General features: G+C 44.1%; 3 protein-coding genes and 1 pseudogene across 3 annotated transcripts; 2 read left to right on the top strand and 2 right to left on the bottom strand.

The window, feature by feature from the left end:
* Nucleotides 1-1,464: 1,464 nt before the first annotated feature.
* On the top strand, nucleotides 1,465-30,336 carry LOC134359249 (C-type lectin Cal-like). The gene is made up of 5 exons (XM_063072212.1): nucleotides 1,465-1,497; nucleotides 26,197-26,251; nucleotides 27,872-28,017; nucleotides 29,324-29,464; nucleotides 30,214-30,336. The coding sequence occupies exons 1-5, from the start codon at nucleotides 1,465-1,467 to the stop codon at nucleotides 30,334-30,336; spliced, it is 498 nt and encodes a 165-aa protein (XP_062928282.1).
* Nucleotides 30,337-44,492: 14,156 nt separating this feature from the next.
* LOC134359250 (echinoidin-like) lies at nucleotides 44,493-98,305 on the bottom strand. Its single transcript, XM_063072213.1, has 7 exons — nucleotides 98,234-98,305; nucleotides 63,909-64,057; nucleotides 56,928-56,998; nucleotides 53,670-53,824; nucleotides 50,852-50,992; nucleotides 48,477-48,588; nucleotides 44,493-44,527 (listed from the first exon to the last, which is right to left on the bottom strand). The coding sequence occupies exons 2-7, from the start codon at nucleotides 63,989-63,991 to the stop codon at nucleotides 44,493-44,495; spliced, it is 597 nt and encodes a 198-aa protein (XP_062928283.1). The 5' UTR covers nucleotides 63,992-64,057; nucleotides 98,234-98,305.
* On the top strand, nucleotides 77,137-81,469 carry LOC134359228 (zinc finger protein 227-like). The gene is made up of 2 exons (XM_063072185.1): nucleotides 77,137-77,174; nucleotides 79,034-81,469. The coding sequence occupies exon 2, from the start codon at nucleotides 79,416-79,418 to the stop codon at nucleotides 80,685-80,687; it is 1,272 nt and encodes a 423-aa protein (XP_062928255.1). The 5' UTR covers nucleotides 77,137-77,174; nucleotides 79,034-79,415; the 3' UTR covers nucleotides 80,688-81,469.
* On the bottom strand, nucleotides 96,605-97,923 carry LOC134359251 (modulator of apoptosis 1-like; annotated as a pseudogene).
* Nucleotides 98,306-144,179: the final 45,874 nt, after the last annotated feature.

The following is a 144,179-nucleotide window of genomic DNA, read 5'->3' on the forward strand; positions in this document are numbered from 1 at the left end:
CGACCTGGTTCAGTGTCTCTCACTCCGCACTTGGGCCATATCCGAACCTGGTAACACGTGGACTGTCACATCGGGGCCGGAAAGCCTCACAGAAACTGGTTGCACTAGAGTTTTTGAGACACAGCATAAGAAAAGATGTGCGTGATTGGACTGCAGCCTGTGTGGAATGCCAGCAGGCAAAAATTAGCTTCCATGTTCAGACACCATTGGCACCTTTTAAATGCCCTGAGTGCCGGTTTGACCATGTCAGTGTGGATCTTGTTGGTCCTCTTCCCCAAAACTTGCAGAAAATACAACAAAGTAAGTCATATCTAAAGAGCACGTTGGGTAGACAAAAATAAATGCACTGCCCAGGGAAGAGAAAAAGCTAAATGTCAAGTTGCAGTTTCAAAAAGATCATTAATCTACATGCTGTTGATGAAAAATCAGATAACAATGAAAGTGATACTGGACTGTGAAGCTTTGAAATTTATAGTGTTAAAATTATTAATAGACAAGCAATATGGTTTACTCCGGAAGTGAATGGTGAAGTAATTAAAATGGAATTAGACACTAGCTCAGCTGTTTCAATCATTCCACAGAAGTAGTTTGAACAGCATTTTAAAGATACCAACTGATGCTTTCAGACACCATCTTAGAACCTGTACTGGAGAAAAAGTAACCCCTGTTGGGATGATATCTATAAACTGTACAATACAATGACCAACAAGTCACATTGAGCTTGTCTGTGGTAAAAACAGGAGGACCAGCATTATGGGATGTGGTTGCCTGAGACAACTATAACTTGATTGGAGATCAATTGACTATTTGCACGTCACACTCTCTGCACTGAAGCCAACTGCAAGAAGGGTAGTACATGATGCCACAACTTTCTCATTGCTGAACACCACGAACCACTGCCCAATAGAGGACAAACGGGTGTTGGTGCCATCCTCTGTGCTTCTGGTTGAAAAGTATACTGGATCAAGGAAGGACCGTGCTGCTCAGTGCAAGCATTAAAATGATGAAAGCAGTGGTCTGACTACAACAGTTTTTGTAGGCAACATATCTGACAAAGCCTCAGGTATGTTAATCAGGCAGTTACTTGTGAAGTGTTGCTTGGTTTTAACCTGGAAGAGAGTTCAAGGAGCTTCAGGAAAGTTGCAAGCATTTGTTTTTGTAAGTTTAAAGAACCAGAATCTACTCTGCTTGCATTAAGGTTATTACATGAACTTCAAGGGGAGACAAAAAGCTGCTTGTAAAAATAGATGAAAAGACTAAACACCAATTGGATGAATGGAAGGCCAAAAAGAAAGGAGACACAGGGGTACAAAAACAGGGTTCATCAGATGATGTGGACGTGGAAGCCAAAAGGAGAGATCAAATTGTAAAGTTAGCAATAGAAGGATTAATAAGAGAATACTCCAGTGAACCAAATGAACCTTCCCAAGAACAAGCTGACATACTAGAAGAAGGAGAGTAAAGATGGAGAGAAAGAATGTGAATGAGAAAGAGAAGGTATGTGAGAATTAAAATGGAAGGAATTGAAGTAGATCCAGAGAGAGAAAAGGAGAAGAAAGTTGTACAGAGCTCTCAGAACCACTTCTTGCACTCTCAGAAACAACTCATGAAACCACCATGGAGGAGGCTCCAGAAATTGATATTGTTCTTACAGTCACAGGTTGCGACCTGCCAAGAAGAGTGATTGCCCCCCCCCTCCAACTTTTTAGGAAAGATGTTATTCCACAGTGTCCCCCACAGTTTTTGCATCTTTAAGTCTGAATAGGACAATTTAAAATTTACTATGCAGTGGATGTCTGTATCTAATGGTTGTGTTATGCAATATACTGTGTATAATATATAATAGAGTATACTGTGTATAAGAGTTGAGTTGTAGCCTATTGAGTTGGAGTTTATAACTGGAAGGAGGAGTGTGTATTTGATATTTCAATAATGTTTAGTAATCTTGTACATATATTGGTTGATTAAGCTTTCATCTTCATTTAAATAATTTAGTATGTTTATATATATATATATATATATATATATATATAAAAAATACATTAATTCCATACATCATCACGCTACCACTTGATACAGTTGTGCCTAGCTTAAAGTAAACTCAAGCTACCCCTGTATTTTTGGACTGCTGTGAGTAGGTAACAGTTATGTTCATGTTTCATGAGTGGTTATGAGTTCCGTACTCCAGTTAAGTGAATTTTAAGCCAAAGGGGAGAGGTACAGTTTATTGAGTTGTGCTAGTTTATCAGCAGTTAACCAGCAGGGGGTGTCTAGGTGAGGAATATAACTCAGACCAGTACAGCTGCTCAGCATAATGCCAGATTAAAATAATTGTTTCCATCAATTCATATCGCTCCATTCCCTATTTATTCATTTTCCTCAAATAATTTTCTCCACCTTGTTGACTGTCCTAATTTAACCCATGTTCTTCCATGTGTGATTAAATCCTGCCCCCAGAATCCTCTCCAATAGCACTCAAGTTCCCATAAGGATCCCACCAGACCTTGGTGATTGATACACTTTAATGATCTCCAAGAGATTCAAAGTTCAAAGTAAAAACTATTATCAGAATATGTCACAACATGTCACCACATACAACCCCAAGATTCTTTCTCCTGCAGGCAGACTCAGCAAATCTATAGAATAGTAACTGTAAACAGGATCAATGAAAGAGCAAGCGCATTGAAGACACCAAACTGCACAAATGCTAATGTAAATAAACAGCAATAAATAAACGAGAGCATGAAATAACAAGATAAAGAGTCCTTAAAGTGAGATTATTGGATGTGGGAGCATCTCAATTGATGAGTGCAGTTATCCTCTCTTCCTCAAGAGGCTGATGGTTGAGGGGTAGTAACTGTTGTTGAATAAGTCCTGAGGCACTTGTACATTCTATCTGATGACAACAGCAAGAAAAGAGTATGACCTGGCTGATGAGGATCTTTGATATTGGATTCACCTTTGTCTTGATCTTAAAATGTCCCAAAATATCAGAACACCCCACACCGATCTCTCTAATCCCTGTCCTACTCCTCAGACAAAACGGATGAAAAGTACTCGTTTAGTACTTTGCCACTATCCCATGACTCCAAACATAAAATTCCTGCATGGTCCTACTCTCGCCATCATCATTCCCTTGTTTTTGATCCCAGTAAAACAAGAGGGCTTCGCTCACAGGGCTGTCTGCAGTTCCAGACAAGACAGGTTAACTGAGAGACAGAGAGAAATAACAACGGAGAGACGAGAGTGGGCGAGAACAAGACAGAGAGGGAAAGACAGGGAAATAAGCATCAAGGGATGAAGGAATAGTGAAAAGAGAAGGAGACAGATTGATACTTGAAGAGAATAAAAAAGGAGTAAAGAGTGCATTATGCTGAGGCCTGCACTTCACTGTGTTCATTTACTTTTTGTTGTGGTGCTCCCTTACCATCAGGTAACCAGCAAGGGGAGCCAAGTCAACCTAAGGTTGAACGCAAAATTTCTGCATCAGCAGATTTCCTGATATAAGGGTGAACAGCATCTTCCTCTTCCTCCTGATCAGTTTTATTAAAGGGACCATTACTGAGTGAAAAAGAACAGACAAATTAAAGAGAAAGAGGGGAGGTGGTAAGGTAGAGACTCACGGGATGGAGAAAAGCAGAACCACAGACAATAGCCATTGCTTTAGCTCCACCAACAGATTTCAAGGTAAATGTGCAAGTAGTGTGATTGAGCAGCAGCTGGGACTCACTGACAGCAAAGTGAAGACAGAGGTGGGTTTGAAAACTGCTCTGCTGTCTTCACAGGAAGAGAAAGATTAGATTAGATTAGATTATGAGTCCCCTTATATTGTCATTTAGTAATGCATGCATTAAGAAATCATTACAATGTTTTTCCAGAATGATATCACAAAAACACATGACAAACCGACTTAAAAGCTAACAAAAACCACATAATTATAACATATAGTTACAACAGTGCAAAGCAATACCGTAATTTGATAAGAACGGACCATGGTACAATAAAAGTCTCAAAGTCTCTCGAAAGTCCCATCATCTCACGCAGACGGTAAACCTCCAGTGCCGCCAACTTGCCGATGCAGCATCCCGGAAGCATCCAACCACAGTCCGACTTCGAGTCTGTCCGAAAACCCCGAGCTTCCGACCACCTCTTCGACACCGAGCACCGATCACCATCTCTGCCGAGCGCTTCGACCCCAGCCCTGGCAATATGCAATAGTCAAAGCCGAGGATTTGGGGCCTTCCCCTCCGGAGATTCTCGATCGCACAGTAGCAGCGACAGCGAAGCAGGCATTTCAGAAGTTTCTCCAGGTGTTCCTCTGCACTTCTCACGGCTGTCTCCATCAAATCAGGATTGTGCACGGCATCCTACTTGACAAATACGATATTCATTCGGAATGGCCATGTGCGCTGCGTCACGCCGCCATCTTCTCCTCCCTCCCTTTTCATTTGAAATGGCATTCAAAAAGAACAGGCATTCTCTGTAGCTTGGGGAGTCGAACAAGGCAAGTGAATTCCTGGAGTCTGACTTGGTGAGGAGATGTTTCGTTCCTGAGGTGGAGACAGTGCTGGAAGTGCCGACACTGAATGCTGTAGTGAGGAAATGAAGGAGCATAACTTTACTCAGAGAACGAGGCTCCAAAGCAGATCGTACACTCATTATCGTAGTCGCTCTGCGGAAAATGAAAGGTTAGTTGCTTGCTGAGGTTGCACAGAGGTTAAAGGAGTATGTGAACACATGGACATCAGAAGTTTCACCCATGGAACCAGAAAGTGGGAGAATAGTGAATGCAGACAAAATTATCAAAGTTCTGCAACTGTGGAGAGTCATAGTTGGGAAACTTACAACCAGCTGAAAGAATCTGAAATCACAGCAGCTGCTGTAATACAGGATCCCCCTGGCTCTGGACTGAATTGTCACCATTGTTTTTGGTGTTCTGGTTTCTGTTGTTTGACTTGAACACATAACTTCATGTCTCAGAGACGAGCATGGAGATCTGCAAAGAAGGTTGTCACAAATTACAGGAGGATCCTGATTAGCTCAGGAATTGGGACAACCATCATCAAATGGCTTTCAATTCATCTCAGTGCAAAGTGTTGTACTGTGGATTCTGGTTAATTGGTTCACATCGGGACCAGATATTTTGGCTCAATTAAGCAGCTGCCCAATTAACCAAAGTTTCATGGAAGTCATTAAAAATATATAAAAATGAAAAAAAAGTAACAAATGACATTGGCAGTGGCAAGAATTGAACATCAATTTGCCACTCATCGACACAACCTCTCCTTGTAACTCAATCCCCCACTTCAGACAACATCCTGGTAAATCTTTTATACACTCATTTTAGTTTAATAACATCTTTCCTATAACAAGGTTGCCAAAACTGAACACAGTACAGCCTCACCAATCTCTTATACAGTACAACTGCAACATAAATTCCCAACTCCTGTACTCATTGCCCTGACTGATGAAAACCAACACGCCAAATGCCTTCTTTCCCACCCAATCTTCCTGTGAAGCTGTTTTCAGCAAACCATGCATTTGCATTCCTTGGTGTCCCTATACTGTAACACTCCACAGTGACCTAACATTCACTGTAAAAGTCCTACCTTTGTTTGATCTCCCAAAATGCAATATCTCACATTTATTTGGACTGAAAGCCATTGGCCAGTTCACAGCCCACATACCTCACTGATCAAGATCTTCATGTAATTTTTCATAACTTTCTACCACACTACCTACTTTGGTATCATACAAAAACTTCCTAACCACCTTCCTTGTACATTCACATCCAAATTGCTTAGATAGATTACAAACTATTTGATCCCAGCACCAACCCCGACCCCCTCCCCCATGACACGCCAGTAGACACTGGCTTCTGGACTATGAAATAAGACTCAACAATCACACTCTACATCGAAGCCAATTATGAATCCAATCCACCATCGCCCCAATCCCACGCTAGTTAATTATCCTGATCAGTCTGCCATAAAGGACCATGTCAAAGGCCTTGTGAAAGTCCATATAAACATCATCTACTACTTTACCTTCATCTACCCTCTTGTTTATCTCCTCAAAGAACTCCACAAATTTGTCAAGTATGACTTCTCAGGTGTATTTAGTTTGAAAGTTGAGATTTTGAGATAGATTGATTGATATACATTCCGTGGCCACTTTATTAGGTGCCTGTTTAAAGTGTCCGCTAAGTGTATGCTTGTGGTCTTCTGCTGCTGTAGCCCATCCACTTCAAGGTTCAATACAGGTTAAGTCAGGTGATGGGGAGTACCCCGGTGGCTGTGCCCCTTAACAACAGGTACTCCTGTTTGAGTACTGTTGGGGGGGACAGCTTACCCGGGGGAAGCGACAGTGGCCGTGCCTCCGGCACAGAGTCCGGCCCTGTAGCTCAGAAGGGTAGGGCAAGGAAGAGGAGGGCAGTTGTGATAGGGGACTCGATAGTAAGGGGTTCAGATAGGCGATTCTGTGGACGCAGTCCAGAGACCCGGATGGTAGTTTGCCTCCCTGGTGCCAGGGTCCGGGATATTTCTGATCGTGTCCAGGATATCCTGAAGTGGGAGGGTAAGGAGCCAGAGGTCGTGGTACATATAGGTACCAATGACATAGGTAGGAAAAGGGATGAGGTCCTGAAAGGAGAATATAGGGAGCTAGGAAGGGAGTTGAGAAAAAGGACCGCAAAGGTAGTAATCTCGGGATTACTGCCTGTGCCACGCGACAGTGAGAGTAGGAATGCGATGAGGTGGAGGATAAATGCGTGGCTGAGGGATTGGAGCAGGAGGCAGGGATTCAAGTTTTTGGATCATTGGGACCTCTTTTGGCGCAGGCGTGACCTGTACAAAAAGGACGGGTTACACCTGAATCCTAGGGGGACCAATATCCTGGCAGGGAGATTAGCGGGGGTTACTGAGGTGACTTTAAACTAGAATGGTTGTGGGGTGGGAATCAAATTAAAGAGGCTAGGCGTGAGGAGGTTAGTTCACAACAGGGGGATGGGAACCAGTGCAGAGAGACAGAGGGGTGTAAAGTGAGGGTAGAAGCAAAAAGTACAAAGGAGAAAAGTAAAAGTGGCAGGCCGACAAATCCAGGGCAAGCATTAAAAAGGGCCACTTTTCAGCATAATTGTATAAGGGCTAAGAGAGTTGTAAAAGAGCGCCTGAAGGCTTTATGTGTCAATGCAAGGAGCATTCGTAATAAGGTGGATGAATTGAAAGTGCAGATTGTTATTAATGATTATGATATAGTTGGGATCACAGAGACATGGCTCCAGGCTGACCAGGGATGGGAGCTCAACGTTCAGGGATATTCAATATTCAGGAGGGATAGACATGAAGGAAGGGGAGGTGGGGAGGTGGGGTGGCGTTGCTGGTTAAAGAAGAGATTAACGCAATAGAAAGGAAGGACATAAACCGGGAAGATGTGGAATCGATATGGGTAGAGCTGCGTAACACTAAGGGGCAGAAGACACTGGTGGGAGTTGTGTACAGGCCACCTAACAGTAGTAGTGAGGTTGGAGATGGTATTAAACAGGAAATTAGAAATGTGTGCAATAAAGGAACAGCAGTTATAATGGGGGACTTCAATCTACATGTAGACTGGGTGAACCAAATTGGTAAAGGTGCTGAGGAAGAGGATTTCTTGGAATGTATGCGGAATGGTTTTTTGAACCAACATGTCGAGGAACCAACTAGAGAGCAGGCTATTCTGGACTGGGTTTTGAGCAATGAGGAAGGGTTAATTAGCAATCTTGTCGTGAGAGGCCCCTTGGGTAAGAGTGACCATAATATGGTGGAATTCTTCATTAAGATGGAGAGTGACATAGTTAATTCAGAAACAAAGGTTCTGAACTTAAAGAAGGGTAACTTTGAAGGTATGAGACGTGAATTAGCTAAGATAGACTGGTAAATGACACTTAAAGGATTGGCGGTGGATATGCAATGGCAAGCATTTAAAGGTTGCATGGATGAACTACAACAATTGTTCATTCCAGTTTGGCAAAAGAATAAATCAAGGAAGGTAGTGCACCCGTGGCTGACAAGAGAATTTAGGGATAGTATCAATTCCAAAGAAGAAGCATACAAATTAGCCAGAGAAAGTGGCTCACCTGAGGACTGGGAGAAATTCAGAGTTCAGCAGAGGAGGACAAAGGGCTTAGTTAGGAAGGGGGAAAAAAGATTGAGAGAAAACTGGCAAGGAACATAAAAACGGACTGTAAAAGCTTTTATAGATATGTAAAAAGGAAAAGACTGGTAAAGACAAATGTAGGTCCCCTGCAGACAGAAACAGGTGAATTGATTATGGGGAGCAAGGACATGGCAGACCAATTGAATAATTACTTTGGTTCTGTCTTCACTAAGGAGGACATAAATAATCTTCCAGAAATAGTAAGGGACAGAGGGTCCAGTGAGATGGAGGAACTGAGTGAAATACATGTTAGTAGGGAAGTGGTGTTAGGTAAATTGAAGGGATTGAAGGCAGATAAATCCCCAGGGCCAGATGGTCTGCATCCTAGAGTGCTTAAGGAAGTAGCCCAAGAAATAGTGGATGCATTAGTGATAATTTTTCAAAACTCGTTAGATTCTGGACTAGTTCCTGAGGATTGGAGGGTGGCTAATGTAACCCCACTTTTTAAAAAAGGAGGGAGAGAGAAACCGGGGAATTATAGACCGGTTAGCCTAACGTCGGTGGTGGGGAAACTGCTGGAGTCAGTTATCAAAGATGTGATAACAGCACATTTGGAAAGCGGTGAAATGATCAGACAAAGTCAGCATGGATTTGTGAAAGGAAAATCATGTCTGACGAATCTCATAGAATTTTTTGAGGATTTAACTAGTAGAGTGGATAGGGGAGAACCAGTGGATGTGGTATATTTGGATTTTCAAAAGGCTTTTGACAAGGTCCCACACAGGAGATTAGTGTGCAAACTTAAAGCACACGGTATTGGGGGTAAGGTATTGGTGTGGGTGGAGAACTGGTTAGCAGACAGGAAGCAAAGAGTGGGAATAAACGGGACCTTTTCAGAATGGCAGGCGGTGACTAGTGGGGTACCGCAAGGCTCAGTGCTGGGACCCCAGTTGTTTACAATATATATTAATGACTTGGATGAGGGAATTAAATGCAGCATCTCCAAGTTTGCGGATGACACGAAGCTGGGTGGCAGTGTTAGCAGTGAGGAGGATGCTAAGAGGATGCAGGGTGACTTGGATAGGTTGGGTGAGTGGGCAAATTCATGGCAGATGCAATTTAATGTGGATAAATGTGAAGTTATCCACTTTGGTGGCAAAAATAGGAAAACAGATTATTATCTGAATGGTGGCCGATTAGGAAAAGGGGAGGTGCAACGAGACCTGGGTGTCATTATACACCAGTCATTGAAAGTGGGCATGCAGGTACAGCAGGCGGTGAAAAAGGCGAATGGTATGCTGGCATTTATAGCGAGAGGATTCGAGTACAGGAGCAGGGAGGTACTACTGCAGTTGTACAAGGCCTTGGTGAGACCACACCTGGAATATTGTGTGCAGTTTTGGTCCCCTAATCTGAGGAAAGATATCTTTGCCATAGAGGGAGTACAAAGAAGGTTCACCAGATTGATTCCTGGGATGGCAGGACTTTCATATGAAGAAAGACTGGATGAACTGGGCTTGTACTCGTTGGAATTTAGAAGATTGAGGGGGGATCTGATTGAAACGTATAAAATCCTAAAGGAATTGGACAGGCTAGATGCAGGAAGATTGTTCCCGATGTTGGGGAAGTCCAGAACGAGGGGCCACAGTTTGAGGATAGAGGGGAAGCCTTTTAGGACCAAGATTAGGAAAAACTTCTTCACACAGAGAGTGGTGAATCTGTGGAATTCTCTGCCACAGGAAACAGTTGAGGCCAGTTCATTGGCTATATTTAAGAGGGAGTTAGATATGGCCCTTGTGGCTACGGGGGTCAGGGGTATGGAGGGAAGGCTGGGGCGGGGTTCTGAGTTGGATGATCAGCCATGATCATAATAAATGGCAGTGCAGGCTCGAAGGGCCGAATGGCCTACTCCTGCACCTATTTTCTATGTTTAATACATTGTGCATTCAGAAATGCTCTTCTGCACACCACTGTTGTAACACATGGTTATTTGAGCTACTGTCCCTTTCCTGTCAGCTTGAACCAGTCTGGCCATTCTCCTCTGACCTTTCCCATTAACAAGGTATGTATGCTCACAGAACTGCAGCTCACAGGATTTTTTTTCTGTTTGTTTTTTGCACCATTCTCTGTAAACACTAGAGATTGTTGTGTGTGTAAATCCCAGGAGATCAACAATTTCTGACCAAACCATCCTGTCTGGTGCCAACAATCATTCCACAGTCAGTCACTTACAACACATTTCTGCCCCATTTTAATATTCAGTCTTAACAACAACTGAACCTCTTGACCATGCCTGCAGGCTTTCATTCCTTAAGTTGCTGCCAAATAATTGGCTGATTTTATATATACAGATAAACTCAGTGGCTACTTTATTGGATACACATTTACACCTGTATCTCAGCTAGTTAATGAATGAGAGAGACAGAGATCAAGGAGGAGGGAAGGTTTCAAGATATGGTTATTGGGGGTGGTGGAAGCACTCACAGGAGGAAAAGCTGCAATCAGCAGGGCACAGTTGGAGGAAAAGAGACTTGTACCAAGGTCACTCAAAGAGTGAGACTTTGAGGTTTTGAGGAACAGACGTTGACTGTCATTTTTGCAATATTTTGTTTCCTTGTACTGGGCAAAACATGTCTAATAATTTTTAGAATTGTACCTACAGTGATGGTCACAGACAATCTCCTGAACTAGCATTTATTGAAAATGAATTGGTAAATGCCACACTTGGAGTGTGTCATAAGAAATGGGAGATTGTGCTGTTTGATGGGAGAAATAGCAAAACTGAAGATTTTACACGGTGAGGAAGCAGTAAATGATGGTGTGTGGACGAGTCTTGGTGTGCTGGTTCTCTTGATGCCTAAACTTAATCTGCAGGTAGAATGAGAAATTATGAAGTTATAAAGCATGGAAGTCACGCTGATATTCTAGTGTTACATAGAGAACTCCTTGGGAACTCAACCGTTGTTTTGGTCTTTGAATCTAAGAGAGGAAATACTTATTTTGTTGGCAGTGCAGCATAGATTCCCAGGTGCTAGGGTCCACAATGTTTCTGAACACGTCCACAATATCTTCAAAAGAGATGGTGAGCAGCCAGAAGTCATGGTACATATTGGTACCTAAGAAAAAGGGAGGAGGACCTGCAAACAGAATACAGGAAGTGAGGAAGGGAGTTGAGAAGAAGGACCTTAAGGGTAGTAATCTCGGGATTTATGCCTGTATCACATGACAGTGACGATAGGAATAGAATGAAGTGGTAGATAAATGTGTGACTGAAGAATTGGTGCAGGTGGCAGGGATTCAGATTTCTGGGTCATTGAGACTTCTTCTGGGGCAGGTGGGACCTGTACGAAAAGTACAGGTTGCACTTGAATGAAAGGGGGACCAATATCCTTGTGGGCAGGTTTGCTAGAGCTGTTGGGAGTAATTTAAACTAATATGGCACGGGGATGGGAACCAGTATGATAGAGCTGAGGATGGGCCAGCAGGTTTATAAGTAGATTCATTCCGAGATGCAACACTGAGCGTCATAGGAAGTCATTCCTGCCTGTGGCCATCAAACTTTACAACTCCTCCCTTGGAGGGTCAGACACCCTGAGCCAATAGGCTGGTCCTGGACTTATTTCCTGGCATAATTTACATATTACTATTTAATTATTTATGGTTTTATTACTATTTGATTATTTATGCTGCAACTGTAACGAAAACCAATATCCCTCGGGATCAATAAAGTATGACCATGACTATGACTATGACTATGATGTAATATGTTCAAAGATTCAAAGGTACAGTTAATATCAGAGAAATGCATACAATATACATCCTGAAATTCTTTTTCTTTGCAAACATCCACGAAAACAGAGGAGTGTCCCAAAGAATAAATGACAGTTAAATGTTAGAACCCCAAAGCCCCCACCAGCTCCCCCCTCCCGCGCAGAAGCAGCAGAAAAGCAACGATAGGCTGGATGACTCCAGGATTCAACGACTCTATTCAATGTGATTTTGCTGGATGGACGACTTTATTTTCTGAAGAGTTGTGAACTGAACATTGTGGAGTCACCAGGGAAAGTCCACACTTCCAGCCTTCTGATGGACAGAAGACCACTGGTGAAGCAGCAGATGATGGTTGTATGTGTGACACCGACCTAAGGAACTCCTGCAGTGATGGCTTGGGCTGGGACTTTGAGACTTTGTGGGGGAATGAATTCAACCATTGAAGCATTCTCTCCTTGATGAAGCCTCTCTCAGAATCATCAGGTCCCCTTGATGCTGCACTCTGTCAAATGCTGTGTCACCGTATGACACAGTTTCTCACCGTATGAAATATTCTATTTTGCTGATTGTCCCAGCAAACAGCACAACCTCCCATATTCCACAGTATGGCTCCAGATGTACCATTTTTCTCTCTCTATCTGACTGTCTCTGTCTCTGTGTTTATGTCTCTCCCTCTCTCTCTCTCTCTCTCTCTCTCTCTCTCTCTCTCTCTCTCTCTCTCTCTCTCTCTCTCTCTCTCTCTCTCTCTCTCTCTCTCTCTCTCTTTCTCTCTCTCTCTCTCTGTCTCCTGATCTCTTTCACACGATAGACTGAGCAACTCCTCGACTGGGACCCTCCAACACCCCCTTTCTGGTGTTTTCAAGCATCAGCCTCTCCATGACTTTTTGGTCTATTTTACCCATCCCACTCAGCCCTCTCTGCCTCCTGGAACCTTCTGCCTTGCGAGGGTTCACCCTCTTTAAAGACAGCCTAACATCAGCCTTTGAGACAGAGATCACAGGGTCATCAGGTGCAGCAGGGATCTTCACAGCTGTAGTTGTGTTCTTCCTTTCAAAGTGGGCATAGAAGGTGTTGAGTTCATCTGGTAGTGAAGCATCGCTGCCATTCATGCTATTGGGTTTCGTTTTGTAGGAAGTAATGTCTTTCAGACCCTTCTAGAGTTGCTGTGCATCCAATGTTGCCTCCAACCTCATTTGAAATTGTCTCTTCCCCCTTGAAGTGGCCCTCCACAAATCATACCTGGTTTTCTGGTACAGGCCTGGGTTGCCGGACTTGTATGCCACGGATCTGGCCTTCAGCAGATGATGTACCTCCTGGTTCATCCATGGCTTTTGGTTTGGGAATGTACAATAAGTCTTTGAGAGCACACACTCATCCACAAGGGTTTTAATGAAGCTGGTAACAACTGCAGCATAGTCATCCAGGTTCAAAGATGAATCCCTGAATACAGTCCAGTCCACTGATTCAAAGCAGTTCTGTAGGTGCTCCTGTGCTTCCCTTGTCCATACCTTCTTGATCCTCACTACTGGTACTGCAGTCTTCAGTCTCTGCCTATACTCAAGGAGTAAAATTTCAGCTAGGTGATCAGACTTCCCGAAGTGAGGGCGTGGAATAGCGCGGTAGGCATTCTTGACGGTAATGTAGCAATGGTCCAGTGCGTTCTTTCCTCTGGTATTGCAAGTGATCTGTTGATGGTAGTTGCTTAGTGATTTTTTCAGACTGGCCTGGTTAAGATCTCCCAAAACAATGGTGACGGCGTTAGGGTGCGCTGTTTCGTGCATGTTGATCCCATTACTCAGATCATCTAAAGCCTGCTTGACATTGGCCTGAGGGGAACACAGACAGAATATGAGGTATTGCTCCTCCAACCCAAGATCAGACTTGCTTTTGTTCTCCAAAGTCCTTACAGTAACAGGCAACATGTAATTTGACATCATAATTGCTTGTTCCAAATAAGTTTCTGCATCTGGAGAACCAAGATGTCAGGATCTCTTCATACATCTCTTCACACACTGCGTCATCAAGTTTGTGGATGACAGCACAGTGTCTGGCCTTATTGACAACGATGATGAGTTGGAGTACGGAAAGTAAGTGGAGCGACTGGTGAACTAGTGTGAGAATAACAACCTAAGTTTGAATGTAGGAAAGACCAAGGAAATGATTGTGGGCTTCAGATGGTGCAGATGAGCCATAGCTGTCTGCATATACATGTCACGTCCGTAGAGAGAACTAAGTGCACCAAGTTCCTGAGAGTTCACATCTCGGATGACCTCACCTGGTCCCTCAGAATCTCCTCCATGAATAAGAAGACGCTTCCTGAGGAGATTGAGGCGTGAGGATCCCTCTCTCCCCAACTTAACTGAATTTTATAAAGCACTATTGAGAGAGTCCTGACATGCTCCATCTTCATCTGGTATGGGAGGAGCAGAAAATCAAACTGGAAGCCCCTACAAAGGACTGTGAGAATGGCTGACAGAATCATAGGGCTCTCCCTACCATCCATCGGGGACATTTACCAGGTGTGCTGCATAAGCAGGGCCCTTAGTATTAGTAATGATCCCACCCATCCATCCAGCACCCTCTTTGACTTTCTACCATCTGATGCATAAGGACAAGAATGTTCAGGATTGGAAATAGCTTCTTCCCTCAGGCCATTAGACTTCTGAAAATCCCTGCTGCATCGCATTCGAAGTGTCAGCGGATAAATTGTACTGCACCCTACAATATTTAATTTATGCACTTTACTCTGTTCATCTATGTGTAATTTGTTTGTAGATTTAGTTCTTATTTTTCTAAATTATTGTGTGTGATATGTATCTTATATGTACTACCGTGCTTTACACCCTGGTCCAGAGAAAAATTTCGTTTCATGGCATACATGTGTATAGTAAAATGACAATAGATTAGACTTGACTTGATTAACACTTACTGATCTCTCAACATGTAAAGCATTCCATTTTTCTATTTCTCTTGTCAAAGCGTACAACCTCCCACTTCCCCTCAGTATGCTTCGAACTACACAGACTTGGTGTTTGAAATAACGGGTGATTTATTTAAAAGTGGCGCACACCAGTCAAAGCTGATCTATCTGAGCATGAACTTGGAACAGCTTTGCGTGCTCAGTTGATGAGTTTACCTGTAAAACTAGATTTTGATAACAAAATGGTAGATCCAGGAAGACAATTAAGTAACAGTCCAGGTCTTGATTACAGAATAAAATGATAATTCACAAGTCTAACAGTAAATTCAATTTGTTATTGCAACAACGGGTACACATAGATGCTGACTGACCTGCTGAGTTCCTTCAGCATTTTCTGTTTATTCACCTGGATTTCCACCATCTGCGGATCTCTTGTATTTGTGTTTATAATTACTGAATTTCCGGAAACCTGGATGTTGTCTATTTCTGGACTTCATCTGTGCTTCCCTGTTACCACATTAGCACAATCCACGTCTGTATTTATTAATTAGTAGTAGTCATTATTCTTTCCTCTGCCACAGTTCCTTCTCTAGGTCTTGGCTAAGAATGACCAGTTGGGCATTCAGGATTAGATCCTTTACACTCCCCTTGTTTACCCTACGACATAACCATAAGACCATGAGACATAGAAGCAGAATTAGGCCATCAAGCCTATCAAGGCTCCTCTGCCATTCCATCATGGCTGATCCCAGATCCCATTCCACCCCATACACCTGCCTTGTCACCATATCTTTTGATACCCTGACTGATCAGGAAATGATCAACTTCCACCACGAATATACTCATGGACTTGGCCTCCACCGCAGACTGTGGCAGCACATTTCACAGATTTACTACTCTCTGGCTAAAACTTCCCCCTTACTTCTAAAGGTTACCCTCAATTTTGAGTCTGTGTCCTCACATCTGATGTTTGAAACTTTGCCTCATCTAGATAATAGTCTGCACTGTTGCTCCTTTTACCAAAATGCATGACCATACATTTCCCAACACTGTGTTCCTTCAGCCATATTTGTGTCCATTCTTCCAACTTGTCTAAGTCCTGCTGTAATCATATTGCTTCTTCAGCGATACCTACCCCTCCATCTGTCTTCGCATTATTCGCAAACTGCCGCAAAGCTGTCAATTAAATTAACTGAATCAGTGACACACAATGTGAAAAGCAGCAGTCCCGATACTGATCCCTGAGGAAAACCGCTAGTCACTAGAAGTCAACCAGATAAGGCTCCTTTTGTTCCCACTTGCTGCTTCCTCCTTGTCAGCCATTTTTCTATCCGTGCCAATATCTTTCCTGTAATGCCATAGGATCTTATTGTGTTAAGCAGCCTCATGTGTTGCACCTTATCAAATGCCTTCTGAAAATCCAAGTATATGATATCAACTGCCTCACCTTTGTCCACACTGCTTGTTACTTCCTGGAAGAACTCTAACAGATTTGTCAGGCCAGATTTTCCATTATGGAAATCATATTGACTTTGACTTATTTTATCATTAGTCTCCAAGTACCCCCAAATCTCATCCTTAATAATAGACTCCAACACTTTCCCAACCACTGAGGTTAGTTTAACTGGCCTATAATTTCCTTTCTTTTGCCTTTCTCCCTTCTTAAAGAGTGGAGTAACATTTGCAATCTTCCAGTCCTCCAGGACCATGCCAGAATCAAGTGATTCTTGAATGTTCATGAGCAATGCATTCATTTTCTCTTCAGCAACCTCTCTCAGGACTCTGGGATGTAGTCCATATGGCCCAGGTGACTTGTGACTTATCCAGTTTAAGACCTTTAAGTTTGCCTAGAACTTTTTCCTTTGTAATGGCAATGGCACTCACTTCTGCTCCCTAACACTCACAGACCTCGAGAACACCACTATTGTCTTCCACAGTGGAGACAGATGCAAAGTACCTATTTCCTTGTCCCCCATTCCTACCTCACCAGCATCATTTTCCAGTGGTCCAATATCAACTCTCACCTCCCTTATACATTTTATATAACTGAAAAAACTTTTGGTGCCTGCTTTATATTATTGGTTAGTCTGCCTTCATATTTCATCTTTTCCCTTCTTACAGCTTTTTAGTTGCCACTTGTTGGATTTTAAAATCTTCCCAATCATCCAACTTTCCACTCACTTTTACTACTGTAACGCTCAGTTATATTGGCTCGTATATGTCTAGGGGAAATCCCACCCAGCACCTGCCTCAACGCTTCCCACGGAGTCAGTTGCCACCCGAATCGATCCCAAACATCGATCATCAGCCAGCACACCCAGTACATTTTACCAAGTACACTTTATAGATATTACTAATTCTATGACATTAATATAAATTCAATACAGAAAAGGAAGTAATGAAAAAATAAGGCACTAAGACTTATCAAAGTCCAAGTTCTTCGCCCGCAACCGTTAGAGCTCAATCGATTCCAGACAACCACCCGAATCCTGTCGACTCACGTTCGGGACCACCCGGAGTGATCGACCGGAGCCTTTCCGCACGTTTGTCATCCTCCCCGTCTCTCCTCCGACTCCCCATCCCCCCACCACCCTCCCCGTCTCTCCTCTGTCCTCCCCGTCTCTCCACCGACTCCCCGTCTCTCCTCCGACTCCCCGCCAAAACCCCGTCCACAGTCACATGAGACAGCATTATCATCTGAAAAGAAAATGATACATGACCATCCACTGGCTAATAGCACCCTGCTATCTGTATTAACCCAAACAAATGTCTAGCTAGAGACTTTCTCAGCATTTAACATAACAAAGAAGCCATTTTAAATTTAGCATAAAAAAGAAAGACCCCGTACACTACCTTATATGCCCTTTACTTGGTTTTTATGCAGTCCTTCACTTCCTTTGTCAGCCACGGTTGCCCACCCCTGACATTTGAGATCCTCTTCCTCTGCCAGACATATCGATCCTGTGACCTGTGAACTATTCCCAGAAACTTCAGCCATCTCTGCTCTGCATTTGTACCCAATCATTGGCTTGTCCTTCCTTACATTCTTGTTACATCCATCATCTACTTGTAAACCTGCTGGTTCATCCTCAGTTCTATCATACTGATTTCTATCCCCTGCCATATTACTTTAAACCACTCCCAACAGCTCTCGTAAATCTGCCCGCAAGAATATCAGTCCACCTTGGATTCAAGTACAACCCGACCCTTTTGTACAGGCCCCGTCTGTCCTGGAAGATGTCTCAATTATCCAGTAATCTGAATCACTGCCTCCTGCTCCTATTATTCAGCCACACATTTATCTGCCACCTCATTCTATTCCTATCCTCACTGTTGCATGGCACAGGCAGTAATCCCGAGATTACTACTTTTGAGGTCCTGCTTCTCAGCTTCCTTCCTAACTCCCTGTATTCCCTTTTTTTTTCCAGGACATCCTCCCTTTTGCTTCCTGTGCTATTGGAACCAATAAGTACGACGAATTCTGGCTGCTCACCCTCCCTTTTCAGGATATTATGGACGTGTCCAAAAACATCTCAGACCCTGGCACCTAGGAGGCAAGCGACCAACCATGTTTCTTTTCGCGTCCACAGAATCACCTATCTGTCTCCCTGACTCTCGTGTCCCTATTACTGCTGCCATTCTCTTCAGTTCCCTACCCTTCTGAGCCACAGGGCCAGGCTCAGAGCAGAGGCATGGTTGCTGTTGCTTTCCTCAGGTAGTTTGCACCCCTCCCCCCCCCCCATTATGACAATCCTCATAATACAGCATCTTACCTGCAAACTAAAATAATAATGATCATGATAACAATCAGCTGTACAATAATGAGCATTTGAGAGGTGAGTCAAATGCAGGAATGGACGTGTACATTCAAGCCCCAATTCTGAATACTGTTCCAAAAGCCGGGATTCTCAAGAGTAATTTTTGGCACTACTCTCATTGTCCTTTACCCTTTTCAACAGTTGCTCATGACTTCCTTATCCTTCCCAATGCTCTTTTCCCAATCAGCAGTTAAATGTGGAATGGGTGCTAGTTGAGTGGGTGACTGTCATAAACAGTCAGTTGCAGAATCCTTCTATAGCTGGCTGAGGGGATTCTGCCCTATAATCATTAATTCAGTTCCTACATCATATTATTTCAGTTGCTAGTCAGATTGCATTGCAACTGCTTCTTGTAATAAACTCTTGCTGATGTTGCAACACAGGAGGTGTTGTTTGCAAAGTATACAAGAGTAACATTTTGTTTTTAACAGGCAGTATGAACAGGAAACAATTATCATTTGTAGAAAAACCATATTCAGGCAGGATTCTTCCTACAATCTTGTCCAGACAAGCCCAGTGATTTCCCTGTGGTAACACTGCATCAGCTTCTCTCCTCTCTTGGACTCGTATAACTCGATTGCATAGGCATATGGATTGCTTAGAGATATACACGTTCCCTCCGACTACTGACAAAATCCAGGCAGCACTGCATTTTATCATGGCTTTGGGTGTCTTTATTCACTCTATCAATAACCTTTTTATTTGTATCCTAAAATGGCTGCAAGAACTGGAACTCCACTTCTGCCCTTTGGGTCCCTGTTCTGCTAGCTTGTCCCAGATTATCATCATTTTGTTTTAGGGTGTCTCTCTGGCCCTCACTACATTGCCTCTGCACAATGAGTATTAATACAGAATCCCCCTCTCAAGTCTATCCACTCCCCACAGAATGTTCCCCAAGCACCATGCTGCTTTTAGAGTACCACGCGCTATCACATTGCTCATGATTCTGAGGAGGAGAAGATGGCGGCGCGACGCGGCGCGCGCGGCCACTGCAGTGATGATATCTGTTATCTGTCAAGTAGGGTGCCGTGCACAATTCTGATTTGATGGAGGCAGACGTGAGAGCACGGAGGAACATCTGGTGAAACTTCTGAAATGCCTGTTTCGCTGCCACTGCTACTGTGTGATCCGAAATCTCCAGAGGGGAAGGCCCAGAATCCTTGGCTTTGCCTGTTGCTCGGTGGCCGGGGTGGGGTTGAAGCGCTCGGCAGAGATGGTGCTCGGTGCTTGGGCTGGTCAGAGGCTCGAAGTTTTCGGACGGACTCAGAGTCGGACTGTGGTCGGGTGCTTCCAATGGTGCTGCATCGGCAAGTTTGCGGTGCTGGAAGCTTCTACCGGGAGGGAGAGTTTCTTCCTTCTACCGTCTGCATGAGATGTTGGGGCTATCGGGACTTTCAGACATTTTTTTTACCGTGCCCAAGGTTTGCTCTTATCAAACTACAGTATTGCTTTGCAGTATTGTAACTATACATTATAATGAAGTGGTTTTTGTCAGTTTTAGTCTTGGTCTGTCCTGTGCTTCTGTGATATCATACCGGAGGAACATTGTATCATTTTTTAATGCATGCATTTCTAAATGACTATAAACGAGGACTGAGTGTCCTCATAATCTAATCTAATCTAAAACCACATACCATTGATAACTTCACAGCTGGTTGCTATTCTTCATTTCCTCGATTGTGCACTTGCTTGTGATGGAGACAGAGCTCAAAGGGATGATGTTGTAGTTTCCATCAGAACACAGTCAAGATTCCCATAACTAGCGGTCCCCAACCACCGGGCCGCAAAGCATGTGCTGCCGGGCTGCCAGGAAACGATACGATTTGGCAATATGAGACAGCTGCACCTTTCCTCATTCCCTGTCATGCACTGTTGAGTTTGAACGCACGCGAGGTCATTAGCAACGCGTCATCCATGTCAGCACGGGAAGAAGATCAATTCCTGAAGCTTGCAAATGATGGCAGGCTGAAAAGTATGTTTGACATAACACCTCTGTTGGCATTCTGGATCAAAGTCAAGGCTAAATATCCTGAGATAGCCACGAAAGCACTGAAAACGTTGCTTTCATTTCCAACATTTTTCTGTGAAGTGGAGTTTTCTGCAATGAATGCAATGAAAAGTAAATTGCGGAATAGACTGGACACAAGGAACCCCCTTCGAGTATCGCTGTCTCCCATCACCCCTCAATGGGACCGTGTTGTTGCAGGAAAACAAGCCCAGGGCTCCCACTGATTCAGCGATATTGGTGTGTTGCAATGATTTTATATGTTCATATGGGGAAAATATGTGCTGTGTGTTTAATATCCAAACGTTATTTAAAATGTTATGATGCTATTGACTTACTTATATAGCAATATAACAATTACAGCACGGAAACAGGTGATCCCGGCCCTTCTAGTCCGTGCCGAACGCTACTCTCACCTAGTCCCACCGACCTGCACTCAGCCCATAACCGTCCATTCCTTTCCTGTCCATATACCTATCCAATTTTTCTTTAAAGGATAATATCGAACCTGCTTCTGCCACTTCTACGGGAAGTTCGTTCAATACTTACTTCAAGCTCCCCTGTCCTCCGCTGATATTTACTTATCACTATATTCATGCGAGGAAAATATGCACTGTGTGTTTAATATTAAATTCGTTAGATAAACCCTTTTAGAAATGAAATTGAGTGTATTAGCCACTTATCACCTATATTCCGGTCGTGATTAACACCCCACACCACCAAACAGAATCGCCAAAAACGATTTGCAGGGGAAAAAATCGGCAGGTACACGCATGCGCACTGGTGCCTGCGCAAGGCTTCATGGTCATTGTAGTCTTCCCTTGGGTAAACACAACGTATTTGACTGCTACTCTTGTCCGGTGGCAACCCTATCCCGCCCCGCCCCCCCCCCCCCCAGTCAGCAAGAATATTGTCAATATTAAACCAGTCTGCAGTGCAAAAATGGTTGGGGACCCCTACCATAAACAGTCCTGTCCATCTGGGTTATAGTCCTGGTTTTGATTATAAAACTTTAACTATGACCTTTCCTCCTGTTTCTAACAGATTCTCCTTCACTTGGCCACTCTTATAGTCTCTACACTGATGTCCCAGTTTAGATCATGCAGATGAATGGCTAACGCCTGTACAAACTGGATTAATCTGGTATTTACAAGTGCAACTCTCTGGTCCAGTAATCACTTTCTCCAGTCGTTGCATAGCCCATCCTGTCATTCATTAAAAATGAGTGGATCCTGCCCCACGAATAGGGATTACTTGTAGTTTCATCAGCTCTGCTGGTAAGGCCCTGGACCTCCTTTCCCAGTCTCCATTTGGGCCTTCGTTATGCTTCCTTTAGGTGTGATTCATTCTCTCAACCATGTCAGAACAGTGAGGTTGGTTTGGAATGTGAAACTTCTATTTCACCCCCTCACAACATGCAAGCCCTCTTGATCACCTTTCCAGTAAAGTATGTATCTTGATCCAAGTCAAGGCTGGCTGGTACTCCCCACCTGGTCTCAGCCAACATACAGGCTATCATCTCAGCTGATCAATCTCAACACTGGAATGCTTCCATTCCGCTAGGGAAATACTCAGTGATCACTGAAAAATACCATTTACCTCCTATTCCTGTAAAGTCCATCTCAAGTTGCAGCTATTTTAATAGCTTTTCTTGAGTGACACTAAACACATCTTTATACACTGTTGGCAGAATATATTAATATTTCTCCCCATCCCCAGCCACCACTGACAGTGCATCTTTCTGGCTGCATTCTCATCTTATCCCACCCTAGGTGGGCCAAACCATGGTAGGTTTTTAATAATGTATGCCTGATCAACGCTGGGGTTACTAAACTAGTCCCATCTCTTTCCAGTACTAATGGCTCCAGACCAGTCTTTCAATCTCACCCTATCAGCATATTTCCTTTGCAGGGAAATGTGAAGTTGGTTGTTTAATGGGAGAAATAGCTAATCACAAGATTTTACACGGTGAGGAACAAGTAAATGATGGTGTGTGGATGGGTTCTGGCATTCTGGTTCAAATGATGCCGAAATTTAATCCACTGGTAAAATGAGAAATTGTGGAGTCAAGCTCTTGACCCAGTTGGTCAGTTACATCTGGTTTTTGGGGAACAAAAATAAGGAAGTCTCACTGATATTCTGCAGTGTTACACTGAGACCTCATTTGCACTCGGATTTTACCAAACGTAATAAAATGACATCTTAAAAATTTGCAACAACAGCACTTTCCAGCAACAAGGTTGTACAGGAAATTCTAGTTTTATCAACAATATGTTATGTAACACATCTCAGCTGTGACTGAAAAAAACAAAACAATGGACCTGTTCAGTGAAGAATGTACGTTGCACAATAGCAAACTCTGTAAATCTCCTTTTCTCACAATCTGACATCTGTCTCAGTTTTATTGAACTTGTTCAACTACTCTCCAATCAACAAGTCACCAACTTTCCTTTAACCCTTTCCAGATGTTTCTACGCTGAACCATTCAATTTTCAGTTCTGATAAGCTATTGGTAACTTTATTAGGACACCCCTTCCTGATGGGAAAATATATCTCTGTTTTAGTATTTTCTCCTCCCCTGTATGTACATTTGATCATTCACCAACTCTGTTCACCCTCTTTCAGCCCTCCCCATCACCCCCGTGCCTCACTCACTTTCTCTGCCCTCCACCCCACTTTCTCTCCAGTGTGACACATGTTCTGCACAGTTACTGTGCATATATATCTGTACTTTCTCATGTCTCACTCTGCAAATGCTGTGTTAATTACAATATTTTCTGCACTTTAATTTCAGATTTACAACGTCTGTGCAGTTGTCCTTCTCAATAAGGATTAACTTTGTGTTCTTTTGAACAAAATCTCCAGGATATTGCTAACATATTCCTGTTCCCATGATGAATGCATCAGTCTGTATTGCTGATAAACCACTGGTGATGCTCACATGACAAATGCAGGCTAGGTTCCCTCCTCCTTCAAAATCTACATCAAAGTTCAAAGTAAAAAGTTGAAAGCAACATTTACTTTCAGTCACCACATGCAAACCTGAGATTCTTTTTCTGCAGGCATGCTTAGCAAATTTGTAGAACAGCAATTCTAGTCTAATCTTTGGGAACTGTAAACTGTAAACAATTGAGCAAATGCAGGTATAAATAAATAGCAATAGATAATGAGCATGAAATAACAATATAAAAGAGTCCTTAACTGAGTGTAGCTATCACGTTTTGTTCAAGAGCCTGATGGTTGAGGAGTAGTCACTGTTCTTGAACCCGGTTGTGCAAGTCCTGAAGCACCTGTACCTTCTACCTGTTGGTGGCAGCAAGAAAAGAGCAAGGCCTGGCTGGGAGGATCTTTGATGATGGATGCTGCTTTTCTATGGCAACCTTTCATGTAGATGTGCTCAATGGTTTGGGGGGTTTTACCCATCATGTACTGCGCCAAATCCACTACCTTTTGCTGGATTTTCTGCTCAAAGACATTGATGTACCCATACCAGGCTGTAATGCAGCCAGTCAGCACACTTTCCAACACATCTATAGAAGTTTTCTGAGGTTTTTGATGATATGCCGAACCTCTGCAGACTCCTGAGGATGTAGAGGCCCTGTTGTACTTCCTTCACAATTATATGATGAGTCCAGGACGGGTCCTCTGAGGTAGTGACACCCAGGAATTTAAATTTACTGACCCTCTCCACCTCTGATCCTCCAACAATTACTGGCTCATGGACCTCTGGTTTCGCTCTCCTGAAGTTTTTGGTCTTATTGAGTGAGAGGTTGTTATTATTATACTACTCAGCCTAATTTTCAGTCTCCCTCCTGTATGCTGATTCATCAACCCTTTTGATACAGCCCACAACGGTAGTGTTGTCAGCAAATTTGCATATGGTGTGGGAGCTGTACTTAGCCACACAGTCATAGATATAACGCAAGTAGACCAGAGAGCTAAGTAGACGTCCCTGCAATGCTCCTCTATTGATGGAGATTGTGGAGGAGATGTTTTTGCCAATCCAAACTGACCGTGGTCTACAAGTGCGGAAGTCCAGGATCCAATTGCACAAGGACAAATGCCTCCAAATCAGAGCATATTCTTGACCCTTCCTACAAATGAACCCATTTCAAACTTTCCCTTCCTCTTCAATGTATGCAACATGAACTGGCCCAAAATTCAAATTCCCAATGAAGCAGGGCATTTCCAGTCCAGCTTAATAGCAGATAATCCCTCTGATTCATCAGCAAATTGATAGAAGCAGTTGTCCACAGAGCTGTCCAGTGTCATTGCCTTTGCTGTAATGTACATACTCACATTCAGTGTCAGTTTTATGAAGATCACTCAGTTCAACCATATCATACCCTTCGTCCAAACACAGACCAAACAGCTGGACTTCAGAGGTGAGCTCACAGTGACACTCCTTCAAGACAAGGCAGCATTTGATAGTGCAACATCGAGGAGACCTCGTGATTCTGAGACAAAGGTCGTCAAGGAGGTTCAATAGATGGATGAATATTTCACTCAAAGTCAGGTGACTGTGGTCCCAGGACATCTCTGCATGAGTTGCTTAGGCCAATGTCCCAGACACCACTATCATCAGCTAGTTTATCAACAACTTCCAACAGCTCTCTGCCAGGCAACAGGAGCAGTAATTAGAGGGTAGATAATTGAGAAGTGGATCAGAGGTAAGAGGAGGAATGTGTTTTGATCAGGAAGTTGCCGTGATCTGAAATCCACTGATAGCAAGTGATTGGGAAAGAAGAGGAAATCATGGAAAGAAAGATCCACTTGGCCCATCAGTCCCACTCCACTGGAGATCCATGGATTCCTTTCCACAAGATGTTAGTTCTGGGATCTCCATGAACTGTCTCTGGAAAAGTGTCAAGTATCAGATAGTCCACTATCTCCACATCCTTTCCTGCTCCTTCTGAGCAGACTTCATTCCAGCTCCTTATTAGACAGAGACCATGACTCTAAATTGAAGCTGATCCTTACAAATGGATTGCAAACTTTCCAGAGTCGGTGATGGAGAAAGATTTTCCCACGATGGGCAATGGAGGGGAAACTGAACAGATCAAGTATTTGAATGACTGACGTGGTCTGTGTACATAATCTGTAGATTTTGAAATTTAACCTGAAAATTACACCCTAATTGTTCTCGTTGATAATGTTTTTTGAATTCTGATATCATAACAACATTATGGAATCATAAATGCTTTCTGAAGCCTCCATTTCTCAATGTGCAGTTACAGAACAACATTCTACAGTCACACTTGGAGCTCACAAGACATTTCTGTGGTATCCATACATCTTGTTCAACTCTGTCAATCAATGATTGGTTGGCAGATTTTTTATGCAGGTGAGTCCAGCCAGTAGGGTTTGATTTCAATGATTCTTGAAGACGCCCAGATCTTCGAACTACACATATATAGGGATATATCAGGAGTGGAAATATAATCAACACAGACGGTTGGCAGAGAGAGGTGGGAATGGTAGCAGGATATCCCCGCTTTCACTGGGAAAATTGACACTAATGATGAATTATTTTCTTGTGTTTCAAGATCGAGGGAAGAAACATGATGCTGGTGACCACACTGCTTGTCAGTGATGTGGCCGGTAAGGTCCATTGATTCTAGGAGCTTTATAAATATATTGTTGTGAGGAATGAATGCCCAGGCACTGTGTTGGGACTGTGGGATATGGGAATTTGTGGGCATTGGGACTTTTCAGGATGTGGTCGGAATTGTCTCTTGTCCTTTTATATTCATCTCTGAGCTATTGAGATGGAAGATGAGTCAGGGATAGGAAATATAGGGCTGTGACTATATATGAGGAATCCAGGAGATGTGAATAGAAGGTTCTGCAGGCACAGGTCCAATGCTCTGAATATTGTGTACTTGATACCAATGGGGGTGAGGAATAACAAAATATTTTGCCTGTCCCATGTATTTCTCATTAAAATTTTGGTTCCTTGGGTCAGCTTTAATGAAATAAGTTCTATTTGTAAAAGTTGCTCTCAAAATATTCATTTATTCCAATTGGGTATCATTGTAGTTAGCATGACACTGTTATGACTCAGGGCATTAGAGATTGAGTTCAATCATGGTGTCCATTGTCAGGAGTTTGTACATCCTCCCCATGGATTGCGTGGGTTTTCTCTGGATGCTCCAGTTTCCTCCCACAGTCCAAAGATGTACTGGTTAGTAGGTTAATAGGTCATTGTAAGTTGTCCTGTGGCTGGGTTAGGATTAAATTGGGGGTAGTTGGGGGTTGCTAAGCTAAAAGGGCTAATTCTGCTCTGTAACTCCAAATATAATAAATCCTTCCACAAGCAGGCAAAAATGTGGCAGATGGAGAATATCGTCAAAGCCAGTGAGATTATGAACTGCAGTTGGTGAAACAGTTTGAGTGAGCCCCGTATGGAGTGTGTATTTCTGTCTCTGTAATTGAGGAAGTACACACTCACCATGGAGACAGTGTGCCATCGATCCACACTCACAGAGTCAAAGAAAATTTATGGCTGAGAGGGAGACCCCTTGGCTCATTGCGTTGGTGTCGATGGAAAGTCTGCATAACCCATCTCACACCACCGTGTCCATAGCACAGCTGGTCACAGTTTCTCAATAATACATCTCAATGTCGAAGTTCTGTTTAATGTGATGAGGGTTTCTCCCTCTACATCCAATCAGGAAGACAGTTCCCACACCCATCACCTTCTTCATTAAATAAAACTGCAGATATATAAAGTTGTTTCTTGAGTATCTAACAACATTTACTCTTCTATTGAAGCAGCCATGATGTCCTTTCTCAAGCATTTTGTAAAAATCTTATTTTCCTCATATACTGTTCTCTCCTGGCAGATACATTGATTATGGACTCCATAGGGTTAATTGTTCATCAGATACAATTATGTTTTTTAACAAACCATGCTGTCCTTGAATAAACTGCCAAACTCCAAATACCATTTCTTTTCCTCTCTCAGAACCATTTCTGACCATTTCCCCACCACCAACGTCTTACTGTGACCTGTAGCTGCCAGGTTTAGTCCCTGACCCCATTGTAAACAAGAATAAGGGTGCCCCGATAGAAATCCCTCAGCTCTCTGACACCATGCTGTGGGCAAAGACCATTGGACAACTTCTACAGCTCCCTCAAGTTTCTGATATTGTCACTATCTAAGAATGGTGCTTCAATTATTTCACTTGGTTTAACTCTTAATTCCATTTTAAATGAAAGGGAAGAACAGTTCCTTGGAAGTGGAGGAGACTCTGCGGTCTGGAGAAATAACCAGAGGACCTTGTGAGATCGGCTGGTTTGTATATCAGCCTACTAGATCCTGTTACCATTGTTTCACAACCTTGAAAACGTGGAAAGATGCTGAGGTAAGTCCCAGAAAGCAGTGACTGATCTTGGAGATCTGATGACTATTGGTCTATGCTGGTTCATTCCCATGACCTCAGAGCACAGCCTCTGGTTGAATTGTCGGCGATGAGTCCCCGTGTTCCAGGGTGTCTTTCACTGAATCTGTAGGCTCCAGTTTCTATCAGTTGGATCAATGGGTGAGATATTGCAGATTTAGGTCATATCGCATGGAAATGGACACTTCACCCCAACTCATCCACACTGACATTACTGCCCAATCAGCCAGTCCCATCTGCCCACCTTTGACCAACAGCCCTCTAAGCGAAGTACTTATCTAGACGGCTTTAGAATTATGCAAATGTGCCCATCTCAATCCACTATTTCTGGCACTCATTCCAATCCAAGGCACAGCACTCTTTGTATGAATAATTTACCCCTGATATATCCTCTTTACCTCTGTTTCTTCTGATCATAAAATGATCCCCCCCTTGTTTTTAGCACCTCCTCCCTGAGACAAAGACCATATGATTTCACCTTCTCTATGCCTCCATGATCTTACATACCTCTACCAAGTCACCCATCAATCTCCTAAATTTTCAGGGAATAAAGTCCTAGTTTACACAATCTCTCCTTTTAACTCAGACCCTCGAGCCTCGGCACTCTTTTCTGCACTCTTTCTACTTTAATAACTTCTTTCCTATAACAGTGCAACCAAAACTGTACACAACACTTCAAGTGTGTCCTCACCAATTACTTCAACGCAACGTCTCGGTGTCTGGTATGATGAAAGCCAGTGTGCCAATCCCCTGGTTCACCATTCTACCTGGTTGTAATGTTGCTTTCAGCAAAGTATGTACTGTCACTCTGTTCCATAACACTCCAGGACAAAACACTCTCGGTGTAAGTTCTATCCTGGTTTGATCTCCAACAGAGGCAATGCCTGATGTTTATCTGATCTGACAGCCATTTGCAAATACTCAGTCCAGAGATAAAGCTGATCAAGATCCTGTTGTAATTTTTCCAAATCTTCTCCACTGTCTGCAACATCCTCTGTTTTAGTATCACCTGCAAACTAACTAATCATCCCTTGTACGATCACATCAATATCATTCATCTAAAGTAAAAAGCAGCAAAGGGGAAACTCCACATCTCAGAGTTAACACAGAGCTGGTTTTGACACCAAAGAATCTGAAGAATTTGAACTCCATGTCTTATGAACAAAGTTTCAAAATTTCCAAAATCAGGTTGGACAATTTACTGAGGGCCTGTGAGAGGCTGAAAAATGCTGATTCTCATCAACCCATAAATTATATATTTTGTTTAAAGTTTTCTTGCAACAGAGAGAAACATTACGGACACCTGGCTTCTGTGACCTCATATGAACACAACAACATCATTTCAAAGGTGGTGCATAAGGTGAACAAGAACAATCAATATGTTTGGATTGGCCTGAAGGACTCAAGCAAGGTAAATTAGCAATGACATTACATTGCCACCACAGTTAGAATTATACCTGACGTCCTGCAGAGTAACATGACTGCGGCAGTGAAAAGGTTATTTCTGGGTGTATCTCAATGATCCAGAGACACAAGATTGAGTCCCATATCAACAGCCATGGAATTTTGGATCAAAGTAAATAAAATGCAGTAAATCTGGAAGAAAATAGTAACCATCAGTAATGGTGACTTTGAAACCACCAGACTGTTGTAAAAACTCATCCAGTTCACTGTTGTTCTACAGGCTGAGGAATCTGCCATCCTTCCCCAGTCTGGCCTCACTGTGACTCCAGAGATCCATCGATGTGTGACTCTCACCAGCCCTCCGAAATGGTCAGAGGATGATCAGGGAAGGACAATAAATTCTGGTTTGACCAGTGTCACTTAGTCCTTTCTCAATTGTTTCACCATCTTTCTTTGAGAGATCAGAATTTGTGTTTATGTTCAGTGACTATCTCTCCCCTCATTATCCAAGTTGTCATTATTCCTCTTCCCTGACCTTCACTCTCAGATCCAGTTTCTTTACTTCCATGGATTCTCTTACTTCCATGAGTTTCCCCGACCCTGACAGTCCGTCATTTACAATCTCATTCATTGCACCATTTGTTCTGGCTGTTTGCATTCTGGTCTCACTCTGACTCAGGTCCAGCTCCTCTCTACCATTAAGTGACAGATTACTCAGCATTTCTACAGAAATAATCACTGATTTATACCACACAGAATGGGAATTTCAGATGGATTGATCAATCTCCAAGCTGTTACATGAACTGGGATGAGGGAAGACCTGTGCATTATGATCGAAATCGACACTGTGTTTTTGCTAACTATAACAGTAAGTGGTGACACTGTTATATATTTTGCTTTCTTTGATTTTTGACATGGCATTCAACAGGACATTGTCACAATATGCTTGCCTTTACACAGAGGGACTGAACCAACCCCATGAGTCCAGTGCTCGACAGAACTGGACTCATTGCCCAGCAGTTAGAGGAGGATAAATGGGATGTAATGCAGGGGTCGAGAGAACAGACAGTGTATGAGGAGGAATGAAAAACAGAAAATGCTGGTAATCTGAGATGAAACCAGCAATTTAACGAAGCACTCAGCAGGTCAGGCAGCATCTATGGAGAGAGGAACAGAGTTAATATTTCACACTGAAAGCCCTTAGTCAGGATCAGCTGAGTTAACCTTGCAGATGGAGGACCACACAATGATTGTAACATCAGCATTGGTGGAACCCATAGTGTGACACTGCAGTTAAAGAAGTTCATAAAAATGAAGCAAAAATTCTGACTTAATTGAGTATGAAAGCAGAAACATATTGTTTATCTTCTGCATAACTCCATGTGGTACAGTGAACCATCCAGTCCACTGAAGACTTAATAAAACCTGTCACAGAACTTCTGTCTCCAGAGATTCCAGCCTCCGCTCCCTTTGTCTGAGTTCCATGAAACAGTGAGGGTTTGGTTTATCTCTGATGGGAGAGTCATGCTGTCCAGTTCACACAGTGAGATCCAGCCCAGGGAGACCCCAGCCATATGGGTCTGGAACAGTCCAAACCCCCAGTGAATATTGTGAGATGTCAGGTTTCAGCAACACACACTCCGACTGCACATGGTTAACATCAGGAAGTGACTCCCTTCATTTACAAGGCAAACTCATGGATCAAGATAGGGAAAATTCATGGTTCACACACACTGACTCAAAATGATGAAACATACAGACTAAACAGAAAACAGAAAATGTGTGAAACACTCAGCAGATGAGGCAGCATTTGTGGAGAATGAAATAGAGATAATGTTTCCATTAATGACCTTCCTGTTTCTCTCTCCACACCTGCTGCCTGACCAACTGACTTGTCCAGGATTTCCAGCATTTCCTTCAGACCCTGATGGAGGTTATATACAGGACTCCAAACAGTAGCTGTGATGTGGACTACAGATTGCAACAGACAATAAAAATGGCGTATCATAGGGAAAATGTTATGATAGTCATGGGAGATTTTAATATGCAGTTGATTGGGAAAATCAGGTTGCTAATGGATTTCAAGAGAGTGAATTGGTTGAATGCCTTTGAGATGGCTTCTTAAGCAGTTTGTCATTGAGCCTACTAGAGGATCAGCAAAACAGGATTCTGTGTTATGTAATGAACTGGGGGCGATTACGGACCTTAAAGTAAAGAAAACCTTCGGAGGCTGTGATCACAAAATGGTTGTGAAGTAGGTGCAGGATAGACATATTCCAGATTTTTTTTTAAATCTCAAATGGCAAAACAGTATAACCGTAGCTGACAAGGACAGTCAAAGTGAATGTAAAATCAAAAGAGAAGACATATAACAAAACAAAAATTAAAGAGAAGATAGAGGATTAGGAGAGTTTTCAAACTTACAGAGAGCAACTAAAAATTATAGGAGGCAAGACGTGAAACATGAAGGCATGTGAGCAATCAATATCAAAGGGGATAGAAATAGCTTTTTCAAGTCAATAAAAATTAAAAGAGAGTTGGGAGGGAATTTAAGACTTAGAAAATGGGACTGGAGAAATTATAATGCGGGACAAGGAGATGGCAGATGAACTAAATAAGTAATTTGAATCAGTCTTCGCTGTGGAAGACACGAGCAGTGTGCCAAGTGTGAAGGGTCAGAGGGAAGAAAAGTGAGTGCAGTAACTATTACAAGGGAGAAGGTGCTTAAAACGCTGAAAGACCTAAAGATACATAAGACACCCAGGCTAGATGAATAGCACCCTAGTATTCTGAAAGAGATCGTGGTAGAGATTGTTAAGGCATTAGGAATGATTTTTCAAGAATCATTGGACTCTGGCATGATTCCAGAGGACTGGAAAATTGCAAATGTCACTCCACTCTTTAAGAAAGGAGGAAGGTAGCAGAAAGAAAATTATAGACGAGTTAGCTTGACCTTGGTGATGGGAAGATATTGGAGTCAATTGTTAAGGCTGAGGTTATGGAGTACTTGGTGATACGGAAGAAAATAGGACAAAGTCAGTATGGTTCCCCTGAAGGAAATTCTTGCCTGATGAGCCTGGTGGAATTCTTAGAGGAGATTACAAGTAGGAAGTAGGATAGATGAAGGGGATGCAGTGGATGTTGTTTATTTGGACTTTCAGAAGGCATTTGATAAGGTGCCACACATGAGGCAACTTACTAAGTTAAGAGTCTGGAGAATTACAGAAAAGTTACTAGCATGGTTAGAGCATTGGCGGATTGGTAGAAGGCAGCAAGCGGGAATAAAAGAATGCTCCTCCAGTTGGCTGCCAGTGACTAGTGGTGTCTGCAGGGGTCAGTGTTCAGATTGCTTCTTTTTATGCTGTATAACAATGATTTAGATAATGGAATAGATGGCTTTGTTGTCAAGTTTGCAGATGACACAAAGATTAGTGGAGGGGCAGGTAATGCTGAGGAAACAGATAGGATGCAACAGGACGTAGACAAATTAGTTGTATGGGCAAGAAATCGGCAAATGAACCACACTGTTGGAAAATGCATTGTCATGCACTTTGGTGGAAGAATTAAATGTGTAGACTATTTTCTAAACAAGGAGAAAATCCAAAACTCTGAGATGCTAAGCGACTTGTGAGTCCTTTTGCAGATCACCTTAAAGGTTAACTTGCAGGTTGAGTCGGTGGCGAGGAAGGCAAATGCAAAATAAGTATTCATTTCAGGAGGTCTGGAAGTCAAGAGCAGGGATGCGATGCTGAGGTTTTATAAGTGTGATGAGAATACACATAAAATTAAGATGTTTGCTGGCCTGGGTTAGCATCAGTGACATCAGCAAGTGCTCTGCCACCTGCCCTCAGGGGAAGGAGAGATAAGGAACAATGGAGCAGCGTCTGGAGATGTGCAATGATGGGACGGGGGAGAGAGAGCTGTCTGAAGCAGCTCCCCCTTTGAACCCTGAACTGTTTGAAGTGATGGACAGCTGATACCCCAGCAGGGGGATAAAAAGGGACAGGTTCGCTAAGGCAACACACACGACACCCGAGGTAACGAGACCCTGGAAGCGGTGCGCCTCTCACGAGTCGGTGGGAAGTACCGGACAACACACAGGGTGGAAAGGTACAATCAGTGGGAACCCGGTGTGTGTCCGCCCTTGCTTGGGTGCTGGGTTCACTGCAGAGGATCGACCGCATCTGGAGGAGGGGTCACAGTCGGTGACCTCAGGTGACATCACCAAGGACCTGCCCAAAAGCTGCTTGTGAGCCATATCGCCGGTCTGTGAGTGAAGCCGTGTCTGAATGATCAGTCGTTCCCATTCTCTCTCTCTCTCCCCCCACATTGTCCATCGCCATGGCAGCGATTACTGCGAACTGAACTAAATTGGACTGAACTTTTGTGTCACTTTGAAATTTGGTCATTTACCCCTAGACAACGATAGAGTTTGATTGATGCTGTTATCTTAATTCTGTGCACATGTGTGTTTATCATTGCTAAACTGTTGCATTTATTATCCTTTCGATTACTGTGTTGCTTGTTTCTTTAATACAACTTTCTTAGTTCTAGTAATCCAGACTCCAACTGAGTGATCCATTTCTGCTGGTTTGGCAACCCAGTTACGGGGTACGTAACATAAGTGGGGTTCTCGTCCGCGATTTTGAACGCTAAATTTGGGACGGAGTAAATTGATTGGGTTAAAATTCCCGAAAGAAAGAAAAGACAAACAGCAGAAATGGAGGTTGAGGAATTTATAAAGGCGCCGACCTTGGAGGCATTAGAGGATGCCAGGAAATCGAAATTGATAGCTGTGGCCAAACGGTTGAATCTTGCTAAGGTGAAGTCGACAATGAGGAGAGAGGAGATACACAGAGCTATTGTAGAGCACTATGTATCTAAAGGTGTGTTTCCCCAAGGTGAGCTGGGGGTGGTGTCTATTGAAAAACCTGCTGGAGACGCGGTACAGGTACAGCTTGAAAAACTGAGACTCGAGCACGAGTTCTGGGTACGGCAGTTAGAACACGAAGAGAGAGAGACAGTTGGAGAGAGAAGAGAAAGAGAGGGAATGGGAGCGAGAAGAGAGAGGGAAACAGAGGGAAAGGGAATTTGAGCTGGAGAAGTTAAAGATAAGGGCCGAGCAGGGGCTCGTGCCGAACCAAGGTGGAGGGTTCCGGGCGACCCAGGAGGTTAGGCTGGTTCCCCCATTTGACGATACCGACGTGGATCGGTACTTTCTCCACTTCGAAAACGTGGCTATAAGTCAGGAATGGCCGAGGGATAAGTGGGCTGTGTTACTTCAGAGTGTACTGAAAGGGAAAGCCCAAGAAGCTTACTCCGCTTTGTCCGTGGAAGATGCCCAGAGGTATGAGGTGGTGAAAGAGGTCATCCTCAGGATTTATGAGTTGGTCCCGGAGGCATACCGGCAGAGGTTCCGGAATGCGAGGAAGCAGTGGGACCGCACGTATTTGGAGTTTGCCCGTGAGATGCAGACATATTGTGAGCGTTGGTGTGCCTCGAAGTGGGTAGAGGGGGATTATGACAGACTGCTACAACTGATCCTGATTGAGCAGTTTAAAGATTGTGTCCCTGAGGGTATGAGACCCTACCTCGATGAGAAAGAGGCAGCCACGTTAGCCGCAACTGCTAAGATAGCGGATGAGTATGCATTGACGCATAAAATGAAGTTTGCCCCGAGTAAAGGCTACCAGAAGGGTAGTCAGGACGGCGGGGAGAGTCCGCCGGAAAAGTCAGAAAGTAAGCCGGGGACTAGTGAAAAGGATAAGGTAGACCGGGAGCAGTCTGGTAGGAAGTCTCCTGGGGTCGTCTGTTATAATTGTGGGAAAGTCGGACACTTTGCGTCCAGGTGCTTTGCCCCAAAGAAGGAGACGGGAAAAGGAAAAACGGCAATGTTGAATGGCTGTATCGAGCTGTTAAGCGAACTGCTAGGGAAGGACAGGTCTGAAAAAGTCCAGGAAGGGCGTGAGAGGTTTATCTCGGCCGGACTGGTGTCAGTGAAGGAGGGGTTAAAACCAGTTCCAGTGCGGATCTGGAGAGACACGGGAGCGTGTCAGTCACTAATACTGAAGAGTGTATTAGAGTTTAGCTCAGAGACCCAGACTGGGGAGGTAGAGGTCAAAGGTGTTGGGGAAGGGACAGAGTCAGTCCCTTTGCACCAGATACACTTACGGAGCAACCTGGTCTCTGGACTAGTCACGATCGGGGTGAGGTCCGAATTACCGATGAAAGGCGTGGAAGTCTTGCTCGGTAATGACAGCGCCGGAGGAATCGTGTTCCCAGTCGTGAGATTGACAGGTCAGCCTGCCAGCATTGAGGCCCCGCCCATGGACTCACAGGTTCATCACGGGACCGTGATAGTGAATTTAGTTGAAACGTTTCTGCCAACCTTGTATGAGACGGGGTGTAGTGAGACAAGAGGTAGTGAGGGAGCTGGGACGGACGTAGCAGTAGCCAGGAAAGAATTTGTGCAGACGCAGGAGCGAGACGAGGGGCTGATGGTTGTGGCAGAGACAGCTCTCTCTGACACAGCTTTAACAAGGGAACTAGTAGGCTATTGTGTGGAGAAGGAAGTGCTAAGAAAAAAAGGGAAATCAAGTACAGTATCCGCAGATGAGGAGTGGGGGGTGGTGCAAAAGAGTTATGGGGATGAGGTTTTTAACATGGCCCACGAGGTACCCCCCCCCCGGTGGACATTTTGCGGTGCTGGAGGAAACAGTTGGTGGAATCGTGAAAGAGATTTACCGGCTGCCCAGGGGGAAGAATGTTATTGATCATGACCGATGCGAACTGAGACGGTCACCGGCTTTTGATATGCTAACAAACCTAGTCGGTGTTAGCGTGGAAATCAAAGAAGCTAGGGGCCCCCTGATAAGAGGAAAAAACCATTTTGAAAAGATTAGTATGGGATTGATCAGATGGGAGAAGGCTATTGTTTTGGCCAGGTCTACTGATAAGGTCTCTCCCTTAATCCCCGAACAAAGCGAATCTTTAGAAGAAGTAATTAAACGACTCGCATCCGTGTGTTTGATTGTCCCGAGGCGATGCAAAGAACTGGGACGTTGGGTGATGTCTGTTACAGTAGGTGAGCCTAGCAAACAACAAAGCCATATATAATGAGTAATTCAGTGACTAAAGGGCTGATGAACACAGAGGTGTGTATTGGCAATTTAATACGGCTGTCTGAAGCCAGCTTGATAGTGAACCTTGAAAAAAATGAATTCGGCCACACGTGGGTCACTTACCTGGGAATTGTGGTGACACAGGGGCAGCTGGCAGCGATGCAAGCTACAGTGCAGACTATCGCTGACCTCCCAACCCTGACAGACAAGAGGGCCCTCAGAAGGCTTTTGGAGATGGTGGGGTACTGTAGGAAGTTTTGCAATAACTCTGCGGTCAATACCCATCCCCCTCCTACTAAGCCCTTGCGAGAGAAAACTGAGTCGGAATGGGATGACCCTTGTTATTGTGGTCCGAGACAAAACCAAATGAGAGGTTACATTGATCGAAATTCATCAGTGTTTTTGGCCACTATGAAGTTTGCTGAGTTGGAGCCTGGTCTAAGGGATTATTAATAACACATATAAAAGGAACAGAAAATGTGATGACTGTCTGTCAAGGTGTTGACAACTTCAAACTCGCTGTGTTAGCCAAATAGCTGATGAGGATGTATATTTGTGCGTCTATCAAATAATGTATTCATGTTTGTAATTTTTACATCCCGGTAAAAATCCTTAAAGGGGGGAAGTGTGACGAGAATACACATGAAATTAAGATGTTTGCTGGCCTGGGTTAGCATCAGTGACATCAGCAAGTGGTCTGCCACCTGTCCTCAGGGGAAGGAGAGATAAGGAACAATGGAGCAGCGTCTGGAAATGTGTAATGAAGGGACGGGGGAGAGAGAGCTGTCTGGAGCGGCTCCCCCTTTGAACCCTGAACTGTTTGAAGTGATGGACAGCTGATACCCCAGCAGGGGGATAAAAAGGGACAGGTTCGCTAAGGCAACACACACGACACCCGAGGTAACGAGACCCTGGAAGTGGTGCGCCTCTCACGAGTCGGTGGGAAGTATTGGACAACGCACAGGGTGGAAAGGTACAATCAGCGGGAACCCGGTGTGTGTCCGCCCTTGCTTGGGTGCTGGGTTCACTGCAGAGGATCGACCGCATCTGGAGGAGGGGTCACAGTCGGTGACCTCAGGTGACATCACCAAGGACCTGCCCAAAAGCTGCTTGTGAGCCATATCGCCGGTCTGTGAGTGGAAGCCGTGTCTGAATGATCAGTCGTTCCCGTTCTCTCTCTCTCTCCCCCCACATTGTCCATCGCCATGGCAACGATTACTGCGAACTGAACTAAATTGGACTGAACTTTTGTGTCACTTTGAAATTTGGTCATTTACCCCTAGACAACGATAGAGCTTGATTGATGCTGTTATCTTAATTCTGTGCACATGTGTGTTTATCATTGCTGAACTGTTGCATTTATTATCCTTTCGATTACTGTGTTGCTTGTTTCTTTAATACAACTTTCTTAGTTCTAGTAATCCAGACTCCAACTGAGTGATCCATTTCTGCTGGTTTGGCAACCCAGTTACGGGGTACGTAACATAAGGCACCAGTGAGGCCTCACCATGGGTATTATAAACAGCTTTGGGCTCTTTATCAATGAAAAGATGTACTGAAGGTTCAGAGGAGGTTCACAAGGATGATTCCAGGAATGAAGGAGTTATCATCTGAGGAACGTTTGATGGCTCTGGGTCTGTACTCACTGGAATTTAGAAGGATGAGAGGTGATCTCATTGAAGCCTTTCGAATGTTGAAAAGCCTGGACAGAGTAGATGTGGAAAGGATGTTTCCCATAATGGGTGAGTCTAGGATAAGAGGGTACAGCTTCGGGATAGAGGGGTATCTATTCAAACAAAGACGTGGAGAAATATCTTTAGCCAGAGGGCAGTGAATTTATAGAACTTGTTACCACAGGCAGCTGTCATTGGGTGTACTTAATACATTGATTGATATATTCTTGATTGGACATGGCATCAAATGTTACAGGGAGAAGGCCGGGAACTGAGGTTGAGGAGGAAGTAGAAAAAAAGGATCAACCATGATTGAATGGTGGAGCAGACTCGATGGGCCAAATGACTTAATTCTGCTCCTATGTCTTATAGACTTATTTCAAAAATTTACAATATTTTGCTGATCTACAGCTAGGCAAATTTTGGATTCGTTTTCTCTCTTTCTAGATCCCAGTGTGTGGATTGATGTTAATTGCCACGCTCATTCATACTATGTCTGTGCCTACAAATATAACTGAATTTGGAAGACTCCTGATTCATCCACTCATCCTTTCCAGCTGTGGATTCAGTGCCTTGATTTCTCTGTAGCCGCTCTCACTGTCTGTGGTGACTGTACGCATTTAGTTTCTCAGCCAATAATAAAGAGAATTGCATCCTGAGCTGTGTGTTTGTTGCTATGTGAGTCCAGTTTCCAGCAGCCTTCCTGTCCCACTGTTTCTCCCTCCCCACCTTTGTACTCAGGAGAAGGTGGTACAGACTTTGCAAAATTAACTCTTTCTCTTTGGCCACACCTGGTGTGTCAGATCCTGTTCACTGTACATAGAAGGGACACAAAGGCTGTTGAGAGGACACAGAGGGATTTAGTGGGTTGGTTACACATTTTACAACATTGACTGGGCTGGTGAAAGATAAACTGGGCCTGGAAATTCCTTTCACAACTGCAACCATACATTGCCTGTCTGAAAATTGGCTGAACTTGCAAAGAATTTTGGCAGTGCTAATATCATTTGGAGTATTCCACTCCTGACTTTCAATGGGATTTTCCTTTACCCAGTCAATTCATTTCCTGTTTAAATCTCCCCAGATTACATCATCACATTACAGCAGGAAAATCTCATCTGCTGTGAGATGTTCAACTCATTGGCCTGAAGGACAACAGTTTTTCTGTACTGACTGAATCAGCAGCATTTGTTGAAATTGTTCTATTTAATTGGAAAGTTGAACGTTGTCTCCCTCTCTTACGAAGTTGTTAGATTTCTGAATGTTTTTGAAAGGTGATGAGAAAGTTTTAATTGAACCTGAGACAACTACCTACCTGTTGAAAGGTAGTGAGATATTTTAGCAAAAAGAATGCACAGTGCGAAACAGCCGCGTAAAGAAAAACCCCACAGAGCATGTTGTTCAGAAGGGAAAAGACATTCGAGTTAACAAAGTAGGCAGAAAATGGAGAAGTTCATGGTTTCATAAACAGTGTATACTTGGTGACAATAATATCAATAAAAACAAGAAGAAATAGCTGGCTACATTGAAAAGAAGGACACAATTGATTGAACAATGGGAAACTGGATTTTGTATACTGAGCGCATTGAGCAGGATTTTAAAGCAAATGAAAAGGCGAATAAAAAGTGAGCACTAATTTTGCTGAGTACATTAAATTTAAAGGCATACAGTTTGCTTAGAAGTTTCACTGCTCCAACCAAACCAGCAAAATGAGTTTTGGTGATATTTTGAAAGTAATGTAGTAATGTTTAGAACCAAAACTATTGTTGATCAGTTTCATAAACAGAATCAAAGGTCATGGAGTGTATTTCAGTATATGTGGCTGAATTGAAGAGCTTGTCTGAATATTATCAGTTTGGTAATGAGTTTAATGATGCATTGAGAGGATATTTAGTTTATGGGATCTTACAAGATCTATGTCTTAAAATCTTACAATGGCTCTGAACTAAACACAACTTACATTAATGTATCAATGGAAACAATGGACAGAGCCACAAATGAGTTGCAGTCAGGAATGAAAGTGAGCATGAACAAAATTGCAACGTCTAGTCGGGACTTCTCATACATAAGACCATAAGATATTGGAGCAGAATTAGGCCATTTGACCCATCATTTCTGTTCCACCATTCTTCATTTCTGATCCAAAGTTTCCTCTCAGTCCCAATCCTGCCTTCTCCCTGTGTTCCTTCATGTCCTGACCAATCATGAATCCATCAACACAAAATACTCTGCAGATGCTGGGGCTAAGGCAACACTCACAACACGCTGGAGGAATTCAGCAGGATGGGCAGCATCCATGGAACTCTTCGTCGTGACTGATCATTTCCACGGATGCTGCCTGACCTGCTGAGTTCCTCCAGCATGTTGTGAGTGTTGCATGAATCCATCAACCTCTGCCTTAAATACACATAAAGACTTGACCTCCACATTTGCCTGTGGTAATGATATCCACAGATTCACCACTCTCTGGCTAAAGAAATTCCTCCAAATCTCCATTCTAAAGGATGCCCCTCTATTCTGAGGCTGTGTCCTCTTATGTTAAACTCGCCTTCCATAGGAATCATCCTCTCCACATCCACTCTATCTGGGCTTTTCAGTATTCAATAGTTTTCAATAAGGTCACCCCTCATACTTCTGAATTCCGCCAAATACTGGCCCAGAGCCATCAATTTCTTTCATGTGATAAGCCATTCAATCCTGGAATAATCTTCAAGAACCCTCCTTTGAACCTTCTTTAGTTTCAGCACATCCTTTCTAAGATAAAAGGCCCAGACCTGCTGACAATACTCCAAGTGAGGCCTCATTGAATCTTTAAAGTCTCATCCTTACTTTTATTTTCTAGTCCTCTTGAAATGAATGTTAACATTGCATTTGCCTTCCCCGTCAAAGACTCAAACTACAAATTAACCTTTAAAGAACCCTGCACAAGGACTCTCAGGTCTATTTGCTCTCTGCTGGTTAACTCTGGTAAACCAGCACAGGTCAATAACTTGTCAGCCTGCCATGCCTGTGAGGACTAGGAAATGTTCCATCCTTCACATTTTTCATCACTAAGATTCCCATGGCAACAGTTATTTGAATTACATAAGATTATTTTTTTGTCATTTATGCCGAAGGATAAGACTGGTCCTCGAGCTGAGATTCTGAATTGGGGAAAGACCAGTATTGATAGCATAAGAAAGGATCTGGCAAGTGTGGAATGAGACAGGTTGTTTTTTTAGCAAATTGATGTTTGGTAAGTGTGAGGCCTTCAAAAGTGAAACTTTGAGACCAGAGAGTTTATATATTCCAGTTAGAATAAATGGCAGGTCTAACAGGTTTAAGGAAGCTTGGTTGTTGGAGATTTTGAGGCCTTGGTCAATAAAAAAAGGAGGCACATAGAAGGAACAAGGAACAAATGAAGTGTTTGAGAGTTTAAGAAAAGCAAGAGAACAGTTAAGAGAGAAATCAGTAGGGTTAAAAGATGGCATGAGGATGCTTTGGCAGACAAGGTGAAGGAGAATCACAAGGACTTCTACAGGTATACCTAGAACAAAAGGATAGCAAGGGACAGAATTGGTCCTCTTGAATATCAGTGTGGTCATATATGCATAGAGCCAAAAGTGAAGGAGGAGATCTCAAATGAATGCTTTTAACATGTATTTACTTAGGAGAGGGACACCGAGTCTATAGAACTGAGGCAAAACAGCAGTGAGTTATGGACTATATCTGGATTACAGACGAGGAAATATCTGCTGCCTTGAGGCAAATTAAGGTAGATAAATCCCCAGTGCTTGGCAGGACATTCAAATGAAGTTTGTGAGAGGCTAGTCCAGAAATTGCAGGGTCCTGAGCCACCGGTATTGTTCTGTTGGTCAAGAAAGGCTTTGTGGGAGATGTCAGAAAGTAGAGTGGAAATAGATGCTTAGTTTTCTGACTGGAGGCCTGTAACTAGTGGTATGCCACAGGGATTGGAGCTGGGTCCGTTGTTGTTTGTCATCCATATCAATGATCTGGATGATAATGTGGTAAACGGAATTAGCAAATTTGAAGATAACACCAAGATTGTGGGTTTAGTAGACAGCAAGAAACACTATGAAAGCTTGCAGTGTGATCTGAACAAGCTGAAAATATTGCTGGTTCAGATCACATTCAGAGAAGTGTGAGATGTTGCAGTTTGGGTGGACAGACTATAATAGGCCTCAGGGTTAATGCAAGCTGGCGTTTTCCATTGAGGTTGGGTGAGGCTATAACTAGAGGTCATAGGTTAGGGCTGAAAGGTGAGATATTTAAGGAAAAACCTGAGGGGAATCTTGTGCATAGTATGGAACGAGCTGCCAGCAGAATTGGTGGATGCAGGTTTGATTACAACACTTAAGTGACATTTGGATAACGATATTTATGGCAGGCATATGGAGAGCTATGTTCCACGTGTGGGTCAATGGGACTAGGCAGAATAAGGCTTGGAACAGACTAGATAGGCTGAAGGGCCTGTTTCTGTGCTGTAATGCTCTATTGTTTTATGGCTCAGTTGTAGAAATGCATTGAGACACGAATCCTAATTGCTCCCGTTTAGCTGATCTTCTGTCAGCCTACATCAGCCAAACACAAGACCTTTGACAACATTTATTCTTCAAAGCAGTTTAAGAAAATGTAAAGTTTCATAACACCCAGACCACTTCTTCTGTTAATTCTGGTTGGGTGACAGATTCTGCTCAGGAGATGAGGAGAACTGCTCATCCAGTGGTGTTGTGGGGATTTTCGTTAAACCCAACGAGGAATTCAGGTATCTTCAAGGTGTATAAGGCAGGAGTAATCTCAGAGTAATCCTTGCTTTGTTCCTGAACTGGGTTATGATCTATGATTATGAGTTAATTCACCTCAGAGATAAAGAGATGACAGACAGTTCTATACTGTGTGATGGAAAAATGACAGGGCGGGCACCTCCCTCTGTACATTCTGATGTGACGGTGGACATCAGAGAGATACTAAAACTGGTGATTAATTAAAAATGTCTGTGTTCATTATGACAAACAAGCATTCTCCTGGAGATCTTCTTGTTAGCTTCCAAAACTCACAAGGACATCACATACTTGGGTCAGCACAGTAGTGTTCTGATTCGCACAACACTTTACAGTATAGAGAACATGGGTTCAAAACCCGCTGCTTCCTGTAAGGAGTTTGTATGTTTTCCCTGTGACCATGTGGGTTTCTCCTGGGTGCTCTGGTTTCCTCCCACAGTCCAAAGACGGACCGGTTTGTAGGTTAATTTGTCATTGTGAATTGTCCCGTGATTAGGCTAGGGTTAAAATGGGGAATTGCTAGGCAGCATAGCTCGAAGGGCCAGAAGGATCCATTCCACTCTGTATGAGAATGAATAAAAATATAAATAAATATGTATGCACTAAGATCAAAGGTAACAGCAGCATAGGGTTGCCTCTGGCAGCCAGTGATCGGCCATGTGACACACAGCCCGTCATTACCACTACTGGCATTGAGAGCGTCATCTGAGGTATAAGCATTCTACGTACTGTTCCATCTCCAGCTCCATCCTGTCCTGGTGCAATGATAGACTTCACCTTGACCTTCAGCTCTAGGTCTATGGATTATACAGTCTGCTTTGGAAGGTTGCTGCCATTGTTTAAAACTGTTGCATTTGCAAAAATCATTTCTATGGGTGATGCAGTCCCTTACTCCCTTCACAGCTCTAATCTCATTATCAAAGTCGAGAACAGAGTCGAATTCACTATGATTCAGGAGTATAGGCTACACCTTTTGAGTATATGGACTTTCAGAGCTGTGCATGTATTTAGTGGTACTTGAAAAGGATCTTCCCAACCGGGCTCAAGGGAATTCCTTCAACAGTAAAATCTCAGTAATGCACAATCTCCCAGCTGGTAAGTGTGACACTCTGCAGCCATCGAGATCTTCTGCTCTTCAAAAACCTGTTGATGGAACTTTTAAGAGTTTACATTTGTGCTATGCAGTACTGCAACATGCTTTCAATCATAGTATGGATATGCATCTATTTAACCATAAAGGGAGAGGCAACTGGCATATTCGTGCAAGCACATGGGATGTCCCAATGCAATGTCATGTGGAGATAGATTTGTTGCATGGTTTGGAGCTAGTGTGTTATCATGAGAGCCAGTGGAAGTGCCTCTGGCCACCTTAGTCAGGTTTGCTCACCCTTTTCAGGGCCCCATTCTGTCTTTCAACTGTCCCAATGGACTGTGGGTGGTAAGGTCAGGTAATGTGATGCTTACACTGCAAGGCTTTTGTCAAATCCTGCGTAACCTTAACCACAAATTGAGGACCGTTATCACTTGTAAATTTCTCAGGGATCCTAAACCTAGGAATATATTCTCATAATAAAAAAATTAGCAACATTTCTATGAGTTTCAGCTGTTAAGAAAACAATCAGAATTAAATGCATAATTATAACCCATAAATTTGGGTAGCAACGTGAAGTCCATTTGGAGATGCACAAATTACCTCTTGGAGGAGGAGTGCAGCAGTAGCAGATACCAGTGGTGACTTTCAGGATTATGTATCTGGCAAATCATACAGTTATTACAAATTGTCGAGAATCTCTCATTTTTGATTATCATCTGCTATAGACTTACACAGAGTGTATTTTAGTCCATAAATTCTGTTCAGCTTCTGATGATCGCACTGTAATTGCACTAGTTCATCAAAAGAAAGCATTGGCTGCCTAAATCACACTGGGTACCACGTAGATCTGCTGTCACTGCCTAAATAAATAAATAAATAAAGGATGGGGTAAGAAGGGGAGGAGGGGCATAATGGAAGTTATAGAAGTCAATGTTCATGCCATCAGGTTGGAGGCTACCCAGACGGAATATAAGGTGTTGTTCCTCCAACCTGAGTGTGGCTTCATCTTAACTGTAGAGGAGGCCATGGATAGACATATCTAACTTCCGTTAATGCCCCTCCTCCCCTTCTTACCCCATCCCTTATTTATTTATTTGTTTGTTTATTTGTTTATTTATTATTTTTTCCCTTTTTTTCTCTCTCTCTTTTTTCCCTCCCTGTCCCTCTCACGATAACTCCTTGCCTGCTCTCCATCTTCCTCTGATACTCCCCTCCCCTTTTCTTTCTCCCTAGGCCTCCCATCCCATGATCTTCTCCCTTCTCCAGCTTTGTATCCCTTTTGCCAATCAACTTTCCAGCTCTTAGCTCCAGCCCTCCCCCTCCTGTCTTCTCCTATCATTTCGGATCTCCCCCTCCCCCCTCCCACTTTCAAATCTCTTACTATCTCTTTTTTCAGTTAGTCCTGACGAAGGGTCTCGGCCCAAAACATCGACTGTACTTCTTCCTATAGATGCTGCCTGGCCTGCTGCGTTCACCAGCATTGTGTGTGTGTGTGTGTGTGTGTAGCTTGAATTTCCAGCATCTGCAGATTTCCTCGTGTTTGTGTGTCCCCCTCATCATGTGGTTTACTGACTGACTTTAAAGGGCTGAATGTCAGTTCAATAACTAAATAGGAACCACGTGGGTTAGAGGGGTATAATGTTGAGTTATTCCCACCATCTCTCTCACTTTAATTATCATTTCAGTCAATTCCTCAACTCCCAGTGACCCACCATTCCTCATCAGATTGACTGGAGATTTGGACAAGATTGTGTTCTGTCAGATTTTACTGTATCTAGACAAATATCAAAGACCAGGAATTGTTTGAAAAATTGATAAGTAGTTGGTTGAGTTGATTTCTAAACAAACGACAGAGGCTTTCATGCAATTGTGCAAAGGTATTTATGGGACCATTTCATCATCTGCAGCCTAGTCACAGTGTTGTAAAATCTCATTCCCTGCAACTATTGCAGTAAGTTTCCTCTGTGCCCACCTCAGAACCCGTATTTCACTTCCACATGCAGTGATCTGGACCCAACACACCAAGTGCAGACAAAGGGATAGAATTAATTTTGCAAATTCGGTGCCAAATTCTCCTCAGTTCAGCTCTGAGTGCAGAGGTGGGAAGGAAGCAACAGTGGGACAGGAAGGCTGCTGGAAACTGGACTCACACAACAACAAACACACAGCTCAGGATGCAATTCTCTTTATTATTGGCTGAGAAACTAAATGAGTACAGTCACCACAGACAGTGAGAGTGGCTACAAAGAAATCAGGCACTGAATCCACCGATGGAAATGATGAGTGGATGGTTCTGGAGACTTCTAAATTCAGCAAAATTTGTAGGTGCAAACAAAACCAAGTTTCATATCACAGGGCAAATCATTCCACACTGGAGAACCTTGAAGCAGAGAAAAGGAATCCAACATTGACCTGTTAGTCCACAAGCATAATGTTGCAGATGCTGAAAATAATTGGTTGACCAGGCAACGTGTATGAAGAGAGAAATAGGAAGGTCATTACTGGAAACATTATCTCTATTTCTTTCTCCACAGTTATGGCTCACCTGCTGAGTGATTCTAGCGTTCTTCATTTTTCGTTTAATCTAAATATTTCCTCTTTTAGAGTCAGAGTCTGTGAGCCATGAATATTTCCTGACCTTGATCCATCTGTTTGCCTTGTAAATGAAGGGAGTCACTTCCTGTTGTGGTCCATGTGCAATCAGACTGTGTTGCCGAAATGTGACTTTTGCTACGTTAACTGGGGACTTGGACTGTGGCTGAGCTCACCCTGGGCTGGACAACATGCCTGTCCCATTAGAGATCAACTGTGTCCTCACCATTTCATGGACATCCTAATGGGTGCAGAATGTGGAATCTCTGGAATGTAGAAGATGTTTTCAATTTCAATCAGAAAAGTTGTTATTCTTTTATATTATGAGGAGGAAGCCGGAGGCCCATGAACCTGTCCTCATCAGGGGATCAGAGGTGGACAAGGTCAGTAACTTTATATTCCTCGGCATTACCATTTCAAAGAATGAGTCCCATGTCCAGCACTTAAATTCCGTTATAAAGAAGGCATGGCAGCACTTCTACTTTCTTGGAAGTTTATGAGCGTTCGGCATGTCGTCTAAAAATTTTGCAAACTTCTATAGATGCACAATAAGAGAGTATATCAACTGGTTGCATCACAGCCTGGAACTGAAAGACCAATGCCCTTGAACGAAATACACAACAAAAGGTAGTGAATAAGGAGCAGCCCATCAGAGGTGATACTCTGTCCACCACTGAGCACATTTACAGGGATTGCTGTTGCAGGAAAACAGCTTCCATTATTAAGGAGCCCACACCATCCAGGCCATGCTCTCTTCTTCACAAACAGGGGAAAATCTGCAGGTGCCGCAAATCTGAGCAACACACACAATGCTGGAGGAGATCAGCAGGCCAGGCAGCATCGAGGAAAAGTGTACAGTCATGTTCCGGACTGAACCCCTTTGGCAGGGCAGTAAATTCGGGCAGGGTTTCAGCCTGAAACGTCGACTGTACTGTTTTCTTAGATGCTGCCTGGCCTGCTGATTTCCTCCAGCACTTTGTGTGTGTTACTCATACTCTCTCCTTGCTGCTGCCGTCAGAAAGGAGGCCCCACACCATCAGGAACAGTTATTACCCTTCAACCATCAGGCTCCTGAACCAGACTAGATAACTTCATTCACCCCAACAGTGAACTGATACCAAAAGCCATGGAATCACTTTCAAGGACTCTACAACTCATGTTCCAATATTATTTATTACTTATTTACCTACATTATGATTTCCTTCCTTGTTTCTTTTGTAGTTACACAGTTCATTGTCTCTTGCACATTGGTTCTTTGCCCGTCTTTTATGATAGTTTTTTTATTGATTGTATTGTGTTTATTTGTATATACTGTAAATGCCCACAAGCAAATGATATTAAATGTACTTTGAACTTTGTATTTTGAGTTTCTTTATCTGCAATGACACAAACCTGATATTACATCTCTTGTGCATTACTCCATCTACAAGCTCACACACAGTTGAACCTGACGAAGGGTTTCCAATGTGAAATATTACCTCTGTTGCTCTCTCCATAGACGCTGCCTGACCTGCTGAGTGTTGTGAAATTGCTGGTTGTATCTCAGATTTCCAGCATTGTCTTTTTTTTTCATCTTCATACACTGACTGTTCCCCTGTCCCTGCAAAATATCCTATTTATCCTCTTCTAACTGCGGGGCATTGAGCCCAGTTCAGCTGAGCATGGGGTTGTCCATTCCTTCTGTTGTGACAGGCCTCTTCAATACTGTGTCTGAAATGGACTTCATAGAAGATAACACTTATCTCACTGTTACACTTACCTGAAAGATGAATGTGAGCACAGTCTTCATTGCCTTGGTAATCATCAGGCTGAGCTACATCCCATCTTGTATAATTGCAGGCAGTTCCATCAACCCATGTGAAAGTGCCTTCCTGTGGGATATAAATCAGTGATTATTTCTGTGGAACGCTGAGTAACCTGTCACTTAATTGTACTGGGAGGAGCTGGGCCTGGGCGAGATTGAGACCAGAGTACGAGCAGCCAGGTCAAACAGGGCAGTGAATGAGATTTTAAATGACAGACTGTCAGGGTGGGGGAAATCTCATGGAAGTAACAGAATCCTTGGAACAAAAGAAACCGGATCTGAGAGTAAAAGTCAGGGAGAAGGAATAATGACAACTTGGACAATGAGTCATTGAGCACAAATACACAGACTGATCTCATAAACTCTGGAGGGACAAGTGACAGAAGTTAAAAAGACTGCACATGAATGGACTCAGACTACAAAACCAAATGGAAATGGAGGCAGGAAAACTTGTGACTCACTCAGATCCTGTGTACAGTTCTGGTCTCCAATGTATGGATGGGGTATGGAGATACCACTGAAGGTGAGAACGTATTTGCAGGGAAAGTACCAGAATTCATTCATTCATTCATTCATTCATTCATTCTCTCTCCTGCTCCCTCTCTCTCTCTCTCACTACCTGCTCTAACTGTAGAGCTACAGTCGCAATTAACAGTTGGATGGTAAAACCAGATGACTGTGTGTGGAGTGGACGAGAAGCTCACTGGGATCCTCCTTCAGACTCTGAAGATCCAACAGGGTCAACACAGAAATGTTTCCACTTGTGATGCTGGACTATAAATCTCGGAGAGGTACAGATCAATCCAGCAGGCTCCTTGAGAGAAACCTTTTTCTCCAGAGTCTTTCAGATGTGTCTCACTTGGGTCGGTAATCAGTGAGAAAAAGACAGAGATACTCATGATGGAGAAAGGAAAGTCACGCTGATCGTATCAGATGAAGGAGGGTGAGAGGAGGCTCATGCGGAGATAAACAGGGACATAAATATCTGGGAATTTATTTGTGGTGACAATGGTCAGACTAGCATTTATTGTTCTTCCCTGATCATCCTCTGACCGTTTCAGAGGGCAGGGAAGAGTCAACACATTGATGGATCTCTGGAGTCACAGTGAGGCCAGACTGGAGAAGGATGGCAGATTCCTCATCCTGAAGAACAACAGTGAGCTGCATGAGTTTTTACAACAGTCTGGTCATTCCATTATCACCATTTCTGATAGTAATGTTTTACTCCAGATTTATTGCTTTTTATTTACTTGGATCCAAATTTACCAGCTGCTGGGATGGGATTCAAACTTGTGTCCGCAAATCATGAGGATACACACAGTAACTCAACCACTACACTAGCACACCACCGTAACTCTGCATGACTTCAGGTGTAATTCTGTCTGTGAACAATGATATGACTCCGGAGATCCATCAATATGTTAATGTAACCTGCCCTCTGAAATGGTCAGAGGAGATTGGGAAATCATCTTCTGCTCTGACCAGGGTCATGACATCCTGTAGTGCAGCAGTCCCCAACCACCTGGCCGCGGACCGGTATCGGGCCGCAAAGCATGTGTTACCAGGCCGCGAGGAAACGATATGAGTCAGCTGTACCCTTCCTCATTCCCTGTCACGAACTGTTGAACTTGAACATAGGGTTGCCAACTGTCCCGTATTTGCCGGGACAGCCCGTGTATTGGGCTAAATTAGTTTGTCCCATACGGGACCGCCCTTGTCCCGTATATCCCCCACTAAGGTGGAGCGTTCCTATGAAACCGTTCGTGCAGAAATGGCATAAAGCGAAGAAGCAATTACCATTAACATATATGGGGAAAATTTTTGAGCGTCCCCAGACCCAAAAAATATCCTACCAAATCATACCAAATAACACATAAAACCTGAAATAAGTAACACTAACCTATAGTAAAAGCAGGAATGATATGATAAATACACAGCCTATATAAAGTAGAAATAATGTATGTACAGTATAGATGCGAAGATGAAGGCAAAACCAACTTGTGGGGGGAAAATCGGCACATACGCACATGTGCACATGACATGGGCACGCCAGGCATGTGCACACAGGTGCCCGTGCAAGGCTTCATGGTTATGGTAGTTTTTCCGGGAGTAAAGTGTCCCGGGATTTGACTGCTACTTTTGTCCCTTATTTGGGAGTGAGAAAGTTGGCAACCCTAACTGTAAAAGACATGTTGAGGTGAGTTTAACCCTACTTGAACAGCCCCTCCGGTCGGCCAGTCTGCAAGAATATTGTCAATATTAAACCGGTCCGTCGTGCAGAAAAGGTTGGGAACACCTTCTGTAGTGTAACTCACCGTCATTAACTTTACCTGGTAAATGTCATTCAGGCCAATCCAAGCCCATGGCTTTTTTTGGTCCACGATAGAGATCACATTAGAAATGAAGGTGTTGTGTTCGTCTGAGTTCACAGAAGTCAGCTGTCCACAATATGCGTCTTGATTACAAAAATTCTTCAAATGAAAGAAATAATTTATCTGTCAGTGAGAGTCAGTGTCTTTCATCCTGTTATATGCCTCTCTCTCAGTAAATTGCTCAACCTGACAGAACAAGCAAGAGCAGAACTGAGAAACAGGCCCTCAGATCGACAATGTTGTGATGAGTTAATTAAGCCAACGATGCTGAATTAACATAATCCCTTCTGTATGCACCTGATGCATGTCCCTTCATTCTCTGTATATTCATGTGATTATCAAAGAGCTTCATAAACACCTCTATTCTCTCTGCTGCTACCACCACTGCAGAGAGCACATTCCAGGTACCCATCACCTCCTTGTCAAAACTTGCCCCACACAGCTCCTTTGAGCTTACTCCATCTCAACTTAAATATTGTACATGCCCTCTGGTATTAGACACATCAACTATGGGAACACGATTCCAGCTGTCTACTCTGTCTAGGCATCTCATATTTATATAAACCTCCATCAATACTCTCCTTAGTCACCACCACTCCAGAGATAACAACCCTAGTTGTAAAACCTCTCCTTAGAGCACGTGACCACTAATGTAGGGAGCAGCTTCGTAAACCTGTTCTGAATCCTTTCCAAAGCCTCTACATCCTTTCTGTAATGGGCAGACCAGGAATGAATTGAATTCTCCAGACGGGGCCTATCCAGAGTTTAATAACAGTGCAACGTAACTTCCTGACTTTTGAACTCAATGCCTCAACTAATAAGAGCAAGCATGCCATACACCTTCTTTACCTCCCATCAACTTGTGCAACCACTTTCAGGGAGCTACGGACTTGCATCCTAAGAAATATCTGTACTATTACATGCCTCAAGGAGATCTGTGGTTTATTTGTGAGAATCACGTAATGGTCTTTTGGAGGTCACCTGATGTAATTTTCCCACCGATGTGAGGTCACGTGATGACGTGTGCACCATTGGTATATAATGGTAGACCCCAGATGATGCAGTTAGTTTTTTAGCTTGTAGATTTTCAGGTAGAACATGCTGTGTCTCCGTTTCTGTTGCGTGTTTGTTTTTTATGACGCAGTTTCATTTTTAAAATGGTTGTACGTTCTATTGCAAGATACAATACTATTGGACTGGAAATTTTTGGCTAGATGTGTTGATTTACCCTATTCCAGCAGTAGTACAGGAGAGTGAAGACTTTGTCGAAGTATAGGATCGAAGGATTGAGAGGAGTCGGAATCTTCGGCAGTTTAACAAAGGATCGACCTTATTGAGTTTTCATTGAAGGAGTGGCGACCTGCATCGAGATAACTCTTGCCAAAAGAGCAAAGAGTTTATGCAAAGGTTTGCTCTCTCTAGAATTTAAGGTCCGTTGTTTTAAACTGTTTATTTGCTGCATAGTGAGTCCTTTGGACAGAACCAGCAGGAAAGTCGCGTCTATGAAGAAATCCTTCTCCAGAGAAGTCTCTCCCAACTGAACATATAAATCTGCTGGACTTTCAAATTTACCATTTTAAGAACTATATCTGACTTTATCACTTTAAGAACTGTTTTCACATTTAACGCTTTAAGAACCAGTGCCGACTGATGATTTGTTGAATGGCTGCATAACGGTTAACTTCCGATTAAAGTTTTCGTTTGTTTTTTATCGTTCTTCCACGTTTAATAAATGTTTGGTTGCTTTTATATAACCTGTCTCGATTGATATTCATTGCTGCCGGTTACGTAACAGTACATCATCGCTGTCAAGGGCCTCAACACTAACCACGTACTGTTCCTTCACATTTAATCTCCTAAAGTGCAACACCAGCCTGGATTAAACTTCATCTGCCATTTTTTTCACCCATATCTATAATGATCCATATCAATCACACAATCTTCCACACTATCCACAACACCATTAATCTTACTATAGTTGGTGAACTGACAAAACCCACCCACACCCATTTTTATTGATGTCACTTGCAGAACATATATCACAAACTGTAGATATCCCAGGGCGGTTCCCTGTGGAACACCATTAGATTAGATTATATTAGATTCAACTTTATTGTCATTGTGCCGAGTACAGATACAAAGCCAATGAAATGCATTTAGCATCTGACCAGAAATGCAAAGAATAGTGTTATTTACAAAATAACTGCGAATACAGAAAGCGCTACAGCACACAAATATAAAAGTACTAATACAGTACAATACCGATGCAATCAAGGATGCAGTCAAGGACTACCATCCAGAATAAGATACATTGCCAACTACCCTCTGTATTCTACATGCAAGTCAATTCTGAATCCAAGTGGCCAAGTCGCCACGGATCTCACTCACTTTCATCTTCTGGATGAGCATCCCATGCAGGAACTTATCAAATGACTGACTAGGATCCATGTGAAACATTATCCACAGCTCTACCCTCATCAATCAGCTTTGCCCCCTCCACAAAAAGCTCAATCAAATGAGTAAAGAAGTGACCTGAACCTCCCCTGCAAAATCATTCGTGTCCAAACCCAATTCTGGATGTGGAGGTTCCCCTAAAATCCAAATATTTCACCCTTTGATCCAACTGATAGAAAGCAGAGCCCACGGCTGCAGTGAAACACAGGGACCCATCACAGACAATTCAACTAGAGGCTGTGCTGTGAGTTCATGGGAATGAACCAGCAGAGACCAATATTCACCAGGACTCCCACAGAAATCACTTATTCCAGGGACTTACCTCAGCTGCCATCCATGCCTTTTTGTCACTGAAAAACCGGTAACAGGAGTTTAAAAGAGGAAAATGAAACCAGTTTTCCTCACAGGGTCCTCTGAATAGTCTATAGTTTTGAAGGTCCCGCTGAGTCCTCTTCAGAACCAAGGAATTGTTTGTCCCTTTCAGTGAAAGAGAATTAGAATTTAAATCAACTACAATAACCAAAGTACCAATCATAAACAGTCACAGATTTTGCTGTTGCACAACACCAGACCTTGATGGACACACAGAAGGTCAGGGCTTGAGGGGAGGAAGGATCCCTGTAGCTGTATCTGTGGCCTCTCTGATGTTTAATACAGACCTAATGTGATCTCCCCCAGTCCACTTCTTATAAAAGGAGGAAAGGGACAGATGGACGAACCGCAGGCTGATCAGCCTGATATTGGGAATGGACCAGATTTTGGGAAATCATCTGAAGGACGGCACAAATCGGCATTTAGAGCAGTGCTGCTAATCAAGGACAGCTGTATGGAGATTTTAAAGGAAGACTGTACACTTTCTCTTCTTAGAATCTCCATCAGGATCGAGAAGAACATAGAACATAGAACAGTACAGCACAGTACAGGCCCTTTGGCCCACAATGTTGTGCCAGCCCTTTAAACTCTGCCTCCCATATAACCCCCCACCTTAAATTCCTCCATATACCTGTCTAGTAATCTCTTAAATTTCACTAGTGTATCTGCCTCCTCCACTGACTCAGGCAGTGCATTCCACGCACCAACCACTCTCTGAGTAAAAAACCTTCCTCTAATATCCTCTTTGAACTTCCCACCCCTTACCTTAGAGCCATGTCCTCTTGTATTGAGCAGTGGTGCCCTGGGGAAGAGGCGCTGGCTATCCACTCTATCTATTCCTCTTAATACCTTGTATATCTCTATCATGTCTCCTCACATCCTCCTTCTCTCCAGTGAGTAAAGCCCTAGCTCCCTTAATCTCTGATCATAATCCATACTCTCTAAACCAGGCAGCATCCTGGTAAATCTCCTCTGTACCCTTTCCAATGCTTCCACATCCTTCCTACAGTGAGGTGACCAGAACTGAAGACAGTACTCCAAGTGTGGCCTAACCAGAGTTTTATAGAGCTGCATCATTACCCCGCAACTCTTAAGCTCTATCCCTCGACTTATGAAAGCTAACACTCCATAAGCTTTCTTAACTACCCTATCCACCTGTGAGGCAACTTTCAGGGATCTGTGGACAGGTACCCCCAGATCCCTCTGCTCCTCCACACTACCAAGCATCCTGCCATTTACTTTGTACTCTGCCTTGAAGTTTGTCCTTCCAAAGTGTACCACCTCACACTTCTCGGGGTTGAACTCCATCTGCCACTTCTCAGCCCACTTCTGCAACCTATCAATGTCTCTCTGCAATCTTCAACAATCCTCTACACTATCTACAACACCACCAACCTTTGTGTCATCTGCAAACTTGCCAACCCACCCTTCTACCCCCACATCCAGGTTGTTAATAAAAATCATGAAAAGTAGAGGTTCCAGAACTGATCCTTGTAGGACACCACTAGTCACAACCCTCCAATCCGAATGTACTCCCTCCACCATGACCCTCTGTCTTCTGCAAGCAAGCCAATTCTGAATCCACCTGGCCAAACTTCCCTGGATCCCATGCCTTCTCACTTTCTGAATAAGTCTACCATGTGGAACCTTATCAAATGCGTTACTAAAATCCATGTAGATCACATCCACTGCACTACCCTCATCTATATGCCTGGTCATCTCCTCAAAGAACTCTATCAGGCTTGTTAGACTCAATCTGCCCTTCACAAAGCCATATTGACTGTCCTTGATCAGACAATGATTTCCTAAATGCCCATAGATCCTATCTCTAAGAATCTTTTCCAACAGCTTTCTCACCACAGACATAAGGCTCACTGGTCTATAATTACCCACACTATCCCTATTACCTTTTTTGAACAAAGGGACAACATTCGCCTCCCTCCAATCCTCCGGTACCATTGCCGTGGACAACAAGGACATAGAGATCCTAGCCAGAGGCTCAGCAATCTCTTCCCTCGCTTCATGGAGCAGCCTGCGGAATATTCTGTCAGGCCCTGGGGACTTATCCATCCCATCCTAATGTATTTTAACAACTCCAGCAACTCCTCTCCCTTAATATCAACATGCTCCAGAACATCAACCTCACTCATATTGTGCTCACCGTCATCAAGTTTCTTCTCACTGGTGAATACCGAAGAGAAGTATTCATTGAGGATCTTGCTCACTTCCACCGCCTCCAGGCACATCTTCCTACTCTTATCTCTAATTGGTCCTATCTTCACTCCTATCATCCTTTTGTTCTTCACATAATTGAAGAATGCCTTGGGGTTTTCCTTTTCCCTACTCACCTAGTATGCCCCCTCTCATGCCCCCTTCTTGCTCTCCTCAGCCCCTTTTTAAGCTCCTTTCTTGCTACCCTATATTCCTCAATAGACCCATCTGATCCTTGCTTCCTAAACCTCATGCATGCTTTCCAAAGGAGTGGAAGGTGTTGGTGTGGGATTTCTTTCAACATGGCGTGGCCATTGCACAACAGCTACCATTCTGTCAAGACAAAGTATGTGCCTGGTCTGCATTAACATTCAATGACAAAGATCAAAGGAAAAGGGTTTTATCATTGATTAAAGAGCAGCAAGCTGGAGATTTGGAATAACTAAAAATGCTCTTTAACAGCAAAACAAAGAAAACAAATTTCACCAGATAACAACCAAGCTGTTGCTAATGAAAAAGGAAACAGAATTTCAGTGCCATCCTCTGGGAAATGGGATAAGTCTTCCTCCAGAAAAAAAAGAAAAGATGAACAAAAGTTGTTGTGAGTCCCTCACAATCTGCCCGTGCTCCCTCAGGCCATCACCCTCAACCTCACCGGTAACAAATAGACTGCACTTGGTGCATTGGACCCAGTGCCTGCAGAAATTTCTTCTCTGTATCCACTCAGTTCCTCACAGATAGTCCTATACCCCTCTAACTGCAACTTTATTTTCCTAAGAAACATCACTGTGAAGAAATCCCTGTCTCCTGATCTACAGGAGAATTTTTGAAACATCAACAGTTCAGATGTGAGTATCTCAGACAAGAGATAATTGCTACCACAACCCGACCAGTCCAATGTCAGCAAATTCCCATGTCCTATAGTCCCAAAAGAGGCCTGTGCATTCATTCCTCACAGCAATATATTTCTGAAGCTCCTGGAATCAATGGACCTTACCTGCCACATCACTGACAAGCAGTGCAGTCACCACCAAAACCCACACCAGCATCATGTTTCTTTTCTCGAATCTGAAACACAAGAAAACAAAGCATCATTAGTGTCAAGTTTCCCAGTGAACGTGGGGATATCCTGTCGCCATTCCCACCTCTCTCTCTCTCAGCTCCCTGTGTCAATAAAGGTTCTAATGGTTTTGCATCCCCTCATATATGTAGTTTGAGATCTTAGGAGCTTCAAAGAATATTGAAATTAAACACAATTGGCTCAATTGAGCAGTGTAAGTACTACCACTGACGAATCACTATTGGCAGATAGGAACAATATTAACAGGAAACTACAGAAATGCCTTGTAAGCTCCAAGTGTGACTGTAGAGTGTGATGTTATAACTGAATACTGAGAAATAGAGGCCGCAGAAGGCGTCTATGATCCTATAATCTTTTTGTGATATTAGAGCTCAAAGAATATTATCAAGATGGACAATCAGGAAGTAATATTCAGTTGAATTCTTCAAAAACAACAGATCACCTCACTGACTCATATACCTGCTCTGGTCTGTTACCCCTCCATTTCCCGTCATGGAAGCTTTGTAATCCATTTGTGAGGAACAGGTTCAATTTAGTATGATGGTCACTTTCCAATAAGGAGCTGGAATGAAATCTGCTCAGGAAAAACCTAGAAGTTTGGGGAGATAATGGACAGCTTGATATTTGATGCTTCTCCAGGGACAGTTCAGGGAGATCTCTGAAATAAGGAATCCATCGATCTCCAGTGGAGTGGGACCAATGGGTCAAGTGGCTCTTTCTTTCTCTGGAATCTCTCTTGTTGCTCAGCCCCTTCACTCTCACAGGCAGAGCAAATGATCTCTGAAACTGATTGTACACTCAGCTCATCCTCATCCTCTGCTAGAACAAAAGAATGCTACCGCACGGAAGGGAATTATTTGCCCATCGAATCTGTACCATCTCTTTGATTTGCAATCCATTTAGTTTAATTCTCCTTCTCTTTCCCTCTGCCACTGGGACTTTTTCCTTCACACATTTAGCCAAAATCTTTTAAAGTTATTAGAAACACAGACACATAGAAAACTTACAGCACAATACAGGCCCTTCAAGCTGTGCTGAACATGAAATTAACTAGGGTTACCCATAGCCCTCTAATTTTCTAAGCTGCATGTATCTATCCAGAATTCTCTCAAAAGACCCCAACATATCTGCCTCCAACATTGTGTTGGCAGACCATTCCAAGAAATCACCAGCCTCTGCGTAAAAAACTTGCCCCTGACATCCCCTCTGTACCTACTTCCAAGCACCTAAAACTGTGCCCTCTTGTGTTAGCCAATTCAGCACTGGAAAAAAGCTTTTGACTGTCCACATGATCAATGCCTCTCTTCATCTTGTAAACCTCTATCAGATCACCCCTCAACCTCCGTCGCTCCAAGGAGAAAAGGCTGAGTACACCCAACTTATTCTCATAGGGCATGCTCCCCAATCCAGGCAACATCCTTATAAATCTCCTCTGCACCCTTTCTATGGTTTCCACATCTTTCGTGTAGTGAGGTGACCATAACTGAGCACAGTACTCCAAGTGGGGTCTGACCAGGTTCCTATAAAGCTGTAACATTACCTCTCAGCTCATAAACTCAATCCAATGGTTGATGAAGGCCAATGAACCGTATGCCTTCTTAACCACAGGGTTAACCTACACAGCAACTTTGAGTGTCCTATGTATCCCTCTGATCCTCCACACTGCCAAGAATCTTACCATTAATACTATATTCTGCCATCATATTTGACCTACCAAAATGAACCACTTCACACTTATCTGGGTTGTACTCCATCTACCACTTCTCAGCCCAGTTTTACATCCTATCGATATCCCGCTGTAACCTCTGACAGACCTCCACACTATCCACAACACTCCAAACCTGTGTGTCATTATCAAATTTACTAACCCATCCCTCCACTTCCTCATCCAGATCATTTATAAAAATCACGAAGAGAAGGGGTCCCAGAACAGATCCCTGAGGCACACCACTGATCACTGACCTCCATGCAGAATATGACCTGTCTACAACCATTCTTTGCCTTCTGTGGGTAAGCTAGTTCTGGATCCACAAAGCAATGTCTCCTTGGATTCTATGCTTCCTTACTTTCTCAATAAGCCTTGCACAGGATACCTTATCAAATGCATTGATGGAATCCATATACACTACATCTACGGCTCTACCTTCATCAATGTGTTTAGTCACATCCTCAAAAAAATCAGTCAGGCTCATAAGGCACGACCTGCCTTTGACAAAGCCATGCTGACTATTCCTAATCATACTATACCTCTCCAAATGTTCATAAATCCTCTCTCTCAGGATCTACTCCATCAACTTACTAACCACTGAAGTAAGACTCACTGGTCTATAATTTCCTGGGCTATCTCTACTCCCTTTCTTGAATAAGGGAACAATATCTGCAATCCTCCAATCCTCTGGAACCTCTCACACACCCACTGATTATGCAAAAATCATTGCCAGAGAATCAGCAATCTCCTCCCTCACGTCCCACAGCAGCCTGGGGTTTATCTCATCTGGTCCTGGTGACTTATCCAACTTGATGCTTTCCAAAAGCTTCAGCACATCCTCTTTCTTAATGTCAATATGCTCAAGCTTTTCACTCCGCTGTAAGTCATCCCTACAATCACCAAGATCCTTTTCCGTAGTGAATACTGAAGTGAAGTATTCATTAAGTACCTCCGCTATCTTCTCCGGTTCCATACACACTTTTCCACTGTCACACGTGATTGGTCCTATTCTCTCACATCTTATCATTTTACTCTTCACATACTTGTAGAATGCCTTGGGGTTTTCCTTACTTTTGCTCACCAAAGCTTTCTCATGGCTGCTTCTGGCTCTCCTAATTTCATTCTTAAGCTCCATCCTGAGCCTTATAACTTTCTAGATCTCTATCGTTACCTTTCCACTTTTGCAAGCTTTTATTTTCTTCTTGACTAGATTTTCAACAGCCTTTGTACACCACAGTTTCTGTACCCTACCATCCTTTCCATGTCTCATTGGAATGCACCTATGTAGAACGTCACGCAAATATCCCCTGAACATCTGCCACACACTTCCCTGAGAACATCTATTCGCAATTTATACTTCCGAGTTCCTGCCTGATAGCTTCATATTTACCCTTACTCCAATTAAATGCTTTCCAAACTTGTCTGTTCCTAACCCTCTCCAATGACATGGTAAAAGAGATAGAATTATGATCAAGAAGAAGAAGAAAGCCCTTAACTCCGAGTGGAGTCATCGGGACGCCGTTATGACGGCGTTCTTTAAGCAGGCTTTCTTATTTTTATGAGGACAAGTCACTAGCTTGATGCTCAACCCAGCATGGATGGAAAGCATACAATGGAGAGAATTATGATCTCTATCTGAAAAATTGTTTCCCACTGAGAGACATGACAGATTCAATTCCCAATACCAGATCAAGTACGGCCTCTCCTCTTGTCGGCCTATCTGCATTTTGTGTTAGGAAACCTTCCTGAACACATCTAACAAACTCCACCCCATCTAAACCCCTTGCTCTAGGGAGAAGCCAATCAATATTTGGGAAATTAAAATCTCCCACCACAACTACCCTGTTATTAATACACCTTTCTAAAATCTGCCTCCCTATCTGCTCCTCGATGTCCCTGTTACTATTGGTAGGTCTATAAAAACACCCAGTAGAGTTATTGACCCTTTCTTTTTCCTAACTTCCATCCACAGCAGACAATCCCTCCATGACTTCCTCCTTTTCTGCAGCCTTAACACTATCTCTGATCAGCAGTGCCACGCCCCCACCTCTTTTGCCTCCCTCCCTGTCCTTTCTGAAACATCTAAAGCCTGGCACTCTAAATTGCCATTCCTGCCCTTGAGCCATCCAAGTTTCTGTACTGGCCACACATCAAAGCTCCAAGCAGTGATCCACGCTCTAAGCTCGTCCGCTTTGTTCATGATGCTTCTTGCATTAAAAAAGACACATCTCAAACCATCAGTGTGAGCGCATCCCTTCCTTATCACCTGCTTATTCTCCCTCTCACACTGTCTACAAGCTTTCTCTATTTGTGAGCCAGCTGCCCCTTCATCCATCTCTTCAGTTTGGTTCCCACCTCCCAGCAACTCTAGTTTAAACTCTCCCCAATAGCCTTAGCAAACCTCCCTATTGGGATATTGGTCCCCCTCGGATTCAAGTACAACCCTTTCTTTTTGTACAGGTCACTCCTGCTCCAATCCCTCAGCCACGCATTTATCCTCCACCTCACTTTATTTCTACACTCACTGTTGTGTGGTACAGGCAGTAATCCCGAGATTACTACCTTTGAGGTCCTCCTTCTCAGCTTCTTTCCTAACTCCCAGTAGTCTGTTTTCAGGACCTCCTCCCTTTTCCTGTCTATGTCGTTGGAATTAATATGCACCACAACCTCTGGCTGTTCACCTTCCCACTTCAGGATATCGAGGACGCGATCAGAAACATCCTGGACACCTGGTACATGGGGGGCATACTACCATCCGTGTTTCTTTCCTGTGTCCACAGTTTTGCCTATCTGATCCCCGAACTGTAGAGTCCCTATCACTGCTGCCATCCTCTTCCTTCCCCTACCCTTCAGAGCCACAGGGTCAGACTTTGTGCCAGAGGTACAGCCACTGTTACTTCCCCCAGGTAGGTCGTACCACCCCCCCCCCAACAGTACTCAAACAAGAGTACTTATTGTTAAAGGAGACAGCCACAGGGGTATCTCTAGCATCTGACTCCTGCCCTTCCCTCTCCTGACTGTTACCCACTTACCTGTCTCCCGAGGCCCCGGTGTGACTACTTGCCAGTAGCTCCTCTCTATCCCCTCCTCACTCTCCCTGACCAGATAATGGTCATCAAGCTGTATCTCCAGTTCCCTAACGCACTCCCTAAGGAGCTGCAGCTCAAGGCACCTGGTGCAGATGTGGCCATTTGGGATGCTGGGGGTCTCCCGGACATTCCACATCTGACACCCAGTACAGAACACTGGCCACGTGCTTGTGCAGTCATGCCTTATTATTGACTCTGCTTCCAGAAGTCTTTCTGTCAGTGATTTTCACATCATGACAACTTCCTGAGCAAAATGAATTCCTCCTGAAACATCTGATCCATTTGCCATCTAAGATCTCGTCCCTTTGGTTACTGTTCCTGCTGCCTGTACAATGAGTACTCCACAGTGTTTCTGATCTCAAAACTTACAGATATTGGAAAGGCACTAGCATGTCAAAGATGGATCATTTGCTGAGATACACCCAGCCTCAGAGTGACTCTTTCTGCCACAGAATCTGTGTGTCTGATTCAATTGGTTTTCAGCTCAGAAGTGACTCCCAAGCTGTAGATGGTGGAGGAACGTGACATTAATGTCAATGGCTGTTAATGGACAGCTCTCAGTTTTTGAGGTATTCATTGCCTGGGGAAAATGTTATTTGCCATTTATTGTCCAACGTCTGAGTATTTTTCCTGGATGATCTGCTTCATATTTCAGAAGAGTTATGAATAGAACTGAACATCATGCAGACATCAGCCTAACCCTAGGCTAGTCACAGGACAATTTGCAATGGCCAATTAACTGTTACACTCTGTAAGGTTTCGCTGCTAATGTAGTGGCTTCGCTGTAATGTTCCACTGCTGAGGTAATGGTTTTTCGGTAGCAACAATGTTTGGCTTATGACGAGAGATAACAGGGCACATTATCCAATGAGCGGGATGTTGTTCTTTCCTCTGTGTTTGGGAGCCGGGAATTTGCAGTCTTTTGCAGGGGAGAGATGAGGAGAGAATACATGAATGGAGAGACTTGGTAGACTGCCAGATGGAGTGCACTTGGAGCAAGGGTCCGAAGGGCAGCGACGATCGGAGGAGGTCGATGGTGGACAAATGGCCTTATCAGTGATCTCCAACCTTACGCATTAGAAGGTTTCATGGGAATAGGCCCTTTTTCTTTTTTTTGTTTTCTTTACCAACCATATAGTCAAATTAAGAATTATAAAGCTCAATCGTTTAATTGCATATTGTGTACTGTTGGTTATCTTGTGGTACCGATTTGTAACAGGAAACATATTGCACAGCATCTACCCAAACGAAGGGTCTTGGTCCGATACGTTGACTGTTCATTTCCATGGATGCTGCCAGACCCGTTGAGTTCCTCCAGCATGTTGTGCATGTTGCTAAATTTGAGAAGTTAGTTTTCAAGTAGAACAATGGAAATATCTCAGACATGATAAAATCAGAGGAGATATCTTGAGATATTTATGAAGGAAAGAGACGTGACTAGGTTAGGAGAGTTGGGAGGAAGATGGATTGTGTGTCTGTGGGTAGTTGGTGGGGAGGTGGATGTATATGGGTCACTCTTGTACAGAGTTGGTACAGACTCCATAAGTTGACCAGCATTCTTTAAAGTTGTAACCATTCTCTGAGTCTGTGACCAACATGGGTGGAACTGAGGAACCAGAAAGCCACAATCACCCAGACAGATTGGACTTCAGGTCCCCAAACACTAAGCGGTTGTAGGCCATGTTCAGAATTGAATTTGGATATGGTGAGACATTGAGCAAAGTGACGTTTGTCCCAGTGTATCAACACCATTCCAGTGTGGTCTTTCAGGTCCACTGAGATACCTCAGTATCATGGAGATGAAGGTGAATGCAAATATTTCAAAGTAATTGTTTTACAAAATATTTCTATTCAGCAATGGTGACACAGTATTTCATTGCAGAATTTTTATGAAAAGGATTGATTGATCGAAAACGGAGCCAGTTTATGAAAACTAAGACTAATCGCATGTTGTTGAAGAAAGGGAGACTTAAATAATATTTATCTGTATAACTCACTTCCTACTGAGAGCAGATGTGTTACATTTCCTCTGTAACACACCGAATGTGTTAATTTCCATCTTCTGGTGTGATATTGTTGATAAAATCGGAATTTGCTCACCTCAAAGTTTTGAGACATAGCCATCTTGGTGAAGAAGTGAAGTCACTCAGAAGCCAGACAGTCGAGCATTGACAGGTTCCCATCTACAGTGTCTTCACTTTAGAGCTGGGTGTTTATTGCAGACTGACCGTTCCACTTACTGAGATGTCCTACAACATAATAATGGAAGTCTGTACATTCTCAGCCCTGAAGTGCTCAGAGTCACAACATTTAAAAGATTCCCAACACTCTGCACAAGGGAAGTTTTCCTCTCTAAAGCCGAAAATGTGAATTGTATCCTAGTTCTAGATTCTCAAGACTGAGGAAATAGCATTTCATTTCCACCCCTCATAATCCAACTGTCAATGAGAACAATTTCAGCTTTTTGTTCTAAATTCTAGTGAGTTTATTCAATGTCTGTCATTATCTCTTCAGTGGACACTTCACTCGCTCCAAACGTCCATTTGCTGGATCAGAGCTGCACGGACTCCAAGGCAGGTATTTCCTGCCTTTGGTATGGAGAGCAAAACAACATCTGATCACCAGATCACCAGATGAGTCTCATTGTAATGTTGTGGAATGTCAGCAAGACTTCCTTGAATTAAATTTCCAAAGCTCTTACATCACAGACAGTGTGTTATTTCACTGCACCTGCAGATTAACCTTTTGCATCAAATTTGGAATCAGAATCAGATTTATTCTTGCTGGGTAAGACCATAAGGCCAGAAGATATTGGAGCAGAATTAGGCCAATGAATACAGGCCTAAAGCCACCAAACACACTTCATATGACAAGCTGTTCAAATCTGGATTAATTTTCAAGAAATTCCTTTCAAATCCTCTCCAGTTTCAGCACATCCTTTCTAAGATTAAGGGTCCAAAACTGCTCACAATACTCCAACTGAGGCCTCACCAGTGCTTTATAGTCTCAACATTACATCCTTGTTTTTATATTCTGGTTCTCTTGAAATGAATGCCAACAACACATTTGCTTTCCTCACCATAGACTCAACCTACAAATTGACCTTTAGGGAATTCTGCACAAGGACCCCTTAGTGCCTCAGAATTTTGTATTTTCTCTCCATTTAGAAAATATTCAATACTTTCATTTCTTCTACCAAAGTACATGATGATACACTGCTAGCTCTTTGCCTGTTCTCCTAATCTGTCTATCTCCTTCAATAGTCTATCTACTTCCTCAAAAATACCTGCCCTTCCACGTATCTACATATTGTCTGCAAACGTTGCAACAAAACCATCAATTCAATCATCCAAATCATTGGCATATAATGTAAAAATAATTGGTCCCAACATAGACCCCTGTGGCATGCTACTAGACAATGGCTGCCAACCAGAAAAGGCTCTCTTTATTCCCACTCTTTGTCTCCTGCCAATCAGCCACTGCTTTATCCATGCTAGAATATTTCCCGTAATACTATTGGCTCGTAGCCTGTTAAGAGCCTCATGTGTGGCACCATCTCAAAGGCCTTCAGAAAATCCAAGGACACAACATCAACCGACTCTTCTTTATCTATCCTCCTTCTGTAATGCTCTGTAAGGATTCATTGCTAATGTAATGGTTTCTCTGTAAGGTTTCACTCCAAATGTAATGGTTTCTCTGTAGCAGCAGTGTTTGGGTTATGTCTAGAGATAACGGAGGCTTTGGAATGTATGCCATCCAATGAGAGGTGTGTTGTTTTTTTCTTGTGTGTCTGAGGGAAGGTGTTCGGGGTCTTTTGTCGGCGAGAGATAAAGAGAGGAGACGTGAGAGGAGTGAGCTGGCAGACTGCAGGGTGGAGTGGAATTGGAGTGAGGGTCCAGGAGTCACTAGAGTCCTGGACTAATGGTCCAAGGAACAAAGTTTGAACCCATCACAGCAGCAGAGAAGTAAATAGTCTGGAATAAGGTGCGACTATCAGCAATAAAGAACATCAAAGATCCCAAAAGTTTCCATTATATCCTTCGGTAAATAACATGTACAAAACTCATTCTGAACATCAACAATTGAACTCCACTTCCATGAGTACATTTCCTTTTTGACTTCCCCTTACAAGCCTTTCTCAATTCAATATTGATGTTATGATCACTATTACCTAGATACTCCCCTCAATGTGCACCCAGAAATAGTATCCCCAGCAGGCTGGATCAGCTCTGTCGACAGGTAAGGCCATTCAAGCCAGGAGAGGAGTTCTGGTTGGCATCAAGGGATCTTCCCCTGAGAGTCAAGAGCCAGAAACCAGCACTGCGCTACATGGGACCATTTGTAGTGGAAAAGGCGGTCAACAAGATTGCATCTACCAGCAACACTGAAGATCCACCCAGTATTCCATGTTTTCCAGCTCAAGCCAGTTACTACCTCTCCCCTGGCCCCAGTCACTCCTCCTCCCCATCTGGTAGATAGTTCCCTTGTCTATGCCTCCTGGCATCTCACTGAGTATGTGGTAAGATCCACTACCTTGTGGACTGGGAAGGGTATGGTCCACATGAATGTACCTGGATCCCAGCGAAGGACATCTTGAACAAGTCGCTGATCCAGGACTTCCAGCGGACACAGGTCTGTGGTGCCTCAAGGTCTGCGACTAGAGAGGGGAGCCCTACCACAACCACGGATTCAGCAGCACAGTAGATATGACAATTTCGCTTGTGAATTTGCACGTGTCAGCTAGTAATTTTCAATCATGAATGTTTAACTCCATACTTGTCGTCGTAGTGTTTGTCGAGACGTGGACAGAGCACAGCAACGCTTCGCTGCTCGTTTGCTGTCGGCCTTCCCTAAGAAATTGGACTTCTGAGTCAACGGACTCTGAAGACTAGTGGTATTTGTTTAATGTTTAGATTTTTCCTTTCAGCCGCAGTGTGGGCTTCGTTTCCCATTTGAGAGTTTTAGTTAACGGCCCTATTTGGCCTAGTGTTTATTATTTATTTTCCCTTTAACACTGTTCACATTAAAGTTTGTGAACTATCGACCTGGTTCAATGTCTCTCACTCCGTATTTGGGCCATATCCGAACCTGGTAACACATGGCCTCTCACATCGGAGCCGGAAGCCTCACAGAAACTGGTTGCACTAGAGTTTGTGAGACACAGCATAAGAAAAGATGTGCGTGATTGGACTGCAAACAGTGTGGAATGCAAGCGACCAAAAGTTACCTTTCATGTTCATACACCACTGGCACCTTTTAAATGCCTGAGTGACGGTTTGACCATGTCAGTGTGGATCTTGTTGGTCCTCTTCCCCAGAACTTCCAGAATATACAACAAAGTAAATCAGATACAAAGATCATGTCAGACAGACAAAATTAAATCCACTTGGAAGAGAAAAAGCTAGAATGTCAAGTTGCAGTTTCAGAAAGATCATTAATCTGCATGCTGTTGATAAAAAATCAGATAACAATGAAAGTGATACTGGACTGTGAAGCTTTGAAATTTATAGTGTTAAAATTATTGATAGACAAGCAATATGGTTTACACCGGAACTGAATGGTGAAGTAATTAAAATGGAATTAGACACTAGCTCAGCTGTTTCAATCATTCCACAGAAAAAGTTTGAACAGCCTTTTAAAGATACCAACTGATGCTTTCAGACACCAATTTAGAACCGATTCTGGAGAAAAGATAACCCCTGTTGGGATGATATCTATAAACTGTAAAATACAACAACCAACAAGTCACATTGAGCTTGTCTGTGGTAAAAACAGGAGGACCAGCATTATGGGATGTGGTTGCCTGAGACAACTATAACTTGATTGGAGATCAATTGACTATTTGCACGTCACACTCTCTGCACTGAAGCCAACTGCAAGAAGGGTAGTACATGATGCCACAACTTTCTCATTGCTGAACACCACGAACCACTGCCCAATAGAGGACAAACGGGTGTTGGTGCCATCCTCTGTGCTTCTGGTTGAAAAGTATACTGGATCAAGGAAGGACTGTGCTGCTCAGTGCAAGCATTAAAATGATGAAAGCAGTGGTCTGACTACAACAGTTTTTGTAGGCAACATATCTGACAAAGCCTCAGGTATGTTAATCAGGCAGTTACTTGTGAAGTGTTGCTTGGTTTTAACCTGGAAGAGAGTTCAAGGAGCTTCAGGAAAGTTGCAAGCATTTGTTTTTGTAAGTTTAAAGAACCAAAATCTACTCTGCTTGCATTAAGGTTATTACATGAACTTCAAGGGGAGACAAAAAGCTGCTTGTAAAAATAGATGAAAAGACTAAACACCAGTTGGATGAATGGAAGGCCAAAAAGAAAGGAGACACAGGGGTACAAAAACAGGGTTCATCAGATGATGTTGTGGACGTGGAAGCCAAAAGGAGAGATCAAATTGTAAAGTTAGCAATAGAAGGATTAATAAGAGAATACTCCAGTGAACCAAATGAACCTCCCCAAGAACAAGCTGACAAACTAGAAGGAGGGTAAAGATGGAGAGAAAGAATGTGAATGAGAAAGAGAAGGTATGTGAGAATTAAAATGGAAGGGATTGAAGTAGATCCAGAGAGAGAAAAGGAGAAGAAAGTTGTACAGAGCTCTCAGAACCACTTCTTGCACTCTCAGAAACAACTCATGAAACCACCATGGAGGAGGCTCCAGAAATTGATATTGTTTTTACAGTCACAAGTTCTACCTGCCAAGAAGAGTGATTGCATCCTCCCCCCAACTTTTTAGGAAAGATGTTATTCCACAGTATCCTCCACAGTTTTTGAATCTTTAAGTCTGAACAGGACAATTTAATATTTACTATGCCGTGGATGTCTGTAACTAATGGTTGTGTTATGCAGTATACTGTGTATAGTATATAGTATAGTATACTATAGTATACTATATTATACTATATTATTATATTATACTATATATATTATAGTATACTAAATTATACTATAGTATACTGTGTATAATAGTTGAGTTGTATTCTATTGAGTTGGAGTTTATAACTGGAATGAGGAGTGTGTATTTGATATTTCAATAATGTTTAGTAATCTTGTACATATATTGGTTGATTAAGCTTTCTTCTTCATTTAAATAATTTAGTATGTTTACCTATATGTAAAAAATACATTAATTCCATACATCATCACGCTACCACTTGATACAATTGTGCCTAGCTTAAAGTAAACCCAAGCTACCCCTGTATTTTCGGACTCCTGTATGTAACAGTTATGTTCATGTTTCATGAGTGGTTGTGAATTCCGTACTCCAGTTAAGTGAATTTTAAGCCAAAGGTGAGAGGTGCAGTTTATTGAGTTGTGCTGGTTTATCAGGATTTAACCAGCAGGGGGTGTCTAGAGGAGGATTATAACTCAGACCAGTACAGCTGCTCAGCATAATGTCAGATTAAAATAATTGTTTCCGTCAATTCATATCGCTCCATTCCCTATTTATTCATTTTCCTCAAATAATTTACTCCAGCTTGGTAACTGTCCTAATTTAACCCATGTTCTTCCATGTGTGATTAAATCCTGCCCCCAGAATCCTCTCCAATAGCACTCAAGTTGCCATAAGGATCCCACCAGACCTTGGTGATTGATACACTTTAATGATCTCCAAGAGATTCAAAGTTCAAAGTAAAAACTATTATCAGAATATGTCACAACATGTCACCACATACAACCCCAAGATTCTTTCTCCTGCAGGCAGACTCAGCAAATCTATAGAATAGTAACTGTAAACAGGATCAATGAAAGAGCAAGCACATTGAAGACACCAAACTGCACAAATGCTAATGTAAATAAACAGCAATAAATAAACGAGAGCATGAAATAACAAGATAAAGAGTCCTTAAAGTGAGATTATTGGATGTGGGAGCATCTCAATTGATGAGTGCAGTTATCCTCTCTTCCTCAAGAGGCTGATGGTTGAGGGGTAGTAACTGTTGTTGAATAAGTCCTAAGGCACTTGTACATTCTACCTGATGACAACAGCAAGAAAAGAGTATGACCTGGCTGATGAGGATCTTTGATATTGGATTCACCTTTGTCTTGATCTTAAAATGTCCCAAAATATCAGAACACCCCACACCGATCTCTCTAATCCCTGTCCTACTCCTCAGACAAAACGGATGAAAAGTACTCGTTTAGTACTTTGCCACTATCCCATGACTCCAAACATAAAATTCCTGCATGGTCCTACTCTCGCCATCATCATTCCCTTGTTTTTGATCTCAGTAAAACAAGAGGGCTTCGCTCACAGGGCTGTCTGCAGTTCCAGACAAGACAGGTTAACTGAGAGACAGAGAGAAATAACAATGGAGAGACGAGAGTGGGCGAGAACAAGACAGAGAGAAAGACAGGGAAATAAGCATCAAGGGATGAAGGAATAGTGAAAAGAGAAGGAGACAGATTGATACTTGAAGAGAATAAAAAAGGAGTAAAGAGTGCATTATGCTGAGGCCTGCACTTCACTGTGTTCATTTATTTTTTTTGTGGTGCTCCCTTACCATCAGGTAACCAGCAAGGGGAGCCAAGTCAACCTAGTCTAAGGGTGAACAGTGTCTTCCTCTTCCTCCAGCTCAGTTTTATTAAAGGGACCATTACTGAGTGCAAAAAAAAACAGACTAATTAAACAGAAAGAGGGGAGGTGGTAAGGTAGAGACTCATGGGATGGAGAAAAGCAGAACCACAGACAATAGCCATTGCTTTAGCTCCACCAACAGATTTCAAGGTAAGTGTGCAAGTAGTGTGATTGAGCAGCAGCTGGGACCCACTGACAGCAAAGTGAAGACAGAGGTGGGTTTGAAAACGGCTGTGCTGTCTTCTCAGGAAGAGAAAGAGAATGGCATTCAAAGAGAACAGGCTTTCTGTGTAGCTTGGGGAGGAGAACAAGGCAAGTGAATTCCTGGAGTGGTGAGGAGATGTTTCGTTCCTGAGGTGGAGACAGTGCTGGAAGTGCAAACAGTGAATGCTATAGTGAGGAAATGAAAGAATATAACTTTACTCAGAGAACGAGGCTCCTAAGTAGATCGTACACTCATTATCGTAGTCGCTCTGCGAAAAATGAAAGGTTAGTTGCTTGCTGAGGTTGCACAGAGGTTAAAGGAGTATGTGAACACATGGACATCAGAAGTTTCACCCATGGAACCAGAAAGTGGAAGAATACTGAGTGCAGACAAAATTATCAAAATTCTGCAACTGTGGAGAGTCATAGCCGGGAAGCTTACAACCAGCTGAGAGGATCTGAAATCACAGCAACTCCTGGAATACAGGATCCTTTTGGCTGCGGACTGAATTGACACCATTGTTTTTGGTGTTCTGGTTTCTGTCGTTTGACTTGAACACATAACCTCATGTCTCAGAGATGAGAGTGGAGATCAGCAAAGAAGGTTGTCACAAATTACAGGAGGATCTTGATTACCTCAGTAAGTGGGACGACCATCATCAAATGGCTTTCAATTCATCTCAGTGCAAAGTGTTGTACTGTGGATTCTGGTTAATTGGTTCACATCGGGACCAGATATTTTGGCTCAATTAAGCAGCTGCCCAATTAACCAAAGTTTCATGGAAGTCACTAAAAATGTATAAAAATGAAAAAGTACTGTTTAACTAAGTAACAAGTGACATTGGCAGTGGCAAGAATTGAACATCAATCTGCCACTGTAAAACATTACACCCTAGGTACTCGTCGACACAACCTCTCCTTGTAACTCAAGCCCCCACTTCAGGCAACATCCTGGTAAATCTTCTATGTACTTGTTCTAGTTTAATAACATCTTTCCTACAACAGGGTTGCCAAAACTGAACACAGTACAGCCTCACCAATCTCTTATACAGTACAACTGCAACATAAATTCCCAGCTCCTGGACTCATTGCCCTGACTGATGAAAACCAACACGCCAAATGCCTTCTTTCCCACCCAATCTTCCTGTGAAGCTGTTTTCAGCAAACCATGCATTTGCACTCCTTGATGTCCCTATACTGTAACACTCCACAGTGACCTAACATTCACTGTAAAAGTCCTACCTTTGTTTGATCTCTCAAAATGCAATATCTCACATTTATTTGGACTGAAAGCCATTGGCCAGTTCACAGCCCACATACCTCACTGATCAAGATCTTCATGTAATTTTCCATAGCTTTCTACCACACTACCTACTTTGGTATCATACCCAAATTTCCTAACCACCTGCCTTGTACATTCACATCCAAATTGCTTAGATAGATTACAAACTATTTGATCCCAGCACCAACCCCGACCCCCTCCCCCATGACACGCCAGTAGACATTGGCTTCTGGACTATGAAATAAGCCTCAACAATCACATTCTTCCTCCTACATTGAAGCCAATTATGAATCCAATCCACCATCGCCCCAATCCCACGCTAGTTATTTATCCTGATCAGCCTGTCATAAAGGACCATGTCAAAAGTCTTGCTAAAGTCCATATAGACATCATCTACTACCTTACCCTCATCTACCCTCTTGTTTATCTCCTCAAAGAACTCCACATATTTGTGAAATATGACTTCTCAGGTGTATTTAGTTTGAATGTTAAGATTTTGAGATAGACTGATTATTCATGGAGGGAGGAGAAGATGGCGGCGCGACGAAGCACGCGCAGCCGTTCTGAATGATATCGTATGTGTTAACTAGGGGCCGTGCACAATCCTGATTTGATGGAGACAGACGTGAGAAGCACGGAGGAACACCTGGAGAAACTTCTGAAATGCCCCCTTCACTGCCGCTGCTACTGTGTGATCAAGAATCTCCGGAGGGGAAGGCCCCAGATCCTTGGCTTTGCCTATTGCCTGTTGCTGGGGCCGGGGTCGAAGCGCTCGGCAGAGATGGTGATCGGTGCTCGGTGTCAGAGAGTTGGTTGGAGGCTCGGAGTTTTCGGACGGACTTGGAGTTGGACTGTGGTCGGGTGCTTCCAGGGTGCTGCATCGGCAAGTTTGCGGCGCTGGAGGCTCATCGTCTGCGTGAGATGATGGGACTTTCGAGAGACTTTGAGACTCTCTACCATGCCCATGGTCTGTTCTTGATCAAATTACGGTATTGCTTTGCACTGTTGTAACTATATGTTATAATTATGTGGTTTTTGTCAGTTTTTCAGTAGGTTTGTCTTGTGTTTCTGTGTTATCACTCTGGAGAAACATTGTATCATTTCTTAATGCATGCATTACTAAATGACAATAAAAGAGGACTGTGTCTCCTCATAATCTAATCTAATCTAATCTAAATTGATATACATTCTGTGACCACTATATTAGGTACCTATTTAAAGCATTTGCTGAGTATAGGCTTGTGGTCTTCTGCTGCTGTAGCCCATCCACTTCAAGGTTCGATGTGTTGTCTATTCAGAGATACTCCTCTGCACACCACTGTTGTAACACATGGTTATTTGAGTTACTGTCACTTTCCTGTCAGCTTGAACCAGTCTGGCCATTCTCCTCTGACCTTTCTCATTAACAAGGCATGTACGCTCACAGAACTGCTGCTCACTGGATGTTTTTTCTGTTTGTTTTTTGCACCAAAGCCCCCACCAGCTCCCCCTCCCAAGCGTAAGCAGCGGCAAAGCAATGATCCCCCATCCCCCACCAGCAAAAAAAGCATCAGCACTACCCACCGAGCACTCAAGTATGCAACAAAGCATCAATAAAGACACAGTCCTGCAGTACTCCAAAGACTACTCATTCACCTGGTACTTTGACATACCACAGGCTGTCTCTCACTCTCCCTAATAAGGGAAAAAGAGATGTTCCCATTTCACAGCGAGAGGGGAGACATAATATGTGATATGAATGTAAGAAAGAACAAGCCAATGAGCAAAGAATTAAGTTGTACCACAGACAGAAAATTCATAAGGCAGGGAATGCAGGACTAAAGATGCTGTATGTAAATGCAAATTCCTGCCCTGAAACTCCAGCCCTGAAAAAAGGCACTGAAACTCCTGCCCTGAATCTCCTGCCTTGAAACTCCTGCCCTGAAACTGCTGCCCTGAAACTCCTACCCAGAATCTCGACCCCTTAACCTACTACCCTGAAACTCGATTCCTGATTCTCTTACACTGAAGCAACTGTCCTGAAACTGCTGCTGTCAATCTCCTGCCCAGAAACTCCTGCACTGAATCTTGACCCCTGAAGCTCCTGCCCTGAAACGCCAGCCCTGAGACTCCTGCCCTGAATCTCCTGCCCTGAAAGTCCTGCACTGAATCTCCTGCCCTGAAACTCCTGCCCTGAATCTCCTGCCTTGAAACTCCTGTGCAGAAACTCCTGTCCTGAAACTCCTGCCCTAAACTCCTGCCCTGAGACTCCTGCCCTGAAACTCCTGCCTTGAGACTCCTGCCCTGAATCTATATGCTTGAATCTCCAGCGCTGAATGTCTTGCCCTAAGACTCCTGCCCTGAATCTCCATGCTTGAATCTCCTGCCCTGAATCTCCTGCCCTGAATGTCCTGCCCTGAATGTCCTGCCTGGATTTTCCTGCCCAGAGTTTCCTGCGCTGAATGTCCTGCACTGAATGTCCTGCCCTGAAACTCCTGCCATGAAACTCCTGCCATGAAACTCCTGCCCTGAAGCTCCTGCCCTGAAACCCCTGCCCTGAATATCCTGCCCTGAAAGTCCTGCACTGAATCTCCTGCCCTGAACTTCCATGCTTGAATCCCTGCCCTCAATGTCCTGCCCTGAAACTCCTGCCCTGAAACTCCACCCCTGAAACTCCACCCCTGAAACTCCTGCCGTGAATCTCCTGCACTGAATCTCCTGCCCTGAAACTAGACCCCTGATTTCCTGCCCTGAATCTCCTGCACTGAATCTCCTGCACTTGAATCTCCTGCCCTGAAACTAGACCCCTGATTTCCTGCCCTGAATCTCCTGCCCTGAAACTCGACCCCTGAAACCCCTTCTCAGGGAATCCACACCCGAAACTCAACCACTGAAACTGCTGCCCTGAAACTCCTGCCCTGAAACTGCTGCCTTGAATCTCCTGCCCTGAAACTCCTGCCCTGAAACTCGACCCCTGAATCTCCTGCCCTGATACTCCTGCCCTGAATCTCCTGCTCTGAATCTCCTGCCCTGAAACTCCTGCCCTGAGTCTCCTGCCTTGAGTCTCCTGCCCTGACACTCCTGCCCTGGGAATCCACACCCAAAACTCAACCACTGAAACTGCTGCCCAGAAACTGCAGAGATGGTGCTCGGTGCTCGGTATCGGAGGGCTGGTCGGAGGTTCGAATTTTTTGGATGGACTCAGAGGCGGCTGTGGTCGGGTGCTTCCAGGGTGCTGCATCAGCAAGTTTGCGGCACTGGAGGTTCATGGCAGGGAGAGTTTTTCTTCCTCCTACCGTCTGCATGAGATGATGGAGCTTTCGGGACTTTGAGACTTTTTTTACCGTGCCCATGGTCTGCTCTTTATCAAATTATGGTATTGCTTTGCACTGTTGTAACTATATGTTATAATTATGTGGTTTTTATCAGTTTTAGTCTTGGTCTGTCTTGTGTTTCTGTGATATCATACAGGAGGAACATTGTATCATTTCTTAACGCATGTATTACTAAATGACAATAAACGAGGACTGAGTGTCCTCATAGTCTAGCACCTGGTTATGTTACTGTTGATGTGTCCCAGTGCACATATACATCCATCAACCTTAACTTTAGTTGTATCCCTAGCATCCAAGAGCTCACACACCCCAATGTACTCTAACTACATCCTGGCAAACCCTGGACACTCCCCCCACAAACCAGCTGACATGTGTAAGGAGGAGGCAGATTCAATATAGGCAAGAGTTGAACCTGGTTAATGAAGAGGTGGGCCAGATCAAAATGGCAGGGTTGCGTGACACCGAATCTCGAGTGACAAGATCAAGAAATACAAGTGGGATGACTTTCCCACTGCCAGCATAATTGCATCCTAACCCTAACTCTAATCTCCCCCAGCCCCACATATACATCCCCCAACTTTACCCTTAATCCTCATCCTAACGTTGAAAGGCCTGGACGCCCCTACTACCTGGGCCACACCCTGCCTAACCCTGCCCACTCCGCCCACAAACCAGCTGACATGTATAAGGAGGAGGAAGTTTCAATAAGTGCAAGTGTTGGAACTGGTTATTGAAGGAGTTGGCCAGATTAATGTGGCAGGGTTGCCAGACACTGAATCTCGAGTGATGAGATCAAGAAGCAGAAAGCGGCTGATCTTCCTAACCTCCAATGTTACCCTTATCGTTTCTATTTTTTCAAGAATCAACACCATGCACAGTATTCCAGGTGTGGCCTCTCAGTGCAGGCAGGATGTCAGATATGGCAGTGGAATGTTCCTCCTGTAGGATAGAAGCATAGAAACATAGAAAACCTACAGCACAATGCAGGCCCATCGGCCCACAAAGTTGTGCCAAACATGTCCCTACCTTAGAAATTACGTAGGGTTACCCATAGCCCTCTATGTTTCTAAGCTCCATGTACCTATCCAGGAGTCTCTTAAAAGATCCTACCGTATCCACCTCCACCACTGTTGCCAAAAGCCCATTCCACACACTCACCATGCTCTGCATAAAAATCTTACCCCTGATATCTCCTCTGTACCTACTTCCAAGCACTTTAAAATTGTGCCCTCTCGTGCTAACCATTTCAGCCCTGGGAAAAAGCCTCTCACTATCCACACGATCAATGGATGTGGGAATTCGTGGAACCTGATAGTCTCCCTGAAGTGCAGCCAACTCCAGCTCCTGAAAGACCGCATTAAGGAGCTGATGTTGAATGAACTAAGGATCACCCGGGAGGCAGAACAATTGATAGATACTACTTTTGAGCAGGTGGTTTCACCCAGAGTGCAGAATTCGGGTGTAGAGAGGTGAACACCGAGGGAGGTAAAGGGATAAAGAAGGATACGGTAGGATCTTTTAAGAGACTCTTAGATAGGTACATGAGCTTACATAAATAGTGGTCTATGCAGTAGGGAAATTCTAGGCAGTTTTTAGAATAGGTTACATGGTCGGCACAACATTGTGGGCCGAAGGGCCTGTAATGCCCTGTAGATTTCTATGTTTCTTTGTTTCTATGTAATGGGACTGAAGTTTAATATTGTGGATCTAAAACAGATAAAGGAATTAAAGACCCGAAAAAGTATTTATTGTCCTGCGTGTGTATTTTTCCCAGGCTACAAAAAATTGTTTTCTTAACACGTGGCGTGGGAGAGATGCTGAGATATTCTTACAATGGCACCCTGCTTACCCAGAAACCTCCGCGCAACAGAATTCGCCGTCAGTGACCCTGCGATCAAATGCGCAGGCGTAAGGGTCGCAGACAATTCCGGAAATGGCGCGTGCGCTGAGTGGACGAAAGATTCCGGAGGTTTGGCGGCAGGTAGGAGCGGGGCACCGGGCAGGGCTTTCGTTCGCACACGGTCTGAGGGACCATTGTGGTGAGCTCCGGACACACCGTGGTCCCGCACAGGCCCGCTCCATCAGCCCCACGATCCGTTCCCCGGGCCCCGAGGGGCTTTCGGCTGATGAGCGAAGGCGAGGGGAGTGGGAGCTGATGGATCTGTCAGACGAAAATTATTTTAAAATTGCTCATGTGTTCTTTCCTGGTTCAGCTCAGTGTATTTCATATATACTCACAAACAAAAGGGGACGACACACGTGTTTAAAGCCACAAGAAAACACTTTATTAGAACTCAAGTCAAGTCAAATTTATTTATATAGCACATTTAAAAACAACCCACGTTGACCAAAGTGCTGTACAGATAGCTAAAATCAAAAATACAAAAAACACAGACATAGCCAACAAGGCAAACAGCTTATAGGAACTAAAGAAACAACACAGGGGCCTAGACACCAGCCAAAAATCAGCCACATCAGGAGGATTCAAACGCTAGTGAATAAAAGTAAGTTTTGAGCCTGGTTTTGAAAGCGTCGATGGGGGGTAAGTGCAATAGAAAGGTAAAATCAAATCTCTACAGCACTGAGTAGTAGCAGTACTGAAGTCAAACTAATACTTATCCTGTAAATGAGCTGATCTGCAGAATGCTTCTACACAGCCTTTCCTCTCTTTCTCTGTATCTAACTTCGATTCGCATATTCTGACTCTTTGACGTTCTGTTCCCTGTCTTATCACCAGTCACCAGCAGTGACCTAGCCAAGGACAAAACTCTCTCCCCTTGTACCAAGGTGCCTTTTATAGCCTTCAAAACCCCTCCCACAGGAACTTTTCCATTTATTTAGAGTCATAGAAAAGTACAGAACCGAAACAGGCCACTCGGCCCATTTAGTCCATGCCAAAATATTTAAACTGCCTATTCCCCATCAACCTGCGCCAGGACCATAGCCATCCATACCCTCACCATCCATGTACCTACACAAACTTCTCTTAAACATTGAAATCAAGTTTGCATGCACCACTTATGTTGGCAGCTCGTTCCACACTCTCGCAACCCTCTGAGAGAAGTTTCCCCTCCTGTTACCCTTAACAGCTTTCGCCCCGAACCTATGACCTCTAATTATAGTCCACTCAACCTCCGTGGAGTTTACCCTATTACCCCATCTATACTTCTCATAATATTGTATACCTCGATCACATCTCTTCTCAATCTTCTACATTTGAAGGAATAAAGTCCTAACATATTCAATTTTTCCTTGTATCTATGTCCATCAGACCCAGCCACATTCTTGTAAATTTTCTCTGTAGTCTTTTAACCTTATTTATATCTTTCATGTAGGTAAGTGACCAAAACTGCGACAATATTCCAAATTAGGCCTCACCAATGTCTTAAACAACTTTGACATAACATCCCATCTCCTGTACTCAACACATTGATTTATGAAGGCCAATGTGCCAAAAGCTTTCTTTATGACCCTTACTGCCTGTGTTGCCACTTTCAATGAATTATGGACCTGATTTCCATGATTCCTTTGTTCTACCACACTCCTCAGTGCCCTACTGTATAAGACCTAACTTTGTAGGGAACTGTGGATAATACTAATGGAGAGAGTCAAACTGAGTCAAGTCAAAGGTTAAAGACAGGCAGAAATGGGCAAATCTTATACCGACAGGAAGATTGTCGGAGAATTTGATGGTCATTTCAGATGCCTGAACCTTACCCAGTTAGAAGATGAGAAGTTGTCCCTCCAACTTGTGGTGAACCTCACTGTAGCAGTGTGATGTCAGAGCTCAGCACAGAGTGCCATCCTTCACCCATTGATGTCTTTTGTAATTTTTTTTAGGGATTAGAAATGGCATATATGTGAACAGGAATCTCAGACACAACAACACATCAGTTCTGCTGTGTCAACACAGATATTTAAGGAGTGACCCCATATTTCCTTTCCAACACCAAAATATTCATTGTTGACCATAGGAGATGAAGTATCTCATTCCAGCTAGAAACGTGCTTTGTGTCTGAAATGAAGATTTCTGTTGTAACTCAGTGAAATCCACTGGAACAGGAGTACTGAGAACACACCAGATTTATTCACTGGAGATCAGTTCTTCAACTGCATTGATTGCGCAAGGGATTCACTACATCTTACATTTGACTTTCTGAATTGATAGAGAACTGTGAGTAGGGATTCACTCACTCACCTACAGACACACCCTCGAGTTCACATGGAGGAGAGGCTGTTCACCTGTTCTGTGTGTGGGAAGAGGTTCACTCAGTCAGTTGACCTACTGGCTCACCAGCATGTTCACACTGGTGAGACCCTGTTTACCTGTTCAGATAGCGGGATGGGATTCACTCAGTCATCCGACGTGCAGAAACACCAGCGCATTCACACTGGAGAGAGGCCGTTCACCTGCTCAGACTGTGGGAAGGGATTCACTCAGTCATCTCATCTGAAGGTACATCAGCGCGTTCACACTGGAGAGAGACCATTCACCTGTTCTGACTGTGGGAAGGGATTTACTCAGTCATCTCATCTGAAGGTACACCAACGCGATCACACTGGGGAGAAGCCGTTCACCTGCTCAGACTGTGGGAAGGGATTCACTCAGTCATCTCACGTGAAGGTACATCAGCGAGTTCACACTGGGGAGAAACCGTTCACCTGTTCGGATTGTGGGAAGGGATTCACTCAGTCGGCTGATCTACTGGCACACCAACGCGTTCACACTGGTGAGAGACCGTTCACCTGCTCAGATTGTGGGAAGGGATTCACTCACTCTTCCAACCTACAGAGACACCAACGAGTTCACACTGAGGAGAGGCCGTTCACCTGTTCTGTGTGTGGGAAGGGGTTTACTCGGGCATCCAGCCTACAGACACACCAGTCAGTTCACACTGGGGAAAGGCCATTCACCTGCTCAGACTGTGGGAAGGGATTTACTCGGTCATCTTATCTGAAGGCACACCAGTCAGTTCACACTGGGGAGAGGCCATTCACCTGCTCAGACTGTGGGAAGGGATTCACTCGGTCATCTGATCTGAAGGTACATCAGCGATTTCACACCGGTGAGAGGCCTTTCACCTGCTCAGATTGTGGGAAAGGATTTACTCGATCATCTGACCTACTGTCACACCTGCGAGTTCACACTGGGGAGAGGCCATTCACCTGTTCTGTGTGTGGGAAAGGATTCACTCAGTCATCTGACCTGAAAATACATCAGCGAGTTCACACTGAAGAGAGGCCATTCACCTGCTCCAATTGTGGCAAAGGATTTACTCGGTCATATGACCTACTGGCACATCAGCGAGTTCACACTGGGGAGAGGCCATTCACCTGTTCTGTGTGTGGGAAGGGATTCACTCGGTCATCCGGCCTACAGACACACCAGTCAGTTCACACTGGGGAGAAACCGTTCACCTGCTCAGACTGTGGGGAAGGATTTACCCAGTTATCTCTTCTGAAGGTACACCAGAGAGTTCACACTGGGGATTAAACATTCATGCTCTCAGACTGAGGGAAGGGATGCACTCGGTCATCTCAACGGAAGGTGCATCAATGAGGAGAAGCTATTCACCTACTCAGAATGAAGAATGGGATTTACTTGGTCATCCGACCTACAGACACACCAGTCAGTTCACAGTAGGGAGAGGCTGTTCACCTGCTCAGACTATGGGGAGGGATTCATTCAGTCATCTCATGTGAAAGTACATCAGTAAGTTCGCACTGGGGAGAAGTTGTTCATCTGCTCAGATTGTGCAAAGGTAGTCACTCAAGTCATACATCAGTGAGTTCACACTGGGATGAGGCCATTCACTTGCTCAGACTTTGGGAAGGAATTCACTTAATCCATTGACCTATTGGCACATAGTCAGCTTGCACTGTGGAAAGGCCATCTTGCTGCTCTGATTGTGGGAAGGGATTCACTTTGTCGTCTCAATTGAAGGTACATCAGTGAATTCACTAGGCATTTACCTGCTCTGAATGTGGGAAGGGATTACTCAGTCATCCAAGCTTGTGGTGCACAAGCCTCTAATGGCTGTACAATGTATTATTCTGGAGATTTCTTTGAACTGCATTAATTAAGTGCTTTCTCATTGATTAATTTTTGCTGCAGTATTGGCTAAGTACTTTCTAATTATTATCTATAGAACTGAATGGATTTTTTTAAATCTATGGGTATAGAAGTAGCTGTTTTATGTCTTTAGTTTCTCTCTCCAAGTAGTAGACCCCTGTCACTGTTCTGTTCCTGTTCGATCAACTTTGAATAAAATGATCATGAAGCAACGAGTTTTATGCCTCATTCTTGACTTCTAAAAGAACCTCAGATTCAAACACCAAAATCCCTCAATTTTGATAAGATTTTTGAAATATACCATCAATGTTGAAGCTACTGAAACATGGCTCATAGAAGATATTGTGAAAGTCTGCGATAAGACCCAGGTGATGGCTTCTGTGGGTTCGATATAAGACCGGGTGGTCACTTGGATTGAATGTGTGAGCAATTGAAAGAGTTTCCGAGGTAAGGAAGGTTAGGGTTAGAGTTTAATGTCACCTCCTCCCCCTCTCCCAGTTATATCTACCATCTTGTACGTCTTCCTTACCTTGACTCTAGCCCTAACTCTAAAGAAATGGAATAAACTACAAAAACAGCATGATAGAGACGGTAAAAAAAGTCTAAAGTGTAAATCTTCGCTTCAACTGAACGAGTGAAAGAACAAGACGGTAATTCAGTCGAAGTCACACATACAAGATGTTGGAGGAACTTGTGTTTGTGTGTGTTATTTGGCATTTCTAACACGCAGAATTTCTTGTGTCTTTAATTTACTCAATGTACTTTGCTCGGAGCTCAGAAACAAACTGAAACAATGTCAGAAAACACAGGGGTGACTTCCAGTGGGCAGTTCTGCTGGTGACACTGCTGGGTCACCACTGCTGGTGTTCCACCCACAGAAGCATTACATCTCAAGCTCCACCTTAACAGACTCCCTATTCAGCTCCACCTTAACAGACTCCCTATTCAGCTCCACCATGCCAACTCTGGAGAATAACATCAAACAGTCGTGGAGACAGCGACACCATCCAAATTCCTGAGAATTATAAACATGAGAAAATCTGCAGATGCTGCAAATCCAAAGCAACACACACAAAATGCTGGAGGAATGCAGCAGGCCAGGCAGCATCTACGGAAAAGAATAAATAGTGAACATTTTGGGCTAAGACCCTTCATCAGGACTGGAAAGAAAGCAGAGAAGTCAGAGATAACAAGGTGAGGGGAGGAGAGGAAGAAGTACAAGGTGGTAGGTGAAACTGGGCAGGGGAGAGGCGATGTAAAGAGCTGGGAAGTTGATTGGTGAAAGAAATAAAGGGATGGAGGAGAGAGAATAGATCAGCCATGATGAAATGGCAGAGTAGACGCAATGGGCCAAATGGCTTAATTCTGCTCTTCTACCTTATGGTCTTGTGGAATGGGAATGATGAAGGAGAAGGGGGCAATTACCGAAAGTTCAAGAAATTGATGTTCATGCCATCAGGTTGGCAGCTACCCAGTTGGAATATAAGTTGTTGCTCCTTTAACCTGAGTGTGCCCTCCTTGCAGCAGTAAAAGAGGCCATGGAATGACATGTTGTAATGGGAATGGTAAGTAGTATTGAAATGGGTGACCACCGAGAGAGCCAGCATTTCGAGGTGGATCGAGTGGAGGTGCTCGGTGAAGTGGTCTTCCTATTCACGTCGGGTCTCACTGATATACAGGACGCCACACCGGAAGCACCAGATACAGTAGGTGACCCCAATAGACCCGCCGGCCAAGTGTTGCCTCAACTGGAAGGACTGTTTGCTGCCCTGGACGGTAGTGAGGGAGGAGGTGTAAGGATAAGTATCAGTGGGGAGAGACATGTGGACAAGGGAGTCGTGTAGGGAATAATCCCTGTGGAAAGTGGGGGGGGGGGATGTGCTTTGTGGGAACCTGTTGAAGATAGCAGAAGTTACGGAGGATTATGTGTTGGACATGGAGGCTGGTGGGGTGATAGGTGAGGACAAGAGGAACGCTATCCCTGGTGTGATGGGGGGAGGATGGGGTGAGGGCAGACGTGCGAAATGGAAGAGATGTGAGTGAAAGCAGTATTGATGGTGGAGTAAGGGAAGCCCCTTTGCTTGAAGAAGGACATCTCAGTAGTTCTGGAATGAAAAGCCTCATCCTGAATAGCAGGTGCAGCAGAGACAGAGGAACTGAGAGAAGGGGATGGCATTTTTACAAATGACAGGGTGGGAAGAGGTATAGTCCAGATGGCTGTGAGAGTCAGTAGGTTTATAAAAGATGTCAGTAGATAGACTGTCTCTAGAGATTGAGAAAGGGAAGGGAGCTGTCAGAAATGGACCAAGTATCGGACAGTTCTCCAAGATAGCAACAACATCTGAACTCCAGGGTGGATATGACATGGACTCTACAGTGGCCCCTGCGACTCCGTAAGGATGACAGAGATGAAACAATAAGATTGACAGCTATGTCACAGCTTGCTCCAATAAAGACCAAGGAAGTGAAGGCACATGGGACTGATGATAGCAGAATCAACAATCTGCTCAAGGACAGCAAGTGCTCTTGACAACCCTGTGGAGAACAACTGAAAGTGTTTCAAACTTTAAAGATGACTGTAGCAGCTACTCAAACCAACACATGATAGACAAGGCAGGGGAAGGAGGGGTATGTTATTCCTGGTTGACAGGTCTGCCATAGAATCCAACAATAATCATGTTCAAGGTCAAAAAAATGTATTCGATACAAGAGAAAATCTGCAGATGCTAGAAATCCAAGCAACATACAAAATGCTGGAGGAACTCAGCAGGTCAGGCAGCATCAATGGAAAAGTGTATTCTTTTCCACTGAAATGTATTGGATCCTTTATAAATAACTAACAAAACAAACAATCTTGAAGTGATAAAACTAATGAAGCTAAAGCTAGTGACATTAAACAAAAAGAAGAAGCAAGAAGGCTGCCAGTGGAACGGCTAAGGATTTCCAGAGCAAAGGCGTTTTACTACTCAGGGTAAAAGAGAGGCAAGATTGTGCAGGGGAGTGACGTCAGCCGGTAGAGCGGGAAAAGTTAAAAAAGGAAAGGAATCTTCAGCAGTTTTTGATTCGGAGCGAAAAGGCTGCGAGTGAAATGTTAAGGATTTCCGGAGCGAAGGCATTTTACTACTCGGGGTAAAGGAGAGGCAAGAATGGGCAGGCGCGTGACGTCAGCCTGTAGAGTGGGAAAAGTTTAAAAAGAAGACCGCCATATCCAGCGGGCAGTGTTCGTAGCAGGCACCGGAGTGAGAGGGCTTTGGCTCAACGGGCTCATGCGGTAACGAGGCAAGATAGGTTTACCTGTGTTAATTGCAGAAAGGATGTATGTGTGTCAGGCCGGTTTTTCTGTGCTCGGTTTAAGATGTGAGAGGTCCTGGAGTATTCCAGAGTCCCGGACGGCTATATCTGCACCGGGTGTGTTGAACTGCAGCTCCTAAGGGACTGCATTAGGGAACTCGAGATGCAGCTCGATGACTTTCGCCTGGTCAGGGAGAGCAAGGTGATAGAAAGGAGTTACATAAGCAGGTGGTCACACCGGGGGCCACGGGAGACAGACAAGTGGGTAGCAATCAGGAGAGGGAAGGGGAAGAGTCAGGTATAAGAGAGTACCCCTGTGGCTGTACCTCTTGACAATAAGTACTCCTGTTTGAGTACTGTTGGGGAGGGACAGCCTACCTGGGGGAAACAACAGTGGCCATGCCTCTGGCACAGAGTCCGGCCCTGTGGCTCAGAAGGGTAGCGAAAGGAAGAGGAAGGCAGTAGTGATAGGGGACTCTGTAGTTAGGGGGTCAGACAGGTGATTCTGTGGATGCAGGAAAGAAACTCAGATGGTAGTTTGCCTCCCGGGTTCCAGGGTCTGGGATGTTTCAGATGGCGTCCAAGATATCCTGCAGTGGGAGGGAGAACAGCCAGAGGTTGTGGTACATATTGGTACCAATGACATAGGTAGGAAAAGGGAAGAGGTCCTGAAAAAAGACTACAGGGAGTTAGGAAGGAAATTGAGAAGCAGGACCACAAAGGTAGTAATCTTGGGATTACTGCCTGTGCCACGCGACAGTGAGTATAGGAATAGAATGAGGTGGAGGATAAATGCGTGGCTGAGGAATCAGAGCAGGGGGCAGGGATTCAGATTTCTGGATCATTGGGACCTCTTTTGGGGCAGGTGTGACCTCTACAAAAAGGACGGATTGCACTTGAATCCCGGGGGGACCAATATCCTGGCGGGGAGGTTTGTTGAGGCTACCGGGGAAAATTTAAACTAGAATTGTTGGGGGGTGGGAACTGAACTGAAGAGACTGAGGAAGAGGTGGTTGGTTCACAAATAGAGAAAACTTAGAGACAGTGTGTGAGGGAGGATAGGCAGGGGATAGAGAAGGGACGCGCTCAGACGGACAGTTTGAGATGTGTCTATTTTAATGCTAGGAGTATTGTGAACAAAGCGGATGAGCTTAGAGCGTAGATCAGTACTTGGAGCTATGATGTGGTGGCCATTACAGAGAGTTGGATGGGCTCAGGGACAGGAATGGTTACGTCAATTGTTGGGTTTCAGATGTTTCAGAAAGGACAAGGAGGGAGTCAAAAGAGGTGGGGGTATGGCACTATTGATCAGAGATAGTGTCACGGCTGCAGAAAAGGTGGACGTCATGGAGGGATTGTCTACGGAGTCTCTGTGGGTGGAGGTTAGGAATAGGAAGGGGTCAATAACTTTACTGGGTGTTTTTTTATAGGTTGCCCAATAGTAACAGGAATATCAAGGAGCAGATAGGGAAGCAGATCCTGGAAAGTTGTAATAATAGCAGAGTTGTCGTGATGGGAGATTTTTATTTCCCAAATATCGATTGGTATCTCCTAGAGCAAGGGGTTTAGATGGGTTGGAGTTTGTTAGGTGTGTTCAGGAAGGTTTCTTGACACAATATGTAGATAAGCCTACAAGAGGAGAGGCTGTACTTGATCTGGTAATGGGAAATGAACCTGGTCAGGTGTCAGATCTCTCAGTGGGAGAGCATTTTGGAGATAGTGATCATAATTTTATCTCCTTTACAATTGCTTTGGAGAGAGATAGGAACAGACAAGTTAGAAAAGCGTTTAATTGGAGTAAGGGGAATTATGAGGCTATCAGGCAGGAACTTGGAAGCTTAAATTGGGAACAGATGTTCTCAGGGGAAAGTACGGAAGAAATGTGGCAAATGTTCAGGGGATATTTGTGTGGAGTTCTGCATAGGTACGTTCCAATGAGATGGAAATTATGATAGGGTACAGGAACCGTGGTGTACAAAAGCTGTAATAAATCTAGTCAAGAAGAAAAGAAAAGCTTACAAAAGGTTCAGAGAGCTAGGTAATGTTAGAGATCTAAAAGATTATAATGCTAACAGGAAGGAGCTTAAAAAGGAAATTAGGAGAGCCAGAAGGGGCCATGAGAAGGCCTTGGCGGGCAGGATTAAGGAAAACCCCAAAGCATTCCAGGAGTATGTGAAGAACAAGAGGATAAGACATGAAAGAATAGGATCTATCAAGTGTGACAGTGGGAAAGTGTGTATGGAACAGGAGGAAATAGCAGAGGTACTAAATGAATACTTCAGTATTCACTAGGGAAAGGATCTTGGTGATTGTAGTGCAGACTTGCAGCAGAGTGAAAAGCTTGATCATGTAGATATTAAGAAAGATGATGTGCTGGAGCTTTTGGAAAGCATCAAGTTGCATAAGTTGCCGAGACCAGATGAGATGTACCCCAGGCTACTGTGGGAGGCAAGGGAGGAGATTGCTGAGCCTCTGGCGATGATCTTTGATTCATCAATGGAGACGGGAGAGGTTCCAGAGGCTTGTGGATGTTGTTCCTTTATTCAAGAAAGGGAGTAGAGATAGCCCAGGAAATTATAGGCCAGTGAGTCTTACTTCAGTGGTTGGTAAGTTGATGGAGAAGATCCCTAGAGGCAGGATTTATAAATATTTGGAGAGGAATAATATGATTAGGAATTGTCAGCATGGCTTTGTCAAGGGCAAGTCGTACCTTATGAGCCTGATTGAATTCTTTGACGGCAGAATATTGAAGTAGTAAAATGGATTCAACAGTGGCTGGATGGGAGACGGCAGAGAGTAGTGGTGGATAACGGTTTGTCAGATTGGAGGCCGGTGACTAGTGATGTGCCTCAGGGATCTGTACTGGGTCCAATGTTGTTTGTCATATACGTTAATGATCTGGATGATGGGGTGGTAAATTGGATGAGTAAGTATGCAGATGACACTAAGATAGGTGGAGTTGTGGATAATGAAGTAGGTTTTCAAAGCTTGCAGAGAGATTTAGGCCAGTTAGAGGAGTGGGCTGAAAGATGGCAGATGGAGTTTAATGCTGATAAATGTGAGGTGCTACATTTTGGTAGGACTAATCAAAATAGGACATACATGGTAAATGGTAGGGCATTGAAGAATGCGGTAGAACAGAGGGATCTAGGAATAATGGTGCATAGTTCCCTGAAGGTGGAATCTCATGTGGATAGGGTGGTGAAGAAAGCTTTTGGTATGCTGGCCTTTATAAATCAGAGCATTGAGTATAGGAGTTGGGATGTAATGCTGAAATTGTATAAGGCATTGGTAAGGCCAAATTTGGAGTATTGTGTACAGTTCTGGTCACCGAATTAAAGGAAAGATGTCAACAAAATAGAGAGAATACAGAGAAGATTTACGAGAATGTTACCTCGGTTTCATCACCTAAGTTACAGAGAAAGGTTGAACAACTGGGCTCTTTATTCTTTGGAGCGTAGAAGGTTGACGGGGGACTTGATAGAGGTATTTAAAATTATGAGGGGGATAGATAGAGTTGACGTGGATAGGCTTTTTCCATTGAGAGTGGGGAGATTCAAATAAGAGGACATGAATTGAGAGTAAAGGGGCAAAAGTTTAGGGGTAACATGTGGGGGAACTTCTTTACTCAGAGAGTGGTAGCTGTGTGGAACAAGCTTCCAGCAGAAGTGGTTGAGGCAGGTTCGATGCTGTCATTTAAAGTTAAATTGGATAGCTATATGGACAGGAAAGGAATGGAGGGTTACGGGCTGAGTGCAGGTCGGTGGGACTAGGTGAGAGTAAGAGTTCGTCACGGACTAGAAGGGCCGAGATGGCTTGTTTCCGTGCTGTAATTGTTATATGGTTATATGTGAATAAACACATTGATAAAGGAAGAGCAGTAGATGTAGTGTATATGGATTTCAGCAGGGCATTTGATAAGGTACCCCATGCAAGGTTTATTGAGACAGTAAGGAGACATGGGATCCAAGGGGACATTGCTTTGTGGATCCAGAACTGGCTTGCCCACAGAAGGCAAAGAGTGATTGTAGACAGGTCATATTCTGCATGGAGGTCAGTCACCAGTGGTGTGCCTCAGGGATCTGTTCTGGGACCCTTACTCTTCGTGATTTTTATAAAGATGACACAAAGGTTGGAGGTGGATAGTGTGGAGGGCTGTCAGAGGTTACAGTGGGACATTGATAGGATGCAAAACTGGGCTTAGAAGTGGCAAATAGAGTTCAACCCAGATAAGTGTAAAGTGGTTCATTTTGGTTGGTCAAATATGATGGCAGAATATAGCATTAATGGTAAGACTTGGCAGTGTGGAGGATCAGAGGGATCTTGGGGTCCGAGTCCATAGGATGCTCAAAGCAGCTGCACAGGTTGACTCTGTGGTTAAGAAGGCATATGGTTTTTTGGCCTTCATTAATCATGGAATTGAATTTAGGAGCCGAGAGTTAATGTTGCAGCTATATAGGACCCTGGTCAGACCCCACTTGGAGAACGCTGCTCAGTTCTGGTCACCTCACTGCAGGAAGGATGTGGAAACCATAGAAAGGGTGCAGAGGAGACTTACAAGGAAGGATGTTGCCTGGATTGGGGAGCATGCCTTATGAAAACAGGTTGAGTGAACTCGGCCTTTTCTCCTTGGAGTGACCTGTTAGAGGTGTATAAGATGATGACAGGCATTGATCTTGTGGATAGTCAGAGGCTTTTTCCCAGGGCTGAAATGGTTACCACAAAAGGACACAGGTTTAAGGTGCTGGGGAGTAGGTACAGAGGAGATGTCAGGGGTACGTTTTTTACTCAGAGAGTGGTGAGTGCATGGAATGGGCTGCCGGCAATGGTGATGGAGGTGGATACAATAGGGTCTTTTAAGAGCCATTTGGATAGGTACATGGAACTTAGAAAAATAGGGGGCCATGGGTAAGCCTAGTAATTTCTAAGGTATGGACATGTTCAGCACAGTTTTGTGGGCCAAAGGGCCTGTATTGTGCTGTAGGTTTTCTCTGTTTCTATATTTCTAAATCACACCCGGAGGTCTCTAACTCTAACTGCCCCGACAAAGCATGAATACATAACCAAACTCTTTGCTTTTGTCGTAAGACCATAAGATATAGGAGCAGAAGTAGGGTATTCAGCCCGTCAATTCTGCTCGGCCATTCAATCATGGGCTGATCCAATTCTTCCCACAGCCCTGCCTTCTCCCCATACACTTTGATGCCCTGGCTAATCAAGAACCTGTTTATCTCTGGCTTAAATACACCCAAAGATTTGGCCTCCACAGCAGCTTGTGGCAACAGATTCTACAGATTTACCACCCTGTGACTAAAGTAATATCTCTGTTCTAAATGGACGTCCTTCAATCCTGAAGTCGTGCCCTCTTGTCCTGGACTCCCCTACCATGGGAAATAACTTTGCCATATCTAATCTGTTCAGGTCTTTAATATTTGGAAAGTTTCTATGAGATCCCCCTTCATTCTCTTGAACTCCACGGAATACAGCCCAAGAGCCGCCAGACATTCCTCATACAGTAACCCTTTCATTCCTGGAATAATTCTTGTGAATCTTCTCTGACCCCTCTCCAATGTCAGTATATCCTTTCTAAAATAAGGAGCCTAAAACTGCACACAATACTCCAAGTGTGATCTCACGAGTGCCTCATAGAGCCTCAACATCACATCCCTGCTCTTATATTCTATATTTCTAGAAATGAATGCCAAAATTGCATTTACCTTCTTCACCACTGACTCAACCTGGAGGTTAACCTTTCCGGTATCCTGCACAAGGACTTACAAGTCCCTCTGCATTTTGAATTCTCTCCCTGTCTAAATAATGGTGTGCCAGTCTATTTCTTCCACCAAAGTGCATGACCATACATTTTCCAACATTGTATTTCATTTGCTACTTCTTTGCCCATTTTCCTGAACTATCTAAGTCTCTCTGCAGGCTCCCTGTTTCCTCAACACTACCTCTCCTCCACCTACCTTTGTATCATTGGCAAATCCATTAATCCCATAGTTAAAATCATTGACATATATTGTAAAAAGCAGCAGTCCCAACACCGTCTCCTGTGGACTCCACTGGTAACCGGCAGCCAGCCAGAATTGGATCCCTTTATTCCCACTCTCTGTTTTCTGCCGAACAGCCAAATGCTCCACACATGCTAATAAGGCCCCTGTAATTCCATGGGATCTTATCTTGCTAAGCAGCCTCATGTGCGGCATCTTGTCAAAGGCCTTCTGAAAATCCAAGTACACTACATCTACTACATCTCCTTTGTCTACCCTGCTTGTAATTTCCTCAAAAAATTGCAGTGGGCTGGTCAGGCAGGATTTTCCTTTCAGGAAGCCATGCTGGCTTTGGCCTATCTTGTCATGTGCCTCCAGGTACTCCATAATCTCATCCCTAATGATCGATTCCAACAACTTCCAACCACTGATGTCAGGCTAACAGGTCTATAGTTTCCTTTCTGCTGCCTCCCACTCTTCTTAAATAGTGGAGTAACATTTGCAATTTTCCAGTCATCCGGTACAGTGCTAGAGTCCATCGATTCTTGAAAGATCATTGTTAATGCCTCTGCAATCTCTTTAGGAATCGGATGACAGAGGGGAAGAAGCTGTTCCTGAATCACTGAGCGTGTATCTTCAGGCTTCTGTATCTCCTGTATGATGGTAACAGTGAGAAAAGGGCATGCCCAGGGTGCTGGAGGTCCTTAATAGTGAACGCTGCCTTTCTGACACACTGCTCCTTGAAGATGTCCTGGGTACTTTGTAGGCTAGTGCCCAAGATGGAGCTGCCTAAATTTACAACCCTCTGTGGCTTCTTTCGGTCCTGTGCAGTAGCCTCCCCATACCAGACAGTGATGCAGCCTGTCAGAATGTTCTCCGCAGTACATCTATAGAAGCTTATGAGTGTATTTATTGACATGCCAAATCTCTTCAAACTCTTAATCAAGTATAGTCGCTGTCTTGCCTTCTTTATAACTGCATTGATATGTTGGAACCAGGTTAGGTCCTCAGAGAACTTGGCACCCAGAAACTTGAAACTGCTCACTCTCTCCACTTCTGATCCTTCTATGAGGATTGGTGTGTGTTCTGCTTTGGCTGATCCAAATAGCTGGTCTTGGTCTTGATGCATACCTGTCACAAATCCTTTTCTGTCTGGAAAAACTTGAATGATTCTATCCATGTCCCATGAGTTTTGAGGCGCTGTGCCATCAACCATAAGCACAATTTCTTCTGGGAGGAAATTGTATCTTATACTTGACTATGCCATCAGGTAGGAGGTACAGAACATGCTCCAATGTCATTTAGTTTTATATCACAGATCTCATTCTGAACCATGTACATTAAGAAGTGGGGCATGGTGGCCGTAACTACCTTATTCAGGTCATGCCAAAATACTGGGTTCCCAGTGCAAGTACAGCTTATAGGAAGAATCCCACGTGTGTTACTTAGTGTTACTCCTTCAACTTCTGAAGGCACACTCTCTGCGATTCCGGAAAGCTGCTTTCCCTCTGCCATCTGATTCCTAAATGGGCTTTGAACCCGCGAACACTACTTCACTTTTTTAATATACATTATTTCTGTTTTTACACTTTTTAATCTATTCAATATACATACTATATACTGTAATTGGTTTATTTATCTATTTATTTATTTTCTTCTATATTATGTATTGAATTGAACCGCTGCTGTTAACCATATAACAATTACAGCACAGAAACAGGCCATCTCGGCCCTTCTAGTCCGTGCTGAAAGTTACTCTCACCTAGTCCCACCGACCTGCACTCAGTCCATAACCCTCCATTCCTTTCCTGTTCATATAGCTATCCAATTTAACTTAAATGACAATATCGAACCTGCCTCAACCACTTCTGCTGGAAGCTCGTTCCACACAGCTACCACTCTCTGAGTAAAGATATCCCTTGAAATATTCATTTGTTAAGTTAACAAATTTCGTGACACATGCCGGTGATAATAAACCGGATTCTGATTCTCTTGATGTTCCGATTGCTGGAGTAAATACTCCTTGACCCACCATTTCCAAAACAAGTGTAACACTCAGCTATATTGGCTCGTATTTCTCTAGGGGAAACCCCATCCGCCTTGTCTCCCGGTTACGTCGGTTGCTGTACAAATGCCACCTGATTCAGCTTCAAACATCAATCATCAGCCCGCACACAATGTACGTTTTACCAATTACACTTTATAGATATTACTAAATCTATGAGATTAATATAAGTTCAATACAAAAAAAGGAATGGAAAAGGCGCCAGACTTATCAACGTTCAATTTCTTCGTGCACACGTTGGAGCGCGGGACCACTCGGACCCCTTCGACTCGCAGCCTGGGACCGCCCGGAGTGATCGACCTGAGCTTTCCCCGCACGTCCGTCATCTTCACGGTCTCTCCTCCAACTCCCCGCCAAAACGCCCCTGGTTCCCAGCCATATGGGACAGCATATCAGCCCAAGAAAGAATACCATGGACACCCATTGGTTCATTCGCTCTGTTATCTATATTATAACCCAAGCAAAGTGCTAGCTAGAGACCTTATCAGCATTTAACATAACAAAGAAGCCGTTTTAATTAACATACGCAGTAACATAAAAGAAGAAACCCCTTACACTCTCTCCCCACCAAATAAAAGCCATGCCCTCATGACATTAACAGAGTTCACCACTGTTCCTCGCAAAACCCAACCCAGGTGCATAAACAGTGACATAACTTCCCAGAGCACTGGAGATCACACCCTGTTCTCCCTCCGCTGTATAGGTCAACCTCTCTGGGGCTGCCTACTTCTCTGAGACCTCTGTACCTCCTCTGCTGACTCTTCCGGCTCAGACACCCCGGGCCTACCTGTCGGCCCTCACCCTCACTGGGACCCCTCGGTACCTGTGAGCCCTCTACCTCGGGTTCTGGTTCCACCCCCTCTTCCCCCAATGCCGGCTGTATTTCAGGCGGCTCCTCAACACCCTCCCTCCTCTCGCCTAACTCAGTGCGGGAAGGGCCAGGAGCCTCTTCTTCCAGTACCGGGAAATTAGCGAACAGAAACAGGTGCCACACGTCCGAATCATCGTCGTCCGATGACATATCCCTTTGCGGGGTGGGGACCGGCCCCGTCTCTTTCGCAGCGGGCTCTTCCCTCGCAGAGTCCTCGTACTAGGCGTAAGCTCCCATTCGGGCTCTTGGTCTACCTGCACCTCTCGACCCAGAGGCAACAGGTGGTTCCGATGGAGTACCTTGACAGGCCCCTTCCCATCCTCTGATATCACCCGGTAAACAGGTAGATTCGGCATCTGGCTCTCTACCACATAGGGGGTGGCCGCCCAGCGATCCGCCAACTTGTGCTTACCAGTTAGTCTTAAATTCCGGATAAGGACCCGGTCTCCCGGCAATAGTTGGGCGAACTTTACTTTCTGATCATACCTCCTCTTATTCCTCTGATTCTGCTTGGTGGCCGCCGCCACAGCCAACTCGTACGCCCTTTTCAACTCTCTCTTTTCATATCGGACACATAATTCAGATATGGCTTCTAAGATAATTCACCCGCTTCAGTCCCAAAACACAGGTCAATGGGCAACCTCACTTCCCGCCCGAACATCAGATAATAAAGCGAGTACCCCGTAGCGTCATTGCGGGTACAATTGTAACAGTGAACCAAATGCCCGACGTGCTGACTCCACTTTCTCTTCTGTCCGATCTCCAAAGTGCGAGCATGTCCAGCAGGGTCCGGTTAAACCTCTCGGGCTGAGGATCACCCTGCGGGTGATAGGGTGTGGTCCTGGATTTCTCGACCCCAAGCATACCCAGTAGTTCATGGATAAGCCTGTCCTCGAAGTCCCGTCCCTGATCACTATGGATCCACCGGGGGAGGCCATAATGAACAAAGTACTTCTCCCATAACACCTTCGCCACTGTAGTCGCCTTCTGGTCCTTAGTGGGAAATGCCTGCGCGTATCCAGTGTAGTGAACCGTGATGACTAAGACATTCGCGGTGTTGCTGGTGTCGGGCTCAATCGACAGGAAATCCATACACACCGCGTCCATGGGTCCCGCACTCTGCAAGTGGGACAAAGGAGCCGCCTGCGCAGGCAGGGTCTTCCTCCTGATGCAACGACTGTAACAACTTACAGTATTCTTCAACCTCCCCCCTCATCCGGGGCCAGTAAAACCGGCCCCTCGAGTAATCCACAGGTCTAATCCACAAGTGCCTGGAATCATCATGTAGTGCCTGGAGCACAGTCTTCCGATGACCAGCTGCCAGCCCCGGGGTTGATCCAGGGGCGACGTGACCCGGTACAAGACTTGGTTCTTCAGCTTCAACCGAGGCCACTCCTTCAGTAGTAGGGGCACTGAGGCGTGATTCACCTTCTCCGTCTGAGCCATATTCCCCTTTCTAACTGCGTACCAGATGGTGCCAATGCTCGGGTCATCCCGCTGAGCCGCCCCCACTTCCTGGGGGCTCAACTCCGGCAACTGCCTGTTCTTCAGAGCAGTCAAATTACAGTACACAGTGGGTAGCGCGTCATCATCAGCCCCCAATTGATCCACTGCCCCATCAGGGCTCTTGCTTCCCAGTCGCTCCCAACTTGACACATGGCCTTCACTCCTGGGGCAGGGACACTCTCCCACTCCTCATCCGTGCCCGACCCCTCATGCGCCCGACGAGATAAAACATCTGCATCGCTGTTCCGACTCCCCGGCCGGTACTTCAGGCTGAACTCATAGGCAGACAAGGCCGCCAACCACCGATGCCCAGTAGCGTCCAGTTTTGCCGAGGTCAGGATATAAGTGAGAGGGTTGTTATCCGTTCTCACCTCAAACTTGGCCCCGTATAGGTCGTCGCTCAACTTTTCCACCACCGCCCATTTCAGCGCCAGGAACTCCAACTTGACGGCCTTTATCTGCCCCCTGGGATTTTTTCAGTTCGAACGAATGTCCTAAGGCATATCGGGGGCCCCCAGCCACCTTCCAGCGGCTCATGGAGAGGGTGGTGGGGGATATGAACCTGCGCGAGATGTTGGTGTATCCGGATGATCTGATAGTGTTTGGATGTACTTTGGAGGAACATGAGGAGCGGCTGCTGAAGGTGTCGAGTCGGCTGAAGGAGGAAGGAGTACAGGGGAGTCTTTAAAATTAAAGGCCTCCTCGGTCAGCCGCCCCCTGTTCTCCAATAGTTTTCCTCCATTGGGCCTCACGGGGGCTCTAGACATCACCGTCACCGGGAACAAGTGCGCAAGGGGCATCCCGCGCTTAAAGGTGATCTCCCTCTCCGTTGTGTTCCTTACAATCACCCCCATCCGGCGTGCCTGTACAGCTGAGAGCCTCTGCAATTCAGGTCTCACCAGCACCCCAGCCGGGAACCGGGACTCCCCTTCAAGGTCTTCTGGGGCGTCTACTAGCAGGGCTTCGCCCGCCGGTACTCCGGGGAATCTGGGGGTCCCCATCACTAGTGCCATCTCTCCTGGCCATATCACTTTAGGCCTCGCCTGAGTACACCGCACCGTCCCTCGTTTGAAGTCAGGATCCAGCCCCTGGGGGTCACCCACTACTTCGAACACCGCTCGAAACACTGGGTGTACCGAAGGGGTCTCCAGAAAGTTCTCCCCCGCCTTCTCCTTACAGGCTCCCAGGACCCGTCGCACCAGAGGGGAGTTAGTCCCCACCAGAAGGGCAGCTCCACCTGTTTCCACCGGGTCCGGACAGATCAACACCAGCGTCTCAAGGGCTTCCGACACTCCCACATCGTCCTCCGAGAATTCCAGCCTCACTGACAGGTACCCATCGTACGGGTAATCACCATCACTTATGCCCCAAATCTCCAGTACTTTAAACGAGGTTACTGGCAAATGCTTTAGATATTTGTTGTAGAACGACTGGTACAATAAGGTAAACTGCGATCCTGTGTCAAGGATGGCTTTTGCAAAGATTCCCTCTATCGGTAGGGACACGGTGGAACGGGGTCCCACCAGTCCATCCGGAATAAGGGTTTGGGCTTTCGGGGGTCCCATGGCTGATTTCTGGGAACGTGTTCCTCCTGAGACATCAGTCGGTTCCCTCAATGAGTCTCTCCTAAGTTTCCCGACACCTCTCCCTTCTTAGTGGCCCGGGGGCTTTCCCTCCGCGGGGCACCTTGTCTCTCACAATCCCTCCGAAAGTGACCCGCTTCCCCACAGTTATCGCACACTCTAACCGCCGCCCCTCTCCTCCCGGGACGCCCCCCACTCCCGGCCCACGGTGCGGGCCGTCCCCCGAAGGGGTTACTCTCCCTGACCATCCCCTCAAGCGGGGGAGTCCCGTCCCCCCGGGACCCCTTGGGTTTCTCGGTTCTCAACCCAGCCACCACCTCCTGAACCGCTGAGGACCATCCCCGGTGGCCCGAGCCCCTTTTCCGACCCAAAGCGCTCTTCTCCTCTCACACCTCTCTAATCAGCTGCCCGAATGATGGAGGGGGGCTCCTTTTATAGGACTGCCGGAGACTCCAAGCCACCTTGTCCTCCTCCAGGGAACCACTAAATATCTGACTCATCCTCAACCTCGCCACTACCCCTCGGCACCACAACCCAGTAAGCATTCTCTCCAGCCGAAAAATGTATTCTGAGAGCTTTTCCCCTCTACCCTGCCCCATGTGGTGAAACTCCGCTAAAAGTTCCCAGGGGTCTCCTGACATTCCAAACGCTTCCATCAAAGCTGCCAGATACTCTGCCAGGGAAGCCGAGGGCCATTCCGGCTTCAGCTCCCGGACTACACCTGCCGCCCCTTCCCCTCAAACTTTCCACCAATCGCTGTCTCTTTTCCTCATGCGAACCTGGCCACGCCTCTAACAACTGGGACGTATTCTCAATCCGTACCTCATATTCGTCCTCCCCTTCCGGGGTAGGCGTGTCTCCTGAGAAAATTCTCAGCTTCGGGCGGGGCCCTTCGGCCCTTCTCACCAGGGAGGTCATGGCGGCTGCTAACTCGGGGGTCTCACCGCTAGCTGGGGGACGGGGCCTGGCCAAGCCTTCCCACTCTGACCCTCCACCACTGCTACTGGCACCTCCCCTGGGGTCTCATCTAGCTCCTCCTCCGGTATCTCCTCACTCTCTTCCTCCGGGAGGGTGTGGAGGCCCCACGGACCCCCCTCCCCCGGGACGCCGACCGTCACTGGCCGTTCCAACGTCATGACGTCAGCACTCGTCCAAACCAACACCCAGCTGGATTCCACTTCTTTACCGCACCTTCCAGCTACCAGTTCTACCTGCCCTATACCTTTGATCAAACCCAACCCTCGCACTAGTACATCTCCCGAAATGCGGAAATCCACCCCACTTAACACGCACGATTCACCGGTACGTCCTCTAACTCACACCAGTTTACAATCTTATCTCGATCCATCTTCGCACTACTTAACGTGGCGACTTATACAGCTTTACCGAAAATACAAACCCGGGCGTCTGCCCCCACGAATGTAACGCTCAGCTATATTGGCTCGTATTTATCTCGGGGAAACCCCGTCCGCTGCCCACCTTGTCTTCCAGTGATGTCGGTTGCTGTACAACTGCCACCTGATTCGACTTTAAACATCAATCATCAGCCAGCACTCAACGTACGTTTTACCAATTACACTTTATAGATATTACTAAATCTATGAGATTAATAGAAGTTCAATACAAAAAAAAGGAATGGAAAAGGCGCCAGACTTAACAAAGTTCAATTTCTTCCTGCACACGTTGGAGCTCGGGACCTCCTCGGGACCACCCGTACCCCTTCGACTCGCAGCTCGGGACCACCCGAAGTGATCGACTTGAGTTTTCCCCGTTCGGCCGTCGTCCTCACGGTCTCTCCTCCAACTCCCCGCCAAAACCCCCTGGTTCCCAACCATATGAGACAGCATATCAGCCCAGGAAAGAATAACATAGACACCCATTGGTTCATTCGCTCTGTTATCTATATTATAACCCAAGCAAAGTGCTGGCTAGAGACTTTATCAGCATTTAACATAACAAAGAAGCCTTTTAATTAACATACACAGTAACATAGAAGAAGAAACCCCTTACACAAGTTTGATATGTATTGGACTTGATTTCATTATGATGGACATAAACATCTTTTTGGAACTCTCCTGGTGGTAAGGGTTGTGAGGTCTTCAGATGATTGGGTGTTAATGCTTCAAATCATTGGGATCAGATGATTCTTTAGTAATCAACAACCATTGATAATAGCCACTACTTTACGAAGAATTGTGTGAAGATCCTCTTCGTCATGATTCTGCGCCTTCATAGTAGATTTGAGAACTTTCATTATCAACCTGTGCCTTATAAAACCTTAGCATCACATCCCTGCTCTTGTATTCTGGACTCCTGGAAATGAATGCTAACATTGCATTTGCCTTCCTCACCACTGATACTACCTGCATGTTTACCTTTAGGGTGTTCTGCACAAGGACGCCCAAGTTCTTTTTCATGTCAGATTTTTGGATTTTCTCCCCATTCAGAAAATATTCTGCACATTTATTTCTACTACAAAAGAGCATGACCATGCATTTTCCAACATTGTATTTTATTTGCTACTTTCTTGCCCATTCTCCTAATCTTTCTGTCCTTCTGCATCCCGCCTGTTTCCTCAACACTACCTGACCCTCCACCAAGCTTCGTATCATCAGCAAACTTGACAACAAAGTCATCTATTCCATCATCTAGATAATTGATATACAGCATAAAAAGTGGTCCCAACAGTGACCCCTGCGGAACACCAGTATTCAGTGGCAGCCAGCCAGAAAGGATCCTTCTATTCCCACTCGCTGCCTCCTACCAATCAGCCAGTGCCCTAACAATGCCAGTAATTTTCCTGTAATACCACGGGCTCTTAACTTGGTAAGCAGCCTCACGTGGCACCTTGCCAGAGGCCTTCTGAAAGTCTAAATATAGAAGATCCACTACATCCCCTCTATCTATCCTACTTGTAATCTCTTCAAAGAATTCCACTAGGCTCATCAGGCAGGATTATCTTGTCCTGTGTCACCAAGTATTCCCATCACCTCATCCATAACAAATTACTCCAACATCTTCCCAACCACTGAGGTCAGTCTAGCTGGTCTATAATTTACTTTCTGCAGCCTGCCTCCTTTCTTAAAGAGTGAAGTGTATTTGCAATTTTCCAGTCCTCAGGTACCATGCCAGAATCCAATGATTTTTTGAAAGATCATTACTAATGCATCCACAATCTCTACCACTACCTCTTTCAGAACATTAGTTTGCATTTCATCTGGTCCAGGTATTTTATGTATCCTCAGGTCTTTCAGCTTTTTGAGCACCTTCTCCTAGGTAATAGTAACTGCATTCACTTCTTTTCCCTCACACCTTTCAACTTCTGGCACACTGCTAGTGTCTTCCACAGTGAAAATTGATGCAAAATACTCATTTAGTTCATCTGCCAAATCCTTATTCCCTATTATTATTTCTCCAGTCATTTTCTAGCACTCCTATATCCACTCTCATCTTGCTTTTATTTTTTACATACGATAAAAAGCTTTTACTATCCACTTAGATTGTCTACTAGCTTGTTTTCATATTTCATCTTTTCCCTCCTAATGATTCTTTTAGTTGCTGTCCGTAGGTTTTTAAAAGCTTCCCAATCCTCTATTTTCCTGCTAATTTTTGCTTTTTTGTATGTCCTCTTTTTGCTTTTACAATGGCTTTGACTGCCCTTGTCAACCCAGTTGTACTATTTTGCCATTTGAGTATTTCTTTGTTTCTATTCTGCACCTTCCTCATTTTCCCCTGAAACTCATGCCATTGCTGCTCTGCTATAATCCCTGCCAGCATCTTTTCCCAATTTACTTTGACCAACTCCTCTTCCATACCACTATAACTTCCTTTACTCCACTGAAACACTGCTACATTAGACTTTACTTTCTCCCTATCTAATTTCAATTGAACTCAATCATAAGTGTTAATTTACCTTAAGCTCTCTAATCACCTCTGGTTCATTACATAACACCCAATCCAGTATAGCTGATCCCCTAGTAGAGTCAATGGCAAACTGCTCTAAAAAGCATCTTGTAGGCATTCAAAAAGCTCGCTCTTGAGATCCATTACCAATCTGATTTTCCCAATCGACCTGCATGTTAAAGTCTCCCATGACTATCATAGCATCGCTCTTTTGACACACCTTCTTTATTTCCCATTGTAATCTGTGGTTCAGATCCCAGCTACTGTTGGGAGGCCTGTGTATACTGCCATCAGGGTCCTTTTACCCTTGTAGTTTCTTAACTCAACCCACAAGGATTCAACATCTTCCACAATGTCACGTCTTTCTATTGATGCCATTCTTTATGAAGATGCCAGTACAACAGGATGTTTGGATTCTTCGGGCATGGTTACCCTACTAAGCCACTCAGCAACTCTCAGGAAACCATCTTCAAGTATTGGATTAAGCTTGAAAATATAACTGTACCTTTTCAGACTTCTTCCCCTTTGCAGACTTGAGAATTCATCTGGAAATTTCTTTCTTTGGCGAAAACCAACAGTCTCCAATTCAGCCTTTCTGAGCTTCTCCACTGAGAGACAATCTCAGCCAATCTGACCTTTGGCCTTCTTCATCTCTCTCCAAAGCATACCCTTGTTGTTCTTCATCCAAGTCAGACTGACAGCAAGCAATATTGAATTCCTTCCTCTTCCAACTAAGAAATAAGAAAAGGTTCTGAAACCTAAGAATCTAAGCCACTGTCTTCCTCAAATGGGTCCAAGGCGGGAAGTAACAGATAATATGTGTTACTGCATCCAACTGCTCTTCAATCTGCATGACATTCTTTATAGCGATCTCATTGACTTCTGGATCATCTAGTGGAGGTTTTTCAGAACAATCAGGATTCACGGGCCATTCCATAAGACCTTAAGAGCAAAAGATATAGGAGCAGAATTAGGCCATTTGGACCATTGAGTCTACTCCACCATTTCATCATGGCTAAGCCATTTCCCTCACAGCCCCAATTTCCTGCCTTCTCCCTGTATTCCTTCATGCCCTGACTAATTAAGAATCTATCAACTGCTGCCTTCAGTATATAGAACATAGAATAGTACACCACTGGAACAGGCCTTTCTGGCTACAAGGATGTTCCCAACTAGCTAAAAAAAATAACTTTAAAAAAAACAAAAATGAATCCCTCCTACCTACATAATGGCTGTATCTCTCCATCTTCCTGTCTAAGTATCTCTTAAAAGCCTGTAATGTATTTGCCTCTACCACATACCAGGCAATACATTCCAAAAGAATATAAGTGTTAAAAAACTTAACCCTCACATCCCCTTTGGACTTACCCCGCCCACTTTCAATGCATTACCTCTGATATTAGATATTTCTAGTCTGGGATATACACAATGATGTCCTTCACAGCTGTCTGTGGCAACAAATACCACAAATTCACCACTCTCTGGCCAAAGAAATTCCTCCTTTTCTGTGTTCTAAATGGACTTCCCTCTATTCTGAGGCTGTGGTCTCTGGTCTTAAACTTGCCCACCGTAGGAAACATCCTCTCCATATCTACACTATTGAGACCTTTCAATGTTGGGTAGGTTTCATTGAAATCCGCTCCCCCAGCCCACCCTTGTTCTGAATTCCAGTGAGTACAGGCCCAGAGCTATCAAATGGTCCTCATATGTTAAGTCTTTCAATCCTGGAATCATATTCGTGAACCTCTTTTGAACCCTCTCCAATGTCAGCACATCCTTTCTTAGATAAGGGACCCAAAATTGCTCACGATACTCCAAATGAGGCCTCACCAGCACTTTACACAACCTTAACATTACATCCTTAGTTTTATATTCTAAACCACTCAAAATGAATGCTAACATTGCAATTGCTTTCCTCAACCAGCAAATTAACATTTAGAGAATCCTGCACGAGTATTGCCAAGTCCCTTTGCACCTCAGATTTTTGAATTTCCTCTCCATTTAGAAATTAATCTACACTTTTATTTCTCCTATCAAAATGCATGACCATACACTTCCCGACGCAGTATTCCATCTGCCACTTCTTTGTCCATTCTCCTAATCTGTTTCAGTCCTTCTGTAGCCTTTCTGTGTCCTCAACGCAGCCTGCCCCTCCACTTATAATCTGCAAACATGGCCACACAGCCATTAATTCCTTCATCCAAATCACTTTGACATATAATGTACAAAGAATTGGTCCCAACAAAGACCACTGTACAACACCAATGGGTACCGGCAGCCAAGCAGAAAAGGTTTCTTTAGTCCCATGCTTTGCCTCCTGCCAATCAGCCAGTGCTCTGTCTACACACATCAAAGTTGCTGGTGAACACAGTAGGCCAGGCAGCATCTCTAGGAAGAGGTACAGTCGACGTTTCAGGCCGAGACCCTTCGTTAGTCCTGATGAAGGGTCTCGGCCTGAAACGTCGACTGTACCTCTTCCTAGAGATGCTGCCTGGCCTGCTGTGTTCACCAGCAACTTTGATGTGTGTTGTTTGAATATCCAGCATCTGCAGAATTCCTGTTGTTAGTGCTCTGTCTATGCTAGTATCTTTCCTGTAATACCATGGGCTCTTAATTTGTGAAGCAGCTTCATGTATGGTGTTTTGTCAAAGACCTTCTGAAAATCCAAGTACACAACATCGACCAATTCTCCTTTGTCTATCCTGCCTGTCATGCCTTCAAAGAATTCCAAAAGATTTGTCAGGCAAGGTATACCCTTAAGGAAACCATGCTGACTTTCGCCTTTTTTGTCATGTGCCTCCAAATACCCTGAAACCACATTATTAAAAATTAACTCTCATATATTCCCACAACTGAGGTCAGACTAACTGGCCTGTAATTTCTTTTCTTCTGCCTCTCTCCCTTCTTGAAGAGTGGACTGATATTTGCAATTTACTAATGCATCCTCAGTTTCTTCACTGTGGCTCCACCATGAAGACAGATGCAAAATACTTTTTCAGTTCGTCCACCATTTCCCTGTCCCCCATTACTTCCTTTCCAACAGTCCAGTATCTACTTTCCCCTTTCTTTTACACTTTATATATCTGAAGAAACTTTTGGTATCCTCTTTAATCTTTGGTACCCTCAGGGATCTGTTCTTGGACCTCTACTCTTCGTGATTTTTAAAAATATAACCATATAACAATTTCAGCACAGAAACAGTCCATCTCGGCCCTCCTAGTCCGTTCCGAACTCTTACTCTCACCTAGTCCCACCGAACTGCACTCAGCCCATAACCCTTCATTCCTTTCCTGTCCATATAGCTGTCCAATTTAACTTTAAACTACAACATCGAACCTGCCCCAACCATTTCTGCTGGAAGTTTGTTCCACACGGCTACCACTCTCTGAGTAAAGAAATTCCCCCTCATGTTACCTCTAAACTTTTGCCCTTTAACTCTCAACTCATGTCCTCGTTTGAATTTCCCCTCTCTCAAGGGAAAAAGCCTATCCACGTCAACTCTATCTATCCCCCTCATAATTTTAAATACCTCTATCAAGTCCCCCTCAACCTTCTACATTCCAAAGAATAAAGACCCAACTTGTTCAATCTTTCTCTGTAACTTAGGTGATGAAACCCAGATAACATTCTCGTCAATCTCCTCTGTACTCTCTCTATTTTGTTGACATCTTTCCTATAATTCAGTGACCAGAACTGTACACAATACTCCAAATTTGGCCTTACCAATGCCTTGTACAATTTTAACATTACATCCCAACTCCTATACTCAATGCTCTGATTTATAAAGGCCAGCATACCAAAAGCTTTCTTCACCACCCTATCCACATGAGATTCCACCTTCAGGGAACTATGCACCATTATTCCTAGATCCCACTGTTCTACTGCATTCTTCAATGCCCTACCATTTACCATGTATGTCCTATTTTGATTAGTCCTACCAAAATGTAGCACCTCACATTTATCAGCATTAAATTCCATCTGCCATCTTTCAGCCCACTCTTCTAACTGGCCTAAATCTCTCTGCAAGCTTTGAAAACCTACTTCATTATTCACAACTCCACCTATCTTAGTATCATCTGCATACTTACTCATCCAATTTACCACCCCATTATCCAGATCATTAATGTATATGACAAATAACATTGGACCCAGTACAGATCCTTGAAGCACACAACTAGTCACCGGCCTCCAATCTGACAAACAGTAATCCACCAACACTCTCTGGCGTCTCCCATCCAGCCACTGCTCAATCCATTTTACGACTTCAATATTAATACCTAACGATTGAACCTTCCTAACCAACCTTCCGTGTGGGACCTTATCAAAGGCCTTACTGAAGCCATATGGACAACATCCACTGATTTACCCTCGTCAACTTTCCTAGTAACATCTTCAAAAAATTCAATAAGATTTGTCAAACATGACCTTCCACGCACAAATCTATGTTGACTGTTCCTAATCAGATCCTGTCTATCCAGATAATTATATATACTATCCCTAAGAATACTTTCCATCAATTTACCCACCACTGATGTCAAACGCACAGGCCGATAATTGCTAGGTTTACTCTTAAAAGCCATTTTAAACAATGGAACAACATGAGCAATACGCCAATCCTCCAGCAGCATCCCTGTTTCTAATGACATTTGAAATATTTCTGTCAGAGCCCCTACTATTTCCACACTAACTTCCCTCAAAGTCCTAGGGAATATCCTGTTTGGACCCGGAGACTTATCCACTTCTATATTCCTTAAAAGCTCCAGTACTTCCTCTTCTTTAATCATCATAGTTTCCATAACTTCCCTACCTGTTTCCCTTATCTTACCCAATACAATATCCTTCTCCTTAGTGAATACCGAAGAAAAGAAATTGTTCAGAATCTCCCCCATCTCTTTTGGCTCCAGACATAGCTGTCCACTCTGATTCTCTAAGAGACCAATTTTATCCCTCACTATCCTTTTGCTATTAATATAACGGTAGAAACCCTTGGGATTTATTTTCACCTTACTTGCCAAAGCAACCTCATATCTTCTTTTAGCTTTTCTAATTTCTTTGTTAAGATTCTTTTTACATTCTTTATATTCCTCGAGGACCTCATTTACTCGATGCTGCCTATATTTATTGTAGGTATCTCTCTTTTTCCGAACCAAGTTTCCAATATCCCTTGAAAACCATGGCTCTCTCAAACTTTTAACCTTTCCTTTCAACCTAACAGGAACATAAAGATTCTGTACTCCCAAAATGTCACCTTTAAATGACCTCCATTTCTCTATTACATTCTTCCCATAAAACAAATTGTTCCAATCCACTTCTCCTAAATCCTTTCACATCTCCTCAAAGTTAGCCCTTCTCCAATCAAAAATCTCAGCCCTGGATCCAGACCTATCCTTCTCCATAATTATATTGAAACTAATAGCATTGTGATCACTGGACCTGAAGGGATCCCCAACACAAACCTCCATCACCTGACCTCTCTCATTCCCTAACAGGAGATCCAACACTGCCCCTTCTCTAGTTGGTACCTCTATGTATTGCTGCAAAAAACTATCCTGCACACATTTTACAAACTCCAAACCATCCAGCCATTTTACAGTATGGGCTTCCCCATCTATGTGTGGAAAATTAAAATCTCCCACAATCACAGCCTTGTGCTTACTACAAATATCTGCTATCTCCTTACAAATTTGCTCCTCCAATTCTCGTTCCCCATTTTGTAGTCTATAATACACCCCCATAAGAGTTACTACACCTTTCCCATTCCTCAATTCCACCCAAATAGCCTCCCTAGATGAGCCCTCTAATCTATCCTGCCAGAGCACTGCTGTAATATTTTCTCTGACAAGCAATGCAACACCTCCCCGTCTTGTCCCTCCAATTCTATCACACCTGAAGCAATAAAATCCAGGAATATTTAGTTGCCAATCACACCCCTCCTGTAACCATGTTTCACTAATAGCTATCACATCATACTTCCAGGTATCAATCCATGCTTTAAGCTCATCCACCTTTCTCATAATGCTCCTAGCATTAAAATAAATGCACTTAAGAAATTTTCCACCTCTTACTCTCTGTTTATCACAAACGGTGCAAACAACTTTACTATTTTCTTTTTCTTCCTTCTTCCCTACATATGTTCCTACACTCTGGTTCCCCTTCCCCCCTCGTATCTAGTTTAAATCCACAGGAGCCTCTCTAGCAAACCTACCTGCAAGAATATTTGTCCCCCTCCAGTTCAGATGTAGACCGTTCCACCGGAACAGGTCCCACCTTCCCGGGAAAACTGCCCAATTATCTATAAATCTGAAGCCCTCCCTCCTGCACCATGTCTTCAGACACGTGTTGATCTGCGCTATCTTACTATTTCTAAACCCTCCTGCACGTGGCACTGGTAGCAATCCTGAGATTGCTTTCCTAGAGGTCCTGTCCTTTAACTTGGAGCCTAACTCCCTAAATTCACCTTTCAGGACCTCCTCACTCCTCCTACCCACGTCATTGGTCCCTACATGGACCACGACATCCGGCTACTCACCCTCCCTCTTGAGAATACCGAAAACTCGATCTGAGATATCGCGGACCTTGGCACCAGGGAGGCAACAGACCATCCGGGATTCTTGATCTCTTCCACAGAACCTCTTATCTGTCCCCCTAACTATCAAATCCCCTATCACTACTGCTCTCCTCTTTTCCCTCCTTCCCTTCTGAGTTGAGGGTCTCATCTCAGTGCCAGAGATGCAAACACTGCAACTTGTCCCTGGTAGGTCGTCCCCATCAACAGTATCCAAAATGACCTGGAGGGATGGATCAGTAAATTTGCTGATGACACGAAGGTTGGGGGTGTTGTGGATAGTGTGGAGGGCTGTCAGAGGTTACAGCAGGACATTGATAGGATGCAAAACTGGGCTGAGAAGTGGCAGATGGCGTTCAACCCAGATGTGTGAGGTGGTTCATTTTGGTAGGTCAAATATGATGGCAGAATATAGTATTAATGGTAATACTCTTGGCAGAGTCAAAGTTCAGAGGGATCTGGGGGCCCAAGTTCATAGGACACTGAAAGCTGCTGCGGAGGTTGACTCTATGGTTAAGAAGGCATACGGTGCATTGGCCTTCATCAACTGTGGGATTGAGTTTAGGAGCCGAGAGGTAATGTTGCAGCTATATAGGACCCTGGTCAGACCCCACTTGGAGTACTGTGCTCAGTTCTGGTCACCTCACTACAGAAAGGACATGGAAACCATAGAATGGGTGCAGAGGAGATTTACAAGGATGTTGCCTGGATTCGGGAGAATGCCTTCTGAGAATAGATTGAGTGAACACGGACTTTTCTCCTTGGAGCAACCGAGGATGAGAGGTGACCTGATAGAGGTGTAAAAATGATAAGAGGCATTGATCATGTGGATAGTCAGAGGCTTTTTCCCAGGGCTGAAATGGCTAGCATGGGAGGGCACAGTTTTAAGGTGCTTGAACATAGGTACAGAGGAGATGTCAGGGGTAAGTTTTTTACTCAGAGAGTGGTGAGTGCGTGGAATGGGCTGCCCGCAACGGTGGTGGAGATCGATACGATAGCGTCTTTTAAGAGGCTCCTGGATAGGTACATGGAGCTTAGAAAAGTGGAGGGCTCTGGGTAAACCTAGGTATTTTCTAAGGTAAGGACATGCTCAGCACAGCTGTGTGGGCCGAAGGGCCTGTATTGTGCTGTAGGTTTTCTATGTTCTATGTTTCTAATGTTTCTAATATTATTGGCTAGCTTACCTTCATATTCCATTTTTCCTTCTTTATGACTTTTATAAGCTTTTATGTTGGTTTTTATAAGCTTCTTAATCCTCTAATTTCCCACTAGTTTTTGCCCTGTCTTTGGCTTTAATGTTGGTTTTGACTTCTCTTGACAGCCATGACTGCATCATCCTGCCTTTAGAATACTACTTCTTCCTTGAGATGTACTGTATCTATCCTGTGCTTCCAAATTGCTCGAGGAAACTTCTGTCATTGCTACTCTACCAGTGGATGACTATGGAATCTCCTTTCACCACTGTAGTCCGCTTCACCTCTCTTCTGAGCTACTGCACCAGACTCTGTGCCTGAGACCCGGTCAGTGCTGCTTCCTCCATAGTATCCAGAGTGGTATACTCATTACTGAAGGAAATGGCCACAGGGGTACTCTGCACTTACCACCATTTCCTTTCCCTGTTCTGTCAGTCACCCACGTATCTGACTCCTGCAACCTTTGGAGACTACCTCCCTTTAGATCCTGTCTATCACTTTCTCAGTCACCCATATGAACTGAACATCGTTGAGCTGTAGCTCCAGTTTCGCAGCACGTTCTCTGAGGAGCTGCAGCTCAGTGCACCTCGTGCAGATGTGGTGCTGCCTGGCCTGCTGCGTTCACCAGCAACTTTTATGTGTGTTGCTTATCATACCTGCTCCCACCATTCCCTATGGCGGCCCATACCAAGCCCCACCACTCTGTAAATAAAACTAAACTATTACTTGTTCAGCCCACAATCTTTAAATTCTCACCCCCGTCATCTTAAACTGATGCCTTCTTGTATTTGACATTTTCACTCTGGAAAAATTATTCTGTCTACCTTGCCCTGGGAGGAGGAGAAGATGGCGGCGTGACGGCAGCGCGCGCAGCCTCTCTGGTGAATGATGTCTGTAATCTGTCAAGTAGGGGACCGTGCACAATTTTGATTTGATGGAGACAGATGTGAGAGTACAGAGGAACATCTGGAGAAACTTCTCAAGTGCCCGCTTCGCTGCCGCTGCTACTGTGCGGTAACTGGAATCTCCAGAGCAGAAGGCCCTGAATCCTTGGCTTTGCTTGTTTCAGTGGCTGGGGCGAGGTCGAAGGCGCTCGGCAGAGGATGTATCGGAGGGGCTGGTCGGAGGGTCAAAGTTTTCGGACGGACGGACTCTGTCGGCTGAGTTCAGCTGCTTCAAGGGCATCGGCACGTTGATGGTGCCTGGAGGTTTATGGCAGGGAGTTTCTCCCTTTGGCCGCTGCTATCGGGGACTCGGGAGTCAATCACCTCGGGGACCTTTGAGACTTTATTTACTGTGCCCTTGGTTTGTTCTTCATCAAATTACGGTATTGTTTTGCACTGCTGTAACTATATGTTATAATTATGTGGTGCTGTCAGTGTTAGTCTTTGGTTTGTCCTGATTTTCTGTGATATCACTCTGGAGAAACATTGTGTCATTTCTTAATGCGTGTATGCATTTCTAAATGACAATAAAAGAGGACTCAAAATCTATACTTCTCATAGTTTTAAAACTATTGTGTCTCCCCTCAGCCTCTTTCACCCCAGGGAAAAAAAATCCCTCTGTATTTCTCTCATGTGCAGTTTCTCTCCATAAAAATAATCGTCTGCCTTTTGATTCCTCCTACACTGTACACACCATCACTATTTACTACATTAAACTCCATTTACTGAGTGTTCTTCCCATCGCCAAAACTCTCTAAATCTGGTTGTAGAGACCAAATGTCCCAACACCCTGGCCCCATCCCCCATCTTTTTTCTATTAATGACAGACTTAGATCCCTCACACTCTGACCCCTCCTCCAGCAATTAATATCAATGGTAAATAGTTAATGACACAGAACGGATCCCTGGTCTGCTCTGAGTGTGAAACTGACCTGTTTATTCAGTCTCTATTATCTATATGATGACCAGTCTTCAACCCTTGTTAACTCATTTCCCCCAGTCATGTGAGTTCTGGGGTAGTGCAACAGTCTTTCATATGGCACCCTGTCAAATGCCCTCTGAAAATCTAAGTCCACCACATTTACAGGTTCCCTTCCAACAATTTAGGAAAATCTTTGACATCTTGGTCAAACATGAGTTGCCTTTCACCAAACCTACTGACAGATGTCAAACCAGGGCACAGGTAGACATGATGATGAAGTAATCTTTTGGCACACTGGCCTTCATCAGTCAGTACTCTGAATGTACGTTGGGATGCTGTTGAGGCCATATTGAAATATTCTTTTTTAGTTTTGGTTACCCTGCTACAGGAAAGATGGCATTAATCTGGAAATAATGCAATGAAGATTTACAAGGATGCTGTCAGGAACTCGAATGACTGTTATGAATAGAGGTTGAGCAGGCTAGATCTGTTTTCCTTGGAATCTAGGACAATGGGGGCAATGTAATGGACAGGTATAAAATAATGAAGGTCATGGATATGGTAAATGTACAGAGACTTTTTAACAGGGATGTGGAATCAGGAACTAGAGGGAACAAGATGGTGAGAGGGTGCAGACCGAACAAGAACCTGATGGGCTATTTCTTTCCCCCACTGGGTGATCAGGAAATGAACCAGCTGCCAGAGGAAGTGGTTGAGGCAGGTACATTAAAAACATTGTAAAGCTATTGGACAGGAATGTGGATAGGAAAGGCTTTGAGCAATATGAATGCAACTTAGGCAGGAGCTTTGACATAGACCAAATGGGCCAGAAGACCCATTTCCATGCAGTGTGACTCAACAAGTCTAAACAATGTTGATTTGGTTTGATGACATTAAGCTTCTCCAAATGACTTGTTCTGTCTTCATAGATCACAGATTCCAGCATGCTGCAAACAACAGATGTGAAGCTAACAGTACCACAGTCCTGTATGTTTGTGTGCCTGTCCAAATGTCTCATAAAAAGTACTATCATGTCAGCATCCACCTCCGTGCCTGGTTGTGCATTCCATGCACCTAATACTCCCTGTGTAAAACAAAAACTTGCCTTGCCCATCTCCTGTTAACTTGAACCTGTGCCATTTAGTATTTGATGTCTCTATCCTGAAGGTAAAGACCTAACACCACCTCCATGAACTCAACATTCTTTAGAGAATCAGCATTCTCCAAGTTGCTCTCACTCCCTTCAAGTCTTTCTGCTTGGTAAAGACTGATGCAAAATACTCATTTAGTATCTCAACCATATACTTTGGCTTCAGGTAGAGATCCCCTTGTTTATTCTTGAGAGGTCTTACGTTTTCTATAACAGCCATCCTATTTCAAATTTATGTATAAAGTACCATTGTATTTTCCTTAATGCTCTTCATGGTGTTTCATGTTCCCCTTTGGCCATCCTAATTCCCTTTGAGTTTTAGGAATGTAGAACAAGCATATAGTCAGTGGCCACTTTATTAGGTTCAGGAGTGGAACCCGGTGCAGTCATCTGCTGCTGTAGCCCACCCTCTTCAAGGTTTGATGTGTGTTCAGAGATGCTATTCTGTACACCACTGTAATAATGTCTGTCTCTTTGAGTTATTGTCACCTTCCGATCAACTTGAAGCTGTCTAGCCATTCTTCTCTGACATCTCTCAGTAACAAGGCATTTTTGCTCACAGAATATTTTTTGTAAATCACACCATTCTCTGTCAACTCGAAAATCAGTTGTGTGTGAAAATACAAGATCATCAATTTCCGAGATAATCAAACCATCGACAACCATTCCACCATCAAAGTCACTGAGATCTGATTTCTTCCCCATTCTGATATTTGGTCTGAACAACAACTGAACCTTTTGATCATGTCTGCCTGCTTTTATGCATTGAGTTACTGCCACATGATTGGCTGATTAGATATTTGTATTAATGAGCAGGTATAGAGGTATATCTAATAAAGCGGCTACTGAGTGCAGAACAGACGATAAGACCTTCAGAAATCAGAGCAGAATTAGGCCATTTGGCCCATTGAATCTGCTCTGCCACTCAATCATGGCTGATCCTTTTTTCCCCTCCTCAGCCCCACTCCCCGTAACCTTTTATCCAATCAAGAACCTATCAATCTCAGCCTTAAATCCTCCCAATGACCTGGCCTCCTCAGCTGCCTGTGGCAACAAATTCCACAAATTCACCATGCTCTGGATAAAGGAATTTCTCCACGTCTCTGTGTAACTCTCTGGGGAAGCTTTCACCGCTAACGTAATGATCTTTCTGTAAAAGCAGCGTTTGGGTTACGGTTAGAGATAACGGGTGCTTTGGAATGTGAGCCATCCAATGAAGGGAGTGTGTTTTAATGTTGTGTGCCTGACACCGGAGTGAGCTAGGTCTTTTGTTCGGCAGGAGATAGAGGGAGAAGACCCCGGAGAGAAGAGGTCATAGGACTCGACCCGGAGTGGGGCCATGATTCAACGAAGCCCAGGGAGATCGAAGGAGGATCAGTGAAGAGGAAACTCCACTGAAATACTGCTATGTCAGACTTTACTTTCTCTCTATCAAATTTCAAGTTGAACTTAATCATATTGTGACCTCTTTCTCCAAAGGGTTCTCTTATCTTAAGCACCCTATCATCTCCAGTTCATTACATAACACCCCAATCCAGTGTAGCTGATCCCCAGTAGGCTCAATGACAAACTGCTCTAAAAAGCCATCTCATAGGCATTCAACAAATTCAGTCTCTTGAGATCTATTACCGACCTAATTTTCCCAATTGATCTGCATGTTAACATCTCTCATGACTATCATAACATTACCCTTTTGACACACCTTTTCTATTTCCCGTTGTAATCTGTAGCCCACATTCCAGCTACTGTTGGGAGGCCTGCATATAACTGTCATCAGAGCCCTTTTACCCTTTGCAGTTTCTTAACTCGACCCACAAGGATTCAACAACTTCCGATCCTATGTCACATCTTTCTAATGGTTTGATGCCATTCTTTACTGGCAGAGCCATGCTATCCCCTTTGCCAACCTTCCTCTCCGTTCAATACAATGTGTAACCTTGGACAATCAGCTCCCAACTACAACCATCCTCCAGCCGCAACATCATACCCGACAATCTGTAAAAGTGCAACAAGATCATCCACCTTGTTTTTTTACACTCCTTGCACTGAGATATAACTCTTTTGAGTATTGTATTTGTTAATCTCTTTGATTCTGTATCCCTAATTCACTGATACTCACCCTGCTGGCTGCAATTTTGTCCTATCATCTGCCTGCCCTTCCTGACAGTCTGCCTGTACAATATCTTTTCTTTTTTAACCATCCGTCCTATCTTGAGTTCCATCACTCTGGTTCCCATCCCACTGCTAAATTAGTCTAAACCCTCCCCAACAACTCTAACAAGCCTGTCCACGAGAATATTGGTCCCCCTTGGGTTCAGGTGCAATCCATCTCTTTCGTACAGGTCATTCCTCCCCCAGAAGAGATCCCAATGGTCCAAGAATCTGAAGCCCTGCTCCCCACACCAGCTTCTCAGCCACGCATTTATCTGCCAAATCATCCTGTTTCTACCCTCACTGGCATGTGGCACTGGTTGCAATCCAGAAATTACTACCCTGGAGGTCCTGCTTCTCAGGTTTCTGCCTTGCTCTTTAAATTCCCTCTTCAGGATCTCGTTGCTGTTCCTTTCTATGTCATTGGTACCCATAGAGTTGGCTCCACTGCAGTCTGTGCCAGACCATTGCACAGATTCCTACTCTCTGGCTAAAAAAATTCCTCCTTACCTTCATTCGAAAAAATCGCCGCTCAATTTGGAGACTAGTTCTGGATACCCCCACCACAGGAAACATTCTCTCCATATCTACGCTATCTTGTCCTTTCAACATCTGGTAGGTTTCAATGAGATCCCCGCCCAGCCCTCGCATTCTTGTAAATTCCAGTGAGTACAGGCCCAAAGCTGCCAAATGCTCCTTATATGTTAACCCCTTCATTCCAAGAATCATCCCCGTGAATCTCCTCTGGGCTCTCTCCAATTCTTTCTGAGATATGGAGTCCAAACTGTTGACAATATTCCAAGTGCGGCCTGACTAGTGTCTTATAAAGGCTGAGCATTATGTCCTTGATTTTATATTCTATTTCCCTTGAAATAAGTGCCAACATCTCAACCTGTATATTAACCTTCGAGGAGTCTTGCATGAAGACTCCTAAGTCCCTCTTCATCTCTGATGTTTGAACCTCCTCCCCATTTGGATATAGTCTGCACTATTGTTTCTTTTACCAAAACACATTATCATTCATTTCCCAACACTGTATTCCATCTGCCACTTTTTTGCCCATTCTTCCAATTTGTCTAAGCCTTGCTGAAAATCACATTGCTTCCTCAGCACTACCTACCCCTCCACCTATTTTTGTATCATCTGCAAACTTTGCCACAAAGCCATCAATTCCATTATCCAAGTCATTGACAAACAATGTGAAGAGTAGCGGTCCCAATACTGACCATTGAGGAACACCACTAGTCACTGGCATCCAACCAGAAAAGGCTCCTTTTATTTCCACTCATTGCCTCCTGCCTGTCAGCCATTCCTTTATCCATGCCTGCATCTTTCCTGTAATGCCATAGGATTTTATCTTGTTAAGCAGCCTCACATGTGGCACATAATCAAATGCCTTCCTAAAATCCAAGTAAATGACATCCACTGCCTCCCGGACAGCCACATCTGCACCAGGTGTGTCGAGCTGCAGCTCCTTAGCGACCACATTAGGGAACTGGAGATGCAGCTCAATGACCTTTGACTGGTCAGGGAAAGTAGGAGATGATAGAGAGGAGCTACAGGCAGGTAGTCACACTGGGGCCTGGGGAGACAGATAAGTGGGTAACAGTCAGGAGAAGGAAGGGCAGGAGTCAGATGCTAGAGAGCACCCCTGTGGCTGTACTCCTTGACAATAAGTACTCCTGCTTGAGTATTGTTGGGGGCCATAGCCTGCCTGTGGGAAGCAACAGTGGCTGCGACTTTGGCACAGGGTCTGGCCCTATGGCTCAGAAGAGTAGGAAAGGAAGAGGATGGCAGCTGTGATAGAGGACTCTATAGTTAGGGGGTCAGACAGGCGATTCTGTGGACGAAGGAAAGAAGCACGCGATTTCCTGAAGTGGGAAGGAGAACAGCGAGAGGTCGTGGTACATATTGGTACCAACGACGTAGGCAGGAAAAGGGAGAAGGTCCTGAAAACACGCTACAGGGAGATAGGAAGGAAGCTGAAAAGCAGAACCATCTCAGGATTCCTGCCTGTGCCACGTGAGAGTGAGTATACAAAGGTTGTTGTAACTCTAGTCCAGAAGAAAAGAAGAGCTTATGAAAGGTTCAATAAACTAAGTAATCATTGAGATCTAGAAGATTATAAGGCTAACAGGAAGGAGCTTAAGAAAGAAATTAGGAGAGCCAGAAGGGGCCATGAGAAGGCCTTGGCGGACAGGATTAAGAAAAACCCCAAGGCATTCTACAAGTATGTGAAGAGCAAAAGGATAAGAATTGAGAGAATAGGACCAATCAAGTGTGACAGTGGAAAAGTGTGTATGGAACCAGAGGAGATAGCAGAGGTACTTAATGAGTACTTTGCTTCAGTATTCACTACAGAAAATGATTTTGGCTATTGTAGGGATGACTTATAGCGGACTGAAAAGCTTGAGCATGTAGATAGTAAGAAAGAGGATGTGCTGGAGCTTTTGGAAAGCATCAAGTTGGATAAGTCACCAGGAATGGACAAGATGTACCCCAGGCGACGGAAGAGATTGCTGAGCCTCTGGCGATGATCTTTGCATCATCAGTGGGAACAGGAGAGGTTCTGGAGGATTGGAGGGTTGCAGATGTTGTTCCATTATTCAAGAAAGGGAGTAGAGATAGCCCAGGAAATTATAGACAAGTGAGTCTTACTTTAGTGGTTGGTAAATTGATGGCGAAGATCCTGAGAGGCATGGCTTTGTGAAAGGCAGGTCGTGCCTCATGAGCCTGACTGAATTTTTTGAGGGTGTGACTGAACACATTGATGAAGTTAGAGCCATAGATGTAGTGTAAATGGATTTCAGCAAGGCATTTGACAAGATACCCCATGCAAGGCGTATTGAGAAAGTAAGGATGCATGGGATTCAAGGGGACTGGCCTGCCCGCAGAAGGCAAAGAGTGGTTGTAGATGGGTCATATTCTGCATGGAGGTCAGTTCAGTGACCAGCAATGTGCCTCAGGGATCTGTTCGGGAACCCCTACTCTTGGTGTTTTTATAAAATGATCTGGATGTGGAAGTGGGGGAATGGGTTAGTAAATCTGGAAATGACACAAAGGTTGTGGATAGTGTGGAGGGCTGTCAGAGGTTACAGTGGGACATTGATAGGATGCAAAACTGGGCTGAGAAGTGGCAGATGGAGTCCAACCTATTTAAGTGTGAGGTGGTTGATTTTGGTAGGTCAAATACGATGACAGAATATAGTATTAATGGCAAGACTCTTGGCAGTGTGGAGGATCAGAGGGATCTTGGGGTCCGAGTCCATAGGACACTCAAAGCTGCTGCGCAGGTTGACTCTGTGGTTAAGAAAGCATATGGTGTATTGGCCTTCATCAATCGTGGGATTGAGTTTAGTACCCGAGAGGTAATGTTGCAGCTAATTAGGACCCTGGTCAGACCCCACTTGGAGTACTGTGCTCAGTTCTGGTCATCTCACTACAGGAAGGATGTGGAAACCATAGAAAGGGTGCAGAGGAGATTTACAAGGATATTGCCTGGATTGGGGAGCGTGCCTTATGAGAATAGGTTGAGTGAACTTGGCTTTTTTTCTTTGGAGTGACGGAGGATGAGAGGTGACCTGACAGAGGTATATAAGATGATAAGAGGCATTGATCGTGTGGATAATGAGAAGCTTTTTCCCAGGGCTGAAATGGCTAGCATGAGAAGGCACAGTTTTAAGGTGCTTGGAATTAGGTACAGAGGAGATGTCAGGGGTAAGTTTTTTTACGCAGAGAATGGTGAGTGCGTGGAATGGGCTCCCGGCGACAGTGGTGGAGGCAGATACAATAGGGTCTTTTAAGAGATTCCTGGATGGGTACACGGAGCTCAGAAAAATAGAGGGCTATGGGTAACCCTAGGTAACTTCTAAGGTAAGAACATGTTCGGTACAGCTGCGTTGGGGGGGGGGGGAGGGTGGAATCTGATTGAAATCTGATTGAAATCTGATTGAAAGGATTAGATAGCAGAGATGTGGAGAGGATGTTTTGCATGAGGACTTAGGAGTCCTTGTGCAAGACTCCCAGAAGGTTAATTTACAGGTTGAGTCTGTGATAAAGAAGGCAAAGCAATGTTGGCATTTATTTCAAGGGAAATAGAATATAAAACCAAGGAGATAATACTGAGCCTTTATAAGACTCTAGTCAAACTGCACTTGCAGTATTGTCAACAGTTTTGGGCTCCATATCTCAGAAAAGATATGTTATCATTGGAGAGAGTCCAGAGGAGGTTCACAGGGATGATTCCGAGAATGAAGGGGTTAACATATGAGGAGCGTTTGGCAGCTTTGGGCCTGTACTCACTGGAATTTAGAAGAATACAGAGGATACTAAATGTTGAAAGGACTGAATAAGATAGATATAGAGTGGATGTTTCCTATGGTAGGGGTATCCAGAACTAGAGGGCACAGCCTCAAAATTGAAAGACAGCCTTTTAGAACGGAGGTAAGGGGGAATTTTTTTTAGCCAGAGAGTAGTGAATCTGTGGAATGCTCTGCCATGGACTTGGACTGAGGTGGAGTCCAAGTTTGTGGGTATATTTAAGGGGGAAGTTGATGTTTCATGATTGGTCAGGGCATCAAAGGATATGACGAGAAGGCAGGTGTATGGGGTTGAGTGGGATCCAGAATCAGCCTGACTCGATGGGCTGCATGGCATAAGCTGCTCCTGTGTCTTATGGTCTTATTATGGCTGCTCCTCGCACTTAGGACTGAACCCTGGTCACTAAGCTTTGGAGGGGTTTGATCTGCTGATGTTAGCCTTAAATTAGACTGGTGTTTAATTTTGTGGATCAGTGACAAATAAATCAGTTCCATTTCAAATCCTGTGTCCCAGGTGCTTACAGTCTCTGTCACATGTACAGTACAGTAAAGAGTTCGGTCAGTACAACTGTTCTCTGCTCGTGATTTTGTTCCCGATCAGTATTTTTAAATCTAACCTTGCTGTTCATTTCTTGCTCTCCCTATGATAACAAGTGACTATAGGTGACCACTGTGGGTGAAGAGCTTTCACTTGAAATTTCTGCATGACTTTCTGCAGACTGAATAAGACAATGAGATCACTGTGGTTTTCTCCCATACATTCCTTACTCCTCAGAACTCTGAGCTAAGACAGAATTTCATGGGTGGTTGAATTCCTTCTTCCCTTCTCTTTAGAACGTTTTGGGTCATTTTCATTGATTTTGAATGGCTGTGCCTCACACAGCTCAGCTGCTGCACTCTCCTTTAAAATATGAAAACAGAATGGTGGATAAATCTTCAGTGGAGCAGGGTCAGAAACCAAAGCAGGGCCAGCATCAATCAGGGCTTTGGGACTCTAGAAAGAGATGGAAGGTAGAGTTTACGGGAAGGAGAAGGGGGGAATCAGACCAGGAGGATGTGCTACAAATAAATAATCAGCAACAACTGGAAACTGACTGGAAAAAATTTATTCTGCAAATTGCTGGGGGAACTCAGCGGGTCAGGCAGCATCTTTGGAGGGACTGTTTATCTCTTTGCTTAAATGCAACCAGACCTGCTGAGTTCCCCCAGCACTTTGTGTGTGTTGCTCTATATTTGCAGGATCTACAGAATCTGTCGTGTTTTATATCTGCATTTGTAAGTAGACTGGACTTTGACATTTGACACTTCAGAATGCTTGTTGATATTGTTTTGTTTGTGGAAGCTTGCTGCGTTGAAGTAGCCGCTGAGTTTTCTACATAAAACATTGATGTTTTCGAGGCATATGGCATGGAAAGGATGCTTGCAACCTCCTATAATGGTATCTTACGTACCCAGAAACCTCCGCGCTGCAGAAGTCGCCGTCACTGACCCATCGTTGAAATGCGCAGGCGTCAGGGTCGCCGATGTTCCCGAATACTGCACATGCGCTCAGTGGACAAAAGGCTCCGGCCGATCGGCAGCAGGTACGAGCCGGGGTTTCATCCGCATGGGAGCTCACCGGGTCTGAGGGACCGTGGTCTTACATCGTCCCGGCCTTTTCCCCCTTCGGCGAGCTTTCTGCTGATGAGAAAAGGCGGATGGAATGGGAGCTGATGGATCTCTCAAATATTGCCGAGCTCCGGCGGGATCTAAATCCAAGGATTAGTAACTTTGAGAGAAAAAAGAACAAAATCCTTCAATCAGCTTTAGTTCTTGAGAAAATCACCTTTGTTCTACCTCCTCTTGTTCTGGATCTTTCTACTTGTGATAACATGTTTTGTACCATTCTCTCCTGGTACATAATGATATCGATACCTTAGTTCTGGGCAACAAATGACCTGTAGCTTTCACAACAAGAAAATGCCACATTCCAATGAGAAAGACTACTACCCTCCCATTCATTACCATTGCCATTGCCATCGATCAGTTCACCACCTTCAGTACCTTGGGGGGCGGGGGTGAACTGAGAAGGGAAGGGGTCAGAATAATTGGAAAGTCTTCAGGAGCAGCCTTGTAATATATGCTCTTTGTAGCACTATGGGACGTGACCAGAGCTTGAAATGATATCAGTGTTCCCTCTTTTTGTTTACAGCTGTGCAGACCATTGGTCTGAGCAGGACATATTTACGGCATGAAAACTGTGCGGCACTTTAAATTAATACTGTATAAAAGAAAATTCCAGCTGTGCGGCAATGAAGGCTATCTACGTGAAAGCATTTTGGTTTCTGCGTGGCTGTGCACCAGTGCAGCTTAGAGGGAACATTGAATAATGCTAATGGAGAGAGTCAAACTGAGTCAAGTCAAAGGTTAAAGACAGGCAGAAATGGGCAAATCTTATACCGACAGGAAGATTGTCGGAGAATTTGATGGTCATTCCAGATGCCTGAACCTTACCCAGTTAGAAGATGAGAAGTTGTCCCTCCAACTTGTGGTGAACCTCACTGTAGCAGTGTGATGTCAGAGCTCAGCACAGAGTGCCATCCTTCACCCATTGATCTCTTTTGTAATTTTTTTTAGGGATTAGAAATGGCAAAGAATTTGTGAACAGGAGTCTCAGACACAACAACACATCAGTTCTGCTGTGTCAACACAGATATTTAAAGATTGACCAGGTAGTTCCTTTGTGACACTAATCTATTGTTGATATTTGGAGATGAAGAAGCATCTCATCCCAGCTAGAAATGTGCTTTGTGTCTGAAATTAAGTTTTCTGTTGTAACTCAGTGAAATCCACTGGAACCGTAGTGCTGAGGACACACCAGATTTATTCACTGGAGATCAGTTCTTCAACTGCATTGATTGTGCAAGGGATTCACTATGTTCTACATCTGATTTGATGAATTGCCAGATAGAGAACTGTGGGAAAAGATTCAGTTGTTCATCTCACCTGCAGGAACACCCTCGAGTTCAAATGGAGGAGATGCCATTCACCTGCTCAGACTGTGGGAAGGGATTTCCTCAGTCACCTGAACTGAAGGAACATCGGCAAGTTCACAGTGATGAGAGACCGTTCACCTACTCAGAATGTGGGAAGGGATTCACTGTGTTATCTAACCTACAGACACACCTGCGAGTTCACACCGGGGAGAGGCCATTCACCTGTTGCATGTGTGGGAAGGGGTTCACTCAGTTATGTGCCCTACATGTGCACCAGTCAGTTCACACGGGGGAGAGGCCGTTCACCTGCTTAGATTGTGGGAAGGGATTCACTCGGTCATCTGCACTATTGGTACACAAACGAATTCACACTGGGGAGAGGCCGTTCACCTGCTCAGACTATGGGAAGGGATTCACTTGGTCATCTCATCTGAAGGTACATCAGCAAGTTCACACCGGGGAGAGGCCGTTCACCTGCTCGGATTGTGGAAAAGAATTCGCTCGGTCATCTGGCCTCCTGGCACACCGACGAGTTCATACCAGGGAGAGGCTGTTCACCTGTTCTGTGTGTGAGAAGGAATTCACTCGGGCGTCTCAGCTGAAGGAACATCAGCGAGTTCACACTGGGGAAAGGCCGTTCACCTGCTCAGAATGCGGGAAGGGGTTCACTGTGTTGTCTAACCTACAGAGACACCAGCGAGTTCACACCGGGGAGAGGCCGTTCACCTGTTCCATGTGTGGGAAGGGATTCACCCAGTTATGCACCCTGCATGCACACCAGTCAGTCACACTGGGGAGAGGCCGTTCACCTGTTCAGATTGCGGGAAGGGATTCACTCGGTCATTTCAACTGAAGGTACATCAGCGAATTCACACTGGGGAGAAACCATTTACCTGCTCTGAATGTGGGAAGAGATTCACTCAGTCATCCACCCTTGTGTGAACTACCGAGTTCACACTGGAGAAGTAGTTTAAATTAGCTGCCTGCTGGATATTTATCCATCACAGTTGCTCAACAGAGGCTAGTTCAAAAGTGACTTGTTGTTGAACTCTGCTGTTCGTTTCTGCACCCTGGTCACTGGGCACGGGAGGATTTTCTTCCGATAATGTCCACCTTTACGGGGACGGGAGTTTAGTATTCTGGATCTATGACAATTAAATCAGTTCTATGTTACATTCTGTCTCAGATACCTAGTGTACAACACACCCAGTGTACATTAGCAAGTCAACACAGCCCAGCTGGCCCCTGCCAGTATTTCTGTTCCACAACAGTCATTTTAAATCCATCCCTGCTGCTCCTCTCTCACTTTCCTTGTGGTGATGAGTTTCAGACAGTAACCACTCTGTGAGAGAAGTTGTTTCTCTTGAATTTGCTGCATGACTTTCTGCAGAGTGAAGAAGAAGACGCGCTGACTGCACTTATATCTGACGTATTTTGTCCCTCAAACCTCTGGGCTGAGGAACATAGAACATAGAATAGTACAGCACAGTACAGGCCCTTCGGCCCACAATGTTGTGCCAACCCTCAAACCCTGCCTCCCATATAACCCCCCACCTTAAATTCCTCCATATACCTGTCTAATAGTCTCTTAAACTTCACTAGTGTATCTGCCTCCACCACTGACTCAGGCAGTGTATTCCACGCACCAACCACTCTCTGAGTAAAAAACCTTCCTCTAATATCCCCCTCGAAATTCCCACCCCTTACCTTGAAGCCATGTCTTCTTGTATTGAGAAGTGGTGCCCTGGGGAAGAGGCGCTGGCTATCCACTCTATCTATTCCTCTTAATATCTTGTATACCTCTATCATGTCTCCTTTCATCCTCCTTCTCTCCAGTGAGTAAAGCCCTAGCTCCCTTAATCTCTGATCATAATGCATACTCTCTAAACCAGGCAGCATCCTGGTAAATCTCCTCTGTACCCTTTCCAATGCTTCCACATCCTTCCTATAGTAAGGTGACCAGAACTGGACGCAGGAAGAATGAAGAATGACATTGGTAGTTAATCTCCTTATCCCATGTTCACTTCAACATTAAAGGTCATTTTCACTGCTTCTAAAGGTCTGTGTTTCACAAAGCTGGGTTGTTACAATACACCACTGTCCTGAAAGCAGAATGGAGAACCATTCTGGTGCAATTGGATGTTTGATTGAGCAGAGTCAGAAACGGAGTGGGGTCAGCACAGGGCAGAGTTTGGGGCTCTGGTCAGTGATAGGGATAAGAACATTTGAGGAGCAGGGAAGCAGAGCGGGCAGCATGGCATTGAATGACGCAGTGGCAACATTTGGAAGCTGATTGACAGAGAGAAAAAGGTTGACTTTGACAGTTGACACACACAGTGCCTGTTGATATTAAGTATATTGGTTGTGGGAGCTTGCTGTGTTAACCTGGCTACTGAGTTCTCATGGAAAATATTGAGTGGATTGGCGGCATTTGGCAGAGGAGAGGCAACGCTTTTAACACTTTCAATGGCACTCTTCTTACCCAGAAATCTGTGAGCTTCAGAATGTACTATCTTTGATTCGAGTGCGCAGGGCCCAAAAGTCTGTTGGATTCAACTATTTAATTTTAGTTGTCATTTTCTTTGCAGTTTAACAATTAGTTATCTGCTTGTATTTAAGTAGCCTTTGTATGCATAACAGCTTAATATGCCTCGAGTGGTTGTACAAAGTATAATTCTGGAATATTCTTTGTATTTTATTAAGTGAAAAAGTGTTTTCCCATTGGCTGATTTTTACTGCAGTATTGGCTAAGGACTTTCTAATTGGATTATTATTATCTTTAGATTTGAATAGAATTTTTCTTATCTTTGGGTATAAGAGTAGCTTTTTTATGTTAAGTGCCATCTTTTAGTTTCTTTTTCTTCTTCAAGTATGAGACCCCTGTCATTATTCCATTCCGGTCCTATCAACTTTGAATAAAGCGATCATGAAGCAACAAGTTTTATGCTTCATTCCTGACTTTTAGAAGTCGAAGAACTTTGGGTTTAAACATGAAAATCAATCAGTTGATATAGTCAGCAGGATTTGGAGCTCAGAACACCCCAAGATGAGAGAACTATTAATGCACAACAAAAGGCATAAGAACTTCCTTTTGTGTGCCAACTTATCTGAGAATAAATGGTACTGGCTGTTTCATCATTGGATGTAGATCAGGATTGGGTACTGCTGCATTGCTATTTTTAAAAACAGATTTGTAAAAAATAAATGCAAGCCAGTAGTGCAAGTCAATAGAGCACTAACTAAATACGCAAGCTGGTAGAACATCAAAAAATACATTTGTACAAGCGGTATAGCATGGATAAATTTGTGTGAGCCGGTGGGGTTCATGGGAAAACTTAAATACTGTCACAAGAGGGGCGCTGGGAACAGACCCAAATGTGTAACACAGACACTGAAGTACTAGGGACAGGACTAGGATGCAGGACCTGGGCTAGGACATAGACAAGAAACAGGGAGCCCGGACAAGGAACTATGCTGGGCTTGGACTCCAAGCCAGAGGCTGGACAGGGACCCAGGACCTGGGTCTTGCCTCGGGCTCAGACCCCAGAACTAGGCAAGGACATGACATGGCCACAGGACAGGACGAAGCTGGGGTCCTGAGGCTGGAGCTCGGAGACAGACTGGGAACTGTACATCAACATAGAGCCGGTACTTATCCTTCGAAAAGCCAGGACTCATCTTTAACACGACACTAACATGAGACTGGACAGTACATAAGCACAGAGCCGGGACTTATCCTTAGACAAGCCGAGACTCAACTTTATCTCCACACCAAAGTGGGACAGGACCATCCGTCGGGTAATAGCAGAACAGCCAGACTTACCCAATGGAGGCAAAGACAAGACAAGACAGGTCCCCGGTCCCCCCTCAGGGCAATGGCAGAACGGCCTGACTTACCCCACGGAGGCGAGGACAAGACAAGACAGATCTTCCTGCAGGGCAACGGCAGAATGGCCTGACTTACCCTATGGAGGCGAGGACTAGAAGAGTCAAACACTGAAGAATGACAGACAGTTCCACCTCTGCATCAGGGTTGCTCTGAGTCACAGTTACGGCCAGCAACCTCGGCTGGCTACGGAAACAGCTGGATCCCTACCTAGCTCAGAGTGGTTGAGGGCCACTCAGCTGGCCCGGGAAATGGCCGAATCCATACTGCAAATTCAGCTCTGACTACCAACAGCAAGGGTCCATGAAGCGATGGTTCTCCAACACGGCCTAAAGATGGCACATGGCCACTCTAGTCTTCCACCAGCAGGTTGCTCCCAGGGGATCTTGTCAAGACAAACCAGCAGCCCACACTCGACCCCAAGGCTACTTATACTCCAAGCCCCAAGATGAGAATCAGGTGCCTATGATTAACCCAACCAAAACAAAGGGCAACTGGAAGACCCGGAGTCCTGTGTCCACAGACCGGACCGTGAACCAGAATGTGGACTTCACAGACCGGACCATGACAAATACTGTACATGATAGCAGAGGATGGAAAAAAACATAAATTGGGTTCCTGTTAAAATTTGTTTCAAACTGTTAAAATTTTGAGATTGCAGTCAAAGTAATAAAAAGTAGGTACAAATTAAGATAGAATCAAACAATGGCTAAAGTTGTGAAACCTGCTAAGAACTCTTACCTGAAGAAAACATTTAAGTTTGATAAAGTTAATGTAAAAGTCCAGATGAACAATACCAAAAAAAGTTAGTTTTTTTTAAGAATAAGAAGACCTGTTAAGAAATAGAAACACGAGGAAATCTGCAGATGCTGGAATTTCAAGCAACACACACAAAAAATTGCTGGTGAACGCAGCAGGCCAGGCAGCATCTATAGGAAGAGGTATAGTCTTCGTCAGGAAAATGGCTGCTGCTGATTAGAGATAAGACCGCATGGTCAGTTTGATATAATGTGGGAGTGATTGACAGTTAACAGGATGAGTAAAGAGTAAAGAGTAAAATGGAAAGAAACCTGAAACTTGCGATTAACTGCAAAAGCAGCATGATAGAGATAGTAAAAAGTCTAAAGAGCAAATCTTTGCATTAAGTAAATGAGTGAAAGAACAAGAAGGTAATTCAATCAAAGTCACACACACAAAATACTGGAGGAACTTGTGCTTGCATACGTTGCTCAGGAATTCCATCATATGCATGTTTTTCTTGTGTTTTTAATTCAATGGATGTGCATTGTTCGGTGCTCAAAAACAAACCAAAAAAATGTAGCTGTGAATTCACTTGGGCAGTCCTGGTAGTGACACTCTACTGGTCCTCTACTCAGGAAAACACCTGCTTCTGAAGCCTCACCCAAGGGATTACAGCTCACATCCAACAGTCTCCCTATACTGTGCCACATATGAACTCCAGAGAATTACAGCCTATATTGGACGGTCCGAGACAGCGACACTTGAGCTCTGGAGAATTACAACCTACAGTGGACTGTCCGAGTCAGCGGCACTATCTGAGCTGCAGAGAATTACAGCCTATATTGGACTGTCTGAGTTAGCGACACCATCCAGACTCCGGAGAATTCCAGGATGGACATGACATGGACTCTACAGTGGCCTCTAGTGACTCAAGAGAGGATGACAGCGATGAAATAATACACCACACACTTCAACATATTCATCAATGCTAGACATTTCTGCAGATCAAGATCAAACATATACCCTCTTCATTAAACATTCTAGCAAAGGTGATGTTGGCATTATATCTGTGATTCATTGTTTATTAATTTCCATTGATGCTGTCTGATCTACCGAGTTTCTCCAGTGTGTTGCTTTGGATTTCCAGCATCGGCAGAATTTCTTGTATTTATAAATATACAATGACCCTGCCCCCCTCACATAGTATTAAACCGGATCATTTATGTAAATATAATCAGATGGCACCAGAGAACAATGCTACATGGGCAACATCCTTGACATGATCCATAAAATAACTACTTTCACATATTTTTCTTTCAAATGTGGCTTTGCTACAGTTGGAACCTGTGATCTACAGTATGATGGTGTGTTTTTTGAGCCAGTTGAGCGATCTGGCACTTCGCTATCAACAAGAGGGTTCTGAGAGGTGAGCCTCGAGGCCTGAAAACTTGGAGATGGGGCATGAGCTCATGATTGACTCCATTTCTTGCCAATTGTGCCATTAAAGCATCAAGGAAGATTGAAAATATTGAGGCGAATGCGGATGTTCAGTGCCATCTACCAGTTTGTCGCTCGCAGCTCCTGGAGGATGGTGTCTGGTCTGAATTCTCTCATTCTCTCTCCCTCCCCCCTCCCTCTCTCCCCCTCTCCTCCTCTCCTGACTGAGGATGGGCCAGAAGTTCTGTGGTTGGTGAACTGGACTGTATTTCATGTTATGATGTGTTTTCTTGTTTTCTCTCCTTTTTTTTTCTTGCTATTTTGGGTGATTTTGATTTGTGACGGCCTGCAGGTAATGCACACTGAGCTGAACTGAATATGCCTCGACTCTTTTGATTTTGTGTTTTATCTTTTGTGTATTTTGCTCATTTTTTTTTGTTGCCATTTGTGCAATTACACTCTATGTTATCCTAAACAGTGTAATATTCTGAAAATGTTATTGGTGCTCAGAAAAATATTGCAATTCAACAAAGCTCCTGTCAAGTAATATGAAATGTTCTAAGTTCATGGAACAATACGTACTTTCTGTGCAGAAATGGAGCCTACACCTCTTTTACATATAATTGGTTAGGATCTCATTATTTAGGGTGTCTTTTCCTGCCACGAGACGTACACACACCTTACCTTTACATCCTGAGTATAGAAGTAAATGAGACATTTCAAAAGGAGATAATTTTGCATCAATTTTACTCCCATTTTATGGTGTTGCAAGAAGTATAATAGAGATTAAAAACGTTGTTGCACCTTTAGACAACAGAAATGGTTGCCATGCTTAAGGTGGTTCTTCAAAATTGTATTGTATTAGACCTTAGCAGATAAGGGGGGAGCATGTGCATTTATAGACGGGAAGTGTTGTACTTGCATACACCACTGTGCAAACGTCTTAATATACTGTGAATAGCTAGAGTGCTTAAGACTCTAGCACAGTACTGTAGTAATTTTATGTATTGCACTGTACTGCTGCTGCAATAAAAAGAAGACTTCATGATATACGTGAGTGATGATAAACCTGGTTCTGATACGGGTCTCTATTGTGCACTGAAAGTAGGAAGGGGACAGGGAGAGGGGAATCATGGTTGGGAAAAGGGGAAGGGAGGGGGGAGGGAGCAGGAAGCAGCAGAGAGACGTTCTGTAATGATCAATAAACCAATTGTTTGGAATCAAATGACCTTGCCTGGGGACTCAGGGCTGGGCGTGTCTGCATCCGCGCCACCTGCCAGCCCCACCCCTGGCACTCTTTCTCTGCCACGGGTCCCACATTCCTCCAGCAGTGTTTCATATTCACCATTCCCAACATCCTTTGCTCCTGCTCCGTGTTGACAAGTACAGTTTAGTACAAAAGCCTTAGGCACCATCTATATTTGCTTAAGACGTTTGCACAGTACTGAGTCTGAAGACATACCGTAAATAATTCGGCTGATCATTTTCATAAAGAAACAGCTGAAAATACATCCATCTATTTGCACAGTCTGGTGTCTATTGCATACTGGTTATCCGCTCTGTTGATGCGGACTTTCATTGATTCTTCATGTTATTGTGTTTTTTTGAATATGTCCACAAGAAAATGAACCCCAGGGTTGTATATGGTGACATATATATACTTTGATAATAAATTTACTTTGAACTTGAAGTGATGGATTTCTTTTATTGGATTCATTCAAGTCTCGGAAGCTGAATGTCGGAGCTTATGAAGTGCTCCTGTGCCCTCTGTTTGGTGCTAAAGTACAAGCAGAAGCTGGAACAAGAAGTGGCTACAGTTAAAACCACCCACTGTCGGTCCAACCAATCGGCACCCTTGCTGCAGGACTTCTTTGGTGATGTTGACTAGAATATCTTCTATAAAGAGGATGTCTCCGAGTTCATGGAAAGGGTCACGAGTTTCATCCGGAAGTGCATATAGGATGTTGTCCCCCAGAAATTGGTCAGGGTCTTCCTGAATCAGAAATCCTGGATCAATAGTTCCATGTGAGCAGCACTTACCGTGTGACACAGAGCTTACATTGCCGGTATCCAACATAAACTCAAGAAATGCAGCTACGATCTGCGCAAAGTCATCAAGGCAGCGAAACAACAATACAGAGACAAGGTTCAGACTCAACTTTCCACCAACAACACATGCAGCTTATGGCAAGGTCTGCACACCATCGCAGAATGCAAAGCTAAACGATTCCTTTCTCCCAGACAAGCTAAATCCTGAGGAGACCTGCGGATGATGCGACTGGCAGCTTGGTCATCTCTGAGGCTGAAGTATACAGGTGTTTCCAACGAGTGGACAGTCACAATGCTGCAGGACTGGACGGCGTCCCAGGGCGCGTGCCCAGGATGTGCGCAGCGCAACTGGCAGATGTGTTTACAGACATTTTTAATTTCTCCCTCTCCCAGTGTGTAGAGTGCCCTCTTCCTTCAAAATATCCACCATTGTTCGTGTACCTAAAAAGACCAAGGTATCATGTCTGAATGACTGGTGTCCTATCACACTCACGTCAATAATAAGCAAATGCTTTGAGAGGCTGGTCAAGGACCACATCTGCAGCCTGCTACCACCCACACTGGACCTGCTACAATTCCCCTGCTGACACAACTGATCAATAGATGACACAGTAGCCACAGCTCTACACACCGTCCTTACACATCTGGAGAAGAAGGAAGCTTATGTGAGAATATTGTTCTTGGACAACAGTTCAGCATTCAACACCATAATTCCCTCCAAGCTGGACAAGAAGCTCAGAAACCTCAGCCTTCACCCTGCCTTGCGTAGCTGGATCCTGGAACTTCCTGTCAGATTGCTGGCAGGTGGTAAGAGTGGACTCCCTCACCTCTGCCCCTCAATACAGGTGCCCCTCAGGGCTGTGTACTAAGCCCCCTCCTTTACTCTCTTTATACCCGTGACTGTGTCACCACCCACAGCTCTAATCTGCTAATTAAATTTGCTGACGACACTACATTGATTGGCCTAATCTCAAAGAGGAAGCCATCACCCTGACACAGTGGTGTCAAGAAAACAACCTCTCCCTCAATGTCGCAAAAACAAAGGAGCTGGTTGTGGTCTACAGGAGGAATGAAGACAGGCTAACCCCTATAGACATAAATGGATCTGCGGTTGAGAGGGTAAACAGCTTTAAATTGTCAGCATAAACATCACTGAGGATCTCACGTGGTCTGTACGCGCCAGCTGTGTGGTGATAAAAGCACAACAGCACCTCTTTCACTTCAGACGGTTGAATAGGTTTGGTATGTCCCCCCACCCCCCACAAATTCTAAGAACTTTCAACAGGGACACAATTGAGAGCATCCTGACTGGCTGCATCACTGCCTGGAATGGGAACTGTACTTCCCTCAATCGCAGAACTCTGCAGAGAGTGGTGCGGACAGCCCAGCGCATCTGTAATTGTGAACTTCCCACTATCTCACATTTACAAAGACAGGTGTGTAAAGAGGGCCCGAAGGATTATTGGGGACCCAAGTCACCCCCAACCACAAACTGTTCCCCATCCGGGAAACGGTACCGCAGCATAAAAGCCAAGACCAACAGGCTCCAGGACAGCTTCTTCCACCAGGCCATCAGGCTGCTTAATTCATGCTGACACAACTGTATTTCTATGTGATATTGACTGTCCTGTTGTACATAATATTTATTACAAATTACTATTATTGCACATTGCACATTTGAACAGAGATGTAACATACAGATTTTTACTCCTCATGCATTTGAAGGATGTAAGTAATAAATTCAGTTCAATTCATGCATCTGTTTTCTATCTCCACTGTATTCTGTGTTTCACATTTGTTATGAATGTTATGGTAACTAGTCATCATGAGTGAGGCTGTGGTAAAATTGAAGGAAATAAGCTATTTATTCATGCTTTGTTCTGGGGAGTTGGGAGCTGGGGGGCAATTAATGTATCTGTCATTGACCACTGAATTTACACTTAGTATGCAAAGTTATGCTTAAATTTCATCACTTCAAGATTGTATGTTTGCTAGTTGCTAATAAATAATCGAAAAGAGTTCTTCAACTTTTGGAACACCTTTACTGGAGTGATTGGAGGGCACGTCATACGAGGATAACAATCCATGAGGGTTGCCAGCAATGACATTGATTTGTTAGAATACCTGTTACATTCTGTCAACAAAAGATTTCAACAGCTGTACAAAATGAACGTCAGTGTTTGGACGTGTCTGCAAAATTATAAGAAAAGCACCACAGCCTGGAGAAGCCTGTGGCAGGTAATGACCTTTTGTTGATTCATGCTGTGTGTTTGGGTTTGGAACACAGTTTTGAATGGTTGTCGCTGACTGTAAGTTGTGTAGTGTGTATTTGCTGAAGAATTCGGCACTTGGTTCTGTTGAAATGCTGAAATATTTCAATTGTTGACATCTGAACTAAATGCCATTGTTTAGTCTGGTTCATGTACATGGAAAACAACATGAGTCAAGCCTTGAAGTCAGGACTGAAGGAGTAAATTAAACTTACTGAGAAAGCTTCGGTGACTAGAATTGACTGTAGTTGGAGGAATTACAATAAACTTGTTAAGAAGATTAATGATTTTATGTTATTAGTTAGATGTTTCCTCTTACCAGAAGAACAGGATACCTCACAAGTGCAGTCTCATTTGGATGATATTAAAAATCTTCATGAAAATATTGCCAAGCAACATAACTTGCTGTTGTCATTAATGACTATCTCAGAGCAAGATCAACAAACCAACAACTATGCAAATATTGATACCCTTACAGAGACAGCAGAAGCTCGACGATGGGGTTCAAACAAACCTGTGATGTTGAAGGTCGAATTGCTAGAGGAAATGAAAATATTTATCAAACTCCTGGGCATGCTTTGACTATGTATACGATGATTTTCAGGATGTATACGTGTATGCAGCAGGTTCTATTGCTAGCAGAGCCTCCCAAGCATCTAATACCTCCTTGGCACGCATTAGAGTGGAGGCTGATTTAGCTGAGTTATGCACAAGGCAACAAATATTGAAGGATAAACATGCATTGGAAGAACATATGAAACTGATGGAAGAACAGCTTCGGAGAGGAAAGGAGCAGATGGAAGAACAGCTTCAGGAGCAGCTACGAAGAAAGATAGAGTGGCTTAATTTGTAAAGAGAAATTGCAACCAAGATGGCCAAAGTGAAAGTGCTGAAGCTTTCAAGTGTTGTGCGTGCTAAAGATGATCCAGCAAGACAGGTCTATGGTATGAATTCCGATGTAGACATGGCAGAGAGAAAATCCAACATACTCAATGTCAACGTGGATATATTTGTTCCTCAAATGTCTATGAGTCACCAGTCTGGACTCCAGGAGGTAGTTCATAGTGTACACTCTGAATCTATGCCATATCCAATAGCACGAGGTGCTTCTGAGGACATTTTTACAGTATGGTGACACTCATGTTTCAGATGATAAAAGTCTAAAAAGTGAGTTGGAGACCATAAGGATGCCAAGGGAAATCGGAAGCTTGGTGGTGTTGGTGGTGCAACCACAACACATTGCCAAAATCTCTGCCAAAGAAAGAGATTGTGATCCATTGCAGTGTCATTCATTTATGAGGGCTTTAAAGAATAGCATTGAAAGCAAGGCTGATGATTACAGTGACTGCCTCTATTTTCTTGAACAGTTTACTGGAGCTTACCCTAGAGAGCTAGTCAAAAGTTGACAGTGAGCCAGCCAGTGCAAGGATATTTAAAGGCCAAAGCTTTTACTACAGGAACATTTTGGTGAAAAGCAGAAAATTGTTGTAGCCTACATGCAAAAATACTCTTTCTTGGCCATATATCAAATCAGAAGATGTGAAAGCTCTTCAAGACCCAACCACTGCAGAGTCATCAGAGAACTTCTGCAAGTGACAAGAGTCAGATTTGTACTGACAGTAGGAGGCGTACAGTGTGAACAGAAATGGATACAGGATGGTCCCATGTGCTGCTCCAATATCACTCACCACCATCTCAGACAGAGAACTACCCAGCTGTACAAACTGGGGTCTATCTGTCAGGTAGTCAGCAGTCCAGGAGATAGTGGATTTGTCTACGCCCATCCTTTGTAGCTTCTTGCTCAGAAGAAGTGGCTGGATTGTATTGAAGGCACTGGAGAAATCAAAAAATATGATTCTCGCAATGCCAGCAGCATCATCCAGGTGGGACTGAGCTCTCTGCAATGGGTAGATGACGGCATCATCCACTCCCACATGAGGTTGGTAGGCAAACTGTAGAGGGTCCAATGAAGATCTTTCCTTCAGTCCAAGGTAAGTCAGGACTGGCCCCTTCAGCACCTTCACCACGTGAGGCGTGAGGGCAATTGGTCTGTAGTCATTAAGTTCAGATAGAGTTGCCTTCTTGGGTACAGGAACCAAGCAGGAAGTCTTTCTCAGACTCTGATTGTAAAGGTGCTGAAATTACCAGACAATTAGCTCGCACAGGCCTTCAGTACCCTGGGGCTGATACTGCCAGCCTTGCCTTGATGTAGTCTCTCCAGCTGTCTCTTAATCTGACCTGCAGTCACAGTCAGGTGAGGGAGGCAAGATACTCCAAAGTCAGGGTTGGGGGGAGTTTGATACACAAGCACTCAGCAGAGGGGAGAGAGTAGGCTTCAGGGGCAGTGAGGAGGTGTGGTTTGGGCAAGTGGAGGAAGGCGACAGCAGGAGACCCCATGCTGAACCTGTTGAAAAACAAGTTCAATTCACTAGCACTATCCAGGCAGCCCTCAATCTTCTCCTTAACCTTGAAGCCAGTGATCTGCTTCATGCCCAACCACTCATTGCTTATGCTATTCTGCTGGAGCTTGTACTCCAGCTTCCTCTAGTAGGATTCTTTGCACTCCCTCAGCTTTACCCTCAGTTCACTCTGTAATTGTGATAGGAGGGATTTGGGTGTTGATGTGCCTGATCCGTTCTGTTTGTTTTTTTTATGCGGGACGAGGAACTTGGGTTCAATGTGCCTGATCCGTTTTGTTCATTTTTTTGTGCGGGAGGAGGGCTTTGGGGCTTGATGTAATGGTTCTGTTTCTGTTCGGTTGTTTTCGCAGTGAGCTGGGACTTGGAGGCTGATGATCGCGCTGCTTTTCTTTGTTCTCGAGGCTCCATGGCTACCTGGAGAATTGAAGAATTTCAGAGTTGTGTACTTTGATAATAAAATGAACCTTCAAACATTTGAACCTTTGAATGGTGTTGCCTGAAGCATATATCTTTGCCATAAATTGATTCAGAAATTGCGTTGCTGAAAGGGGCGAATGTACCTGAAGTACTGGAGCCATTGCAGGTGACTGGCAGTGTTAATAATAAGAACAAAAGACCATAAGATAAAGGAGCAGAATTAGGCCATTTAGCCATCAGGTCTGCTCTGCCATTTCATTATAGCTGATCCAATTTTCTTCTCAGTCCCAATCTTCTGTCTTCTCCCCATATCCCTTCATGCTCTGACCAGTCAAGAATTTATCAGCCTCTGCCTTAAATATACATAAAGACTTAGCCTCCACAGCTGCCTGTGGACCCCTCTTTGGTTAAAGAAATTCCTCCTCATCTCTGTTCTAAAAGGAAGTCCCTCTATTTTGAGGCTGTGTCCTCTGGTCTTAGACTCTCCCACCATAGCAAACATCCTCTCCACATCCACTCTATCAAGGCCTTTTGCCATTTGATGGGTTTCAGTGAGGTCACTCCCCATTGTTCCAAAGTCCAGTGAATACAGGCCCAGAGACCTCAAAGACTCTTCATATGACAAGCCATTTAATCCAGGAATCATTTTTGTGAACCTCCCTTGAACCCTTTCCAGTATCAGCACATCCTTTCCAAGTTCCAAAGCTGCTCAGAATATTCCAAGTGAGGCTTCGCCAGAGTGTTATACAGTCTCAACATTACAACTTTGCTTTTATATTCTAGTTCTCTTGAAATGAAAGCTGACATTGCATTTGCCTTCCTCACTACAAGCTCAACCTGGAAATTTACCGTTAGGAAATCCTGCACAAGGACTCCCAAGTCCACTTGCACTTCAGCTTTTTTTTGTATTTTCTCTCCATTTAGAAAATAGTCAGTCCTTTTATTTCTTCTACCAAACTGCATGACCAGACAGTCCCCGACAGTGTATTCCATCTCCCATTTCTTTGCCCATTCTCTTAATCTGTCTGTCCTTCTGTAGCCTCTCTGCTTTCTCAAAACTACCTACCCTTCCATCTCTCTTTATATCATCTGCAAACTTTGCAACAGTTCATTCTCAGTTGACTCTGTTGCAGGGGAAGTGACGTGCAAAAAGTGGACGGATCAACCACTCATGACCCCACAATACTGCCCGCCCACCCCTGTTTTTACCACATACAAGCCCAATGTGGCCTGGTGTATTTCACAGTTGCAAATACCATTCCCAGAAGAATTATCTTTTCTTCAGTATATGTTCTTAGTTGGATATCTGCAATGTCTTAGTTCAATATATTTGAAATGCCATTCAAACTCATTTTATGGAGTAACTGAATCCACCAAGTCAGTGTCCAATTCAATTTTAATTAATTTGCAGTTCACTTCTGGTGTAAGCCATATTGCTTGTCCATTGTTAATTTTCAAATTGTAATTCTCAAGGCTATTCAGTTCTGTGTCACTCATCATTATCAGATTTTTCATTAAAAGCATGCAGGTTAGTGCTCCTTTTGAAACTGCAGCTTGATTTCTTAGCTTCTTCTTTTCCCTGTGCAGTCCATTTATTTTTGTCTTCCTAAAATGTTCTTTGTATGTGTCCTACTTTGCTGCATTCTCTGCAAGTTTCACCTTTAAACCTGTGTTGGTCTGGTGTTGCAACACACACAAAATGCTGGTGGAATGCAGCAGGCCAGACAGCATCCATAGGAAGAAGCACAGTCAACGTTTCAGGCTGAGACCCTTTGTCCCTGTGTGTTGCTTGAATTTCCAGCATCTGCAGATTTCCTCGTGTTTGGTCTGGTGTATGTGAGGACCTGCCATGACGGTAACACAATTTTTTCAATCAGGCAGATTTCTGTTTACAAGTTGCAATTTTGTTCATGCTCGCTTTCATTCCTGATTGCAACTCAATGCCGGCTCTCTCTGCTGTTTCCATTGACACAGCTGTTTCAACTGCTCTTTTAAATGCAAGTTGTGGTTCAGTTAGGAGCCGTTTTTGAAAGCTGTGTTATAAGATTCCTCAAAGTAACTGATCTCTCAGTGCAACATTAAGCCCATTACTGAACTGATAATGCTTAGACAATGTCTTCAATTCAGCCACATAATCAAATGTACTCAAATGCGTCAGTCTTTTTGATGTAGCCAGCCATTTCTGATCTTCTTTATGATTATTATCACTCTGTCCTTAATGTTTATGAACCTGTGAATTCTTCTGTTTCTTGCATTTTTTAACTTGATTGACTCTGCACATGCTTTTTTTTTTAACTCAAGTGTCTAGCTGCACTTCATCAGGTAAATTTCATTTTAAAACTACCTTGTCACCACTGTTATGTTTTGTATTCCAAAATATAAAAAGAAATTGCAATAAAAAGATGGGAGTAAGATATTATGCGAGGCTTAGCTTGTGTTTAGCAGGGCACACATGTATCAGGTGGCAATGTAATGACATAAGCCATCCACATACTTTTCCATATAACCCACAATACATTATGGTATCAACAAAAAGAATGCTTCATCAAACAATATATTTAAAATATTACTCAAATGTTACTGAAATATTAAATGCACAGCACCTGTGTCCCCAATTTCAGGGAACTACAGACTTGTACCACTGGGTGTCTCTGTTCAACCACATTCCCCAGAGCCACACCATTACCCTGATTAAACTTACCACACTGCATCATTTGCACTTAACTTAAAAAAAATTTCACCTAACAACACACATAAAATGCTGGAAGAACTCAGCAGGCCAGGCAGCATCTACAGAAAAGAGTACAGTCAATGTTTCAGGCCGAGACCCTTCATCAGTACTGGAAAAAAAAGATGAGACATTAGAGCAAGAAGGAGGAGGGAGGAGAGGAAGAAGTACAAGGTGGTAGATAATAGGTGAAATCGGGAGACGGGGTGGGGTAAAGTGAAGAGCTGGGAAGCTGATAGGAGAGGACAGAAGGCCATGGATGAAAGGGAAAGGAGAGGAATACTGTACCGGGGAGGAGGTGGTCAGGTAAGGATGTGAGGTGAGAGAAGGAAATGGAATTGGAATCGTGAAGGGTGGGTGGCAATCACCAGAAATTCAAGGAATCGATGTTCATGCCGTCAGGTTGGAGGCTACCCAGACGGCAGTACAGGAGGCAATGGACTAACAGTTCCACCTGTTACTCCTTTAGATTAGATTAGATTATGAGGACACACAGTCCTCTTTTATTGTCATTTAGTAATGCATGCATTAACAAATGATACAATATTCTTCCAGTGTGATATCACAGAACACAGGACAGACCAAGACTGAAAAAACTAACAAAACCACATAATTATAACATATAGTTACAACAGTGCAACAATACCATAACTTGATGAAGAACAGTCCATGGCACAGTAAAAAGTTCAAAGTTTCTAGAAAGTCCCACATCTCACGCAGACAGGAGTAGGAAGAAAACTCTCCCGGCCATGCCTGACCACAGTCCGACTCTGAGTCGTTCGAAAACTTCGAGCCTCCGATCAGTCCTCCGACACCGAGTACTGAGCACCATCTCTATCCAAACGATTCAACCTCAGCCTCAGTCGCCGGCAGCAGGCAAAGCCGGGGATTTATGAGGCCTTCCCTCCGGAAGATTCTCGATCGCGCAGTAACAACAGCAGCGAACTGACATTTCAGAAATTTCTGCAGATGTTCCTCTGTGCCTTCACGTCTGTCTCCATCAAATCAGAATTGTGCACAGCCCCTATTTAACGGATACGATATCATTTTCACCAGAGAGCTGTGCACGTGTGGCGCGCTGCTATCTCTCCTCCCGCCCACTTTCCCTAATTGATTTAAATTTTATTATAAACTCAGACAACCTGCTTCCCTGTCCACAATTGCACCAACTTTGTTGTCGTATGCAAATACACTAATGATGTCCACATTCTCAAACAAATCGTTAATATAGATTCATACACTCCAATGTGATCACCTCGCAATCTCCGACTGGAATACAGTTCTGGCCTGCCCAACTGCTCTCTGTATTGAGCAAAGATAATCACAGAGAGAGGAGCTGCTCAGAGTTCATTGGAAAGGGCCCTCACATCGAAAACAGCGGAGCAGCAATGGCAGGAATTTTGAGAGTATTTCAGAAGACAACAGAATTTCATCCCAAGGAAGGAGCAGTGCTTTAAGGGGAGGACGAGGCTGATGAAGGAAGTCAGTGACTAAAAGCAAAAGAACAGGCATAGGATACAGCAAGGATCTGTGGGAACCCCAAAGATTAGGAGCACTTTAAAAGCCGACAGAGTACAACTGAAAAAACAATTGCAGTGGAGGAGAAGATGAGATACAATAGCAGTGTAGTCCATAATCTGATTCCAAATCATGTTTTAAGATACATTAAGGTTAGGAGAGAGGCAAGAGCAGACATTGGACCTTGGAAAAGTAGTATAGAGAAGGGAAATAGTGGAGGCTACGGAAAGGAAGGAGGAGGGAGAGATTCCTCTCTCAGGCTGTGGGTGAGTGTATGAGAGGCCAAGGACTGGAGGCAAATTATCCTGGGGTGCAGGCCTTTCTGCGTGTGGGAGGATGAGGAAGGGGCTTGTTTTGTTATTGTTCTGTTGTCTCGTTCGGTCCTGCTGAATATTGTAATCTTGCTATGTTGTTGCCTGAATGTGTTAACGCAGACAACGCATTTCACTGTGTTTTGACGTACATGTGGTAAATAAATCTAAATCTGAATCAGGATATCCACAGTGAGATGGAGGGCATTGACATGAAACAAAATCCCACAAAGGCCTTACACCGGCCATTTCCTCACCATTCCCTAGCCACAGTCTGCCGTTACCCACACGGGCCTCACACTATTCCCTCCCTCACTGTTCGACACCTACAGTTTTGCCTGTTTGCCAGCCCACAGTCTGACCTCACCCACACAGACAGTGGTGCAGAGCAGGAGGGGTGCCTCCTCAAGGGGATCTCCACCCCCTCATCTTGAAGGGTGTCTGGCAGTCTGGAGGCTGTGAAATTATCGGAGGAGGTTGGGGAAAAGTGAGAAGGGATTTCTCGTTACATCCAGCCATTGTTTTCCAAAAGGGAAGAGGTGGGAGCCGAGAATCGGGTGGCAACTTCACAGAGCACTCTCGTCTGTACCTCCATACTCACCAGCTTTACCTTTACCCACAGTTTTTGATCGCTCCACCTCTCCTTCCCATCATTCTCCCCCCACAACTTCTCTCTTTCACTCCTTCTCACTCACTGTCCCATTCTCTCTCCCTGTCTTCTCAACCCCACCACCAAGAGGCCCCAACACTCTCACAGTAAGTCCCGTGTGGTAGTAGAGTGTGCTGGAAGTCCTCAGCAGGTACAGGCTGGGGATTTTGACAGACCAGGACTGTGTGTTAGTGTGTTGCAGTAAGGACCAGGGAGTGCTGGGACCAGACTTTGCCAAGGTATTTTATTCTGGGCTGTAGCTGGTGAAAGAGAGCCAGATGAAAGTGTTAAGCTCACCAGTTTTGACCTACCCCAGGCCAACATTGCCAGCAGTGGGGTCCATTTAGGGAGGGGAGTGAGAGGAGATTAAACAGGACTCCAGGATCATGAGTTACCCCCCGTAATGAAAAATTATTTTTGATTTCATTATGTGTTCTTTCCTTATTCAGCTCTGGGTATTTGCATATGCATTCACGAACAAAGGAGGCACTTCACATGTATTCAACCATAAGAAAACATTTTATTAGAACCAGCACAAATGCAATGCAGAAAGCTAAACAGATGTCTACAGCAGTAACAGTACAGAAATCAAAATAATACTGATCTTTCACTAAACAAGCCAATCTCTGCAATCTGACAATCTCACATAGCCTGTTTTCTCTCTGTCTATCTCTGACTCAACATATTTTGACTCTCTCGAAGTACTGTTCCCTATCTCAGCACGAGCCATGCTCCAGCCTAAGACAGGGGTCTCACCCCCCCCCAATCCACAAAGAACATACCCCTTTTTATACTGCTTTTGTTTCTTTCAAAACATAACATGATTTTCACCGCAGTACTTTTTCAAACTCTCCATGGTAGCAGCTGCACCTCCTTATCACTTACAACCTTCTGATTAGTCACAATAATTTAGGAAAATGGGGATAATAGATCTGTGAGGAAGAAAACATCATTCAGTAGTTCATTTCAGGGAGGTGCACTCATGCACATCTCCAGCTCTTTCCAAAATGACATCATTTTGTCTTTGAATTTACATTTTATTCTGGCATCTACCTTGGACGAATCACAATTAACTCCTTCCTTACACTCCAGCCCTGATTCCTCACTGGTGCATTAAAAATATTAAAACCAGTCTATAACTTTATTTCTTCTGCCTCTCTCCTTTCTTGAAAAGTGGAGTGAAATTTGTAATTTTCCAGCCTTCTGGAACCATTAGGGTTAGGGTCCTAGTGATTCTAGAAAGGTTGTTGCTAATACCTCCACAATCTCTTCAGCTACCTAATTCAGAACCTGGGATGTACATCATCTGGTCCAAGTGGCTTATTTGCCTTCAGACCTTCCAGTTTCCCAAGAACCTTCCCCTTAGTAACGGTAACTTCACACACTTCATTACCCCTGACACCTGGAACTTCCACCATACCACTAGTGTCTCCCGCAAGTGAAGACTGATGCAAAATACTTAGTTCATCCGCTATTTTATTGTTCCTCATTACTATTTCTCTTCTCATTTTCCAGTATTTTTTAAAACTTTTTTTAGGTATTTTGATTTACTTTTTAGCTAGTTCAGCACAACCTTGTGGGATGAAGGGTACTGTTCTACGGTCTATGTTTTATGTGGTATTGATAATGGCTTGGGGTACCCGTCTTGTAAAGACACTGCCTAGAAGAAATCAATGGCACACTTCTTTAGAAATATTTTCAAGGAACAATCATGATTATGGATAAACCTTGATCACCTATGTCATAGAACATGCATGTAATGTTGATGCTCTATCTGCAGAGGGCATTATCAGTCCAGCCAATGTCAGTCAAAGTCCTTGAAGACAGTGACATAAAACTGCACAAGACTAGAGGAATAGTTTAGACTACAAATAACACAGACCCAGGTTTACAGTCCTTCAGTCTCTTTAAGCATGGTTTGGACAAAGACGGTTGGTAGTTGTGGTGGTGGGGACAGGGAGAGAGAGAAAATCAAAGAAAGAGGCCATCGGTCCCACAGTCTCTTTGACCTCCTACCATCAGGCTGAAGGTACTGCAGTATAAGAGCAAGGACTGTTATGCTGGGTAACAGGTTCGTATCCGGACAGTGATACTTCAGAACACGTTGTTACAACCCAGTAAACATTGTGTGTGTGTGCACTTTATGTCAATGTGTACGTCTACAGAATACTTTACCTATTAAAATAATATTGTTAATATTATTTTATATGTTGTACGTTAAATATGAACTCTGTTTTGCACCTTAGTCCCAGAGGAACATTGTTTCATTTAGCTGTATACATGTGTACAGTAGAATGACAATAAACTTGAACTTGGAACAAGAGGAATATAGTGAGGGTTTGGAAGCTGCAAAGTGAATACTTATGGGAGATGGAGTTCACCAAGGCAGGTGAGAAGGTTATTTTCAGCACAGATCAAGGAAAGATCGCAGTGGGGAATACAACAGAATGAAGCTGGCAAGTGTACTGGGGGGAAGAGGGGATGTTCAGCTGCACTCTGGCTTGACTGGTGTGAATGTGGATAGCAATAGGAAAAGGGGACAGGAGGTGAAAAAGATCAATAATCTTCCCCTCATGTGGTGTTCAAAAGTCTGCTAACATGTTCCATGTTCCAAGCCTATACTGGTATCAGTCCCCCTCTTTTCCTTCGCTACATTGACGACTGCATTGGCGCTGCTTCCTGCACGCATGCTGAGCTCATTGACTTCATTAACTTTGCCTCCAACTTTCACCCTGCCCTCAAGTTTACCTGGTCCATTTCTGACACCTCCCTCCAGTTTCTTGATCTTTTTGTCTCTGTCTCTGGAGACAGCTTATCCACTAATGTCTACTATAAGCCTACGGACTCTCACAGCTACTTGGACTATTCCTCTTCCCACCCTGTCTCTTGCAAAAATGCCATCCCCTTCTCGCAATTCCTCCGTCTCAATCGCATCTGCTATCAGGATGAGGATTTTCATTCCAGAACGAAGATGTCTTCCTTTTTTTAAAGAAAGAGGCTTCCCTTCCTCCACCATCAACTCTGCTCTCAAACGCATCTCCCCCATTTCACGCACATCTGCTCTCACTCCATCCTCCCGCCACCCCACTAGGAATAGGGTTTCCCTTGTCCTCACCTACCAACCCACCAGCCTCCGGATCCAACATATAATTCCCTGTAACTTCCGCCACCTCCAATGGGATTCCACCACTAAGCACATCTTTCTCTCTCCCCCTCTTTCTGCTTTCCGCAGGGATCGCGCCCTACGCGACTCCCTTGTCCATTCATTCCCCCCCCATCCCTTCCCACCGATCTCCCTCCCAGCACTTATCCTTGTAAGCGGAACAAGTGCTACACATGCCCTTACGTTTCCTCCCTCACCACCATTCAGGGCCCCAGACAGTCCTTCCAGGTGAGGCGACCCTTCATCTGTGAGTCGGCTGGGGTGATATACTGCATCCGGTGCTCCCGGTGTAGCCTTCTAGAAATTGGCAAGACCCGACGCAGGCTGGGAGACCGTTTTGCTGAACAACCACACTCTGTCCGCTAGAGAAAGCAAGGTCTCCCAGTGGCCACACATTTTAATTCCATGTCCCATTCCCATTTTGATATGTCTACCCACAGCCTCCTCTACTGTAAAGATGAAGCCACACTCAGGTTGGAGGAACAACATCTTATATTCCATCTGGGTAGCCTCCAACCTGATGGCATGAATATTGACTTCTCTAACTTCCGTTAATGCCCCTCCTCCTCTTCACACCCCATCCCTTATTTATTTATTTTATATATTTTTTTTATTTTCCCCCTTTTTTTCCCTCTCTTTCTGTTTCCTCCCTCTGTCCCTCTCACTATAACTCCTTGCCTGCTCTCCACCCTCTGGGCTCCCCTCCCCACTTCTCTTTCTCCCCAGGCTTCCCATCCCTTGATCCTCTCCCTTCTCCAGTCTGGTATCCCTTTTGCCAATCAACTTTCCAGCTCTTAGATCCACCCCTCCCCTCCTGTCTTCTCCTATCATTTCGGATCACCCCCTCCCCCTCCTACTTTCAAATCTCTTACTATCTCTTCTTTCAGTTGGTCCTGACGAAGGGTCCTGGCCTGAAACGTTGGCTGTACCTCTTCCTATAGATGCTGCCTGGCCTGCTGTGTTCACCAGCAATTTTTGTGCGGGTTACTTGAATTTCCAGCATCTGCAGATTTCCTCGTGGCTGCTAACATCCATCTCATTTGGATGTTCTCTGACCCAGTACACAGTGCACTGGAGGTGTTTTTGAGGCTCACCTTCTCAGAGTGGGGGCTGAAACATTTCAGTGCAGCACCCTGTGCATCAACTCTGGTTCTACACAGTGCTTGGGGGTGGGGGGGGGGGGCGGTGAGTGGAATTACTCTTGGATTGTTCTTAAAGTCTGGCACAGGCACAAAGGGTTGACTTGTTTCCCCCTGCACTACCTGTTTCTGTGGTTTGAAAAGCAAATCCAGGAAAGGCCCTGTTTGGAGAGGTACACATTCACACCAGAGTGGTTCCAGCTGATCCACTCCTGGCACCTTCTGGACCACATTTGCATCAGAGCTCTCCAGGATATCTGCAGAATCAGAATTCCCCTACAGGCGGACAGTGAGATACAATTAACCCCAGAGACTGTGTCTGATATCTGTGGGTCCGGATAGGTGATGGATGCTGTTTAATCCACCGAGTCTGCTGGTCTTTAGATACTACAGTTTAGTTGTATTTATTTGACACAATTCAGATTTAGATTTGTTTATTTATCACACATACATTGAAACATACAATGAAATCTGTTGCTTGTCTTAACAACCACCACAACCTAAGGATGTTCTGGGAGCAGCCCACAGTCTCTCTCAAATTAAACTTAAACTAGAATAAAATCATTACTATACTTACCCCCTTGATCATTCTGTACTAGTGTCCAACCTGTTGATCTCAATGATCATTTCGCCAGAAGACTACAGTCATTGCATACAGCAAATAACATCTCGACCTTGCTGACAATCTACACTAGTACAGCTCAAAGATGCATGTTCAGCACACTCCTCTATTTAGACCATAAGACATAGGAGC

Source organism: Mobula hypostoma, chromosome 20 (genome assembly GCF_963921235.1).
Source record: "Mobula hypostoma chromosome 20, sMobHyp1.1, whole genome shotgun sequence".
Taxonomy (NCBI): domain Eukaryota; kingdom Metazoa; phylum Chordata; class Chondrichthyes; order Myliobatiformes; family Myliobatidae; genus Mobula; species Mobula hypostoma.

Bases quoted from the DNA above. Each gene is read 5' to 3' on its own strand.
- LOC134359249 (XM_063072212.1), top strand. From the start codon at position 1,465: ATGGAGAGAAAGAATGTGAATGAGAAAGAGAAG. The intron at 26,252-27,871 runs GTAAGGTCCATT...TTTAAATGAAAG, and splicing joins GCTTGTCAGTGATGTGGCCG to GGAAGAACAGTTCCTTGGAA. The intron at 28,018-29,323 runs GTAAGTCCCAGA...TTTTGTTTAAAG, and splicing joins AAACGTGGAAAGATGCTGAG to TTTTCTTGCAACAGAGAGAA.
- LOC134359250 (XM_063072213.1), bottom strand. From the start codon at position 63,991: ATGGGAACCTGTCAATGCTCGACTGTCTGGCTTCTGAGTGACTTCACT. The intron at 50,993-53,669 runs GTAAGTCCCTGG...TTTCATTTGAAG, and splicing joins AGGCATGGATGGCAGCTGAG to AATTTTTGTAATCAAGACGC. The intron at 44,528-48,476 runs GTAAGTGTAACA...TTTGTGGTTAAG, and splicing joins TGCTCACATTCATCTTTCAG to GTTACGCAGGATTTGACAAA.
- LOC134359228 (XM_063072185.1), top strand. From the start codon at position 79,416: ATGGAGGAGAGGCTGTTCACCTGTTCTGTGTGTGGGAAGAGGTTCACT.